Source organism: Netta rufina (genome assembly GCF_964035555.1).
Source record: "Netta rufina genome assembly, chromosome: W".
In the NCBI taxonomy this organism is placed as follows: domain Eukaryota; kingdom Metazoa; phylum Chordata; class Aves; order Anseriformes; family Anatidae; genus Netta; species Netta rufina.
This window is the reverse complement of record NC_140139.1, coordinates 1,900,036-2,021,931: the sequence shown is the minus strand read 5'-3', so window position 1 is coordinate 2,021,931 and position 121,896 is coordinate 1,900,036. Positions and strand designations below refer to the sequence as shown.

General features: G+C 47.9%; 6 protein-coding genes across 8 annotated transcripts in view; 4 read left to right on the top strand and 2 right to left on the bottom strand.

Moving 5' to 3' along the window:
• Positions 1-839: 839 nt before the first annotated feature.
• MYO5B (myosin VB) lies at positions 840-69,595 on the bottom strand (the record flags this gene model as incomplete). The annotated part of the gene is made up of 40 exons (XM_084304521.1): positions 840-992; positions 1,379-1,459; positions 2,090-2,264; positions 2,739-3,024; positions 3,836-3,986; positions 5,843-5,932; positions 6,140-6,291; positions 6,718-6,861; positions 7,602-7,695; positions 8,168-8,366; positions 9,501-9,578; positions 13,698-13,795; positions 14,350-14,589; positions 17,282-17,344; positions 18,582-18,719; positions 19,063-19,182; positions 19,972-20,120; positions 21,061-21,145; positions 23,709-23,948; positions 26,012-26,251; positions 27,296-27,452; positions 29,233-29,444; positions 30,317-30,428; positions 35,761-35,847; positions 38,591-38,688; positions 38,959-39,108; positions 40,244-40,327; positions 41,531-41,653; positions 45,927-46,067; positions 47,511-47,592; positions 49,419-49,684; positions 50,938-51,047; positions 51,479-51,586; positions 52,812-52,893; positions 53,471-53,614; positions 54,079-54,235; positions 56,804-56,948; positions 58,439-58,610; positions 61,221-61,331; positions 69,569-69,595. The coding sequence occupies 40 exons, from the start codon at positions 69,593-69,595 to the stop codon at positions 840-842; spliced, it is 5,544 nt and encodes a 1,847-aa protein (XP_084160647.1).
• A 2,037-nt stretch (positions 69,596-71,632) lies between these two features.
• CFAP53 (cilia and flagella associated protein 53) lies at positions 71,633-79,938 on the bottom strand (the record flags this gene model as incomplete). Its single annotated transcript, XM_084304484.1, has 8 exons — positions 71,633-72,038; positions 73,230-73,332; positions 73,511-73,727; positions 74,613-74,831; positions 76,291-76,594; positions 78,410-78,583; positions 79,133-79,362; positions 79,870-79,938. The coding sequence occupies 8 exons, from the start codon at positions 79,936-79,938 to the stop codon at positions 71,792-71,794; spliced, it is 1,563 nt and encodes a 520-aa protein (XP_084160610.1). The 3' UTR covers positions 71,633-71,791.
• A 4,634-nt stretch (positions 79,939-84,572) lies between these two features.
• Positions 84,573-89,496, top strand: LOC311220803 (tetraspanin-36-like). The gene is made up of 7 exons (XM_084304402.1): positions 84,573-84,695; positions 87,126-87,317; positions 87,530-87,604; positions 87,799-87,894; positions 88,046-88,198; positions 88,321-88,404; positions 89,389-89,496. The coding sequence occupies exons 1-7, from the start codon at positions 84,636-84,638 to the stop codon at positions 89,473-89,475; spliced, it is 747 nt and encodes a 248-aa protein (XP_084160528.1). The 5' UTR covers positions 84,573-84,635; the 3' UTR covers positions 89,476-89,496.
• A 2,501-nt stretch (positions 89,497-91,997) lies between these two features.
• On the top strand, positions 91,998-97,531 carry SKA1 (spindle and kinetochore associated complex subunit 1; the record flags this gene model as incomplete). The annotated part of the gene is made up of 6 exons (XM_084304542.1): positions 91,998-92,085; positions 92,712-92,836; positions 93,902-93,993; positions 94,693-94,830; positions 96,426-96,595; positions 97,383-97,531. The coding sequence occupies 6 exons, from the start codon at positions 91,998-92,000 to the stop codon at positions 97,529-97,531; spliced, it is 762 nt and encodes a 253-aa protein (XP_084160668.1).
• A 10,398-nt stretch (positions 97,532-107,929) lies between these two features.
• On the top strand, positions 107,930-111,349 carry MAPK4 (mitogen-activated protein kinase 4; the record flags this gene model as incomplete). Of its 2 annotated transcripts, none has more annotated exons than XM_084304411.1 (5): positions 107,930-108,475; positions 109,167-109,311; positions 109,603-109,764; positions 110,268-110,469; positions 110,671-111,349. In XM_084304411.1, 5 exons carry the CDS (start codon positions 107,930-107,932, stop codon positions 111,347-111,349), a joined length of 1,734 nt encoding a protein of 577 aa, XP_084160537.1. The 2 variants fall into 2 exon arrangements, with proteins under 2 accessions (XP_084160537.1, XP_084160536.1); XM_084304410.1 differs by having other exon boundaries at positions 109,167-109,315; positions 109,580-109,764.
• A 3,691-nt stretch (positions 111,350-115,040) lies between these two features.
• Positions 115,041-121,896, top strand: part of LOC311220816 (NAD-dependent malic enzyme, mitochondrial-like) — a 13,465-nt gene continuing 6,609 nt past the window's right edge. For both annotated transcript variants that reach the window (XR_014619268.1, XM_084304430.1), the window contains exons 1-3: positions 115,041-115,194; positions 117,837-117,961; positions 121,760-121,893. Coding sequence is in view for 1 of the 2 variants with exons in the window: in XM_084304430.1 (XP_084160556.1) it covers positions 117,854-117,961; positions 121,760-121,893 (242 nt within the window). In the remaining variant the exon portion in view is untranslated. The remainder of the gene's footprint in view (positions 115,195-117,836; positions 117,962-121,759; positions 121,894-121,896) is intronic.

The window sequence follows — 121,896 nt, the reverse complement described above, 5'->3', positions numbered from 1 at the left end:
GTTTACAATTATATATATTTTTTTACATTTTACTCTTTTTTGTGTGTGTTAAAACATTGCTTGAATCACACAGAATTTTTCCATTGACTGCTATGGCTAGGACTAATCCACTGAACATGATTTTAGGACCTATTTATCAAACTGGGCTGCGTCGGCATGTCTTATCTGTGCAAAAGATGCCAAACTGCCCATTTATTTCATTCCTCTGAAGCAGGTAAGTCAGAGATGCACAATACGGAGTTCAAATAACACAATTTCTCAATCTTTGTGACAAATCACACAGCAGTGGAAACACGTGCGACCTCAGCCTGCGTCACAGGTACGTATTTGCACCTTCTGAAATCACGTTTGCCACACAGCTCCAAGCAAGAAGAGACAGAATTGCGTCTCTCCGTTATTAGCACATCCACCCCAGCTAGTTATTAGGCAAACCACGCGTCCTTGAAGGCAGCCTAAGTGTCTCAGATTTAGTTTTTCACTGTCATTCCTTCACAGACACCTATGAAGAGCAAAATACCTTGTCTCCCCCTCACCGTTCTCTTTCTCAGGGGCTTTTGGAGGTTGTTACGGGCTTCGAACTATGCCAACATAAAATCGAGCAGTAAAAAATAAATCTACATTTCAAGTATCCTCATTCCGAGCTGTAAATTACCCAAGAAATCATACAGATCGGTCTCTTTTTTTTTTTACTGTACACTTTAGCATCCGTTTATTACTCTCTTGGCTCTTCCATAAACCTGTTTGGTCCATATTTAAAGAGCTCCTCGCGTTTCTCCTGCGATTTTTCCTTCTTTGCTGGAGGCCTCTGGGTACGAGCGAAGGCTTTAGGTAGGCTTTCTTCAGACTTTGTTGAGAAACTCCAAGTTGAGAGAAGCCGGAATATGAATGGTGTCCATCGTTATGGAGGAAGGGTTGAAGGGGAACGAAACGGGGAACATGTGCTTGAAGTCGAGCAGCAGCTGCGGGGGGTCGTTTCGCTCTTGCAAATGTGTCTAGGAGGGGGAAGAAGAAAACAGACGTTTAAAACCTTTAAAATTATAAATAAATTCATTAATTCTAATTTTCTAATTAATTCTAATCGCACTGGCACCTTGCTCTGCCAGTAAAACTTCTCGTGGGCCCGTGCTGTTTGCTACCACGCGTCCCAGCGTGCCCCAAAATTGCCTGAGCTGGGAATTTCGCTGCTTATCTTGGTCTTCAGCCCTTCGTGATTAACAGCCCGGATGACCCTGAAGCTGGGCGTTGCAAGTGAGCAACGCGGCACTAAGTTCAGGACAACATTCAGCGGGCAGAGCTGTTACAAAACACCCCAGTTATTCCTAACGACACGTATATGAAATCATTCTCGTCTCCTCCATTTCATAGCCTTCTGCTTTACCTGAATGTCTCGTATGAAAGCTACCGTCACCCGTTCTTCAAACTCATTCACAGGAGTGTAGAGATTCAGGATCTTCACAATCTGTCGGAAACAAAATATTATTACAGGCAATGGTAAGAAGCCGAAATTTTCCACCACTACCATTTTGTCCGGGTATGGCCGGAGCAAACCTCCCGTGACCTCACTGAGAAGCAGAATTGGGAGAAGTCTGCCCAGAAGTGATGAAATACGGTACCCAAATTTGTATGGAGGAGGAAAAATGGTTTTCTCTGCACATTTTCTCTTACAGCATGCCTGTTTGCCTAGGAGGCAGCACAAGTATCATCGTGGTGGCTTGGTAAACAGATGCTTACAATATATTCAGCATGCAGCTTATCTCCACTTGCCAAAAAAACAGAGGGTTAAGGCAGTATTTACTTCACACTGAGAGTCAGCAGAGCTTTTTTGCTGACTGATCTCCAGGTGTTTTTCCCCTACATCCCCAAGCTGCTGGATTATCCCTGTGGTTTCTGCAGCAGATCACTGGCCTCGCCCTGGTTACACCAAACTCTACAAGGCACAAAATGCCCAGCAAGGCGCTCAGAGGTTGCCTCGCAGCATTCCCACACCGAGGGCTCCGTCCTGCTCGCAGGCAGGGTACAAGGAGCAAACTGGAGGCTGGTTTGTTCGGATTTGCATCTTCCCTGATCCCTGCACCCTCTTGTTCCCCACCTGCTGCGTCGTGAGCGCTGTGCACAGGGAGCAGATGGCCTCGGCGTCCTCCGCCGTTTTCTTTTTCAGTTGCAGGAGCTGGGCAGCCTGAATCAAGGGCTCCAGGGTCTGGAGGGCTCCGCTCTGCTGCAGGTTCTTGCCACGCAGCCACTCCTCCAGCTGGCTGATGTTAAACCTGGGGGAACGCAACAAAGAGAAGAATCGAGCTGAGGGATGAGACGTAGCATCTCAGAAATCACTCACGAGGCTTAAGGGTATCTTGCAGTGTTGGCATATCGGGGTTTTGGATGCATGTTTGCGATTCACATGGCATAAAACAACCAGAGCAAAGCTCAATATCTGTCTGCACCCACTCTCGGGCTGAAAGGCAGCACGCCAAGAATCCCCTGCGGGGTGGGGAAAGGCTGGCGAAGGGAAGGTTTAAATCATTTACAGCGAGGAGGAAGCTTTATTACAGTGAGAAGATTTACGCTAATAAATATTGATGAGCTGTTCCTGGCAGGTTTGCAGGGGTCAGCTTTTAGCTACTCCTGCTTATTCCTTGCACTTCGGCCAACTCCAGAAGCCCCCTGCTGAATGCGAAGTTTCTCCCTTTACCAAATCAAAGAAAAAATTAACAAAATATTCTCGAGCAGAGCCCTCGGCCCACCTTAGCTGCATGCCCGTGCTCCAGGAGCAGACGTCCTTCCGCAGGAGGAGGTTGTTCAAGGCAACGGCGTTGATCATGTAGAAGAGCTGCTTGAAGACCTGCTGGATGATCTCGGGGTCCAGGCCCTGCTCACACACGGTGGTGTGGAAGGTGTTGAGCTGGCGAACGATCGCCTCTAAGCTGTAGGAGTTGTCGCCGTCTTCCATGCTGGACGAGCGGTTGCGGTAGCCCATCGGTTTCACGCCCGAAAGCCCTTGGATGCTCTCATATTCCAGCACCCCAGACACTGAAAAAGGGGGGAAAAAAAACAGCAGAGATGAGCATTTAATCATAATTTAATCATAATTCAGACCTAGAGGTCTGAAAGGAGAACAGATCCACGTACTGCTAGCCTGGCTAGCTGATACGCGAACACGACAACTTTCTGCAAGGAGCAGGGAATATGCAGATGTTGGAGGGCAAAGAGAAAGAGCCCCAGCTATAGAGGGGTCCAGCCTGTGAGCTCGAGGAAAATACCAGCAGCTGTGAGCTGGAAAGCGCTGAGAACAGCCCCCGCCACGAGCTCAGCGAGGAGGAGGCCAGATTTAGCTGAGGAGATGACTCTTCTCATACTGATTCGCCCTTGCAAAGCAAACCAGATGTTCTTTATCCTCTTCTTTCATTTGTTTTCCTCTCTGCTTTTAAGTATTTCCACCCACAAAAAGCTCAGCCACAAACCTGCAGGGGAAGACCATTCGTAGAGAACCACCAGCGCTACCTCCCCTCTGTCCCTGCCTCCCGAACGGAAAGAAAGGAGCAATTTTCCATCACTGGGGGATAAAAATAACTCCTCCCTAGTACATATTCTTATTTTCAGGTCTGCTTCTTCCACTCCAGGTCGCTGCAAACACGAGGACCTGCTCCAAACCAAGGCTTTTTTTCTTTTCCCCTTCCCTACCATAGGCCTCTGTTGCCTGCTGCAGGCTTTTCCTTTGGGGAGAAGTCTTGTTAGCACCACACAAAGGTCTGCAAAACACTCGTGGGGTATTTAACTGAAGCAAAACCACCAAACAAACAGAAAAAAACGCTCCTAAAAGCTAACGTTTTGGGGAACTTACCGATCATGGGTTGCAGGATGCCCTCCGCCACCTTGATGAGCTGCTGGTAGATCTGGGTGGAGAGGTGGCTCAGCACCTGGCGGTACTCGGTCAGGTCGAAGTTTTTGAGGCAGTGCTCATTCTGCTTCGGCGTGTTCTGCATCATAAAACCCTGAGAAGATGACGAAAACAGCCGGTTTTGTTATTCCAGCCCTCTGCAGTCCAATAAAATAACCGTAAATATTAAAAATTAATGAATACAAAACACCTCAGAGCATAACACGTCCAGATATGTTACCAGAGGGCATTTCTAAACTCAATTATAGAAAAAAAATCGAGAGTCATAAGTCACGTATGATTATCTCAGTCATAAATTACAACTAGGAGGGCCAAAAAAGCATCGTTAAATGGTACTTTTTCATTTTACCGTTAGCAAGGAAAACCACGTCTGGATTAATTTCAATACAGAAATGAAATTAAAAGCGGCTCTGCAGTCCCCTGAGAAACATTTTTTCTAATCCATTTGCTTCCTGGGAGTCGCAATTATTTGCGAGAGACTGATTATTTTGAGACTAAAATTTTAGAAAATAGTTAAAGAAAAAGACAACCAGGTGCTGTTGTTTTTTTTGACAGCATTTTCAACTGTTTTGAAGCTCCGAAATCTCCCTCGTAGCTGATTTTTTCCCTGCCTTTTGCCGAAAACACGGCAGATTTCTGATGCCACAAATGGAAGCCGTAGCCTTGAGTTCTGGGCTTCCACGTTAATGCCAACTCAGCTGGCAGAGGCACATGTGACACAGTTATGCAATTAACACAGCCACTGTAATTGCCTGTTTATGTGCTCTTATCAATTTTGGGGTCAAAGCAAGAGGTATGCAACCGCTTTGTTGCTTGCTGACTGGCAAAATGCAGAAATACAATATGCAAATGCTAAAATCAACTCAAAACACATCAGTTTTCTTCACTAATAAGAGTGCTTTTTTAAAAAAAATCAGGTGGATTTCAAACTCAGAGTTATACTAAAAGGATTTGTAAATAGCTGCTTCAGCTGACCCAGCAAATCATGGCAAAAATGTGAAATTTAAAGTGTTTTTTTTTTTCCCTGCTGCTTTCTGGAACAGGATTTTGTTTAAATGTCATGTTGTTATCTAGGCAGAAGAGGGCAAACTAGAGCATAAATTGAGTATTAACTAACGAATTTCACTCTCATTTAAACCTCAGAGGCCCGGAGGACTCAGAGGTCATCATCATGTGAATGATCTGACTTTTTCATTTGGTTGCATGACAACTTTGCTTTAAATTCTCAATTTATCTTTATTCTTAAAGCTTGACTGCTCAATGCATCATCTAGCACAAGTCACGACTGAATGACAAACTACAGCACTGGGGGATGCTACAAATTTTAACACCAACAGCGCACGGCTATAAGGATGGCGGCGTGTAACGTACCACGAGGCCTATGATGATCTGATTTTGTCAGAAGGGATCAGGTATGGCTATAAATAAAGGAAAGAACTGAAACGTGAAACACGGCGGTGGCAAGAAATGAGAGGATTTCCTTCTGAAACCTTACGGTGTGATTAAGTGTTGTTATTTTGAACCAGCTGAACAGGAAAAAAAATGGCAACATCCACAAAAATATTGCAAGATCTGGGACGTTTTTCCTCGTCTGAAAGTCTTGGCTAAAGAAAAGCTGTGGGGCCGACCAACCTGAGGGAAACAGCCTTCAGGAGCAGCCTACCAGAAGGAAATCCCCTGTTCTGACAGATCAAATAGCACAACTGGCTTTGAAATTCAAAGTTTTTTGGGTATCGTTCTGGAAATGCAGGTTACGAGGTTGCTGGTTTCTTCTTCGAAACATCTTGTCCATGAATTTCTGTTAGGAGCAGCCTCGCATCATATCCAAGTAGAAGAAAGGATGGGATGACCCCAAATCGTTGCCAGAGCAAAGCCACAAGACCCAGGGGACCCGAACGCCACCCCTGGCAGGAATGCCAAAACATTTCAGAGCAGCTACGAGCTCCTTACCGCATCGCCGCTGTACTGCTTCAAACAGTGCAGGAGGCGACACGTGTTCGCCAACCAAAAGGACGTCATCTCGAAGTCATCGTTGTGTTTCTGGGGGAGCAAAACGAAAAACATGTCAGAGCCTTCTTCAACGGGGGCAGCTGGCACGGCAAGTCAAAACGGCTTGGGGTCTCCCCACCTAGATCTTGAAACTATCGTTTCAAGCGTGACTGGGTCTCAAAACCACAACGAGAGCTGAATATCTGACATTTTGACGTGGTTTATAACCATTTTAAGACAGAGGAAGCCAAAGCCTACCTTCAGCACCTTCTTGATGCCATTGATGGTGGAGGTGAGCAAGGAGTGCACTTTCTGGTCGTCGTTGATGTAATCCGCGTGCCTGATGCACATGTAGAGGATGTAGGCAGGAAGGCAGGGAACGGTAGCAGACACTGCTTGGGGCTTGAGATCTAGAAAGTTTGATAGTTATTTTTAAACCCTCTTAAAATTCGCTGATGCCAGGTGAAGCAGAAACACCTGAGCAGATGATCCCAGTCAAACTCTTCTTCCCCTGCCCCGAGGAGGCTAAGATTTTGGCTCTGCAACTTGCATCCCTCTCTGCTGCTCTCTCAAGCCCACCAGTTGCTGCCCGCTCTGAGATCTACAGCCTCCTTTTTTTTCATTTTCCATTTTTTCTACCCCTTAGGATCGTATCCATGCCGGTGGATCTGCTTGGTAAAGCAACACACAGCTTTGCCTGTCAAAACTGTCATCACCATAAACACGCAGCCCTGGGAAAGATTAACTGGGGAAAAAACGTGCCAGTTTTGAGATGTCAAATTTACAAATTCTCCCTGGTGAGAGCAGGAGGAGCCAGACAAGAGCAAACTCCTCACCTGTGATGAGGTTTCGGATGAGGAGGGGCTCATCTTCCTTGTAATATTCCAGCATCCCCTGAAAATTTTTCTCCTTCCTCTGGACAGCAACCTGCCTGTTACGCTCGTGTTGTCTCCTCTCCTCCGGGACCATGGCTTGGGACGCTGCAAGGAGAAAGGAGGGTGAAAGGAGGGTGAAATGAGGGTGAAACATAGCATCTGGTGACCGAGGACTAGTTGTAAAGCATCTTGGCCCAAGTCTCCAAAATTCGTTGGCCTTAGAGCAGGCACCAGCGTGTTTTATAGAAAGCTTCCAATAAAACCTTTAACTCAGACCTATAAAAATTTAGAGAAGCGGGTCCTGACTTACAAAATCTTGAGTTACCAGTCTACTGAGCGAAAGAAAGAGCCCAGAAGTCAGACCTAAAGAGTAAAAGATGAAGTCAGTTGCTATTTTCCAAGGCTGCAGTTAGAAGGTGGTAAGCGGTAACCCCACGGGAAACTTTTTGATGCATCATTTTCATGGAGGGGGAGGAAAAAAAAGGGCAGGCAATGAAAAATACCTAAGCATCTCAGCTTCAGGCTGGCTGTAAAGCCAAACTAAGTGCCACAAAGGCACAATATTAAGCTCTGTGCACCCATAAAATGTTAATAAAATGGAAGAGACCAGCATGCATGTATATGAGGAAACATCAGCCGGCTGCATGCAAAGCACACTGACAAAGAGCAGCTGTGCCAGCCGTGGAAATTGGCCAGTTTTTCAGCTTAATTTCCCTTAATGCCTCGTTTTCAGAGATTAGGGGTTCTGTGATTTATCACAGCATCAACAGAGAACGGGGAGAAGGAAAGGGAACCTGCAGCCTCCAAGGAGCCAAAGCAGAGTGCTGTTCCCCCACCCAGTTCACCTTCAAAATCTTGGACCTTCTTCATGTAAATCTTCAGCTGCTTCTTCAGCTTCTTTTCATTCTTTTCCAGCTTCTCCAGCAGCTCTTTAAGATCCTGGAAAATGGAAGACACAGTGGGTTTAAAGATAAAAAGAAAAAGAACAAGCACAAGTCATCTGAGGTGAGTTTGAGGCTGGAGTCACTAGCAGCCAGGAGCTCACAGGCTGCTCTGTGTATCAGTAACACACGATACGAGTGTTTTGACAGAGGAAAATTGTGTTGCTAGAAGCAAAAAGAAAGGCTGACGTTGCCTTAGTGCCTAATTACAGAGCGGAGGGGCCACCAGCAACTTCAGTGGTGTCTTTTGGTAGGCAGTGCCACACGTAGGCAGGCTCAGAAAAAAGAATAAAGGACACAGGAGTAACAAAAGCCTTGGCCACCAAACAGCTCAAGGGTATGGATGCTCCAAAGAGCACCAACAGCACCAGGGGGAGATGCTGAAGGAGCCTGCAGAGGGTTTAGGAGGGTTGGAAGACCCCCAGGTGCCTCCCCTTCGTGTTTCATGTCTCTTTTCAGCAGTCTCTTACCAGATTTTCGTTGGTGAGCCGTGTGATTTCCTGCTGGAGTCCAAACTCCACCTGAGCCTCTGGAGAGAGCTGCAGGGTCTGCAGGAAAGCCTGCTGCTGTTTCTCCAGCTCTTCTTTCATCGCCTCCACCTGGTTTTGCAGAGCTTCCACCTCCTCCTCGTGCTCTCTTCTCTGGTCCTGGAGCTGTGCTTCCAGCAACCTGAGAAAAGGACCAAAGCCAACAGGGATTTATTTTGGTATCGTGGCAGTAAACACCGTTTGAGTTAAGATCCTTCAAAATCAGCCAAGATGGGAGATGTTTCCAGTCAACCTCCCTATAAAAATGACACAAAAGGGGGCGGTATGGCTATAACTCACAGGAATCTGTCATTTACTCGACGGGAGATTAAACAGTTTTGAAAGAAGATGGGAAAGGGGGAAAAAAAATCCCCGAACTTCCTTATTAAGCGTGTTTCTTTGTAGGGTTTTATTACAGTTGTTGTTTTTTTAAAGCCAGTTGCAACCCCCATTTTCCAGCCAGAGATACAAAAGGATCTTTTCCAACTGTGAAAACAGAGACAATAACGCACCCAGCCTTGCAATCATGTTGTCAGGATTTATGTCCTTAATAGGCTCGGAAAATACAGGCCCGCTATGGAATAAGTATCAAGCATCTAATTTTCATTTTATTTCTTCGTGCGCATTCGGATTAACCATGAGCTACCCTCGTGAACGTGTTCCTTCTATGAACTCGGGCTCCTCCTTTGAAAAGTAAAAAAATCATCGCTTATTTGTCCCGTTATTGCCTGCTTTTACCCCCATCTCTCTAGATGGGACTGCTTTAGATGATATACAAAAGATTATTACGATTTTTCCTCTAAACAGTGTTTTCAATCAGCTCGTTTAATGTTTTTTATGAAAATCATGGATATGGAGCCCCCTAACTGCCCTAGAGACTGATTAACAGCTAATTATTAGCTCTTCGGAGCACCGTATCGAACCAGAAGAAGACCCCATGAGTCCTCCTGCCTTGCTTTCATTTCCATCTGTGTTCCCAAATATCCACCAGCTTGGGTATAAGAGATCCTTCGAGAAGCACCAGCATCCCCAGGAAATGTGGAGGCTTCAAATCATGCCCCAGTGAGTCCAACCGAGAGCTCAGCCACCACCAGGAGCTGTGCCCAGCCACAATCTCCTCTTAAAAATTAGAAGAGGGCCTCAGATCCTCCCCCTTTTCATATATTCCCCCTCTAGCTGCTCCCACAGAAGGCAACAGGCAGAGGAAAAGAAAGAAATGAAACGGAAAGTGAGAGGGGGAGAGGAAGAAGAGGGGAAAAAAAAGAAAGCGGTTGACCTGGCAACTTGCTTTAAACCTTGATAAGCCAAGCCGAGCTCTCCATCTTCATTGAGATAACCCCAGTCCTCAGTCTTGCTAGAAATAAAGGACAGAAAAAAAGGGAACAAGAGGACAGAGAGAGACAAAAGGTCAATTGAAATAGAAGGGGAAGAAGAGCAGAACCCTTGTTTTTTTTATTATTTTTTAAGGACACAATTTTTTAAGGAGCCAGGTTCAAAATCACCCCCAAATAATGCCGGCTGGTACTTCTACACCACCTCAACTCTTGCAGACCTCTCCACGGGTCTGGCAAAGCCAAACCGAGGACTAAAGGGACGGGTTATTTGCTCATGTACCTCCTAACATATTTTGTTTTTTTATCATTCAGCCCGACTCAAAACATCTCACTCATAAGTGGGTACTTCACCTCTTTTCTCTTCCAGACCTTCTGTACCCTAAAATAAATTCTATTCCAGTCAAGGGTTTTCTCAGTCATCAAGCCAAACACATCAGCCTTTCTTCAGGGCAGCCTTGGATCCCAACCTCCTTTGGATATTTGTTTCCCCAGCTTCTCTTACATCCATATGAGATCCAATTTCCCTACATATCTAGGCAGAAAGGCAGGGAACTCGTTTCTCTTTTTTTACGAGGCGTTGAACGCATTTCAAGTAAGTGTTGTTGGGTGAACCTGTCCAGGTGCACTTCCTACACCGAGATTTTGCTCGGTTTCAACTCCAGTTTGACAATATCTTCTCTTTTGGGAAATAATAATAATAAAAAATTGCTTAACATATCACTGAGATTTCAGAGAAAAAGGGAATGGAGCCAATACACATCTCCTGTTTTGCGAAGAGCTGTGGTAGGTGCCATTCCCTGGTGAGGAAAACTCTGCCTTTAAATCCACACTCGCTGATACAAACCTCAATAATGGACATTAATCAGCCCCGTATGGGGAATTAGAAAGGTTTTGGGGTGTTGTGGCACTACCACAGAAGGATTTGGGAGGTGTCTCGCTGCTGCTGTCCTGGAGTGGCAATTCAACACCAGCCAACTCTTCTGGCCAATCCAGCTGGTGAAGCCATATGTATGAATTTTGATTAAAACCCCATTTTTCCCCATACATCGCAGGTTTCCGAAAGGATCTGTGGTCTGACAGATACGGGGGGAAGTTTTATTGGTCTGGTTTGCATTAATCTATTAGCCAGGTCTTTGGTTGTCTAGATGACCCTAACAGAACATGGATTTAGACACGGAAAACAAGCAAAAACCCAGGAAAAGTCCTCAGATTGCGTTACAAGTCAGCAGCCTGGGAATTCAAGGGAGTGCAATTATGCTAAGATAAAGCTGCCCTGCGAAATAAGCTTTGGTTTGTATTCATCAACGTGGCACTGACTTTGAAATCCTTGAGATTCCCTTCTCCCAGATGTTCGTATCGACCGAGGCATTAAAAGTCATTAGGGGTCCTTCCTTGCTAACTAGATTAATTAGTGCACGTGCCGTAATTATTTCCTAAAATGCTAAATGCTTCGCTCAGACAAGCCTGAACTGAGTTGAAAGGATGCAATTCACAAAGCCTCGTTTCTCCAAAAATTTCACAAAGCCTCTGTGTGGCCTGATGCAAGTAGCTTGAAGGAGATGCGAGTGTACCAAACCCCAGAGATGTTCATTTTTATCCTCTTCAGATCATTGTCACCTTAAGAGGAAGGGGCATTTCACTAGAAAATGCAAATTTGTTTTGGATTGAACAGAAAAATAGTGCACGCTGCGGTTATCTCTAACATCATCGCCTGGCCTTTCGGAGGCTCCCTGTTTCCAGCGAGATCAAACAGCCTTGAAAGAAAGATCCCAAGAACTAAAATGGGGGAACAAAGGGACTACGGAGGTTTAAATTCTGTCATTAAAGCAGAAAATTAGCTGGAAGCTCACTTGGTGCTTTGTTCTTTAGCTGCTGAAAGTCAAAAAAAAAAAAAAAAAAAAAGAGGAAAAAAAAAGCTGAGTTCACTGAATTTACAAAGGGGCTGCTTTTAATTCAAGGTTCCCCTTGACCTGGCATCAAAGGGTTTCCCTCGAGAGCAGCAGGGAGAAACAGAACCGCTCCACGGGCTGGGTTAGCAGCACCTGGCAGCTCTTCCCGTTTTCCTCCTGCTGCATTTAAATTCCCAGATTAATCAGGCATTCAGTGAATTCAGTGAAATTTGGCATGCTCCCCAAAATAAAGTGTTTTTCCCAGCCTAAACAGCTGAGATATGATGACTCCAAGCTAGGAGTGACCCACAGGTTTGCCCCAGTGGTGAGTGCATCCCCTTTGGTTAGGGGTGAGAGCAAGAGGTTAAAAAAAAAAAAAAAAAAGGAAATACTCACTGAAAAAGTGGCTCTTGCTCATCAGTCCTCCTTCAGAATTGCAATCCCACTTCAGAATTGCAATCCCACCAGAAAAGCTTCTCCTCAAAATATTTATTTATTGATAAAGATTAAAGAGAAAGCAGTTGTGTGGGTTTTTTTTCTTCCAGATTGGTGCTGGGGGGAGGGAATGTTAATTTATATCCCCCCAAAACAACAGTCCGTGCTCCCTGAGCATTTGTTTTCGTCTCTTTTATTGCCATCAGCTCCAGCCTACAGCTTATAAACCTACCCAATATCCAAACAAATGCACAGGGAACCGTACCACGGGGAAGCTGGTGATGATTTACAAGCCGCTGGATAAATCACCACCGAAAACCTCGCTGATTATACCTCGAGCTACTGCTACCATGTTACAGGAGCTGTTTCTCCAGCCCAGCTTCACATTAAAGGCAAACGAGGGTAATAGGAAACTGAGCCTGGAGACTGCAGATTTCCCCTCTGAAACCTCAAGAGATGAAAAATTGCCGAGGTCATCGCATGAATTTTTAAATTGCAGCTCACTCGTGCACTTGCAAGGAAAAGAGATTCTTAGTATCGTGGGAAATCAGATGGTTTGAGCATTTCGGGTGATTTCTGAGCTTGATTCCATCCTCACTGCAGCAGTCAGGTCTGCAAACTAAATCAATCTCACCATCCCGACTCCGCAGGAGGGCTAAAAGATTGCTCAGCCAGTTCACTTTAGGGAAGCAAATATTCAGTAGCAACAAAGTGGGGGGGAAAAAAAAGACACAAACGATTCCCCGTCACGCTTTTGTGTCCACCAAGTTCCAAAACCATTACGCAGCTCTTCATAATTGTTCATGTCACGTTCATAGATGGCGCGTCTCGGCTCATATTCATACAGGCATGAATACAATCCTAATTAAGTCACGGCCTTTCCCAGCCTGGTGTGCTAACGACCTACTGCAGCCAGTTTGCAAAGTGGCAAAGCATCCTGCGTTTGTTAAAAGCCATTCATCCACAACGGTTATGTCCCCCAAATACCTTGTTGAATGCAAATTGGGTAGGAAATATCTGCATTTGTCAAAGAAAAGGAGATAAAGATTCAATTCCCATGCAGTAAAATAAACATTTACTTTACGTATGACCTCGCAGTTTAATCTAAGTAATTTGGCTTTCTTGCAGGACGTTATCTTTTTACTTTATATCCTCCTGGATGGTGGCAGGGATTGATTTAATGCCTCGAAGTATAAACCCTCTGTTACCATACAGACAGATGGTGACAAATTCCTTCCCAGCACAGCATGAGGAATTGCTTGAAATGAGTAAATCAAATTTTCCAAATCCTCCTTCTTGCTACTAATTATGCAGTGGAAGAGGAGTTTTGGTTTTTACCTGTTGCTTCCTTGACTTTTTCAGCCACAGAAGCAGAAGAGTGGGAAAGCTCAGCTCTCCCCAAATCAGGGCTGAGCCACAGGGATAGGAAAGAGGCTCAGAGACAGGGAAATTTTCCCTTAAAACACCCACTCAGGAGCTCTTCAAACAGATTCCTAACCTGGCAGCACAATCCCTGCCTTTGTTCTCCCCCTGTACAAGCCCAAATCCAGTTTTGCTCACTTCTACGTTGGCTTTTCCACCCGTCCCACACCTGCCTTCCCCTGGGGAGGCACTGGCCCAAAGACAAGGGCACCTCACCCATGAGGAGACCGGCATCTTCAGTCCCATCTTTACGGCCTGTCCTCGTCCCCATCCCCAGAACAGAACCCAGAAGCTGCTAACTCTCCAAAATATTTTGGTAATTTAGGACCAGATCCCATCTCTCACGCTTTCCTCAGTCCTCCAAACTGCTGGAAGGGTTTGGGCCGCGCTTACCGGTTCGTCTCGCATATCCCCTGGTAGGCCTCGATCACGTCCTCCTGGTCGATGTGCTTGTCACTGTTGGGCCAGCTGGCAGGGCTGGTGATGGTCTCCTAAATTCAACACGAAAAACAGAGCAGCGTGACCTCCTGAACATCCCTCAAGGTCCCCAAAACTGAACAAGTCCCACGAGTAACGGAGCTCCCTCAGGGCATCCCTCGGACTAGAGGGTTCCTACAAATTCGTACATGCAAGCGGACAACAGCAAGGATCAGAAGATGGAAGGAGAATGAAGAGAACCCAGAAGGGAGATAAGGAGTGCCCGTGTGTGGCCCGAAACACAAAAACACACTAAAACCTCAAGGGAGGATAAAGTGGTGAATTAAAAAACCCAAGTGAGAGTTTCAGAAAATGCACCCTTCGGTCAGAGCAGGCTCTAAACAAAAAAGCCTTCGTGAGAAAGGGTCAAACTCTTCCCTTGCCTACGTGCCAGTAGAGACACCACGACTGCACCAGCATCACACGAGCAGAATCTGGTCCAGAAACCATTTTCCACCATCCCGTTTCCTTGCGGAATAGGTTGGTTGTCACAAAACATCACCGGGATCACCTCAATGTTTCCCGGAATGGGAAAAGGCAAGAGAAATCCCATTATCCTCTCCTTTACCATATTTTTGCCCGGCTCTGTCTGCTGGGCCGCCTTCATTATCTGCGACCTCAGGATGAGCACTTCTTCCTTCCGCACTTCCAGCTCCTCGTTGGCCGACTTCAGCTGATTCAGCAGGAGATTATAACTGTCCTGAACATCGTTGGAGGAGTTGTTCTGGGTTGCTCGGTCTGCGATAGCTTTCCTCAGCTCGTTAAGTTCATTTTTCAGCTTCTTGTTCTCCGACTCCAGCTCTTGCCTCTGGAAAACACCAAACCATCACAAGATTGAGCGAAACTGCCGAGCAATGGGTTGACTGCCTCATCTGCTTCTAAGATGCCTCTCGTGCTGGTGATCCCAGCTGACCCATCAATTCCTGCCCAAATCAGCCTTCGGAAAAGATTTTTGCTGCAATCAATAGCCTGGTGCTATTTAATCTCATGTGGTGACACAGAGGAAAATTGGCATTATTCATTGGCATTATTTTTAAACACAAAATCAACCCAGTAGAGAACCCAAACATATTTTTTCCTCTCTACCCCTTTTCCTTCTTAATCAAGAAATCACCACAAAACCCCACAATGTTTAATTCATTTCTGGCTGTCCTTAGATAAGCCGCAAGGTGCGGTCTGACACGGCCCTTCCCATTGCCAACATCCCCTCGGGTTTGAATTCCCACTGCATCTTCCTCTGTCACCCAGCCCGTAATTCTCCCCATCACATTTGCAGTTAAAGGATTTTCTCTCCCTGCTATCTTGTCAGCTGCTGGCATTTGACAGACGGGGTCGACGCCGTGCAGGTTTTACACCAACTGCTCCCCCCGAATAAAGATGCGTGAGCGCTGATGTTTTGCTGAGACAACTGAAGGGCTCCTTTGCTTTTTGTGTCAGTAGAAGAGAGAGGAATAACAAATTTGGGCAGCTAGACAGCCTCTAGCTCGGTGTCTGGCGTGGATTCCCCTTCCCTAAGGACCGAGCTCTGTGGAGATTCTCCAGTGTCTACAACAGCACAACCTCTCCCCCAGGAGATTCGGGTTCCTCTCTCTCCCCTCTGCCTTCTGGCCCATCCCACAGCTTTCTTGTTAACTATGGGATATCTACCTCATTAGCAGCTTCGGCTAATGAATCTGAAAGCCACTGAGGGGGATGGGGGCGGTTTATGCAATTTATATAGCATGTAGCTCGCACAGCTGTGCAAACCTTATTTCCATAGGAAACGGGTGTTATAATTATAAATCCTTCCAGATTATAAATAGCAGCAGAGGTGTGAACAGAAGAGCTGATCTGGCATCTGGACAGCCAGCCCTCTCCTGGATGAACAAACACCATCATTAACAGAGCACATTCAGGTACTTAAAGCCATCTGTCATTTAAAAAATTGTAAGAAATGCGTTCGATCCAGCAATTCCTCCACGTCCACATCAACCACGGCTCAAGCTTTTCAGTTAAGTGTTTCTAAAAGAAGTTTGGAGAGCGTGTACACGATGGGAAATCTTCACCAAGAAGGGTTTAACTCTTGCTGGGTAGCTCAAGCATTGACTCACTTTGAACTCTTCTGGTCAGGCTCAGCCAGATGAAGGGGAAGAAGCAAGGCATTAATTGATTTTTCTACCCAAATGGTTTTTGATTTTTTTGCTGGAGAAGCCTTGCTTGCTTTTCTTGCAGGTCAGCCACACTCCTAACTCCACAGGCTGGTTGTAGGCATCTAGGAAGATGCCTAGACAGCAGCGCTAGAAAGGTGAACCTCCATAAATCTGAGGTTAGTGCTGCTGTGACAGCAATTCATTCCCTATTCTATTTCTGGTCCTCGATAGGAAAAAAAAAAAAACAACACCCTCTATAGAAGCTTATTTAATGATGAGCTTAGAAATTCAAGAGCATCCCAGCTATGTGAGGAGAGAGAAATCAAACTATGCTTTCTGCTCCTGCTAGGAACACAAAGTCAGTGCAAGGACTTCTTGGTGCTTTTGTTCCCACTCCCCCAGCCCCAGAAAATACATTTTTCACTGATCTTTTTGTTGCATGTGCATAACTCAGAGACAAACCTGCCACCAGGACCTCCCCAGGAGAATAAACAAGGAGTTTCCCATCCTCCAGCCCTACCTTACAGCTGGCTGGGCACATTTTAGGACAGCAGCAACTAAAAACTCTCTTTATCCATTACAAAGGACTCCTAATAAGGAGGAATTCACCACGTGCAGCTTTTACACACCAGCTCCTCCACGTAACAACTTTTTAAGCTGGCACAAGGGAAGAATAAATTTGATTACACATGACCCTCGAAGGAGCCGTGTATTTCAACTCATCTATAGGGAATGCAAAATCCTCTCCTTTAGGAAGATATTTCCTGCCACGATGTCATTTGAAGAAACTGCTCCTGGCTTTTCTACAGTTTCTCCTAAACCTGAATTCACCCCAAACCCCACGTGCCACTGCTGATCTGAATTTTTTTGCCAGAAAATCACCCACTTGCCAGAAATTGCCAGAAAAATCACGAGTGAGTCCAGCAGAGTCTCTCTCTTGCTGAGCACTGTACGGATTTAAAGCAAGCTCTTAGAGCTGGTTGTTCATTTTTGCCACCTTCAGCTCATTTTCCTGCAGCCACAGTGAGAACATCACGATGGAAATCCTTAAAAAACACCGTGCTGGAGATCCCTAAAGAGCTCTTGCAGTGCAACGTCAGGTTTTTCCCCTTCCAACCTTCAACTTCGTTTTGCTTTACAAGGTCAAGTCAAAGATCAGACCTAAAACCTTCACAGCCACGTTTATCCAACAGAAAGACACTTGGGCAATGATCCTAAAGCTCCTGCCATGCTTCTGCTCCAGCGGGCTGCGCAGAGGTACTAATGAAACTCAACAAAAATAGCATGTTTAGAGCCTAAAAATTGGATGGACTAAGTGCCAGATAAAGCTGCTGTTAGAGGTATGCTCTTGAGTACAAGCCCCTCGCTCACCTTCAGACTGTTGTAGGCAAAATCTTCGTGGTCCGAAGCCATTTCGGTCTTCGTCTCGATTACCTGCAGGGGTTGAAGAGAGAAATTGGTATTAAAGAGGAGCCAGAGGAGCTGATCAGGCTGAACCAGCCAGCTCAGCGACAATAATGTTATTAATTGGCGTTAGATGGAGTCCCAGCTCCACGTAGCTGGGGCTGCTTGGGGAGAAAATGGCTTAATTTCTTGTTAATATCTTGATAACTGTGGTTTATTGCAGCTTTCCCAGTTCACACATCTCCTGCAAGCTGCTAGAGAGGATCAGTGGGAATATCTGGTGAGCCAAGTGAATAATTGCCACTGAGGCTTTTGTTGAGCCTCCTATGTGTTTGTTGACAAATGCAATAGATCTCACACTGAAGATAAATAAAATAATTGCCAAACAAAGCACCAGAAGCCCTGGATGCTTCCATTACGCAACCAAGAGTGAAGGCATTTGCTTAGGGTTTCATGTAGTAGCACGTTTATTGCTTCAGGACCCTATAAGCACAGACCCAGCATGCATCATCTCCCCACACATTGCCCTATAACGAAGCTCAGAGCTCTGGTTACAGACGGCAGGGGAAAACCTACACACAAGCTGCCATCAAAAGCTCCCTCCGTGCCATAAATGAGCTCTCTGATTTTCTAGAGAGATGAATTTTCACATTTCAGTGACAAGACAGGGCCTAGTCCTGCCTCTCAGTTACCATCAAGCTGTCCCTAACAGCAATTTTATTTGTTTTAAATGGCTTCCAGGCAAACTACCCAAAATACAGAAAGAGCTTTGGTTCCATAGGGAAGAAAGAACATATCAAAGGCAGCCCCTGTCCTGCAAAACAGAGGAAAGCTGCTATCAGAGTGTATTTTTCCTATCTTGTTATTTCTGATTTATTGTACTGTTTTAGCCTGCGATGAATCCCTGCCAGATGTGGTCACAAAAGCCACAGGAACTGGGATTTGAAATGTGTTTTGGGTTTCCACCGCCTCCCGAAGAACCCTCTTGAACGTTTTCCGTTCTATCTTTAGGCTCACTTGAGATACTGTCCTAAATGTGTTAAAATAAGCATTTTGTCAGAAAAAAAAAAAAAAAAAAATCTGTTCTCCCGTCTAATTGCCATCAGCTGCCAAAAAAAAGTTCCTCTCCATTTCCTCGATGGATTTTCTGCCTTTTAATGTGACCTTGGTGCTCCTAAAGCTCAGTTCCTATATTGTGTCCTCAGGCAACCAAGGCAAGCCAGTTAGAAACCTGAAATATTCCTACCAATTCAAAGGCATCCCTTACCTGGGCTTTCTTGCTTTCTTGCTCCTTCTTCTCCAGCTGGGTTTGCAGCTTCTTCCTCTCCTGCTCGAGGTCCCTCACTCGCTTCTGTAGCTTTAGGAAGAGACTCATGTCCATGGCTGCTTTATCCGTCCCAACCTCCTGAAGAAGAAACTCTCTTTAAACAACGACTTTTAATGTCCCAGTTGACCCATTTTAATAAATTACTGATTATTGCACGTCCATTAGATAAGCTGGCTGCTTGAGGCCATGGTTAAAAAGATAAATACTTGGCTAGAAGGGGATCAAGCATTTTTAATTAGTGGGCTTTTTTTGTTTGGTTGGTTTTTAATTGAACATTTAATATTAGAGCACGGCCAATACTGCTTGCCTTGATATTATGCTTGATATTATGCTAAAGCCACGGTTTATAAGATGAAGTTGGCTTCACCAACTGCTCTCAGAGCAGCTCAGAAACACAAAAATAACAGAACAGCAGCCGTACCTCCACCTGCTGCATCACATCCTCGGTGTCTCCGATCTCAGAGGTGGAGATCGATGGATAATTAGAGTCAGACTCCAAGCTGCTCTGGTTGGATGGGTTCCTCCTGTGCCCCGGTGCTTGCTGTCAAGGAGAGACACGGATACACAACGCCTTCAGTGTTTAAGGAAGGATTCCTCACAAAGCACTGGTTCTTTGAGCAAATATTTGCGTACAGTAAGGTTACCTTCACGACAGGCTGGACTGTCTCTATTTTCTAATTTCTGGCTCCTGTGCCCTACCGTAACGCTCATATTAACACGTAGGCATACGTTAAAATAAAATATAAAGGGATCCAGAAGCTCGCTTTAAAAATCCTGCATGAATTACAGGCTGCCCATGACACCAGATGCCTGTTAAGTGAGAACATGCAAAGCTGAGCTCAAGATTATTCTGTTCACACAACCCCACAGGGCTCCCTTTACACGCTCAGCCTTCCACCTAACCCAGCAGCACTCTAACCATCAGCTCATTTTCAGCAGTTCCCCTAAAACTTTATCAAAGCAAAGCTGAATCTAAAAATGCTGCCCTTTGAAATTCTCATGCCTTGCTTTTGTTTTTTTTTTTTCAAATTCAACACCCACTTGGCACGTGAACATCACTGAAACCAAACGGAAAACAAGATGCAGGTGCCAGCTTCTGCTGTGATTCACTGGTTTCTCCAAATTGTTAACAGAAAGTGTAAAATATCAGCATCCTTTTGCAAGACACACACATGGTTTGGCTTCAGCATGAACATTTGGTCCTAGAAACCTCAAGCCCAAACCACACAACAATATCAGATCTGCCACGTGTTTTGGGGATGAGTAAGCCACGTTATCCAAGCACCAACACGATGGCCAGGACAAAAGAGAATAATTTCAGCTTCGTTACCTTTATAATGGTCATTTCATCCCTCAAGTTGTCATATCTCTGCTCCAGCCTGGAATACTCTTTTATCAGGTTCTGGTACCGAGACCTCTCCTCCTCCAGCTCTTTCTTCATCTGGATGTTTTCCTCAGCTGTGCTTCGTGCAAATTCATCTTCAAAATAAGAAACACCAACAGTGAGTCGTGCTCTTCATCTCTGAAAGGAACTTCTTGTAAACACGTGCAATAACATTGACTAATTAACAAAGCACTCTCTGCCAAGAACCTTTAAAACACATATGAGCATTTGTTAGTAGTTAAAAGCTTATCATTTAGATCCTACTCCTTGCTATTTGGAACAGCTCTGGCTCTTCTGCAAGGCTCAGGCGTGCCAGCTCCAGCTCCCACAGGCTGGCCATAAACCCACTTGCAAACAGGCTGGCACAGAACAGAAATATATTGATGTTTAAGAATTGTCTTTGATGGTAACTGCATTTAAAGACTTCTCTGCCTGCTTCTTCCCACCACCAGAATGGACATAGGAAGAAACCAACAGCAGCATCTTTTTTATTTTATCATATAATCATCAACCACTTACCATGGTAAGGCTGCAGGCTTAAGAGTGTTTTATATTCAAATTAATTTCTTTCTTTAAAAACTCCCCCTTGGAAGCAAATCTGCTCCTTTCCCCTTTTTGAGAAACCAGGCAAGTGTAAGTCCATGAAAACCAGTAAGGAGAGAGACACCAGCATCTAACAGATGGCACCGTTTTTACTGAACACATAGAAACCCAAAGCTAAATCTAAGCCAGAAGCATCAATGCTCCCTTTCCTGCTCTGCTGGGATCAAGTTGAGGTCCCTAATCGTTTTTAATGTTCGTTATCCATTTCAAAATACCCATGAAGCAGAAAGGTCAGGCTTCTCCCTGGGAGCACTTCATTTCATGCACCCGATCGAAACCCCAGGTATTGGGGATGATGAAGTTCAGCTGTGCCCACGCTTGTCAAAAAAGCACTGGAAAGCTTCAGCCAGCCACTGCTTAACTCTGAAAGGTGCCTTCCACATCCAGAGAAACACACAGAGGAACCACCAAGCCATAAACCTTTCTTCTTACCTTCTGACTGACAGAGGATTCTGCTGTTAAGCTCCTCTTTCTCCTGCTTCAGGAGGGCGTTTTCTTCTTCCAGGTCGGAGATACGCTGCGGAACAAAGCAAAAAAATCACTTTACACCCCTGCAGAAGCTCCAGCTCAACGAGGCAAGGTGTGTGCTTTGTATATCAACTATTAACACCCCCAATTGCCTAGCAAAAAGTAACGAAAACTTGAACTGAATCCTGCTAAACAGTTTGTTTGTGTGCTTCTTTTACCTTTTTTCTGCTACTTCTTTATTTAAAATGAAGGGAAACGATGCCACTTGTCACCTAACAGCAACACTGGGCTGAAGCTGACAGTCTCCTATGCTGTAATTTTGTTCGTCCTCATGAATTTTGATCCACTCACTAGTGTCATCCCGCTGCCCCTTGCTCTCTGATCCATTCATTTGCTCTGTGACTACGATTTCACGCATCTCTATGTACAGTAGGAGAGCTGGAGACTGAAAATACAACGAGAAAGTGAAGAAAAGATGTTTTAAGGTATGCAAAAATCCTGTTTTTTTAAATGGTGGGAACCGAGGCATGATTTTAATCATGATTTTTGCACCAACAACTTAACTCTATCCCCTATTCTTGTATCACTTCAAATAAATGCCCTGGCAGACATTAGATCAGCTTTGATGCCTTCAAGTTTAGAAGAATTCTTAAAAGAAATTAAAAAAAATAATGAGAGGAACCATAACACAAAGGAAAGGAAAACCTATGCTGCAATAGCACAGAGAAGAACTCGATTCATTTATCCCAGCAGGAAAAAGATAAGGGATGATGGGATTATTCTATAAGTGTTCTTTAGTAGGTGCTGATAATGAACTCTCTTACCCAGAAGACAAAGTTATGATGGTTGGAAGACAACACTGGACAAAAAATTGGACCCTTTTTACAGCTTTGCCCCAGAGCCCTGCTGCGACACCGGTGCCTTCTGCACCTCCTGCCCATCTTTCTATGAGAAACCGGTCACTGAAGGTGATCAAATTCCTGAGCAGGTTTAAAACCATCTCTCCTCCAGGGTCTGGACCTCCAGCTGTGAGATCCAGCCTCTGAGCATCACTTTTGAAACTATTCCAGCACAGGACCACAAACCTGCTCGCCCCATCTCCTGCTGCCAGCCATTTCCAGGGCACTGCTGGCACGAAATGCATTTCTTTTATCAAAGCAATAACCACAACGTTTCCCTGGCTTTTTCTCAGGTCTTCCCACTGCTAAGGAACTGAAGGAAGCAATTGGAAGCTCACGTCAAAGCTGGGAGCCTGCACTCCTCGTTAGAAATGGAAACAACCGCTGTGGTTTATAATTAAACCATTTATCAACGTGGTAAGCTACACAGTATTTACTCAGCCATAGGCACTGCTGCAAGAAGGGAAAGCTTTTGCTTTGGTTTTCTGCTTTTTGAAAGCGTTTCTTGGGTTGTTAAAACAACCTTTCTTCTGAGTGCTGGAGGGGGATTTGCAATCGAGAACAGAGAGAAGCCGGTTTTCCCCAGCGCATCGCCTTCAAAATAAAACATCCTTTCAGGCTTCTCCTGGTTTCAGCTAGGACAGAGTTAATTTTCCTCCTAGTAGCTGGTAGGGTGCTGTTTTTTGGCTTAGGATGAGAAGAGTGCTGATAACACCCCGATGTTTTAATTGTTGCAGAGCAGTGCTTACACCAAGCCAAGGACGTTTCAGCTTCTTGCTCTGCCCTGCCAGCGGGCAGGCTGGGGGTGCAGCAGGAGCTGGGAGGGGACAGACCCAGGACAGGTGACCCCAAACTGCCCAAAGGGGTATTCCATCCCATCTGGGGTCATGGAAACAATAGATAGGGGTGAGGGGTGGCTGCTCGGGGTTAGGCTGGGCATCGGTCAGCGGGTAGTGAGCGATTGCATTGTGCATCACTTGTTTGTACACATTATTAGTAGTAGTACTATTATCATCATCATTATTATTGTTATTATTATGTCTTAATAAACTGTCTTTATCTCAACCCACAGGCTTCACTTTCCCATTTCTCTCCCTCATCCCAGAGAGGGAGGGGAGAGGGTGAGCAGGCTGGGTTAAACCACAACAAGGCTCTAAAAGCCTGAGCTAACAAACTGAGCCCCGGGACACAAAGGATCCCTTTGCTTGGGGTCAGAGAGAAGAAAATCACCGAGTCCACATCCTCCAACGTGGGGGCAACGCACAAGCACACGTGCAAAAAGTGCCCTCAGACAGAGGGAGGCGATCCCTAATCCCAGATCTTTTTCCCCTACCTCAAAGCGACTCACCTTCAGGTTGTCACGAGAAAAGCATTTGTTCTGGAATTACAATTGCAGAAGGCTCATTCATTTAAATCGAGCAGTCACAATTATTTCCAGCAGGAAATTAAAGCCACACCTCAGGTGACAAGCATGGGTGTGAAGGTTTTTCAGAAAACCGGTGAAGTAATTCAGGGTAAAATGTGCATTTGGACTTTTTGCTTGAAAAAAAAAATATATATATTAAAAACTCTCCACACTGAATTCTCTTTCTCCCAGTTGAAGGATTTCTCTCCTATTTGAGGGATAGAAAATTAAGGCTCTCCCCCTTCAGATTTGCAAAGCTTTCACCTGCAAGATACCCACGTGAGATAGGACATGACTAACACACGCACCTTTCTGAGCAGGTCTTTCTCCTTCATGTAGCTGTCTTCCACCACCTTCCTCTCGCCGTGGGCTTTTTCCAGCTCCAGCCGGAGGTGCTCCATCTCCTCCCGCAGGCTGACGAGCTGGTTGCCATCGCCCTGCTGGCTCTGCTGGTACTGCTCCAGCTCCTTCTTCAGCTTCTCCACCTCAGAGGAGTGGGCAGACGTGAGGGTAGAGAGCTGCTCGTTCAGAAGTTTGTATTCCTTGTTCTGCAGCCCAAAAAAGAAGAAAGTAACACCGTAAGCAAGATCCAGCCAAAAAATATAATCAGGCTTTTAAAGTTCTCTTTTTGAAAGGTTTCAGTAGTTGTAAAGGACCGGGCTCAGGCCACTGTATGGAAGGCTCGTGCCACGTGGAGGCGAAGAAGTCAGAAGGCAAAACAGTTAAAAATTGCCCATTTGTGACTTTTTTTTCCCCTTTTCCTTCAAAAAAAAAAATAAAATAATAAAACTCAATAGACTAGAGAATTCCTGACATACATTTTTTTTTAACTGGTCAGGCCAAGGAGTAAAGCAGCAAAGACAGATCTTGAGCTACCACTTCGTCCTCTTTCAAGGTGTTCATTGGGTTCAAATAAGCAAGAACACAAACTCAAGTGCAAAAAGTACTCTGCAACAGAGCCAAAGGCCCCCATTAGTCCCAGCACAACAGAGTTTTCCAAGAACTGTGCAGCCTGGCTAAGAAAAGCAAACATGAAAGTAGAGAGTTTTATCTTCCAGGTCTACATAGGGTCTTCTCCTCATCATCCATACATGCTTCAGTCCCTGTCCCTCTCCTTAAGCAAAGGGGATTCAGCAAAAGCCCCTTGGCCCCTGGAAAACATCCCAATGTACCCCCTCTCGCTGGGATATTCTCTAGGAAAACAGATTTAATCCTTCCTCGTGTGTGCAACAGTCCCTCACATGATTTAGAAGCTGAATTAAAGAGGCCCAGTGTGTGAGCAGCAGCTGATATATGATAATAGGTTTTAATGTTTGCGAAGAAAGATCTTCTCTTCTTCAGGGACGCACTGAGCACGGCGTATCTCTATCCATGCGTGAGCTAAAGAGGCAGAAATAGAAACGTTTTCTTCCACGGCTAGTCAGATAAAGGTACAACTGCAGCTCTGCGGGTTACCTGCGATGTATTTTCTTAAAAGCTAATGGCTATTTGAAAAGGTCGTGTTTATAGATCAGCAAAGACTGAAATAGGGGAAATTCAGGGAAAATATGCTACAACAAAACTCGCTGCTGCCGGGAAACAAAATCCAGCACGCTGACGTTAAATCCTGCTGCACCACTTCTCATTAGCACCTCCAAAGCATCGCAGGGAAGCCTGTCATCCCTGAAACGAGGTTAAAATTAGCTCTCTGGACAGGCCGTCGGGAGTAATACTGAGCTTTCCTGCAGAAGTTACGCAGAAAGCATCGAAGTACCTCCTTCAAAACCGTCTGCACAGAGATTGAGGGAGATGGCGAGGAGCCCCAGCCCGTTATTTCTGCCTGCTTAAAAGCCCTCCGTGCCTTCTTCCCTTTCTGCTGCTTTCACAGTCCCCCTCAGTAAAGCCAACCTTAACCAAAGATTAAAAGGTAATTAATTCCACCTATAAATGAAGCAGAGGCATATCAACGAGATTTCTGGTCCGTAAGTGAATAGCAAACCCTCTGCCCAAGTTTTTTCCTCTTCTTAGCTACAGTTCTGCAAAGCCTAAGCAAGCAAGCAGGCATTTGAAAATTAAACCCTGCAGTTTAAATGTCAGACTACTGTGGCGCACACGCTGTGGCCAATTAATACAAGCAAGGAAAACGGCCAGAATCCCCCAAGTGGCTTGACTCTGCAGTATCCGAGCCAACGCACAGTCATTTTTCATCTTCTTCATCGCAGGACCTCAACTGTCGTACGGGGATGGGAGAGATTTAAGGCTGCAAGGAAACTGAGCGTGATGGGTGTGGGTTCCTGACACCTCCTAATTGTCCGACGCGTTTCCAAGCTGCTGGCTGGGCTTTTCGAGTGATGGTTTTCCAAGTTTCCTGATTTTATCTTCCTTCTGGGCAGCTCACACAACCATTATCGCACAACTTGTGCTCTTCAGACGCGAGGTGGAGACCCAAGATCCAAGAGGCATGCATGGTGGCACCCTACCCTTACAAATATCTGGCCAGGAGAAGGCCGCTACCACCACGTTGGCCTCCCCAGACCTTGTCACAAGACAAAATCCTTCCCAGAAATGGAAAAACGGAGAGGCACGAAGTGGAAGGAGGCCCACGCCAGCCCCAACGCGGCTCGGGACCTACCTGCTCGTCGATCTTCCTCTGAAGCTGGACCACTTTGTTCTCCATGCCAATGTTGAGCTTCTTCAGGTGCTGCGCCGAGCGGGCCTCGATCTTCAGTGCCTTCAGCTGCTGCCTGGCCTTCCTGCGCCGGTAATAACACTGCAGGACGATGGTGGCACCTCGGATCCGTCGGAAACGGGTGCGGGCCAGCCAGCCGCGGGCGTATTTCTGGAGGATGGTGGCTTTGTGCTCTGCGAGGACCTTTAAAACACAAGCAAGGAGAAATCAGGGGAGAAGGGGCACCCGCAAGGTGGCAGCGGTCCTTGTTTGGCTGCCACGCAGCACCCAGCACTTCCCAAATTCCTTCAAAAGGATTTGTCCTCCAAGTAGGAGCATCCCGGTAGGTGCTAAAGGTGGTGGCTGGAGACAGGAGCTTTTATTTTGCATTTTATTTTATACCCAGGAAGGGATACTCCAATTTCTGTGACACTGAGTCTTAGGAGCCACCCTGCTTGAACAACTCAAGACCCTCTTGGCCTTGAAACAATCATAAATAATCATAAACAAGAGGGTAAATAGGATCCTGGTGGGTGACTAGGGGACATCTGTGTAACCCCATCACCTCCAGGACCAGGCTCTCCCCTCCCGGCTCATCTTGCCTCTGATTTCAAGCATCCCCGTGACCCCCCACTCAGGCATAACAAGACTCGGTGACAATCAGCATAAAGCTGGGTCTGGAAAGTGGGCAGAGGATTTCCCAAAGCTGTTCTCAGTTTCTGTATAGAGATGGGCTGTCACCGTAACACCGGCTGTCATTAAACCTCTACTGCTGTGCTTCCAGCTCCTGGCTAAATGCAAGAAGCTAATGGAGAGAAACAATTAAAGAGGGATTTCTATCAATAAACGACTTGTCACCTTCGATGACAGACCCCACCAGTCTTCCTGTCGTACTGGAAATGGCACCTGCAGCACGGCTCCGACACAACTTCTGCTTGACAGGGAAGTTTTTGCCGAGCACGGGTTGGATCGAATGACATTTCCAGCTTTCCACAACGCCTTCTGGCATTTGTGTGACTAACTTCATTTAGCTTCTCCTCGGAGGTGCCGCTGCCAAAATCGTTTTCTGCTTTCCCTGCTTTAAATGGCAATGCCATCAACGTGTGCGCTCCAGAAACACCTGAGGCGGTCGGCTTATTAAAACATCAAAACGTCCACTGCAAATGAATCGCTGTGCAGCGCCGTGGAGGTAAATATAAAGGATTTTCCTACTCGTTTCTAACGCAAAGACGGTCTGGGGAGCCCTACCTGGCGATAAATCCTCCTGACAAACATGCCCCGAGCAAAAGCCTGGATGGTGATGGTTGCCTTGCGGACCCTCTGGAAAGCTCGGCGGATGCGCAGCATTCGGTACTGCTTCTGCAAGGTGATGGCAGCTCTTGTCCTCCTCAGGTGCTCTGCAAGCCTGCAAAGCACGGGGAAAAGGTTAGCAATCAAAAATAAACTCCCTATGTTGTCACAACGAGTATTAAACCTTATGGTGAGGAAAACCTTTTGTCCCAAAGTAGCTTGGTAGTGTTCAGGAGAGACCACCCCAGCAGTAAGGCTAAGAAAAGAGAAGCTGAGAGCATGTCTTCGTTAGGGTAATGGGAACTTGTACGCAATCAGACAACGTTCATGGCTCCTGGGTGCACCAGAACCAGAAATCACACACCTCTTTATTCCTCAACAGCATTAAAAACAAACATTTTGCAGCTTTTCCCTGAGTTTGAACTCTCTGCATGAAATACTCGAGCCGATCAATGCCCAGGTTGGCTCCGCCACTTCCAGAACTATAAAACACGCCGGGTATCTACCAGCTCCAGGAAAAGTGCAGCAAATTGATCTGACATTTAAGCTGGTGTGCACTGGTTTGGCGACATTCAAGAGCAGAACCCCAAGCAATTCATACAGAGTAAATAATGAGGGATGTGGTCAGCTCGGCGACATGCTGCTCCCCTTCTCCGACTGAATTCGTGTTCAATTTGCTGTTACACAGCTTAATAAATGCCCATAAAACCTCCGTTTAATCCGATAATTAGCTTGTTTTGCCGAATTTATGATTCATTTATTGGTCTCAGCATGAAGGATTTTATAGGCATTTGAGCCACTTTTTGTGGCTCCCCTTTTTGCCAACCTTCCTCTTACTGCTTGGGACTCAATTGCTTTAACTTCAAAGTTAAGAGCTCTTTAACCAAGAGGTCCACGAGCCTTGAGAAGCACGTGGACTTTTAGGAGCTAGAAACATCTCTGCTCAGCTCTAAATAAAGGTCACCAAACTGCCCAGCTTTGCTCATTTGAGACCTTCTCATCCCCAGATTCTCCAGTCCCTTTCACAAGCACAAATACTAGAGCAAATTTAAATGGCATCTCTGATGTTCTTCCAAAATACAGAGTGACTTATAGGAAATCTTTAAGGTCTCTTCTAACCCAACCCATTCCCTGAATCCAATCTCCCTGTTCCTATCTGAAAAGTGCTGGTCTGGATTTGGGAGAAGAGCAGTGCTTGATGCGAACAAGGGGCACGGATGCCCAGTGACCCATGTGTTGGGATGCTAAAAAAGTGCTTGATTGCCTCCTCACACCCACCCCACATTTGCTATCAGCACTACTCTCCAACACAGCATTATTTATGGAAACCCAGCACTAGGACGCCTGAAATTCCTGCACACAGAGAGTTAAACTTCCAGCTCTCTCATGCCCTACTGTAAATAGCCCCGTCGCCAGTGATTTGGAGTGATTCTTCTCATTACGAGGAATACAGTAAATCAATTCCGAGAACTCCCCTTGGGTACCAAGGAGGCACAAGCCTGGTCCCTGCAGAAGATGAGCGCATACCAATTAGCAAAGTGCTCGCTACCCAGTCCAAATGCCATTTGCCAGTGGTAGTTCCAGAAAAAAAAAATATTAGTTCTGTGAAACACTCCCACCTAAATATCTCAGAGTGCTTTAGTCATCCAATTATAACCTAGCTGCCTCCGTTATTACCCTGGCCCAGCACCCAGAAATTAAATTAATACAGTTGGAGGCTGGGAATTTTGATCACTGGCCTTTAATAAGAGCAGAAGAGGTTGAGGCCAGGAGTGTGAATTTGGCACGGCAGCTTTCACCAGAGTGGTACCTCCGCGTGCCACACGAGTGCCCAGAAATGTTTTCAAACCCCTCTTTTACCAGGGAAGGTCCCTGGAGGGCTTCCTAGGACTCACCTCCGCGCCAGGTGCCCACGTGCGTAGCGCTGGATTGCTATTGCAGCCCGCCTCAGCCTTTGGTACTTGATCCTCTGCAGCCAGCCCCGCACCGTCTTCTGAATCATGATGGTGGCAGCTCGGAACTTATCCGCTCGCAGTTTCTCCAGATATGCCACCTGGCCTGCACGGAAAAAGATCTTGGTACGTCCAAACTGGAACTTGTCTGGATCCTTTTCAAAAGCATAAAGGAAACTAAATTTAATTAAGGCAAACATGATTCTTTTTCTTCTTTTTTTTTTTTTTTTTTTTTTTTAGTCTATCTTGCTCATTAGATACAGGTTACAAAATTTGGAGTCAAATTTATCAGCTAACGTCTCTTCTCAGCTGGGTAACAAACATAATATTAGACTCCAAACGATTTCAGCTTCCAAAAAACCCACTGAGGAATGAAGCACTAGGATTCAATCTTAACTTCCATAAATTTTGAATGCGTTTATTTACACAGCAAGGCAAGTGCAGGAGACTTCAAGAAAAGGTTTATTTTACAGAAAAAATCAGGGCTTAAATCTGCAAAATTCTGCACATGCTGCAAATGACTCCGCAGCTGAGAAGCAAAACGCCTGGCGCATAAGGCGAACAACCTCTGCAGAAAGAGGAACCCAAGCGAGTAAATTCTTCAAAATCCTATGAGGAAAGCAGGGTTGAAAAATTAAAACCTGCCAAAGGTCCTACGTGCATTTTGGGCCAACAGTCTGCACGTTTGCAATTTAAAATAATACACGTGAGTCTGAGTAGTAAGGTGTTGGTGAGACGTGACGATAACTTTTTTGATTAAATATGTAAAGTGAAAAGGTTCCAATTGATAATTATTATTTTTTTCAACATATAAGTGGCTATTAGGAGTCTCCCATACATCAAGATCAAGAAGTTATTGTGTGGCGAGCCACATACAGGAGGAGAGGTTGGGGGGATGAGATTTCTGGAGATGGGCAGTGGTTCACCTACAGTCATGGCAGACTCTGGACTCCCCCAGCCCAGAAATACCAAAGCCACGAGCTTCTGTGCTGTAAAAATTGCTGCTAAAGACTCAGTCCCAGCTCACCTTAATGAGGTCTTCCAGCAGGGTCTGACAGATCTGCTTCTTGTCATTCTTTGAGAGGTCTCTCTGCTTCATTAGAACACGATACCTATTGAAAAAGTCGTGATAGGTCCACCTGAAAGCAAGAGATAGGCAGGATTAATCTGTGCGACAGGCATCGTTTCCTAAAAAATAAAGCATTTGGAGTCAGGGTTGAATCTCACACAACCCCGTGTAATTAGCAATGGAGAAAGAAAATTAATACAGTGAGTTATGGACCTCCAAATTAACACAGTGAGTTATGGACCCCTCAAACCCTGAGTTTTTAATTAAAACACTAGGTGTTTCCAGCCCTGTCAAGTACACCCATGGTTATTTCCAAAAAAAACCACGCAAATGAACGTTGAAAGGAGATGGGAGTGAACTCCAGAGATCTTGATTTATGCCCTCACTCAATGAAACCACTCGTGTGCCTGAACCTCACCCTCATGACAGCAAACAGCATCACCAAAATGAGAAGAATACACAGAAACATCTCCTCCTCAGCCCAGCAGCCCTGGCTATGCATTTATTTGGGGGTTATTCCACCTAATTCTATTTTTTTTTTGTCCACTTCACCAAAATAAAATATTCTAAGGATTGAGAAAAGGGGGGATACAACACGTATTTCAAAACACATAGCCAGTAGTTTCACATTTGTCTAGAAAATTCAGCAGGGAAGGAAAGCCAGACTGATAAAAACAATGAATTTCCTGCACGGGGACACTGCAAAAAAAAGCCATTTTCAAAGAACACGGCAACAGCAAAAAGCTAGAGTCCTTCGCATCGTACCTAAAGCACAAGGTAAGAGACTGGAGTAAGAGGGGAGTTGTGATGAGCGTCAGAAAAATTAGGATTTCCCAAGCTCAGAGTGCTCTGGGTAGCTCTGGCATAGCCAGATTTGGAGGTTTCACCCTATTCTGCACGGGCAAACCCCCAGATGAGGGCAAGTATTGGGTTTTCACTAGCCAGAGACCCGTAACCCAAACTCAGAGACCTGCAGAAATTCCTCAAAGCCAGTTCATAAATCACCGTAGAGAGGATCTGTCTTCAGAGCTGCTCACTCTCGCTTCACGTGGTGGTCAAAAGTGATTTTCCACTCCTTTCCATCTGTCACGTTGGCCCTGTAACTCACTTTTTAAGATTGCCTGGTAGCATCCTGCGGTGCCCTACCTCACCCCAGCCACACGTCCCAGAGGTTTGCTGCCACACATTGTGCCTCTGTGGTGTAAAACTGCTTCTCTCTTGCTGCAGCGAGGCTGCTCCTGCCATCCCGGCTGATTTAACAGGAGATGACAGTCCTGAGTTCCACATCATTTTAATTAGTGTCTACAGAACAGCAAGGGAAAAGCCCTTGTGCCGGGCTCAGGTGGTCCATCAGGAGCTGCACCACGGTATCTGCAGTCCCAGTTAATGAGCAGAGGAAAGCTGCAGAGGTTCACAGGCACTGTTTCGGGCTCTCCCCGCAGAAAGAAACAATGAAAGCACTTAGGTTCGATGCAACGTGGCTGGTTAAACCGTTTCTGCTTCAAAGCAGCAAAAAATCACCTTATAACTACATGCTTCAAAGAAAACGAACGTGATCCCCCAATGTTACGAGAGGTTTCTCTTGTGCAGAAGTATTGAAACTTGCTGCTTTGGGTGATGTGGACTTTCTCCATGGTCTCCTGCACGTATTTTTACACGTTGATTGTTTTTTCCCTCCTCTTTTTTAAAGGTTCACGATGAACCTCATCATACATGGTATATCTGTGATATACAACCTCATTAGGGAAAAAAAAAAAAAAAAGGAAAAAAAAAAAAAAAACACAAAGTCCTTACCAGCACAAGACAAAGATGTGCCCTGCTACCCCACAGTTTAACAGTTCAGGGAGATTATAGGAACATATCTCAGCTCAATTTATTGTCAGGTTAAATTGAAACCACCCCTTGGGTTTCCAGGATGCTGCCCCACACCTAGCACAGCCCACTGCTAGGAGCTGAACACCACTAAGGTACTAAATAAATAAAATTCCTTAAAACTATGAAGTTACAAGTGGTGAGGGTGAAGAGCTGTACCCAGGAGGAATTTTGTGCCTGCATAACCGAGAAACTGAGAGAAGGAAACACAAAGGACTGAACAGACACTACGCAAATCTTCACAAGGAGATGATCTTGAGCTAAGATTAAGCACAACCAGCCTCAAATATCAGAATTTTCCTTTGAAGTTAGCACAGTTCACTAAAGGAAGAGGCATTAAAATGAATGGAAGGACCCAGGAAAATAGCTTAAACCTGCAAAAAAAACCTCTTTGGGGGCTTCAGCAGCAAGGAGGCTGTTTGGTTTAGCCAGGAACTGGAGCCTTGGTCAACAAGCCCAGCAACGTCTTGGAATTAAACAGATGAAATAAAGCATAATGCAAGCCACAAATTAAATCCTGTATCCATTGGCTTGAAGAATGAGACTTGGAGGCTTTACAATGAATTTCAAGGGGGTGCAAAGCGAATGGGCTGTTCCTGGGAGCAGAGGGGCTGAAGGGGTCAATAGGGGAAGCAGCACAGGAGGTGGCCGATATCTCAATTTCTGTAGGAACTGAAGAGTGTTTGGGGGCACGGGGGTGGAATATTTGAGGCAAGACTGGACTCAAAATTATCTTGGAAACCGATGCAGGGACAAAATTTCTCTTGCCTTGTTTACTGCAGCGGAATAGATTTGCCTTTCAATTAGCTCTAAAGCATGCAGGCTGGCATTGCTTGAAATTATCTGGAAGGTATTCAAAGAGCAGAACGAGGAAGAAAAACACTATAGATATTACCTTTGTTGGGACTGGGGGGAGTGTGCAAACAGAACTGCTGGTGGCCAAAGTCATTTACAGGATTTGTTTCCCTGAAAAGACTGTAAAGTGGCTAAAGGCATATTGTAAAAAAAAAAAAAAAAAAATGATTTTGTGTACAAGGACGCCCGTGAAACATTCCAATTATGGCTGTTTAACGTTTGCAGAGTTTAGCAGCTGTGATTTCCTACCGAGCTCTTACAAAGACGCAGCATCTGACAGGCAGCTCCAGCGACCAAAGGAAGCGGCCAAGCGCCAGGAATCCTTGAGCAATCAAGATCCTACCTAACGAGTACGATACCGGCATCTCCAAGAGGCTGCGATGATTCAACGTTATTCAAAGCAACTCTTTTTCCTGTAGCACTGACCAGAAACCAGCAGGAAGATTGAGAGTTCTGCTAATAAGCAAGTGAAAAACACGTTTAAAGGAGTATTTTGCTCTTCATGGAGATCTGCACCAATTCATTTTCGATAGACTGATCTTTATGTAGCTAGTTTTTCTACAAAAAGAAGACAAATGGCTTATACTAGAGACATCTTCCATGCTTTGCCCCTGAAAGATGATGACAGATAGACTATCTACACATCTAAGACAGTCCATTCATCAGTGTCCTATCTCTGCATGCTAACAAATGCGTTTCTTAACTGCTGCGTACCATTTCAAGCCAAATAATACATTTGCAATTTACTTGCGATAGCTGCCGAATGCAGCGCACCGTGGAAATGAGAAAAGAAAGCCAGGCGTGCCCAAAGTGGAGAGCACGAGGCTTCGCCTCTCAGAGGAACTTTGTCACATCTCATGCGGGTCGAGGAAGGCTAAGAACTGTATTAAAATATTTTGGGGTTTGTTTTTCCTCAAAGGGACTGGGTAAAAGATGACTGAAGCCTCAAAATATTCAGCTCTTCAACCCATAAATAACGGTGATGGAGAAGTGGGAAGTAATTGCAGAAGGTGGCTTTGTCCAGAGATCTCCAACCCAAAGCCCCATCGATCTCAGAAGTCACCTGTCACTTGGATGTAAATACTCCAAGACAAAAATTTGACGTTTTATCCCATTTCTCCAATAAAACTTCTTTAAAAAAATATCTCTTGCTCTGAAAGTAAATTACAGACACTTGAGTGAAAGAAAATCTCACAACGGTTTCAAGTTTTGCAGGATTATTTTAAGGGATCTAAATTCATAGCCTTCACAGACAAACTTTTCAACATTTAAACTCCTTTTTTGGGCTTTTCGAGGCCGGAATTTGATGAGCAAGCAATTACCAGAGCCCAAAGTGAACATTTTATGTAGCGTAGAGCTGTTTCCGTGTACGATTATGTTGCGGAAACAGGGAAACAAAGAAAAATCTTTCCTTGAGACATCCCAAACACTGATCTTGAGAAGGTCACGCCAAAAAGCTGAAATAGCTATTTACACATTTTTTTTTTTTCCCCTGGAGAAAGAACAACAGCTGACAAGTTGCAGTGATGGAAGAGTTTTGTACTCGTAGTGTCCTGGGAAAAAAAAAAAGACCCCATAACCAAAATCATACAAGCGGACCCAAAAGCACACAAACAGCTCGCACTGGAGGTCCCTTTTGAATTTTCCTTCACACTGGTCAAGTATTTGTCATAAATAGACCTTGGCTGGTCTCCAGGTGCTGCCGTATTCTCCTTTCCCCCTTTCCAGTTACTAACCACACGTCGATTTTAGCGCTATAGGGTCTGAGCTACCCGGAGTTTTGTGGCAGAGATGGAGAAATGCTATCAGTCGTTGGGAAAATTAAACCTGAAGACATAAAACTGCCTTCGTGGCCTCTTCTAAAATAAGCCACAGCAGTCTTAGGGCTTTCACCGCAAGAGGACAGCCAGCCAGATTTGGCCCCACAGCTACTTTAACGAAGGACGGAATAAATAAATTAAAAAAAGAAACAGGAGCTCAGAGATGACATTATTTAGGATCATATAAATTAACAGCAACTTCCACAAACACCTGGAGGGTTTCAGGGCTCAAGAGACGATCCCCATTGCTGTGACACCGCGGGAGATGGGAGGCAATAGTCATGCTCCTTCCTAAATCTGGGGGTGGAAATTCTGGTGGCACTCACCATCACACCCAGCTCCTTGCCAGGCGTATTTATAACTCTTTTATTCCACACAAAAGGGCTGATGGCTCTGCTGACATTAACACAAAGCTGCTCGGCACTAAAGTGCTACTGATGCATTTTTAGAATTTTTCGCCCTTGCCGCTTTCAGGCATTATTTACAGTTTATGTTTTTCTGATTTATTAGGCCCTAAAAACCTCTCTCGAATTTCGCATCACAACCAGCAAGAGCCACACTTCCCGTAACCTTTCTTTTTGAAGACGCAAGGCTTTCGAGCCCAATATACTTTGGACGTGCTGTGTGAAACCCTGCAATAAGAATTGTCAACCCTTATTTTCTTTCTCTGCAAGTCTAATCAATTTTATTTTTCACTTCTTTTTTTTTGGATGAAATGACTATGGTAGCAGATATCTGAAGCCAGAGAAAAATATAAATATTCCTGCAGACGTTTTCTGCTCCCTTTCCCTGGATAAATTCGCTGAGCAAAGCACTCCAACAGCCCAGCACCACGTCGAAATCCCAGCACGGTACCTGGAGGGGAAGCCAGCGGCGCTGATGCGGATGGTCTCCAGCACGCCGCAAGCTCTCAGCTGCTGCACTGCTCTCTTTGGGTCAAACCTGCAACGATACGAAGGATGAAGATGAGCACGGTGAGAAGGTAACCCACGCCATCAATCACAAAAACGTAAATGTTGAAATACAGAAAAAATAGAGAAAATACTTTGCAATACATCAAATTTTGAGCCTGCCGTTACACGTGGTGCACGTTAGGGAATTTAGTCCTTTACAACCCATCGGTGCATTATGCTGGGAGAAAAAACTTACTATTACTTCAATCAGCTTGACACTAACTCTTTAGAGGACATGAATTAGTTTCCAATTTGTGGAAGAAAGCTCTGCTCTCGTCCTCGGTGTAGAGGCTGAAGAAAATCATGTATCTGTGGATAGCTTTTGCGATAAGGACGATGAGATATTTCCAGAAAGAAAGCCAATTCAACTCTAAAATAAATCTGATATATTAAATTCCAAATGAAAAACAAGTAGGTAACAGGTCCCATGGGTTTGGAGACCGTTAAGTTTTCTGAGAAGAGCGATCTTTATGTTCTAGACTAGGGGCTTTGGTAGGGGTCACGTGAAAATTCAAGATATTTCAGCCCTCAGAGCTGCACTGGGTTTCCAGAAGGAGGGTGAGGATCAGAAACGGGGTTGCTTCAGGATTTATCCAGGCAAGGACTGAAAACTTCGAAGGACAGAGGTTGCACAAGCAATTTTTTTTTGTCTGAACCTCCAATCTCAACCTCTTATTTCAATTTGTGGCCACTGCCTCCTGTCCTTCCACCACAAACCTGGCTGCTGTTAAATGCATTCTCTTCTCCAGGCTCAATTATCTCATTTTAGAAAAAAAAAAAAACATGTTCCCATAAGCTGAAAAATGTTGTGCTTTAGTAAGATAAGAAGGTCTCCATTTTTGCAGTGAATAATGAACATATAACATCAAGTGCTCTGCGAGCTACAAGATAGCTTCAATGCTAGCTCAGTGCAGCGACGCTGATGCTTCATTTCTCTAATTCTTCCTGGCACCGTGTATTTTTCAGCACAAGTGCCTATGAAATGCAGAATCCTTCGCAGCCATCCCAGTATTTGCCAGATTTTTCCAGGCGTGAGTTTTCCGTCTGAACAAATGGTTTTATTCCAGTCACGCGAAGGATGCAAACTCCTCAAGCTGGTGGTGGCAAGAGCAACGAAGAGTCAAGAAGCAAGAGTCAATAAAACAATCCATGATGGGTGAGGAGAAGAGCTCTGCCTTGAAGAAAAGCCCCAAGGATAAGATACCTGCACTACTGTGTTCTGGCTCGTAAATGGGGAAGGAATGACCCAGAACATCCTCCACCATTTCCAGCACATCTTGGCTTCTGCAATGACGTTGGCTGCAGACAGTCCCCTGCATGCTCCTCCTGAACTCCTGTCTGTATTTTGGCTTGCCCTTCGTTCCCAAAATCCTGAGCTTTGACAACCCTGACACACCGCTCGGATACAAACAGCATTATCCTCCCGGTGCTTGCTAACCTGAAGGTACTAGAAGCACAACTACGTTCATTCAGACAATTTATTGCACCTTGACCACCAGGAGCTTGTGCATTTACAAAGGGATACTAACGATATGATCTTGAGCATCAGGTGAAAAAAACGAATTGGGAAGTTAAAGGCAAAAAAAAATGAAGAAGGATGGGCTGAAAGTTCAGCTGAGTAAGGAAATTGAGTCTTTGAAACACCCCCTGGAAAGGTTAAGCCAGTTCTCCTTGCAGAGCCCCTATCAAGCTTGGAAAATATTTCCTTACCTCGCCTAAAGAAAGTAACTGGAGTAAAATTGGAATCCCTGACAGCTAAGGTAGTGCTCTCCAGACCTGTTAACTCATCATCTAACGAGTCTGTTAACCGCGAGCCAGTCCCTTACCATCTTCTAACCATTAATCCTGCTGCTTTTGCTGTTTGCAGGGGGAGAGGAGCCAAGCTGGGGAAGCTTCCTGGGGCCTGTCTGCACTCCAAAGTGGCTCCGTGCTCACCGGGAGCCTTCAGGCTGCATTGCATCAGCTGGAGGGAAATGCCTTCCTGGTTATGACTTAGCTATAACCCTGCTTTCTGAAATGTCAGCACCTGCAGTTTACGGCAGCGCCTTTACAAGGAGATATATGAGGTCCCCGCGTACCAACGGCCAGGCTTTGCTGCACTTACAGGGAACAAAATCGGGTACAAATCCATTATCTAAGAGGTCAAGCGGGGCTACCAGCCAGTTGCTCGCAGCATTCACGGCTTGCAATGCGCCTCTGAACTGCAGAGAAAGATCAAGAGCAGCTTTCTGCTTCAGCTATTCCCTCACCTGGAAATCTGCCTGAAGTTGATGCAAGTCATGTTTTTTACTTTGGCCACGTTTATTTTGGAAGCACCGAGACGTTTTTGCTCACTTTACAAACCAGTTTGCAAGCACACCGCTCGTCCCCGCATTTTTATTTCTTTCTCTGCTGCTTCCCGGTGTTTGCTCCTATAACTATTTAAATCAAAGCAATTTGAAGAAGAAATTGCGTCGAAGACCCTATGATTGCAAAGCGAGGATGTGCTGCAGCATACCCAGTATCTACAGAGTGTAAAAATGAATTCCTAGGATCTGTTTTAGCCTCCATTTCAGGGGCAGGAGGAACACCCAATGCTTGATGAAATCCAAGAGGAGAGATCCCAGCAAACTGCTGGGACCTTCCAGTTACGGAACCAAATTACGAAGGGCGATCTCTTTAGGAAAAGAGAGCCCAAAACACTCTCGTTGCTACATAACTGGGCACTTTTGCCCATCCGAAAGGCCACTCACTTGAACGGGAGCTTCTCGTCGTTCGGCTTGATGCAGCGCACGTAGTGCGGGGTGGTGGCGTTCAGGGTCTCCATGAGCAAGTGCAGCGAGTTGCGGAACTGAAAAACAAAACCACGCACTTTTAGGAGGGATGAAGGCACTGCAAAAGCTTTTTCTCAAAGCAGAACCTTCCTATTCTTAATTTATGAGCACTGTGATACAAGTCCAGTGCCTTTAAGCAGTGTCTCAGCTCCTTCTAGTCAAGATGTTTCAAGTCTGCTCTTCCAAGAAACTGCTAGAAAGTGTACAAAATAAGGCAGCCAAATGGATCCATCCTACAATATGGGTCACAGGAAAGTCTCCTCACTCGACCGGCCCGCTCACGTTACCTGGTGCCCCACTGTCTTCTTGTGCTCCTTATTGGCAGCTTTGATCACTGGCCTGGCCGAACGGACGTTGATTTTGGACGTCCCCTTCCCCACAGAGGTGGCGGACGCAGCATCCTTCTCGTCTTGGAACAAGTCTGCTACCATCTGGTACTGAAAGGCAAGACAAGGACTGAGCACCCGGGGCACTGCTCTTTGCTGAACGAACCCACCCGAGATGCGTTGTTCGATGGGTTTTACCCATCTTAAAGCAGAAAGGGAAGGAAAAGCAATCAAGTGAAAGCAATTCTTGTATTCCAAGATTCAAAACACCTCCTCTGTGCACAGCTGTGAGCATCATCCCTAGGGAAAAGGACATCGATCCAAAGCGAAAGGGACAGATCCTTCCTTCCCAACGGGCAGAGTCAAAAGTGCTGGTGCCTATTCGTAATTACAGAGGACTGAAATATCTCCTAACAGCACGCCCATATGCTTTCGATCAGTATTCACATCATTTTCCCTAATTCGAAGGACATCAGCTCTCAACTGCTCTGGCTGACCAGCGCCAGCGAAACCAATTAGCTGCTTTATCAAAAGTCCTTTCTGCCGTCTTGTTGACTGCGCTAATTGCGTTCCTAATTAGCGGGATGCAATTCCACCTTGGTGGGAGCTCCTCATCAGCGATGCGCTTGCTGGCAGGGAGGTGTTGAAGTCCTTGACAAGCGCAAGTGACTGCGCTCCCCCTTGCCTGCTCATCACGTTAGTGGGAATGCAAAGATAAATGCAGGGGGGGAAAAAAAAATCAGTCAAACCCCCATCAGACACCACAGCAAGCTCGGCACTGGCTAAATGATTTATCACACAGCATTAATTATTCCCGCGGGTTACCTGGAGTTTCTAGGAAGCCCTAATAACGCACAGCTTTTACCCTGGGAAAGCTGTAAGCTTCCTGAGGAAAAAAATCAAAGCTTTTGATTTGGGCATCGTTAAAGCCCAGTTTCAGCTTTAGAAGACTTGCATCTGCCCCCGTGGATGGGAAAAATGCACGTCTGGCCATCCTTGTATGAATTCATCGCTGAGACCCAGGGCAAGCCGCTGACAACTCTCAATTTCCCATTCTCATTTCCCATTTCTCTTATCCCGACGAGAACCAACTCCTGCTTGAAATGCTCCTAAAAAGCTCTTGTAGTGCAGGAGGGACAGCGAGCGTGGTCATCGATACGTGTAAAGCTGGTAATATTACTGATTGGGAAAAGCAGCAGCACCAAAAGCTTCAGCCAAGACCGCTGCCCCGACGGGCTGCACTTACCTGGCTGGCTTTCAGGATGTTGATCTGCTCCTCGTACACCGTGTCCCTGTTTTTCTCCAGAAATCCCTCACACTGGTACTCCACCTAGCACGGGACAAAGGGAAAAAAAAAAAAAAGCCCAGAGGTCGCAATCTGCCCACCCAAAACCCGACAGCGCAGCCACAGGGCACTCTGCCCACAGCCCACCTGAAAAACCCGAGGGCAGGGGAACGGACAGAACCTGAAGGTTGCTTTTTATTAAAGAAAATGGATCTGAATGACAACAAAATCCTCTGCACAAACACAGACTGCTTTAAGTCATTAAATTGCTCTGGATGCAGCTGCGCTTCCACTCAAGCCGGCGGTAGAAATGCAAGGATTATCAGTCCCTCAACAGGACGTTTCGTTTAAAAGGCTCCTTGCAAGTCAATCAATGAACCTGAAAAGATTTCCTAGCTGCGTTTCCCGTAGGTTTCTTGGTTTTCGGCTTGCAGAGGGTTGGGGGAACACAAAGAGTTTTGAGAAGGAAGAGGGAAACTTTTGTTTCCTTTTTAAAAAAAAAAACATTTTAAGTCAGCTGAAATAACTTATCACAAAGCTGACAGGCGACACCTGCAAAGAAATATTGGTTTTGAAATGTGTGTGTGCAAAATCACGTGTCTAAGGAAAGGAAAATAGGAGCCTTCATCATGAAAAGCGCCCCTCACATCCCCAGAGAAGCTCCTGCAAGGGATTGTGGCACCTGCACATCGCGTGGCTCCTCTGGCACGTCCCCAGGCTGCTCTTTCATTTCCCTTTCAGACACGGGTGTGTTTGGATAACTCCCAGCTGCCAGGATTCTTCTTTGAGTGATTTAACATGCCTGGTTTTCAATATAGCTGGAGCCCGTGGATGAGACCCTAAAGCTTCAGCCCCCGGCATTTGGAGATGCACGAGGAGCGTCTTCTCCTCCAAAGGGTGGGACCTGCCACATGGGCACCTCTTGCACTCCTCCCCACCACCTTTCCCCTCTGCTCCCAGCTCCTGCTCTTCAAAAATAACTCCCCCTGCCAATATAATTGCAGCGAAGCTGCCCTAACAGGAACTCATTTCACTGCAGCGTTGAGAAAGGGGATTTTCCTCCCCTCGAGAAAAATGCTTAGTGAGAGAGCTCAGAGGTTGAAGTCCTCCAAGCTGATCCAGATCAGCGGCGAGGTTACCAGCAACTGGGCATCCCTCTCACCAAAAAAAAAAGCATCTCGCTGCTTCTGTAATTTTCTTCTTTCCAGGCGTGCCCTTCACATCCTGCACCCCAGCACCAGCGGTTACCTTATCTGCGAAGTGCAGGACGATGAAGGAGATGTTGGACATGCGGGGCTTCTGGAAGTGCTGGCTGCCCCCGTGCCGGTCGTACAGCTTCTGCGCCCAGTTCTGGTCGGTGCCTTTGGGAACCTGAACGGGGATGGAAAAACCAAAATCTTTGACCCGAAAGCTACAGGGGGGCTTCGTCCCATCCCTCCTGCCCCCCGCATCGCTGCAAGAGCAGTATTCACATGTATTTTTAATAAAAATAAGGTCCCACCATATTACTCATGTTAGAAAAAGCTGTCAGAAGAGAAGAGTCAGGCAATGTTTAAAATTGGATAGGACAAAGCTGATAAAACACAGAACAATTGCGCAGAGTCAGGAAAAGCTCTGATCATCCATCAGATCTTTATATGGACCTTTGTAAGAAAAATGACCAAGGAAATAGGAGCGGCAAGCAAGAAGGACAACTGGAGGCAGATGATGAATATTTCCTTATGCTTCTCTGAAGCCCAAACCTGCCAGAAGGGGACCCAGGGCCAAGCTGTTCCTGCCCACTCCATCGGCGAGAAATGGGATCCCAGAACTATTTTCATACTTTCCAGTTGTAAACGTAGCCAATTGTTATGTATAGATCACATATAAATATTAAAAAGCATTTATTTATGCAGTTATGCGCGTTTTAGTGATGCAAGGTTGATGTGCATGTTTAAACTATGCAGCTATATAAATGCAGGTTTTTTATTTCTTTATCTTTAACATATTTATTTGCATTATAATTGATGCAAACACCCTCTCTGGAGTATTTATTAGGCTCTCTGGGACCGAGCCACGGGTGCAGTGCAGGGATATCGCAGCCACCTGAGCTGCCGGGCTCTGTGGAAAGCAGATTTACCTTGCTCCAGCTCTCTTCCAGGCCAGCCACTCTGCTGAGAAACCTGCTTATCTCAGAGACGAACTTCAAAAGCTTCCCTCCTGCCTCCTGGAAAGAGGGTTTCACCGCTTCCACGCCGCTCCCTGCTCACCATTGTGCAGCCTGGGTATTTTTAGCTGCCTGAGAAGCACCTGATAGGGGCCGAATCCTGGCCAGCATCACCTCCCGTCCTCATAACCATCCTCCGAGCTGCCAGGAGCTGTCGCAATCCACCTCAAACTTAGTCATTGAAGCCAGGGGCAGTGTCTAGGCTCAAGCCTGACCCCTTATTTTCAGAGGCATCCCATGGTTAAGAACCTACCCTGACCACGAGGCAGCTGAGGAGGTGTTTGGAGCTGCTTAGACTGCAGGGTGAGATTCCCACCACTACCACCTCCAGCAGGACGACCAGATAAGCACTGGAGGTCCATTAAAACAATATTTAGGTCCCACTCTTAAAACACAAATTCTTTAAATTTTTGTTTTTATCCCTTCTACATATGTTAAATCCTGGAAAGAGCCTCCCTCCGTGCTCCGGAGCCACGTGTATCTGCTCGTGGAGCAGAAATCCCCCCTGGATCAAACCGCCTGGTAGGGGAAGGCGACGTGCTGGTTTCTGATGTTCAAGAACCTAACGAGGCAAGACAAGGAAAACGCATTTGCTCAGATCCCCGAGTTCACAGCAGCGCGGAGAGACAAGCAGGGCTGATAGCTGGTCCATTAGAAGCAGCCCTCATGCTTCTAACACTCGACAGAAGGACACGGGGAAGGTTAAAGATCATCTTTTGAGCAGAATTAGAAGACGCATTTGGGACGTCAACAGCATAATGTGATGGCAACGTGCCACAAAACACAAAAAGGGAGCTACAAGGGAGTTTGAGAACACGCAGGAGCTCACGGCTTTGGTTAGACACGTCCTCCTCTAGCAGCCTCAGGGTCACACCACAGCTCAGCAGAAAAATTCATCATAAATACTGGGATGCAGACATCGGGATTGACACGTCAGCCTTCCCAACCAGCCTGCTCCTGATCAAACCCCTTTAAATGGGGTCATGCTAACAGAATTTTTATCTGTGATTTTTTTCCATTCCCATCCCAACAGGATAGATAAAAGCAAGAAAGTAGGGGGACACCTTCCAGAGAAACCTGGCTACCCACGGCAACTCCAAACAGCACTTGAATGACGCTTGGGAAGCGTGTGGAGGATGGATAGCACTCACAGCAAGGGGTTTCTTGCTTTTCTTAGCTTGAAAAGCAATAAACTTCATCCAGCTTTGATGCAGAGACCCTGCTGCATTTCTTAGAGAATTTTCTATTTCCTCCAAGGATAAGTTAAGTCTCTTGAAAATGAGTCCGGACACAGCTCCTCCTCTCCAGGGCACTGAAGTCACTCTTCACATGATCCCTCCAACCTCAAAGCCTTCAAAGCCTTCCTGGGGAGTCCGCTGTCCTCTCCAAAGTCAGCACAGCGAGGACAACCAGGCACTAAAGCTGTCCCAGATATCCAGAGCAAGTCTCCTACATGCCTTCCTAACTCAAAAAAAGCAAAACCAAGAGCTCCTAAAAGCACCAGATCCAGGCAAGTGACTCTCCAGTGCATAAAAGACTCTTTGAGGACTCCAAAGTCGCTTAACAGAGGATAAAGGGTCACAATTTCATGGAGAAATAAGGCTTCCTGGGCAGACCATGGACATAACTGCCAGGGGAGGTTTAGGTTGGATATTAGGAAGAACTTCTTTACCAAACGGGTTGTGAGGCATTGGGATGGGCTGCCCAGGGAAGTGGTGGAGGCACCAGCCCTGGAGGTCTTTAAAAGACGTTTAGATGTAGAGCTCGGTGATATGGCTTAGTGGAGGACTGGTTAGTGTTAGGTCAGAGGTTGGACTGGGTGATCTTGGAGGTCTCTTCCAACCTAGGTGATTCTGTGATAACTAGAGGTTGCACCAAATGATCTCCAGGTGCCACCTCCAACACCAATAACTCTACAACAACTTCCAACTCATAAGACCACAGAGTAGTCTAAACAAAAAAAAAAAAGTAAACACTACATATCCTAAAGCTCTTTGTTTTTACACAGCCAGAGGGTTTTATCGTTTCTTTTCATGAGATAAGTTGAGTCCCTATAACTCCAATTATGATTCGAGAGCCTTCTCTTTTCTTGCTGATTACCATTTCTATTGTTCCTGGGTCCCTTCTCCAGACGGTGACAAGTCTCTCATTACCCATCAAAGGTCTAGGACCTTCGTTAGCTGAACTTCTTCAGCACAGAGCCAGCCACCCCCTCTCTAACCTCCCATTAAAAATAAATACCCAAAAATCCATACAGCAAAGCAAGAACTCTAGCGACAAACCCTCCGCCTTTTGCGCTAATGCTTCATTATGTTACCAGGACTCCCCTCGATGCCATTTTGGTCCCGGAGTACATTTACAGGCTGCTGTACGTGCTTAACGAGGTGACTTGCAATTATCCTAATTGTAGCGCTGCCCCCGTCTCTCTGCAGGGCTGCGGCAGAAGCTGCCGGGCTCCTTCGCGACGGCACGGCGAGCCCACGGAAAGGTGAAGTGGTGCTGTGGGGGTGAAGGTTTCCATCTAGAAACCAGTGCTTTTGGTTGACAGCTTGTTGAAATTTTTATAAAGCTGGAGAAGGGTTGAGGGTTATTATAAAAGAGCCGATTAGAGGGCCCGTAATAAGTGCCTGTGACTAATTGCAGCATAACCCGGTGACAGGTAAATACCAAGATAATTGGAGTTTGATCTTGGGAGTGAGGAAGGGGGGGGGGGTGTGGATGATGTGTTTCACATGTTTTTGGTCAAAAAGGCACATGTGAAAGAAGTGATAGGCAGATTTTACAGCGAAGTTGCCCGTGTTACTGCCGTTGCATAGAAATTGCTGCAACACCACAAGCAACTTCAGAGAGCTGAAGAAGAAGCCTATGCAGCAGGACTCCTACAGGTCATCCCAGGTCCCGTTTCTCTACCCCAAAGGAGCACAGAGGACATGCATTTTCTGTCTTCTGCAAAACAGACACATCATCGCCTTCAGCAAGTCGCTGTTAAGTGGCTGATGTCCCTCAAGGACACGTGGTTAACCAAACAGAAGACCCTCCCAGGTGCACTTTGCCCATGCACCAAGGGCCACAGAAACACAAATTCCAGAGTCTGAAGTCTAAATATCATTGCCTTTACCCAAATAGCTATCACGAGAAAACTCGATTTTCCCTTGGGACAAGACAAACGTCGAGGCAAGGAGGAACTCCAGCTCCTGAACAACACTGAGGGAATAAAGAGTTGCAAGCAAGGGCTGTCCCTGGGCCAGGAGCACGAGCCCTGGCATCACACGGTGAGATCAGGCACCCAGGTTAACCAAATGGTGCTAAAGCAAAGCAAATGCCAACAGCCTACCCAAGCCACGAACGCTTGAACACGTTCACACTTTGTAAAATACCATAGGTAAAGCCCTTCTTTAATAACATCTTATAAAAATAAAGAGGATTCGTCCTCTCTACCTTGCACTCTTCATCCAGCAGGTCCAAGATCCCAAGCTTTGCCTCTATGAGGTCTATGCAGGGCTGGTTATCGTAGAAGTCGATGAGAGTCCAAGGGATTCCCTCCTTCATGTACTCCTCTTGTTCCAGCTTGAACACGTGCTGAGGTTGGCCAAACCACAGAGTTAGTGACCGTGACCCCAGCCCCTTCCCCCTTTGCCCATTTGTCCCCACCCGAGCAAAGCTTTCCTTCAGTGCTTTAACAACTCATAGAAACTAGCTTCTGGCAAGGAAAACCTAAGTATTATGCTAGGAAACCATGAGGCAGGAAGAAAAAAAGCACTTTTTTCAGTTGAAAACTACTGAAACTCTCAGTACACTCAAGTGGAAGCCGTATACTGGTATGGCATTGAAATACAAATGTTGGGCTTCTCAAAATCCCTCTCTCCTGGTGCTCCACTGATGAAACCAGTGACCTGCAGCAGATTCACAAGCCAAGGCTGAGCACTTGTGCCCTGAAGCAGAGTTTCCCAAAATGTACCCATCGTCCTAGAGGAGATATCAGCATCAGTATCTGACCAGCTCAGGAACATTTCCACTGCAGATTATTTTAAAAAAATCAAATCTTTGCCTGGTTTATACATCTCAGACCTCTGCCCAAGCAGATAATTTGTCTGTGGCTATTTCTGAGATACTCTAAGCACATTTAAAAAAAAAAAAAAAAAAAAAAATCAAACGCATTTTTTCTTCAAAGATAGCTTTTTAAAATCTCTTCAAACATATCATCTCTGAGTTTGAATTTATAAGCTTCAGAAGTGATCATTGGACATACTAAGAAAGATATGAATAGTGCAAATACAATCCCTAATTTACTTCTCATTTTTAGGAGCAGTGATCTGATGCATTAGATATCTCAAAAAATGTTCGTGTCTGTGCACATGATACAGGTCCAAAGCGCCAAACTACCCCCATAGCTGCTCAAACTTAACAAGTTTTGCCTCATAGCCTGAAAATAGCAGTAATTTTTTTTCCCTGCTTACAGCAAAAGCAGATGACGACCCATTAATGGATTCATTTTCAGTGCAGGTAGGTGCTTGTATCTAATAAAACAGAAGAATCTCAGGGGTTTTTGTGTCACAAGAAAAATGGGAAGTGTGTCCGGTCCTAGAGTCTCAGAGTTTTAGTTGCAGTGGCTTAAGAGACACTTCATGGGAAGGTTTCCACTGGAAATCCAGACTCGGCACAAGACCAAAAAAATTTAGCACCGGTGAGGACTGAAACTATGCAAAAATAAATAAATGAATAAGGGGGAAAAGCACAAACTTTCTATCTGTTCAAAAACCAGTGGAGCTCTGCAAAAGCCACTTACAAGTCTGCTACCAGTATCCATCTTATAAACCAACCAAGCACCGTTTTCGACTTGATCTGAATATTTAGTGCAATTCCTTAGCATAATCATTGCCCAGGAGATGGTATCACAGGGACCGCACGCATGCTGGCCATGAATTCTTGTCAGGCTGCAGGTAAATGCCATTAAGTGGAAGCCAGCCGTGCCTTGCTGAATTTTCTGCTAAGTTCTGTGGAAGGTTTCCAAGCCGACCTTACCGAGTTGAACTGCTGCTGGAGCTTCTCGTTGGCGTAGTTGATACAGAACTGTTCGAAGCTATTCACTTCAAAAGTTTCAAACCTGCAAAGCAATGAATAAATCAGCAGGAAGCACTGCTTCATCTAAAAATCTACTTTACTCTGCAACAGCATCATCTGTGTGACAGGGAAGGCCGGTTAGCCACCCGTCTCTTCACGTCGCTCTCATCCCAGATCTACATTTTAGTCCTCGTTCCCCAAAATATCGCCACAACTCAAGGGATTCAAGAGGTTTAAGGGTGTATCAGATATCTGGTACAACCGTAGCCTCTTGCCCATCGGGCAGTAGCGCTGAAGGAGGTAAGAAATCTAACAGAATCTCTTGGGAAAAATAATATTAAATATCAAGTCCAAATATATTTCCTGCAAAAGCGACAGAGTGGCTGCTATTTTAAGGGAGCCAACACATTATTTTCCGTGTAATTCAATGGAGCACAGGAAATATTAAATTCATAATTATAGCCTCAGCGTTGCAGCCCTGGTAGCACAAACACTGGATACGTGTGAGCAAAAGACCCCTCGAAGGCAGAACTGGAGCTTCCAGCTCCAGCTCCAACACGTTCTTCACAGGGCAGCTTGGGGGAGCTGGGCTTGCTCTGATAAAAGGGCATTTTTCAGCTACCACGGGGAATTATGTTATTTCTAAGGCGCAGTGGGGAGGAGAGAGAGGGGAGGTCTTTGAAAAATGCCTGTAAGGATTAACCTAAGGGAAAAAGTGGCAAAGCTCTCCGTGCTAAATGAATAAGCTGCTGCAGTGATTAATGTGCTGCGAAGTAATTGCTCAGGTAATAGGTGCTGTAAGAGCCAGAAAAAAAGAAGTCTTAAAAGCACTGAATTAAGCCCTTTTTTCCCTCAAAAAATAAATGGTGGCTAGTACTTTCCAGGGCCAAGACCTGCTATCCCCACGAAGCAATTATCAAACAGTCATTGCCAGGTGTAACATCCATAAAATGCATCAGCCCTTGGAGAATTGAAGTGCAAAAAAAGGGAGAAAGGAGCAGGGTTGGTTTTTTTTTCAAGGACCTTTTTTTTTTTTTTTTTTTTTTTTTTTTTTTTTTTTTTTTTTTTTTTTTTAAGGTTGAACTCCCCATCCCAAAAGCCAGCAACTGTAGAAATCCTACGTGGTATTTCATGCAGAGGAATTCCAGTAACTCAACTGGTATTGCAGCCACAGAAGCTTTCTGTAGGTGGCCCAGAACCCCTTGGGCAGGATTTCGTTGGGAATTTCAGGTTTACCTGGGTCTGACAGACTGTACGAGGAGTCTGCAATTAGGTGATGTGGGGTTGAGAAAGCACGGCAACGGGTCAGGGAGCAGTTCCTGGAGTGGCTACAGCTTGTCCATCCCACCCCACCTCCAAAATAGGGGTAACCAAGCATCTTGGTATATTAAGGGACCACAGTGGGTCACTACTGCCCCACTGCTCCCTTTTCATTGCTCCCCAAAGGGACAGAAAGGGGACAAGGTTGAAGAGGGAATAAACCCAGGAGGCCTCTTTCCTTGTGCACCCCACAATTGGAAAGTCCCCGTCTCCCCACAGCGACCCCAGCACAGGAGCCTGTCTGTCCCCACATCTTCACCTTCAGCCCAGCTCTTCTTTAGGCTTGAACATCATTGAATGGTGCAGGAGAGAAATCCTGAAAGCCAGTGCTGAAGGAGGTCTGAACACCCACTTTTGGGGTCAGGGTTGCACAATCTAAAGCAGAAACAGGTGAAACTGCCAACTGCACTTCACGACTGTGCTTTTTTCCACCCCTTTCTATTATTCTTATCCCCTCCTGCAAGCCAAGGTCGAGGATGCTCTGCCAGAAGGGTGAAATATATCAAAGAGTGCTCGTTTTGGGGCCTCGGAAGCGGAAAGCAGGCCTACCCGTAGATGTCGAGCACGCCAATGAAGGAGTGCTGCTTGACGGTGGTGTGCAGGGCCTTGTTGATGTGCTGCACGATCCAGCCGAAGAGCTGGGCGTAGATGTGCTTGGCCAGGGCGTTCCTGGCGTTGACCACCTGCTGCACGGACATGCTCTTCACGTAGGTCTCGGCCGTGGTGACCAGCTTGCGGTGGCAAAGCCAGTGCTGCATCTGGCCCTGCTCCACGCCCAGCAAGCCGCAGAAGTGGTTCAAGTGCTCGTCTTCGCTCTGCGGGCAAGCAGAAGGCAAGAGGAGTGGGGGCTGACTCTTCCAACCCAAGATTTGGAGAGGAGAGGCCACCCTCTGCCCACCGTACCACCCACACGCGCCTCCCAACCCGAAAACCATCCTTCAGCAAGCCCCCTGATAGGCCTTAGGCACGCAATACCTCTTACAGACTAACTCAATTTTTGAATAACAAACCTGCAAAATTGGCATTACCAGAAGGCACCGTTTTACATGATCAATGAAATGAAAAGCAAACAATTTTCTCCAGTGCATTCTATTTTTTTCCCCCCAATAAAGCATGGCGGTGGGGAGGCTTTATTATGCTAAGGCGGCACTTTTGGACAAGGAGAAATCAATTTCCCTCTAACTCGGTGTAATAATATCTATCAAAAGAAAAGCAATTATTTCCCGTTAGATACTTGTTTGTACGGAAGGGTTTGAGAATGGGGAGCAAAATGCATTTTAAAATACCTCTGGGGTGGTTTTTTGCTGCAATACATTTTGGACCCCGGATTCCAAGTCATAACAGCGTTCATTTAATACCACACAGTTCCATCTGAAGGCAATTAAACACCATGAACTCCATTACACAACTCAACCTCGTTGGAGCAGGCCAGTTTTACATATCCATACGACTAAATACCAGGCAAATTACCCCCAGCATCCCGCTAATTGCACGCCGCATTATCTCAAGGGTAACGCTAAAACGTGTGCAGAGCCCATTTAAATACTTTAATTAGGAACAAACGACCCAGTCTGGGATGCAATGATAATTGATAGGACAGTGCTCTCCGTATCATCTCTTTATTTATTTATTTTTAACCCTGAGCCAACACACAGAAAGGGAAAAATCCCTGCTAAGGCATCTTTAAACTTATTTATTCTTGCTAATTAACTGAAATACTTGGCAGCTTGTGCCACCCTCCCTTGAGTCCTGGATCCTGGTGGCTTTGCCAGTAGCAACGTGGTTGTAGGAAATTGATTTTTCCTTCCCATTACGGCATGCACCAAGACTTTTAAGAAAGCCAAAAAGCTGATTTGGGACATACCAAGGCAAAAAAACCTTTGTATTGCTTATGGGATGGCTAAAGAGGAGAAATGAGGCACCATTTCCCAAGAAAAAATGGATCAGACAGGAAATAATGCCAGGAGGAAAAGGACTAGAGACAAAAGGGCACTGCTCAAAGCACAGCACACCCGGCACGGGCTGATGGACGAGCACACAAAGCTCCCCACTCCCACTGGTGACCTACCGACATGCTACAGGCCTCGCCGTCCCGCTCCGACTCAATTTCCAAATTTCCTAGGTGCAGGATGGCAGCGATTATCCTAAAAATGGCCATCTGGTGAGACTCCTTCACTCCTAGGGGAGCAATCGACAACTGGTTTTCACGACAAAACGACACGAACTGCAATTTTCCGTTCATTTTGAAGCCCTCGTGGTGCTTTATTTCCTGCCTGGGCTACTGATTTTGTGTCCCAACAAACTCATCCTCACCTCATGGCTCCAAAACAACAGCTCAGATGCCAGAGGAGCCCCTCGCGTGCTGTTATTTCTTTACAGAAACGGTTGTATCAAAGCATTTTGGCCACTGTTGTGAACGTGCACAAAGCCAAAGATGCTGCTTGGCGTTAATTAACTGGAGGTGAGCCAGGCTGGGGCAGAGACAAGCCCCCAAATCTGACATTTTGGCAACACCTTCAGGAGTAGATCAAAAGAAAGATGGAGGAGATGGATTTTTTTCAGGCAAAATACTGAGACTGCTGCTGGGAAGCCTCCAAGCAGCCCCTTACCGAGCAGGGTGAAGGCGTGCCTGGTTTTCTCCAAGTCATCAGCATCGTCCACGCCGTCGATAGATGTGCTGCCTCCCTGAGAAGTGTAGAAAAAGTCTTCAGCACAGGCTAAAAGAGAAGAAATGAAAAAGCCTCAGCGAGCAGCACTCGCCCACCGCAGCTGCCTTGCCTCATCCCCAGCCTGCTGGATCAAAGCTTTCATCTGACTTAGGAGCTGCCTACCTTTATCTCCTACTTTTGATATATTTTTTAAATAGTTTTAAATATTTTTACCTACTCGTGACAGCTTCAAGCATTTTAGCACCTTCTCAGCATAATGCCTCGGACACAGGGGGCAAAGGGCATGGAGAGACGCCAGCAGAGTCAGCATCCGTGACCCCATCCAAGCATCCGTGCCCTACGAAGTTATTTCAGGGCAATATCAGGCTTGGAAAGGGCGCTGTGATGCACGCCAGCTCCCACATGCTAAGTCACATATTTACTTGCCAACTTAAAATTCAACTCTTTGGCACATCTCGTGCATCGCCCTACCTGAAGAACCAGCTTACTGGATCGCTTTGCTGGGCTCAGGTAAATTTAGAGACTCTTTTTCCAGCATTTTGCAGTATAAACCAGGGAAACAGCAGTTCTTTGTGTGTGTGAGACTCCGAGGAGAAGCAAAAGCTCCTGCTTTTGATATGGGAAAGCAAACATCCTGCTCCGTTTAGTAAAAAGGGGAGAAAACACCAAAGACAGAGCTTGATGTTTTTGCAGAGAATCATTTCTTTTTTTTGCGTTTTAAGCAAATGCAGAAGCAGCGTGGAAGAGCACAGCTGGAAACTACACACACCGACATCATCAAATTTTGAGTAGAAATGATGCTAAAAGGCTTCTCCTCCAGACAAGTGCCCCGTGGGACAGCAGCCCCGTGCCCACCGCCTCCTGCGGTGCCAGCTGTTGCCATTTCTCCTTCTCCCTTGAGAGCTGAGGTTGAGAGCTGCACAGCAGCATCAAGACCCCCTGGGCGATGCAGCAGGGAGCTCTCCTTTTTTTACAAAGCCACGTTGAAAAAGACTCAGATTTCCACTGGCAGCTTGTGCTTGTGAAATCACAGTGGGGAAACGGGACAAAAACAAAGAAAAAAAGGCACAACAACTCGGGATGCGTCCTGGGTTAACCATTGACAGCGGATCTGGGAGGTTAACAGACTCAAAGGACAAAAGTGCTCCTGCCAAGAAGCCGGCCAGATCAAGCCACGCTCAGGTTTCGTTTAAAACACAGATCTTTACAAATTTCTAACCCCGTCGTGCTTTCCTGTCACGCTGGGACTGCACGGGGAGGTGGAAATACTCACTGAGTCCAAGGTCTTTGAACTCTGGGAGACTCGCCGAGGCACAAAGCTGATAGAAGATGTGGTAGTTGCGCTCGTCCTCCGCCTGTGGGGGGCAAACAATGAGTTAATGGGGGGAGAAGAGGTTGCAGCATTTTTTTCCCAACCTTCAGGATGAAGGAGTGGGGCATTCTCCGCTGACTGACACGTTTATGAGCATTATATGCGATATCTGCCTGCAGTAATGCAAAGCTGGGAGGGATGTCTTGCATTAATCCCACCTAACGAATCCATAGAGCGGCCTCTGGGAAGGTGTGGAGATGAAAGATTGGAGGAAAAGAGAAAGAAAAAAAAAGAGCAGACTGGCTTCTAGGATTGCTTGCGCTGACAAATGGGGCTATCAGTACAACCGTGGAGCTCAAATAACTTCTGCATTTCAAAGAAGGAATGCCATGAAATACTGATTGTATGAAATACTGATCATTTCAGGAAAAATTAAACCCAAAAAAAAAAAAAAAAAAAAAAGTCTTGGGACATTTTGCCGATATCTCACAGTTGAATTTAGACTCCAAAACCGACACGCAATCAAATGTTCCCTCAGCAAGGTGACTTGTTTAACGCAAAGAGAAGACCCAGACTATTGAATTCCCTGAGCACAGCCCCCAAAAGAAAGGTCTCCTCACCTGGAACACGACTCTGGATTTTTCCAACAGGTACGTCCTCATGTTGGCACCGATGATGTGGTATCTTTTATCGAAGCCGATCTGAATGTACTTCCCAAAGCGACTGCTGTTGTCGTTCCTCGTTGTTTTTGCATTCCCAATTGCCTGCGTGACACGAAATTAAACGTTAAATTTGCAATCAGCTTTGCATAAATAGTCACGGGAGGATTTGAGGAAATCCCTCTCCCAGCAGCAGAAGGAAGAGCACTGGGAGCTGATGAAGGAGTGGTGTGGCTTAGGGGAAGACCTCGCTTGCTGTACAAATGCTCATTTTTGTCACTGTGTGTTTTAATTCTACAAAAATCCTGGCAAAACCACGTTTTCAGTGATTCCACCACCAACATCCAAAGAGCCATAGCGCTCCTATTTTGCCTTACAGGACACCCACTCCCTCCTTCACCACCAGCTTTATCCAGGCCCTCTGGAGTGGCTCTGCAGCCACAGGCTGGGCTCCTCCCCAGCAAAACCCAGTGGCCACGGCCTCTCTGCACAGTTCTTGACATTTTAGAGACATCAGGAGAGAAACGGGGATCACTACAAGCAGCACAGAGGGAAATTTCAGCTTTTACCTCCATAATCGGGCTCGACGCGAGGACTTTGGCTTCGATGTTGGTCTCGCTGGCAGAGCCACCGACGGTCGCGAAGAAGCGCATGGCATATTTGGCAGAGACCGTCTTTCCAGCACCCGACTCCCCGCTCACGATGATGGACTGGTTCTTCTCGTCCCTGTGGCAGCAGAGAAGAAAAACTTTCGTAAATCAATCTGTCCTCGTGTTGATAAAACATTCACATCACGCCATCAGCCTCTGTCTTCACGTGCCTCCGCCTCCCTTGCCTTGAAAATTGTGATGCCTCTCAGCTAAAGCGTAAAAGACACCCTAAACATCTCCAGAACATCACCAAGTGTTCACAGAGACACCAGGAGATGAAACCCTGAACCCTAAAATTAGGAAATAGCTGAAGTCATTTGATCCCCTGTGCAATTAAATAAACAGGGAAGTCTGGACTCTTCCAGTGCTGGACTTCTTGCCTAGAAGTCACTTGGTAATTATTGCTTCTTACCCTTCTCTGACATCTCAGCAGGACTGCCCAAGTTCGCACATTTCGGGGAACTTGGCCCCAGGCTTTTTCCTTTAAGCCAGAAGATGAAAACCACACCAGGCAGGGAGTCTCTTCACTTGAATGAAGCCAATAAAGCTCAAAAGAGCAGAATTATGCATTATTTAGCATCCAATCAGCACTGCCACCAGGTAACATTTCGTACCCCGGGCTTTTTTTTAATCTAGGATTCATAATTAAGGCCTTTTGTTACCAATTTTGACATTTTTCCATGCCTTTTCAGATACAAGAGCGTGACTGGTTGGAGGAGGCCAAGATCAGTTCCACCTGGGGAGCTCGTTCAGCGGTGTGGCTCCTTCCTCCCTCTGGCTTGTCTCACTCAAAACACCACAATTCCCCAAAAGACACCAAACCCAGTGATAAAACCCATAGCCAGGACGTTGTACAAGGGTTTGAGCCCCAGGACAGTGATGCTTTCTACCACCAGCAGTTCTCGACTGGTGAGAAGAGATGGAGGATATCTTGGTGCACGTGGATGCAACCAAGAGCCTTTGGAAATATTTTGGAAGTATTCTCCAGACCTAAGTCATATAGGAACTCTTCCATTCTTGTCTTCATTGTTTTCTCTTTCGAAAGCCATCGCTAGAGCTTTAAGCCAACTGCTGAACAACTTCATCTCAATCTCAGCAGTGAGAGCAAAGCCACTCACACTAAAAACCTTAAAGAGGGAAAAAAAAAAAAAAAGAATATCTGAAGCAAACGAGGGCAGAGCCAGACCCCAGGAGCAATTATCAGGGTCAATCCCTGCCCGACACTAATTCTCCGCGTCGCGGCGTGAGTCAATGACTCGCCGCATCTCTGCCGGAGAAGTGATGTTTAACCTCCTTCTTCCTGGATGCTCCAAGGATTAGTGGCCATAAAGCAAGGGGAAGATTAAAAACGTTTTAAGTACGCTGTTCAAATTGAGCCTGACCATAACAAGAACACCCTTAAAGCCCCGAAGTGGGGACTGAAAGCACGTGTCAGTGTTAAATTGCATGGATAGCAGTATATAAAAATGTAAGGATTTCGTACAATTGCATTGCACTTCCCCAAATGATGATAACAGCAAGGAAATAAACTGAGATTGCCAACCCTGCCTTCAAACAAAAGGACAGAAGTTGCCCATTTTTAAGATAAACAGCGCCCAAAGACCCTATGCATTCACCTAGGTCTTTTTTTGTGCAGTATCTTCAATAAATAGCATGGGTTACCTCCACAATTTTTTATTTTTTTTTTATGTTTTGGGGGGTAGATAACCCTTTTATACAGTGCTTTTTGCAGATGGGGGAGGAAAAAGAATTTCCTCCATCGACAACCCACACCCACAAAGGATCTGAAATCCCTCGTGGCTCGTTTCAGCACCTTCTCCCCAGGCAGCTGGAAATGCAGCAAGGAAAATCCTGCTTGCTCCAGCTTGCTGCGTAGAAATTTTCTGCAAAACGCTGACCTATCTCCACTCTGTCCATGAATTCCTGGGGGCGCACAAGGAAGATGACCTTCTCCTGGGATTTATGCTTTGCAAGAGGTTTTGGGGTGAAGAACGCGGCTCTTCTTCGTCCTCAACGAACAAGGTCGGCGGTTCCTCAGTGTGCAGTCTCGAGTGAGTTGCCAAAAACTCACCTTTTATCAGCTACCTGATACCCAGATGCTCTTTTTTGAGTTGGGATTGTGACGGGCAGATCCCTCCTTCAGTCCCTGGGAAGCTTTTTCTGCAAATCCTGTGGTCCTACACCACTCCTGTGCTTGTGGGATAACTCTCCCAAAGCCTCACCCCCTCCTCCCCATTCCACCTCTAACCCCAAGCAGCAGACATCCCCCTTGGTGGACATCGTGTAATCACGTGAAAATTAAGAAAACCCAAAGAAGTGATGGTTTCACACCAATTTAACACGCTCAGAGGCCTCAGTCCTGCCCAGGCACTCATAGTCCCACCATGCTCATGTGCATCCCAGCTGCCTAAAGCAGATCACGGCTTATCTGATAAGAGCAAAATCCCACATCTGTCCTCAGCAACACGATAAATACGGAAATAAAGCAAAACACTGCATCCATCTGGGGAAGGCGCTGCTTTTGCGGACCCGTAAATATCTCCAGGTACCCACCAGAGGTGCCTCCTAAGTCAAAACCGTGCATTTGCCACGTTTAATTCCCTATTTTTGATCCGACTGTGGGATCTGACTGAGCAGCCCTCACCTGGCCATCTGCTTATAGGCTTCCTCTGCCACCGCGAAGATGTGGGGATCCATGTCCCCCATGTTCTGGCCGCTGTAGGCGTAGATGACATCTTGTTCGTAGATCGGCAGCTGCTCGTAGGGATTGATGGCCACGAGGACAATGCCTTCGAAGAGATAAATACACAGATAGGTTACAAAGCAAGCCCGGAGTTAATGCTTCAGGCTTTACAGGGCTTGCCTTAGTTGTTTCAATTGATTTTTTTTTTTTTTTTTTTTAAATACGATGCTTGGGGAAAAGAAATGAGAAAGGAATGGGAAAGACTCCTAGTTCTTATCTCGGCATCTCCATCAAAGTGCTGTGCTTTGATAGCAAGGGAATAAGCTGCAGGATAGCTACAGAGGAGGCACATGAAACTGGTGAGAAAAATGAACAGAAAATAGAAAATGAATAGAAAATAATCTCCATCGTGCAAAGGCGGACTTTCCCCTGGCTTAACGTCTTTTCAAGGGCAGTGCTCTACAGAAACGTGCCAAGCATTTCCTCAACAACCCTACAATGCACCACCTCATGACAGCTGTACATGCCCTGCCACGCAAACTGATTCTTGGGGAATCACGAAAAAGATTCTTGGGGAATCTTTAATCTGCAGCACTGTGAGCAAAATGATCTCAAGTGCCAGCAAAAGGGTTCAATATTCAATATTCTCCTGCTTAACTGCAGAAAACTGGCTGAGTCAGCTTTTTTTTTTCCTAATTTTATTTTTATTATAAGGGTTGCAAGCTGTTGCTATCCATCCACAGGTAACTGCTGCCTCGAATGATTTTGGCTGGCCTCTCTCCCCAGGGATGACAAAGCCAAGTTTGCAGCTGGCCTCCTCGTGCTCTGAATTTTAGAGTCTGATGACCCCAAAAATCATCAAGAAAAGGTGTGTCTTGCAGTCTTTTCCACCCACACGCTGCTAACCTCTGCCATCAACACTCATTTTCTTTGGAGATCACAAATGCTGGATGGAAAGGTCTCCAGAAAGGAGCTTCTCTTGCAGAAAAAAAAATAATGCTCAGCAACGCCGCTAACCGAACATCATTATTGTCTGCTCTTCCGTAACGTAATTACAGAATTACGTTCTGTAATTCTTCTCATGACTGGATAAATTGTGCAATTTTCTGGGACACCAAATCCCATAGATCTGGTCCCCGTTATAAACCCGTTACAGCAGGAAACTCTCTTTTGGGAGGAAAACACGCCATGGACATGGAGTTGGATGACATCTTCCTGGCATATTGCTGTTCTCCTGTGGTTTGCTAGGTCCTACTTTTTCTCCACAGACCTCTAATTTGGCCTCAAAGTCATCTGATAAGGCTTTTCCACCAAGAGTTGTGTACTATGTCCCCTGTCCCCAGATACGTATAACCCAAAACTTGATGGCCACACGCGTGCTTCCCACCCACCACAAACTCACAGTCCTGGACCTTACTCATGGCACAGCCTCTTGCTCATGGTGTTAAGAGGTTTCTGAGTAGTTGTGCTCTAACTTGCTGCTTTCCAGGAGATAAACACATGGTCTGGACACTTGGACGTCCTCAAACATCAATTTTCAGAGAGCAGCCTTCTTTAGCCTACAAGACCTGGACACGGCCCCACCACGATACTCACCACAGTACGTGTAGATGTGGTTGGACTCGAGGAACCTGACTTTGAGGTTGTGGAGGACTGCAGGCTCGTGCAGGTAGCTGAGGGCCGTCAGGTCATTCTCTCCCACCAGGATATCGGGGTTGCGGAGGAAAGGCAGCTCATTGCCTTGGAGGTCAATGGGGTACTCGTAGAGCTGAAGAGACAAACACGAGGGACGTGAGAACACAAAAACCAACAGCTCCTTTAATATCTTATAATTTATCCAAGGATAACTCCAGCTTGAGAAAATGCAATGCCTGTACCTTCTACTTTAACTGTAATTAAAGACTTTCGATGTTAAATGCTTACAGGGACCTGGATGATCCAGAAAAGAAACCCCTTTGCTAAAGAGCTTGGAGATGGCCATGGCCAACAGATGGTCTTAGGGGACAGGGATGGTCCAGAAACTCCAACCCAAGCACACCTGGGTTGTTTTCAGGCCAGGCTTGGGGCAAAAAGCCTTTGGCCAGTAACAGGAACCATAAAGAAAACCCCAGCTGATCCAAGCGTCTTCATGCTCTTTGAAGGACAGCCTCATTTCAGAGTAAACCACATTCTTCCCAGCAGCATGATTTCTCACCTCATCTTTAATTCAGGCTACGTTAATACTCAAATCCTTGCACCCCTTCAGGCGGAGAAGGACAGGGAGAAGCAGAGTCCCTGCTGCTTCAATTTCTGCAGAGCCGGGTGATAACGTTGAAGCATACAGCTGCCCATATGCCAAGTGCTCCTGGCCCAGCCCCAAACGAGCAGCAGAGCCACCAACTAAAGAAAAAAGTGTATTTTTTTTTTCTCCCTTTGCAGTGGAGTAAATAAATCAGTGTCTCAGGAAGGGGTCCCAACGCTCAGCTCCCAGCCAAAGGGAGAAATCCAGTTTGCAAGCAGAAGGAAACCACCACTGGATCGCTGCCTATGTCAACTGCACAAGGATCACCCCACATGCACAAGGACAGGCTCACACGACATGTTTGAAGATCTCAGGCTGGTTTTGTACTCTAATCCCACGCAGCCGAGGCCGATTTTCAAGAGTTTGCACTCAGCCTCCCATCTTAATGGCAAGCACACCAGGGATCCCCTGTGATATTTAAAACTGAGCTGGTCGTTGGGAAGGAGCACGCTGTATGCAGCCAGCAGCCACAAAACGCGTGAAAATTCACTTAAAATGCAAGGACAAAAGGGAAGCATTAACCCGTTGGGTAATGCACAGTGGCTGTCAGGAATAAAAGGCTTGCTTTCAACAGCTTTGACTCCCCTGAAGTTATTTATACTCTGATTTTTTCCTTTTATCTGATGCACACCTGCACGGTTCCCCTTCGGTGATGCTCTTCAGCCCAACTCGATGTGGATCCAGGCAGGGCTTTGTGGGGAAAAGCATTAAGAAGGTGTTGCAGGAATTATTAAAGGAAATAGCTCCTGTATCCCTTCGCGTCTTGTTTGAAACAGATGTGATCCAACCAAAAAAAAAAAAACTGCTCTGACTCAAGGTACAACAGAACGAGTGACAGGTACAAGGTTTAAAACAAAAAGCTACGTGTTACAGTCGAAAACCACAAAATAACTTGGAGGGAAGACTTCAATTTAATAATCTAAACTCAACTTCAGCTCTAAAAGAGATAAAGGGGACAGGAGGCTGAACTGGCACGTGCGGATGCTGGGCTTTGACGTGCTTTTTGGTTGCAGACAACCCACCGACGTGCCTCCTGCTGGAAAGAGAAAATGGGGAGGACAACGAGCACGGCAGGGACTGACCCCAACAGAGCCAAAGCACGCCAGGCACGCATTTCACCACAAATCCCTTCCTTTTCAAGCCCAGCGCGCTGACGTCCTGCAACTGGCCCGCGTTTGCTGCTCTGAAAGCAAAATTGTTTTGAAGAGCAGCCTAATCAAGTGTGCCTCATTCCTGCTCTCCGTCTTCCCATTAAGTCAGAAAGAAAAAGTATTCCCCGTGTGGAAACGGGCGGCTGGCACGGGACGTGAGTTGCTCACCATCCTCGGGGCATTTCCGAACTGGAGAAAGCGACCTCTCTCTTAAAATGTTTTAGCTACAGAGCAGGTCATCTGTTATATGATAAAGGAAACCCTGCTTGCTCAGTGAGGAAAGCTGGTTTAGGTGAGGTTCTTCACGAAAATACTCATTTTTCTTCATCCAGGTGGGATGCACCTCGTGGCAGGTGCATGGCACGGCTGCTCCCTTCCCAAAAAACACCCAAATCCCCCTGGTGAACTCCACGTGCAGCCCCTATAATTATAGGATGTCCCAGCCCACGAGCTCTGGGAGGTGGACAGACAGCAACCACTCTGCCCCAGCCTCTGTCCTGCTTATTTATTTATTTTTAACACGTAAAGAATAAATATAGCCCCCCAAAAAAGTATTCTTTTAAATGTAGGATCATGTCCTATTTGATTTTCCATCAGTAGCCAGTCTCAAGGAGGTGCCACCAGCCTCGCTCCTTCCAATTTGCTCAGCAGCAAAACCCCAGAGCCTGATATTCCTAACAACATCTCTGCTGCTACATAAAAATAAAATTGCTCTGCTATCACAGCTTTGCCAGAGGCTGAAAGGAGTTGAGGGGGGTCAAAGGCTTTTCTCGCAGCCTCCTCTAACACAAGCAGGGGAGAGCTTCAAGAGCTGAGGCAGCGAGAAGCATATAAAATGTTTTCTGAAAAATGTGAGATGGCTCAGGCTTTTTTTTTTTTTTTTCCCCCCACCCATTAATTTGAGAGTTTCAATTACCGAAGAGAATAACAACGTTCAAAAGCTTACAGTTTCATCTTCAAGCTTCAGCTGGAGGCTTTTATCTCCCTCTTTGTAATCCTTGATAATTTCAGCCGATTTCCAAACTTCGTCGGGGTCAGGAATCCAAACCCTGGTGTACTGCAGAGGGGGAGAAAGAAAGAAAAGCTCAAAGACGGGGAAAAAAATAATAATAAAAGCTCAAAACATCAAGAAATTAAGTCAGAAATAAATTAATTCCCCACGGACACAATCCACCACTCATTGTAAAGTCAGAGCTGCTAAAACATTGTGTCAGCCTGAAAATAAAAGTCCTAATTTGAGCTTTGGGGGTAAATTATAAGCCAGCAATCTGATTTCCAAGCAGATTTTCAATCAGGTCTCTCCCGGACAAGGTATACAACTGGCTTGCTACCAACAAAGCAGGGTACGAACTCAAGGTAAGCAGGGAATTTAATTTCCAAGCCCCTTTGAGAAGCTTTTTATGAAACGCTGCAATTCCAACTTCAATAAATACTCTGCCCTGGCAGCCTAAAAGTTCCCCCCTGTGCCAAAGAAATAACCAGTGGGGGGCCGAGACCTCAAATATTTGCTCAAAACACAAGAGTTTGGGGCAAATCCAGGCGATGCCGACAGCGTTGCAAAACAGAGGGGTTTGGTCCTTGTCTTAAAAGGTTAAATAATATGTAAATATAGCAAATACCCCCGGGTGGTATGGCCAGGAGCCCTGTTTTTCACCTTGCTAGGGAGAAGGGAGCAGGACAAGCCGGGCACAGCCTTTCCTCGTGCCCTGCTCCTCGCCCCAGTTTCCCCGGGCTGATCTCTCCTCCCGGCGCCTCGGAGATCAAAGGCGTTCCAGAAATGCCCGAAATAGTCGGGGATCAGGACGTACCCGCCTCGAGGCAGCCACAAAATCAAAAGCTTTGTGGGTTTCGTGTCCCTTTGTCCGCCCGGATGGCAAAACTACGGAATGTCAATAATAAAAGTGCTTTTCCTCGTGCGTACGCACGGCCAAGGGATCGCGCAGAGGGGAAGGCGTCTTCGCAAGCTCGTTCCCAAGCTGGGAAACCCCAAAGCCTTTCCACCCTAAATGAATAGCTGCTGGGGAGAAGAGGCTGTTATGACCGGAGCTGAAAGCATTTCCTCAAGCATCCATAATGCTGTGCAAAAAAGGGAGCACTTTTTTTTTTGTGCATGTGCATTTGCAGCATCCTCCCCTCCGTCCTTTTTCCATCCCTGACCTCCATCCTTTCCCAGCACCGATACATCCCGAGCACGTTGAACCTCCCACAATCACCAGCTCCTCACAGTTTTCCCCAAAACCTCTTTTCCAAGCCAGCCCTGGACAGGACGAGGAGCTCTTGGGGAAGATGGATGAGCTCAAAGCCACCGGGTGACCAAAACCGAGCCCCGAGGGGAGTCCCCATCTGGGACGCAGAGCCTCTACTTCTACAACCTCACCTCTGGCACAAGTGTCCCACCCTTGGGGACACTTTTCCAATGTGGTTTTTGTGTTATTTGTGCTCGGCTTGGTGGCTGGCTCCAAATCCTGGCTCAAAACCCAAGGGGGAAAATCAACATTTGCACCCAACCCAACCACAACTGGAACAACCCAACGCTCTCGGAGCCTTTCGCGCTATTCCACCCAGACGAAGCAGAGGTTTTGGTGAATAAACTCAATCCCTGCCTCATGATTTGATTTGGATTTCAGCAGGAGGCCGATTAGGAGCAGCATTACACGGGAAGGGACGGGATTTGTTCGGCTGCTGGGCGCTAACGCAGCCTCCCGGGCAGCTAGAAAGGCTCACACACAAACGTTGGCCAACGACAAGGTGGGCACCAGGACAAATATCTGGGTGTTTTGCTTCAAAAATGAAAGCATGCTTCTATTTTTCCCCTCTCTGCAGTGGGCTTCGTGCCAGTCTCATTACACGTGGCTGGAAGAAATAGGACGGTCCAGTATTTCCGAACGGTCTCGAAGAAGACACACCAAAAGAAAATCTGTTTGGAGACCTGTGGATCGCTGCCTTTTAATTATTACGCTCACTTCCAACAGTGGCAGCCTCTCAGAAGGAGATTTTCACCCTTGGGGGTGGTTTCTGCCCCACGGGGCCAGCTGAGATCAGGGCCACCCCCTGCTTGTGTCACCCCAAGGGACTGCGGTGTCCCCAAGCTGGCCAGAGGACACCCGCCTGTAGGAGGGGACCCTTGGGATCCCCACTTCTTGCTCACCATAAAACCCCAAAAGGCAGAAAGGAGAGGTCGTGCAAATCACTGCATCCTTCTCAAAGCACTCAGCTTCCCAAAGCCTCACGGAGCCTCACTTTTGCACGTGCTTAGCCCAAAGGAGGTTTGAAAAGGAAACGAATTGATTTCATTTCTTCAGCCCTGTCTAAACGGAGCTGGAAAGGCTCAGGGGCCACCCCGGAGGCTTTTTCGTTGCTAAACAACTGGTGGGAAACGCATCGATCGCTGAGGAGTCGAGCAAGAGGCGTTTTGGTAGCGATAATTAAAGAATTCCAGCAGTAAGGTAGAAGGAGAAATCGTATTAAAGCTATTTTTTTTTTTTCACTTAAATTCGCCCAAGGTGCCTCCAAGAGCTCTCCCTTGAAGCGTTGGCCCTCCATCAGCGCGCTTTCGTCCACCAGCCCACCTTTCTCATCCTCCCCACCATGGCAAGAGCCCTGCCATGGGCTGGGAGCTTTCAGAAAGGTATTTCTGGGTGTTTTCTCGGGACGAGGCACTCGTTTGCCCTGCCCCAAGCCTCTCGTGTGGATCTGCAGAGACTTGTCCGCCTCATACCCGGTTTTCTTGCTAAACGACTGCTCGTAGGGCACCCACCAGCACCTTCGTGTCCGGCGGGAGGATGGAGAAAAAGCCAGCAGCAGGACGCACGAACCAACAGATAAATACCCCAAAAAAAACATGGGATGTGAGAGAAATTCGGGGCAGCCCTTCTGCAGAAATTCAGAGAAAAGCCCGCCACGTATTCATACGCTTCATTTATATATAAAATATATGTGATAGAAGGCTGATAGAAAGAATATAAGGCTAATATAAAGTATAAAATAACCTCAAACCAATGACTAAATAATTATAATAGCCGCTGAGATTCAGTTTTGATGAATAATGCACACCCTGGCCTCTTTTCCTCACGGGATATTGAGACAGGCAGAGCCCAGGGGCTCTCCAAATTTAAGCCCGTGCCCAGCCTTTTCGCCTCCATCACACATTTCGGCTGCCAAAAGACATTTCGGCTGCCGTCCCGGGGAGAATCCCCAAGGGACGGCCTTGCACAAGGGCTCTTTTTCTCCGGGAAGCAGCTCAACCTGATCCCTGGCCCCTTCAACTTGTTCTCAGAGGATGAAGCCAGGTCCTGCTAAAACAACCCGGGGAAAGCGCTGCTCTGCTTGGTAAAGCTGCTCGAAGCTTTTAACCCGGCTGTCGAAAGAACGGGGTTTGGGAAACCCGTCCTCCAGCTGGAAAAGGGCCAGCACAATTAAGAGGAGGAAATCCTAATTCCTCCCCAGCGAAACGTTTCGCCCTCCCCCGTCGCGTGGCACAAGCTCCGCGGTCTGAAAAAAAAAAAAAACGTTTCTCCAAAAGTGGGTCACGTCTCCCGGCATTACTGAACCTTCCCAAATTTCCCCCGCTTAGTCCAAGGCAATATCCTCGCTGACATCTGAGTGATTGAGGCGGCGTGTAATGCCATTTTTCCCCTGAATGAGCCACATCAAAGAGGTTTCTCAGGCGAGAGATGGCAGGCTGGATAAAAGAGTTGCCAAGCGGATTGCCCCCAAAATATTACCGGAGAACACGAAATGGTTTTATTATTATATTATTATTTTTTTTTAATTGTTTTCGTTCCTTTAGAAACGTTCAGACTTGATTCTGGGAATGCGTAACGATGAGAAACCTCCTCCAGAGGCCGAAACCTCACCAAGTTATGAATGGAAAGATTCAATAGTCAAATCCACGCTCGCCCACCGAAGTCTCGGAGATTTTCTCGCTTTCCTCCACCAGCTACGACATCCAGTCATCCCCTAGCACAGGGACAGCAAAAAATGGGTCACCCTGGCCATTATTTAAAGCCCGAGCGAGCGATTAGATGAGAGCTGGGCAAAGTTTAGCCAACAGCAGCCGGGCTTGCCTTCTGCTCATTCACTCCACGTGACCCCAAACTTTGCACCGGGCTGCGAGCACTTTTTTTTTCCAATTAAAAAATAAAAATACCACCGTGAGAGCGCGGAGAGCCTGGAAAATCAAACGGGTTTCCCCTGAGCAAAGGGATCCTTTAGGGTCCACAAAGCCACTCGCCTCCATCCAGCATCGCGGGACCGTGCCCCTAAAACCTCCGAGCACAGCGGGGCTGGAGGGTGGCTGCTGTTGAGCTCTGGAAAGCACCAGAGCTTTAATTTCACATGAAACACGTCGATATTTGGATTTACATGCTTAAAACACCCTGTTTTTTTTTTTATTATTCATTTCCTTTTTAAAAAGAAAGTGGGGTAGGGGGAACATAAGGGCTCGTCTCGCCACTGTGCAGGGAGGAACCAGTTGTCACCCCACCTGGGATGGGTCCAAATGACAAGAGGCGTAAAAAGGAAAAGGAAAAAGAAACCGAGCACATTTCAACCCTGGTATTTCAGCCTTCCTATCCCTCTGGCCAAGGTGTTTATAACGCCAAGGGCCATAAAAACCCTGCAGGAGAGCTCTCGGTGGGTACCGCTCCTCCGCCCCGCTCCCTGCCCCAAAACCAGCGCAGCGCCCGCCTTAGCAGAGCTCGGATTTTAATTAAGAAGCAGAAACCCACCAGGGAGGCACTCGGCTTAATTAGACTGAATTAGATTGAAAGTCACCGCTCCTATCAGCTCGGTATCTCCGCATCCCCTCGCTGCCTTGCGGTACCTTCCGCTCGCCGGGGACGTCAACTGCAAAATTCAGCACGTGGGCAAACCCCTTCCCACATCCAAACCCCATCTCCAGGTTAAACAGCAAAGAAAAGGCAAAGCAGCCTCACCTCGTGTCTGCTTGTATGCTCTAAGTGCCACCCCACACCTTTTTTTATTCATTTTCCACGTTTTTTTGACACCGATTTGCTCAGAAGCACGTCGGCTCTCCGGCTCCCTGCTCCCTGGGACAAAAAGGCAGCTAAAGGTTTGCCTCGGCCCCAAGAAACCATCCTCGTGGGGTTTCTGCACCGAGCTGGACGTCCCCAGTGCTGCCCTTGGCCATTCGGAAGAGGGACTCTAAAACATATCCGAGGGTCTTCGGGTTTGAAGAGGCGCAACCCGTTAGGGCGCATTCCTGGGATGCAACATGTCATTCGGAGCAGCAAGGGCTGTGATTCAGCCACCAGACAAGCCTTTAAACGCGTTTAACACATCCCAGGAGCACGTCACGCCTCCGGAAGGGTATGGAGGGGCAGGGCGAGGACACAGGTTCGCCTGGGTGCCCATCCCCAAGAAGACAAAGCCGGGCAACCCCAAGCGAGAAGCCTCGTCCTTGGCCAAGAGCAGAGATCTCCGCTGCCTGCCAGGGCTCCGAATTTTGCTGCAGTCCTTTTCCTGATCCCAGCCGTGCTGTTTGCAGAAGAGGTCGAAGAGCAGAGGGTAACCCCACGCTATCGGCCGTTTATTGCGCCTCGGAGGGTGCAAAGTCCACCCCCGAGCTGAAGCCGGGCTCTTTTAGGGCCGTGCTTCCAACAACCACCCCAAGGCCAAGCCCGGCTCTCTGCTCCTTTCTCTACAACCTCATCCACGGGGTAATTCAAAGGAGTTTCGATGTGCGGTGACCATGAGCCCCACGCCGCAAATCCGAGCGTCTCTGGAGGCGAAGCTCGCGGAGGGAGGGACTCTTCCCCTCTTATCCCATTACGGGACAACGCCGGCATCTGCCCGGGCTTAGAGGGATTGAGCTGCCTTGGCTGCGTTTTAGCAGCATCAGCAAGAGGCCAAGAGGAAGCCGGGGCCGCGCTGGGAGCGCGCGAGCAGCCCCAGCACGGTGCCGGCGCTCGGTCCCGCAAAGCTCCAGCCCTTCTCCACCTGGGACACGTTTTATTCTGTTTCTTATTTCGTTATTTTTATACAAAAGGGAGCCCTCCGTGGCTCCACGCCTCCTCTACTCGCTTCCCTCTTCCGCTAGGACCCAGCGGCACCGAATTCCTGTGGGGCACAGGAATAGGAGCAAGCAAAACCCACCCGGGCTCTCCCCCCAAAACTATTTACCAACGCGGAGCCCCACGTGCTTGAAGCTTGATGCACACCGGCTGCTTGGGAGCCACTCACCTGCTCCTAATTAGGCACAGCTGCTAATTATCTCCTTATTAAACGCCAGGCCTGCCTTCTGAAGGGTCACGGGATGCAAAAAGGGCCTTCCCCAGGAGTTCACAGCTGCCGATGTTTCCAGGGCAGGTTCCTCTCCTGCCTGCTAAGCTCCTCGGGGTAATATGTTTATCAGCGTGGCTTAACGAGCACTAAATGAGCGCTACTCATCCCAGAAGGGCCCAGGAGACCTCCTGCGAGCTTCACGTGGAAGCTGAAGGTCTCTGAGAGGTCTCAGCCGAAGCTGCGCCCCGAACCACGCACGGCTCCAACCTGCCCCGCTGGTGGGCAAGCGGCACGGCCAAACCCTGCCCCAAAACCTCCCCTTGATGCCCTGGATCAGCCCCGAAGCTCATCAGGAATCTCGTTATGATTAAAAATAAATTGAAAACGGAGCACAAGGGTGGTTACCGAATCCCCATAACATCCCAGGTGCCTCGCAGGACAGCCATGGGATCACCCACAGGCACCTCGCACCCTTTTAACACACAAACAGGAACACAAACCTAATTGAGTTAGAGTAAAAATGCACAACCCGGGCTAATTAATCTAATGATCAAGTTCATAATCAGCTAACCCAAGCATTACAACCTGCCCACAGATAGGGACAGAGCAGCGCTCGCGGCGAGCCTCCTCCCCGGGGCCACGGAGAGGCATCTGATCCCATCTCCATTTGGGATCCCCCCGGAGATTTCTCCGTGGAAAACCCAAAATTTTGGTTCAGGAGGGCTCCCGAAAAGGGAGTAAATCGGTCAGCTGAATCCACCGGGGATTTTCACGTTCACAAGGGGTTCAAAGGACGAGCTGCCAAACTCACCATTCATCCCACAGCCGTGCCGCGTGGGCAGCCCCGAAAAGAAACCCGAAAATAAGCGGTGCCCGACCCCAAATTACATAAGGGCTGCCTGAGCTGGGTGCAGGAGCAGGAACCCGCAGCGAAGTTGGAGCTGGGAGACCGAAAACCGCTCCTTGAAAGGGCTGCTGCCAGCCCAGCAGCGTCCCCCCATCCACCCTGACCGCGCTCTGGGGAAGAAAACCCTTAAAAATCCTCCTTAAAACCCTAAAATCCTCGTTATTACAGCAGGCGATGCCGGCATCTATCAGTCTGCAAGCACAAAAAGATTTCACAGCCAAGAACTTTTCTCACTGAGCCTCTGCCTCGCACGTCCCCACGGCAGTAGGGGACCCCACAAGGTACCAGGCGTCACCCCAAACCCTTTGCAGGTCGAAGGGTCAATCCCAAGGGCACTTTTTTCCCCCTTTTTCTTCCTTTTTTCTTTTTTTTTTTTCCCCCTGCACCTCACCTCCACCCTGGCATGCAAATGCCATTTGCTTATCCGGAGCGGTGACCGATCTGCTGGGAGCGAGCCGCGAGGGGAGAAATGGAAAAAAAAAGAGAAAAAGAGAAGAAAAAAAGAGCAGAAAAGACCCCAAAAATTCAAGTGCCACCTCTCCTAGCCCTAAAAGCAGCCCCCGGGCTGGGTGGCAGCCTCCCGTGGGGCACAAATCTGGGCTCCTCTCTCGCCCATCGGCCATGTTCCCCTCCCTGCTTGCCAGGAGGAAGCGGCTCGGCCTCGCCCGCTGCTGAAAAAAAAAAAAAAAAAAAGAGGAAAAAAAGCGAAAAAAAAGGCAAAAAGGAAGCATTTGGGATTTGTTGGGAGTTGCCAAAACCAGAGGGAAATCCACCGAGGAAGCCGGGAGCGCTCCGCTGCCGGGAGGTTTCCTCCTTCCCTCTCCCCAAGCCCCGTGTTTCAGGCAAGGAGGGGAAGAATTCCCCTAAAAAAAAGTTCCCGGACGGGAAGAGGAGAGGCTCGGAGCCGCACCTTTCGAGCCCCTTTTGGGATCGACGGGGCCAAAATCGCCTTTTTTGCCCCCAAAAACCCCGGCGAGCCCCGCGGGGAGCCGCGCGTCGGGGCGCGGGTGCGGCGCAAGGGGAGGGATGGAGAGGGATAAAGGGGGGGGGTCTATGGGGCAGGCAAGTTGCTGCCCCCTTTTCCCCAGAGCGAAACGACCCCAAAAGCCACCGATCTTCCCCCAAAAAAGCCCTCGGCTCACCTTGGTGTAGAGCTGAGCTGCGGACATGGCCGGGCACGGGCAGCGCTAGGCGCGGGGCATGGGGCCGGCAGCTCGCGGGGGCTTTTTAGGGTTTTGGGGGGGGTATGGGGTGGGCTGCCGGCCCTATAGGGCGACAGGGCGACAGAGCGACCTTTACACCCGCAGCCGGAGAGGGAGGAGGAGGAGGAGGAGGAAGAGGAGGAGGAGGAGGAGGCAGCACCGCCTCCGCCGCGCCCCGCTCAGGTAAAAGGCTCGGCTGCTCCGCAGGACTTCCTGGGTGCCGGCTCCTCGCCCCAGTCCATATTATGGGATGCCACCTTGGTTTTCCACACTTTTTCACTTTTATTTTTTCTTTGTCGCAGCCGTTTTTATCATTTTCACCGTTTTTAGTATCATTTTCACCGTTTTTATTATCGTTATCAGCGTTTTCATCATCAGCATCCCCCTTTTAGCATCACCGCCCTTTAATTATCACCCCCCCCCTTTTATCTCCGGCCCCCTTTTATCTCCGTCGCCCCTTTATTTCCACCCCCCTTTAACGATCACCCCCTCCCTTTTACCGTTTTCAAGCTTTTTCCCCCCAGCCTCTCCCTCCTCCTGCCGGAGGTTATCCCCTCGGGAGACAGAAACCCCTAATACTGAAGGGGAAGCGACCCTAAAACCTCTCCGGTTCACATCAAAGGTGTGAAAATGAGCCAGATTCCCTCTTTTCCCCCCCAAAACAGAGCCAGCAGCTTCCTGGGAAGCACACAGGAGACGCGTGCCCTCCCCGGGGTGGCACGGAGCAGCTCGTCCTCGCTCACCCCATAACCAGAATCCGTTTATTTGCCATTATTAGGGGGCATTAAAGGAAGAGCTGGGGGTGAAGACGCAAAATTTCCAGTTAATATCGCTCCCCTGGGTTTTAGGGAGGTGTAGGAAGGCTTTGGGGATGAATTTCTGCCTACAGCCACCTGAAAAATACGAGTCCTAATTCAGATCCCCCCTTTGAAACCCCGGGCAGCCCGGGAAAAGTAAAGGAAGCAAGACAAAAATTCCTTTTTTTTTCATCTCATCGCCTCCATAGCGAACGTAAACGCGTACAACCCCTTCCCACAGGCACCTTATGGGGTATTTGGCCCCAAAACTTCACAGCAGGAGAAGTTTTTTGTTTTTTTTTTTTTTTCCAAACACGGGGCAGTGAAGTAAATAAAATCTACATGGCTTATGCGGGGCCGTAGCAGTCAAGGAAATTAATCTCTTAATCATCCTGCCAATTTGAGCTAGCGGTGAGAGCAGAGACCTGTGGCTGCCCGGGCTCTCTGGATTGATGAAACTACCTCAGCAGGGATTCCTGAGCTCTAATCCCAGCTATTTTTCAGCTCCTCCACTCATATCCCCACAAAACAAGCAGCCAAGTGTGCTGGTATTCACCAACAGGCAGCTAAAGCCTGAAAACAGAAGGTGAGGAGGAAGAAAAAGGTGGAAGAAACGTTTAAAAAAACACAATCTGGCCATTAATTAACTACTTTTAAGGCTGTTTTGCCTTAAAAGATGACAGAACGTGGGACCGAGCACCTGTATGTTCAGACTGGGGCACCGGAGGCGATCCAAAACGGTCCAAAGAGGCAGAGTTGCCACCAAAAGGATAAATAATCACCTTTCTTTTTTTTCAAGAAAAGGATTTCCTCGGATCTGCACAATGATATCTGCCCAAAAAGAGGTTTCACAGACCAGTTTTGGGACTCTGATATTCCACAAGTCATCCAACAGCTCTGAGAATACGCACAAGGCAGTATTAACCCTCTGCTGCCTAGCCAAAATAAAATAGCTCCCTAGATTTAACAAGGAAAAGGAGGATAAAACGCCGAGCACCTTTTGTCTCGACACAAAAAAAAAAGGTTTTGCCAATATTTGCAGCTCGAAAGGTGTTTTAATAAAAGTTTGCTGAACGTCCTCTACAATTTTTTATTTTTTTTTTTTAATTTTAAATAACACCTGCATATCCTTCACGTCATCATCATCATTACACCGCAGAGAACATGAAATATTTTTGTATTAAAACGTCACACGCTTTGATTTTTATTTTTTTTTTAGAAAAAAGCACAGTGGGAAAAAAAAATTTAAAAATATATTTCTTGTATTTGCCAGTGAAATATTCTGAGTGTCACAGCGGAGAAGGGTCAAACCCAAATCAGTTACAAACACGCCTAGAAAAGGTTTTTAAAGGCAATCTAGAGTGAGTTAAAATGTCATAGTTAAGTGATCTTGGGAGGTAGACGTGAGTTTTCTTCTCAAAGGGTGAATTTTTGCCAGTTTCTCGTAAGGCCTTGACAGAGCATCCTGGATCCTTTCTTGGTAAGCTCGCTCTTCTGCTAGGCCCAGCTCGTATTCTTGCTTCTTCTCTTCTTCCTCAGCATCACGGGCCCGTTGCTGATGGGCAATCTGAGCCCTGAGCTGCTCTTGGTATTCTTTTGCTTCCTTCAGTTTCCTGGAAACGACAGGTAAAAAGCTTATTTATGAAGTGTTGGGTTAAAAAAAAAAAAGAAAAAAAAACATTTTTTTTTAATGTGTTATCATTCAACCTCGGACCAAAGGAAGGTTCAAAACTCGTCTTAGGAGTTGAGGGTTCACTTGTGCGACTACAAGCAAACTACTCGTTGTTCAGAGCACAAATTCTGTTGTATTTTACAGAGCAGACCGCAAAATTCGTGCTTAATGAGAAATAAAAGAGCAAGAAGCACCCCTTGCCATCAGCACGCCTTCTCCGCCCCTCGCAGTGGCAGAAAGGGGAGCAAATGCGTCAGGTTTCAGTCCTCCCCGGGCTCTGGCTCACTGCTGAAGCAGCCTCACGCCCAGTTTCCACTCCCTCGTGGCGGAGATAACAACGGGTTTCTGCCAACAGGCGAGGCAGGGCCCAGGCTCGTTGTGCTAACGCCGTGGGAAATGGCTGGCAGAAGAAATCAGGCTTCCACTCTACCTCGGGATTCACACGTTGCTTCCACCACCCTCTGGAGCAGTGGAACAGATTCCAAGGGAAGCCCGGGATGTTTCCTGGCAGAGGGTGAGGTATCTGCCACATCCAGGAGATGTGTTTTCAAGAAATTTATCAGTTGAGGCAAGAGGTATTGGCTCTGGAAGGAGTTTACCCGGTCACGTCCCGTAAACGGGTGTGGAGAAAGGGCAGAAGTACAAAAAGGGAAACGGGAACGGGAGAAATAAAGCCCTCGGTGCTGGGTTTTGCACGACACCCAGAGGAACGTTGCGGCTACTGCGAAATGAAAACGTTCTCACCCCGAGGAACTGCAAGGGAAGGGGAAACCCACGCAGCTGGGCGATGGGGTCTGGGGGTTTTTTTGGTGTTTTGCTGCCTGACGCCGCGATTGTTGAAGGGAGGCGTGTGGGTGAGGTTTGGCAATAAGCTGAGGAGGGTGAGCAACCACCTAACCTTTCATTAAGCCTCCCCTCCTCGCGTCTCAGCGGCTCCGAACGCGAGGGGATGCGTTTGATAAACAGAAAAAGGCAGTCGGGAACCGATAGGGGGAAAAAAAGGGAAAGGAAAAAAAAAAAAACCCTCCCCAGCGTTCCTACAAAGCTAATTACGAACGAGAATCCTCCACCCCACACACTTCAAAAAGGTTGATCCGCAATGCACCGAGCCAACGGGCAGAAGGAAAAATACCTGGCGTGTTTTTCTTCCTCTACGCGTTTGAGTTCTGCCACGGCCTCTGCTAGTAACTTCTTCTCCTGAGCGAGCTCTTCCTGCTCCTTCGCGTTTCTCTGCACTGTAAAAAACAAAAACAAAAACAAAAACACAAAAAGACTTTGAGAAGATAAAAGTCTAAAAAGTCTCAGCCTAAACAGCAAGCCTGAGCTTTGTCCTTTCCGAAGAGGCACCCAAAAATATGGGAAGCTTCACATTCATGCAGTAAGTTTGGTGCACAAGCAGCTGTTATCACTTACTCTTCTCCTCAATCTGGAGCTGCCTCGTATCCAGGACGTTTCTCAGGAGCTGCTCTCTAGCCTCCTTTTCCAACCGCGTTTGCTCAGCCTTCTTGGCCCAAACCTTCGCCCTCTCTTCCTCGAGGAGCTTGTCCACTTCTTTTTCTCGCTCTTTTTCCTCCTCCAGCTGCTGAGCCAGGTGCGCCCGGTAAGCCTGTTGCTCCTTGAACAGCTCTTGCTGCAAGCACACACACACATTTGCAGATCTGAGTTCAAGAATTTAATGATACACTTCAAAAAAGTGAAGAGAAGCGGTGGTTTGTGGCCCGTGTGGGAAGCAGGAGCCTCGAGCTGCGTTCCAAGCCCAGAAGAGCTGTGCAGAAATGCGTTTTCTGATCACAGAAAAAGTTTATAAAACATCCCTAACCCACGTGAGCTTCCAAATACCTCGTGCAGAGTAAGGAACGCAGCTCCCTGCTCGGTCTTAGTTACTCTGAAATCATTTTTCACCTCCAAGTTGGGCAATCTACTTGTTCTAAGTGCAAAAAGTGAGACACGTCCATGGTTTCGTAGCCTCCCCGAGATATTCCATGGGAAATTCTGCACTTATATATCCAGCTAATAATAAAACATCTACAACTGTTTCTTGGCAGTCTAATAAACCAGAACGTGGCAAATATTTACTTTCCTCTGCAATCACAAATATTTAATAAATCAGGTCCGGGAGACAAACAAACAAAATCTTCCCTAATCTCCCTTACATCCATGCAGCGTAAGGACTAAAAACCTCACATGGTTTATGCAGAAGGAAATCAGCGTGGAGGGGCAGGAAGCCAGGATTTGCTATAAACCCCCAATTTTTCATCAAGCCTGGTAGCTTTGCTGCTTGCAAGACGGGATTTAAAGTCCTTGCTGTGATTTTAAGAGATAATGGGGTTTTTTAGGAAAGCAGAGTGCTGGCAGGAAGAGAGGCAACAGGTTATGTGACAAAAGAATCGACTTGATCACAGAAAAGGTCTCGTGTCTGATCTCTTTTACACTGTGCGGCTCCACAAAGAGCAACAAAATTAGTCCAGGTGAGGTTTTGTCCCAAAAGTTCACAATTCAAACCTGTAGCCCTTACTTTCCTCCTGGTTTTCTCCTCGGGGTCTTCCTCAGGTTTCCAAGGCGATTTTTCTAAGGTTTTCATCTCGAGGGCAAGCTCGCCTTCTTTTTCTTCATTAAGCTGCTTCCTCCTGTCCTCTGCTGCGCCGAGCAACATCTCCCTGCATTCCTTCTGCTTCTGTAACTTCTCCATTTGAAGTTTCTCATTTTCAAGTTTCAGCAGCTGCTGCTGTTCTTCCTACAAAAGGGAAAAATAGCCAGCTTCAAACAAAGTGACTACTAGGATGAGTTTATTTGGAACACCAAAGAGCAAAGATAAATATTAAAAAACATTTATTTCTAAGAAAAAATAATTTTAGAGAGTGTCGTCCATTAAAGTTGTTAAAACACGAATGTTTTACCATGTTGCTCCTTAAAAATTCAGGATTTTCTCTTTAATTATCACAGGAATGCCTGACATCCACACTCCAAATACTTCAGGCAGGCAGACAGACATCTCTTCGGAGAAATCTGTATCCCCGCAGCACGTTTCATCTACATCCAACTCTTTAAACACAGCCACAACCTCTACCCAGTAACAGAACCGCGTGTTCCTCCCATTTCTGGATGTTATCTGCTCAAAGCACATTTCTGTTGGGCATAAAGTGAGTAATTGCTTCTTTTTATTATGATGTAATTAAATAACGGGCAGCTGTTGAATTTTCCTGGCCTCAAATCATTCCACTATATACAGGAAAGAACAGAAAAACGGGCAATAAAGCTCAGTTCTTAAGAAAGAACCAATGAAAAAATAAAAACACAGACTTGAGATCAAACTTGTGTATGTGTATTCAAGATTATTCAGCTAAAAAAGTCCCAAAACAGCATCAATAAAGTAACTTAATCATGAATACTCATGAATTATGCTAAGTTTACAAGCATAAACTGTGCTCGAACAAGCTGTTAACAGCACATGCCCATCATTAACTTAGCTACAGGTGTCCGAAACAAGGCCTCAGCTTTCTCCGAGGTATACGCTGCTTTTTCTTAATCTCTTTTTAAATATTATGGCTCCTTCAAAGCGTAAATAAATCTCCTAAAACGCATCAGAAAAAGGCTTTTTGTTTCTTCCAGAAATTAAACCACTTCACCAGAAACTTCTGTTCTTGATGGAGCTCAAGACAGCTGTCTTCAGGGGAAGCTACGGAGTCTACTATTCTAATTTCTTTTTCTATTTCTGTTTCTTCTATTTTTTTCTCTCAAAAGGCCAGTTAAGTAGAAGTGGTTTTAGTTTCGGAGGATCTGGAAGTTCCTTAGAAGTCGTTACAAGAAAAGAATTTTTTTCTGCATCATTTTAAACGAGTGAAACATTGCAATCGAGCTTGGAATAAGAACTTTGATGTTTTACAACCAGGATTTTCAGAGCTTCCGATTCCTTCCTGTCATTATTTTTTAAAAAAGCAGTGGGATATTTATCTTTCGGTGCCCTGCGTGACCAGTCAATTGCTACGCGTCGATAGCTGCAAAATGAAGATGAATTTTGAAATAAATCACGAAGTCAACGCCAAATGCTGCTCCGCCGAAGTCGGCTCAGCTACACTGCAAGCTCCCCCTGCAGGGGGGAAAGGGATTTTCAAAGAGTACTGAAAAGGGATTTTCAAAGAGTACTGAAAAGGGATTTTCAAAGAGTACTGAATTGAGGATGATCTGGAAATTACCAGCAATCGAGCCTCTTCTTCCTTCAGCCGCTTCTCCTCCTCTTTCTGAGCGCTGAGCACCGCTACCTGGGCGCCGAGGACGTCCAGGATTTCCCGCTTCTGTTTGGATAATTTCTGCATATCCACCGCCTCTCGCCTTTCCTTAGCCAACCTGTCCTCCTTCCAAAGCTCTGCGAACATCTCCTCCTCCTCCTGCTGCTGTTTTTTCAGTTCCTCCTTCAGAGTCAGCTGGGCCAGCCGCTCCGTGCACAATTCCCTCTGATGCTGCTTCATCCGCTGCGCGCGGAGCTCATCGCATCGTTCTCTGGAGCCAGAGCATGAATTATGTGGGGTTTTTATATGAATATGCATATTTTTAACGTATAAAACACACTTGTTCAAACATTTAGGTTGCTCTTCATTCAAATAAAGACCTAGACTAGTTTATTCGTCGCTGGAAAGCTCAGTCCCAACCTGAAAACTATTTAAGAGCAGAAATTTAGGTTCCACTGTTGAAGAAGAACCACTAGAATTGCATTAAATCGGAAGTTTTGAGGGATATTTCGTAGAAGCTGCAAGAAAAGAAACGACCAAACTAAATTCAACATGAACAACCATTTTTAAAAATGTGGTTTTAAACCCATTTTGCGTTATTAACGTGTTTTTAAACCCCTTTAATGTGTTTTTCAAACCGTTTTCAAACCAGGACACATTTTTAACCCTGGGATCCTTCTTCCGACTCCCAGGTAATCGTTACTGGTGATTACGGACTACAGGACTAATTGGTATTCATGAAAAATGTTTTTCAACTGTTCTGAGGAAAAACATTGCCATAATTAAGATTGGAAATGCACCGCTAGAAAGAACTGTGTCACCTGAACGCAGCGGGTTCAGAGTTCTCTCAGCAGCGAAAGAATAAAGAATGACTTCTTCTTTTTCACCTTTCTAAACTCATCTGAATTTAATTGAATTCTCGGAGAAGAGGAGAAGTTCAATCAAAGCTTGGCACGGGTCGAATTTTTACTACGAAATCCCTCTGGAATTGCTCGATTTCATCAAAAGGAATTCCTTTCGAGCGGCTTTGAGAGCGAGGTTTAAACATCTGCTCTCCCAGATGGCTGCTTTGCTTCCTCACTTTGCTACCTTAAGCTTCTTAACGCCCCAATCGTGCCCGCCTGGAGCCGCTTCCCAAAGACAAGCTGCGTTTATTCCCCACCCCTCCCAGTTATTTATTCATTTTATGGCTGTTGTATTCAGTCGCTGCGATAACAACGTCCTCTGTGTGAATGCTTCTGATGTAACCACAAAAAAAAAGGAGGTGCTGGAGGTTTTATGCCAGTTTTAAGATGTTGCAGGTTGGTTTTTGTTAAAGACACCAATGTGGGGCAGAGAAAAGCCCGCTCAAGCCCACGATGAAACGCTCCACCCCTTCCCACAAGGTTCAATGTTCAGTTTTGCACAGGAAAAGGGCAGGCTGGCATCAGGTTCCCTATTTATCTGGCACCTAAGAACGCCAGCAACAAGTGGCGCCACAAATAGAGCAGATTTCGGTCACAGCTGGCACACAAAGCCCCAATTTTTAGGGGAAAAAAAAAAAAAAAAAAAAAAGCAGGTGCTGCAGATTTCCCTACCACCGTGGGAGACTCGGAAGCGACGTTTCAAATGATTCCGCTTCCATTAACGCGATTTTCATCCCTCAGCCGAGCAGATCTCCAAGAACTGAACGAGTCAGACGGGATGCCAAGGCCTCGGGACCCGAGGAGCACCCGCAAATCTCAACGACTTCAAAGGTCGTTGCCAAACTTGGCATCCAGGAGGACTGGGCAGGGAATTTCAGGTTGCACTACAGCTTTATTCTGGAAAAGCGGGCAATAAATAAAGCCAGCAGCCTTGGGCAACCCTAACTTCCCAAGGGCTTGCCATATATGAGCTTAAGAAGCAGGATTTATGCCAAATAAATCTTCCAGGAACTCTTTTCATACCACTGAGCTAAAACCCTACCCAAGAACTACAAAAACATCCAATTTGGCAGGGGATTCTCACACAGGACAAGGATTTCTGTGCTTTCTGTCACCTTCTTGTTAAATCGCCTTTTAGGATTTCCTTCCCCCAACTCTGTTTGATGTTGTTCTGGACCCACCTGAATTGCTGCTCCCGTTTTTCAGCCACCAGCTGCTGCCTCTCCTTCTCCCTCTCCTCCCTCAATAATTTCGCTCGCTCCCTCATTTTCGCTTGCCTCTCCAGCAGGGTTTCTTCAAACGCCTCCATCTCAGCAAAATATTTATTTTCCTCGGCCTCCAGAAGCTCGCGAAGCCTGAAGGGAAGAAAACACTCGAATAAAAACCAGAATAATTTATCCGTTGAGTGATTAAGTAAGGAACCGCGCTCTTCCCCTCGCATTTACGCCGCCCTTACGCGAGGATGGCCCCACACAGCACCAGGCTGCCCCGAAATTTCGTGCCTGGAGCTCACCAAAGCCCGGCAGGGGACGCAGTGCTGAGCAGCCCGCGCTAGGTGGCCCCGCTGAGCAGGGCCAGAAGATCCCAGCGGCTTCCTCGCAGCTCACAGCCGCTTGCTGTCAAAAGAATAACGGAGAAAACTTCTTTCCGAAGCCCGGCACAGCGCAGTGCTGTCGTGGTTTCGGTTTTTAGGGTTTTGTTGTTGTGAGCTGTACTGGTAACAAGAGCCCAAAAGCTCCTCTTCGTTTTATGTTGCTTAATAACACAGACCATGCCGTAACACCTGGGGTAACATCTAAAATCAAGCCCTACTGAGTGTTTTTCCCCCCATAATCACCCCTCGAAGCACAGAGTTAAGTGGAAAACTGCAGGGCGGACACGGATTTGGGCTCATTCCTTGCTACCTCTCTCTTCTGTCATCAATCCCTGCCTGACACTCCTGCATCGCCGCCTCGACCTTTCTCTGCACGGCTCTGTGCAGCCATTTCTGCTCGTTGCGCTGCTGCCACTCGTGGACGCTGCGGCAGCGGTTGTAGAGCTTGAGGAGAGCGGCGTATTCCAGGAGCTCCTCTTCTCTGTCTCTGCGGGCCAAGACAAAACTGTCATTTCTTCGCTCTTTAGGAGGCCTGGCTCTCTGTAACAGAAAGAATGGCAGCGATGAAATTACAACTTTTTATTTTTTTTAATTGAATTGGGGATCGAGTACATAAGGGTGTCCTTCTTGTAGCGAGGGGCCCAAAACCGAACACAGTACTCGAGGTTGGCCTCACCAGAGACGAGTACAGGGGGACGATCACCTCCCTAGCCCTGCTGGCCACACTGCTTCTGATACAAGCCAGGATGCCGTTGGCCTTCTTGGCCACCTGAGCACACTGCTGCCTCATATCCAGCCAAAAAACAGCACAAGAGCGTCACGAAAGGCCTCGAGGAGCTCCAAGCCGCCCGTTTACCCACCTCACAGCTTAAACCTCAACCTGTCCACCTCAGCTGTCACCCCCTGACGGCCTTACGCCCCTCCGACCTGGCCACACGCCCTCAGCCCAGGCTCGCACCCGCCTCCTGCTGGCCCCACGGCCAACCCCAACACCAAGAGGCACCCATTTGGAGCCTCCAAGCCCTGTGGCGGCTCCCGGCCGCTCACCAGCGCCACAGAGTGCGGGCAGGGCCCCAGCACCTCCCGCCGCCACCCCGCGCCCCTCCGCGCCGTCATGGCCGCCGCCGCCTCTCCCGTTGCTATGGTGAAGCGGAAGTGACGTCACGACGCAAGGGACGCTCAGAGCGGGCGGGAACCCGAGCGGGGGCTGCGCATGCGCACTGCGCCCGCGCCTCCCTGAGGGGGCACAAAATGGCGGCCGGGGGTGGGGGTGTCGTCATGTCGCGATGTCGCGATGTCGCCTGTCGCCACAACGCGTTGCGAATTGGGGCTGCTCGGCGAGAATGCGGCTCCTGAGAGGGGGTGGGGGTGGTGCGCGGCTCTCGGCAGCGCCTCAGGAGCTGCGGTCGCTTCAGGGTCGTTGCCCGCAGTGAGCTCGCCTGGAGGCCCCGGGACAGGGCTGCTGCCAAGAGCTTAAAGTGCTTTTTCTTTTTCTTTTCTTTAGGGGTTTTTACCTCAGGGAAAAAAATAATATTTACGTGCTGAGAGGGCTAAATCTCTTGGTACGCTGTAGTTTTGAGTAATATTTGTGGGAAAAGTAAGTAGAAAATGCCTTAGTCAGCACTTAACACCAAAAAAAAATCAGTTTTATGTATAATACAGTAGAGAAATGTGCAGCATTTCACCTCTTTAAAATTTTAAATAAACAATGGAGCTGCGGAGCTTCTAATCCCGCTATTAATTCTTTCTTTAAGTCCCTTTGCCACCTGTAAAAAATGTATTCCTAATTTTAGCGTTAAGGCATGGGTAGTTGGTGATTTTATTCTTATTTTACGTTAACATTTGATGAGAAATCAGATTGTTTTTAGCTCCCATGCCAAAGGGGGCCCTGGTCAGTGCATTCTGCAGGACTTCCCCAGGGTGGGGACATACATAGGATATATATAGCATATATTGTCTTTTATTTGTTGGCTTGGATCCCTGAGGGAGTGTTGTAACTGCCTGCTCATGGGTTGTGTAAACAGTTTGGGGGCTTTTTTCTGTTCCAGCAGGAGCCACCCCCTTTTGTAATCTGACTGGCACTGTCAGAACGCCTTTATGGGGTCAGGGCAGTCACTTTAATGGGTTAGTCCTAACGAAACGGTAAAAATCCCTTATAACTACACAAGCCCTGAAGCAAAAGGGGATGTTGTGGGGACTTGCTGGGTGGCCAAGTTCCCATTGGGCAGAAATTACGCCCAAAAATGTTACAAATCCTGTGAAGAGTAGATCTCAGGAGACGTTCTGGTCCTAAAACCTGCCAGTTTTTAATCCAGACCCCACAGCACAGCACCAACTCTTGTCAAAGGCACTGAAGAGGAATCCTCCTTGCTGAAACACCTCTCGCTGAGAACTTTATAAGAAAATAAAAACATTTTACGCTCGGCGAGGGGCGGGTAGGGCAGCACCACGTGGCAGTTACTCGGCAAACGGGATTCTGGTTTTAACCGGCGCCTTTTTGTGCCAGGAGGGAAAACCCAGGTGAAGCCCACAGTTCCTCCCCGGTTCTGAATTTCTGAATTCCCCTGGGTTTTCCTCGCTGATCACACTCCAGACCATCTCCAGTTCCTCCGGTCCCGCTTCCTTTTAATCCCTCCTGCCGGAGCTTCCAGGCAATCTTCAAAATCCGTGCTCAAAAAAATCCTAACTCCTTTTTTATTATTTTTTTTAAGGTCCAGCAGGTTCCTTTATTAATCTCCCGGAGGGATTTGCTGATCGCTCCCATCCACATGATCGTGTGAGTCAGGGCCAGAAGACACAACCACGCCGAGCACGAGCAGCAGAGATCACAACTTTTACTAGCACGTGTTTCAGGAGCAAGTTTAAAATCAAACCTTTTTTTAGTCCCAAACTACCAAAATGTCAAGTTTTGCTGCTAAGAATTCCTGCAGCCCACGAGTTCTGCAGATGTTCAATCATGCAGCTGTAATTAGTGTCAGTTCTCATAATTATTCAGGGATATCTTTACTAAAACGCTTGTTTCTTTCCCAGATCTGCCTCCCCTTGGAATCGCACAGGACCTAGGAGAGGTCTAGGACAATTTCCCTAGTGTAAAAAGGAGAAACTGTCATTTTTTATTGTTGAAAAAATACTGTTTTTTTTTTAAAAAAAACTACTGGGACATGATTTGAGCCTTTAACCCAGCTGAAATATTTAAATAATATTTAAATAATATAAATAATAAAGAGGAACCGAAACTAAATTTGAGTTTTGAGGCTTTTTGCTAATTCACCGATCATCCAAAGGTTCCTTCCCTGTAGCTAACAAGCTCTCTCCTCCGCATTTTCCTCCTCGATGCTTTTTACGTGAAGGTTTTCCAGAGATTGAGCTGTTTTAGTGGATTTGAGAGAGAAGATCACACGCTTCTTTTGCATCACCCTCACATGCCAAGCGCAGGAAACTGCCCCCAGCCGCCCCCGTTGTGACAGGCAGTGTGACTTTTGCACCATCGGTCACCAAAATGTCACTTGTAATCCGGCGGCTGGCACGAGGAGAAACGCTGAGGAAAGATTAGATCAAAGTGGAGCAGGGGGAAAGGGCAGGTTCCACGGAGATGGGTTAAGGTGGTGATGGTCCTGTGAAGTTTGATGGGCTTTGTGCTGGAAGATTGAAAAAGTTGTTTGCAGGGGTGGCAGGGCTGTTTGGTGAGGGGTTTGGGGAGATTGGAGTGAAAAGGGGCGGATATAGGATCAAGGAGAGGTGAGGAGAAAAAATAAAAAGAATAAAATAAAAAAAAAAAAAAGCAAAGAAAAGGAAAGGAGCAGAGAAGAGGGGAAAAGAGAAGAGAAAAAGAGAAAAACGGGAAAAGAGAAGAGAAGAGAAAAGAAAAAAAAAGAGAAAAGGTGAGGAGAAAAAGAATAAAAGAATTAAAAAAAAGGCAAAGTAAAGGAAAGGAAAAGAGAAAATAAAAGAGAAAGAAGAAAAGAACAGAAAAGAGAAAAAGAGAAAAGAAACGGGAAGAGAAGAAAAGAAAAGAGAAAAGAAAAGAGAGGAAAGGAAAGGAAAGGGAAAAGAAACAAAAAAAAAGGAAAGGAAAAAGAATAAGAAAAGAAAGGAAAGGGAAAAGAAAAAAGAATAGGAAAGGAAATGAAAGGATAAAGGGTAAGGGCTTGGAAATTGCAACTCAATTTCCTTCAGCTCCTGAAAAACAACATCAAAGAGGCCATGGAGTAGGTAATGAGAAAATCATTTGTAAGCAACTAGAAGGAAATAGGGAGAGGAGTACCAGGCAGCGTAGATTTGTCAAGGACAAACGGTTTTACTCTCATCTCATTTCCTTCTGCGATGGGTAACAGGCCCTGGGGGGAAAGAAGCAATAAAAATCAGCTGATAAAGCTTTTAACATGGTCTCGTGTGACAGTCTTGGATGTTTGCTGGGCCACGAGGCCAGCTGCAGGTGCCTGTGGCAGGGAGCTTCATCCCCTGCTTCATCCCTGGCCCCTGGGGCTGTCACCTGGGCTTTTTTTTAAATCCTGGGATTTTTTTAAATCCAACATTTAAAAGTAATCTGGTGATTTTAGGACTGATCTGGTGGAGAATGGTCCAGAACCTGTCTGAGGTGGTTACCCGAGAAGTTATCCTTGTATCCAAATTACTTTCCAGCCCACCTTTAATACAAAATTGATTTTAATAACATTTTGCTCCAAAACAAACAGCATACGTGCCGTAACATTTTGATTAGCACTATTTAATTTCTCGTTGTTAAATATCTTTAGATCTTTTAGTTTTATTTTTTAATAAAATAGAAGACAACAAGCAACCAAAAAGGACACTATGTAGATATTAAACAAAGTTTTGGACTGGCTGGCTGGTGAGGTTGTTTCTTTGGTCGTTTTTTTATTCCTCTACACTTCACTTCAAGTGCATTTTGCCCTTTTCCCTTCAAAATTTGCCCTTTTGTTCTAATTTGAAATATTTTCCCCGGATTAGCGGTCATTACCACAGATCGTTAACAAGCTGAAAGTTTTCCAGGCCGTTTCTTGTCTTTATTAAGACCTCATCTGGCCACACTGCAAGGACGAGAGACAGATGATTTTGTAGTTTGTTTTTGAGGAAGAAAAAATCCATATTTACAGACTTTGTTAATACTTACTGCTCTAATCGAAATCATAATGTGGCAGCGATGGGTACGGTCACCCGTGGGGTCTGTCAGTGCAGCCGTGGGTCCTTCTGCCAATGTTTTATCTGGGATAGACTTCTGGGCTAAGAGCAGACTGCCTATGATTCCTGCTCGAGCACCAGTCTAGAAAAAAAAAAACCTACAAAACCGATATTCCCTAAAGGAAAGTGGTTAATGACTATTTTGCCAAGGAGTTTGCTACCACCGTGTGCTGCAGCCAAGCACTGGGTCATCTTCAGGCTGCCACACGTCCTCTGTACAAAACAAACGCCTGCCTCGCCATCCTACACTTTAAAACTTTTTAAACACTTTAAACTTTTCTTTTTAATACCGTGACGCGGGGAAGACGGAAAAAGGAAACTTTTCTGCCCTCTGCAGCCACCACACTCGAAACCTCAGCCCTCTGCAGCCGCCCAACTCGAAGCCCGACCCCGTCTGGCCGCCCAGCCTGGCCTTCTAGACACTCTACTATCTCTCCAAAGCCACACCGTGGCTGTCCCCAAACTTTTTGGGGTGTGGGACCGAGGGAAAAGCCCAGCCCCGGGTCCACCCCATCCGTCCCCTCAGGGCCGGGCTCCGCCGCCTCAGCGCAGCCAGGGCGGGCTCAGAGCCTCGGTGCCGCCCCGCTCTCAGAGGCTCCCGGCCGGTCGTGGCCATGGACTGCGGCGTGATCACCTCCAAAACCGTCTTGCTGTTGCTCAGCCTCGCCTTTTGGGTGAGCAGGGGGGCGGCGGGAGGGCTGCGACCCCAAATTTTTAGGGGCGAACCGGGTTTGGGGCGGCGAGCCGGGACCGGAGCCCTCAGCGCCTCACGCCTGGCGGCCGCTTAGCTGCGCGGAAGGGGGGGGGGGGGGGGGGAGTTTGTTTTTAAGTTTATGAGGGAAAAAAAGCGCTGTCGGAGCCTGTGTTTTCTTCAGTGGTCTTAATCGCACGTTATTTTGTGGAAAAAAGCAGGTTTTAAGTTAATTTAGTGACTGCAGACCGTTTGTGGGGGATCATCCGAGGGCTGCTGCCAAGTAGTGTGCTGAGGAGGGCTTTCTTTCAGGGAGCAAAATGCCTTAAACTGGGATTATTATAGAAAATTGCAGCTGGGAACCTGGTTATAGTCACCTTTTCCAGTCACATCCTATAGGACAGCCTCACCAACCCACAGGGGGACGTGATCCCTGGCCCCATAGGTTTTGAGACACATAAGGTGCCTGCAAAACCCTGTTACCAGCCAGGGGGTTTCAGGCTGGGACAGCGAGGAAGAATGACAGAGAAGAACAAGAAATGCCATAAAGAGAAGAACAAGAAGTCCCGCAAAGAGAGACGAAAGGGTAAAAATAAAAAAAAGGAAATGGAAACATTGAGTTAAACCCCTGAGTCTTCACGGGGTGTTGTGTCCCGGGTTGTAAAGACCTCCCACTGCCGTGCTGAGCCGTGTTGATTGTCGTGCTCTCACAGGGCTTGTTCATCGTGTGGTGGTTTTCTGAAATACCCGCAGAGAAACCCGGGGACGCCTCGCCGTGTGCATGTGGAAATTCCCCCGGCTTCAGCTCGTGTGGCTCACGTACACCCCGGCTTTGCATCACTGCTGGGACTCGGGGTTTTCTCGTCAAACAACAGCCTTTTGTCCGTCTAGAAGTGTCTCTCTGCCTTCCCTTCCACCCTCGGGGAGCTCTTTGCCCACGATTGAAGCCATTAGGTCATTTGGCTCCGCACACCGTCCGTAATTACTCCCCTGCCTCTGAATTTGAGGTGATCCTTGCCAGCCCTTTGTTTGTTTTCCTAGGAAGAGCAATGCGGCCCCAAAAGCCTACAGCATTTATGCACTGGAGCACCCATTAACACGGGGTAATTACATTCCTGCCAGCAGAACCTGGAATTCAGGTTTTGAAGAGGGTGGGGAAGAAGGAGGAACCGACTTGGGTGCCCTTTCCGATCGTCTTTTTCTTTATAACACCTGGGTTTCTACCAGCACGGAGGCTGCGGATCCTTAGCAAAACACAAGATCTGCTCCGACGCTCCCCGAGGCTGCCACGGATCCTCGCGGGTTCTGGAGCAGCTCTGAAATGCAGCCAGGTCTCAGCCAGGCGACGGCTCCGTGCCTGTGATTTCGGCATTAAAACTGCGTTTTGGGACAGATGAGCGGGGTCTGCCCTGTTACAAGACGTTTTCCCAGTGCTTTGGGATTAGCCGGGCTGCCTCAATTCTTTGCCACTCGGTTCGCAGCTTGGCAAGTGAAAGCAGCAGGAGCCAGGAGCGGAGCGGCGAGGAAACAGGGCGGTCCTGCAGGCAAATATTGAACTAGAGGGTGTTCTGGAGCGAAATCCGGAGAAAACAGCCTCGGCAGCGGCTGCTGAGCCATCCGTGCACCTCCAGCTGCCTTGAAACGAGGGGAGAAACAACCCAAATCCCGGGATTTTCCTTTCCCAGGGATAAAAACATCCTCCGGGCGTGCCATGATTCTGATTAGCAGCACGCAGTGGCGGGCTTTTATGACCTCGTGCAGCTCCAGCCTGTTCCGTGGGGACCGGGAGCGCTCGTTGCCCGCGTGGCCGCTTGGTGGGCACGCTGGCAGGGCCGCCGGCCATCCCAGGAGGCGCCCAATCCCTCGAGCGTGGCAGTAATCAGGAAAATGAGTACTGTAAGTGTGAAAACGCAGGGAAAGAGTCTGCGCGAGGTGGGTTGAGGTTGCCGAGCCGAAGGATGCTCGGAGGAGCCTCTAAAAACACCCGCGAAACTCCCAACCTCGGTTCCTAAAGCCTGGATGATGCCCTGGCTTTGTCTCGGTGTGGGGTGTGGGCGAGCCTGAGCTTCCTTTAAGACCGGTTTTTACCCCAAATCTTTTAGTTTTACCTCGTTTCGCTGCCTGGCTGCGTTTCATCTCCGACCAGAAGGTTTTCCTCCAGGAAAACCTTGAGGAAAAAAGCCTCGCTGAGCCTTTTGGTGCTTCGGCTGCAGCTAAAAGCCTCAAACGAACCGAAACAACCCCGTGGTGATAAATTCTCCCTCCTTTGGGTTAAAATTTTGATGTGTAGCAAGTCTCTGATGCACACACACATTTTTTTCTGGATCTGCACGTCGCCGTCGTTAACTTCGGAAGCCGAAAACTCGCTAAATCAATTAAATCCCAGCTGCTAATTTCTCGCGTTGCCTTTCAGGCGGCGGCAGCTGGCCTCAGCTATGTCGGGGGCTACGTGATGAACACCTACAGGAGCTACGACAACTTCCTGCAGGACAAGTACGCGCTGCTGCCCGCCGTCATCATCCTCTGCGTGGCGGCCGTGATGTTCATCATCGGGCTGCTCGGCTGCTGCGCCACCTTCCGGGAATCTCGGGTTGGCCTGGGGCTGGTGAGTGCGGGGCCAGAAAAAAAAAAAAAAAAAGCCAGAAAAAAAAAAAAAAAAAAAGAGAAAGGTTCAAAAACAGCCTGCCGAAACCCCACGCGATGATCTGGGGGTCCTAGAACTCTTCTCACGAGTCATAAAGCAACGTGGTGCGAGTGTGCAAAGGAATTCAGGTGCTGTGGACCTCCTCCTTATCCCAGCCTCTCTTTTAATTCCAGTTCTTGGCCATTATCCTCATTATCTTCATCGCAGAGGTTTCCGCTTTCGTCCTGGCGTTTGTTTACAGGGAGAAGGTAAGCAAAGAATTGGCATCTCAGTGCTAACATAAAGCTAAAAGCCAGACCTCGTGTTGTTACAGCACTCCAGTATATCCATTTTTCTCACTTTTTTTTCATTTTTTGTCCTTTTTTTCTGACTTTGAGGGATACAGATCCAAGTTCTCACCTTAAATCTGTCTTTTTTTTTTTTTTTTCCCCTTTCTAAACAGGTGAAAAGTGACGTTCAAGGCACGATGCGCACAGTCTTCGAGAAGTACGACGGGAGAAACTCAGAGTCTGCTGTGATGGATTACGTGCAAGAAAACGTAAGAAAGCCTTTAAAGCCTCCTGAGGGCTGCTTAGGAAAGAATAATTTGAGGAATTGGGGCTGGGGAAGAGGAATTCATCAGATCAGATCTTCAAGCATTTGATCAAAGGGGTGTGATCGCAGCCTGTTGCCTGTCTTGTCTTTGGCAGCTTCACTGCTGTGGGGTGAAGAACTACAGCGACTGGACGGCCACGCAGTGGTTTAATTCCACCGGGAACAACAGCGTCCCCCTGAGCTGCTGCAAGCAAAATCTGAAGAACTGCACGGGGAGCCTGGATCAGCCGCAGGAACTCAACACGCAGGTGAGGATAAAGGGCCTAGCTGCTCATTTCCACGTCCCGCTGGCACCCAGGTTATCCTGCCTTTAAAACCCCGTCCAGCTGAATTGTCTTTGATTTGTTTTCGGTTTTCTCTTCCACGCCAGGGCTGTTTAGGGGAGCTGGAGGCCGGGCTGCAGAGTGTCATCAGCTACGCTATGCTTGTAATCCTGGGCTTTGCCATTGTGAAGGTAAAGGTTTCCATCTCTTTCCCCGTGGAAAATAATAATTTCCTCTTTGATCTCAGAGCTTTTTTTTCCACAGTGTCCCACTAGCCTAAAATAAGCCCAGTTTTGTGTTCCTCGCTGGTTTTCTGCCAACTCTTCTGCATTTCATTTGCATGACAAAAAGGGGAGAGATCCGAAAACTAGTTTGAAACAGCAAGAAAATTAATAATCCGTCTTGGTCCTGTAGTAGCAAGTACAAAAAGCTAGGAGTGCTAAAAGGCCTAGATCTAGAATTTGTTCGAATTTATTATGAAAAAACAACTTTTCTGTATTTAACTGGGATTTTTAAACCCCTCACTGAAGTTTGTTTTAGGTACAAGTCAACGAATAGTCCTGTGCTAGGAGACCTGGCGTCAAAATGGGCTAGGAACATGACAAGGAATGAAACCAGCCAGGCTATTTATGGAATAACAACACTGAATTAAATGAAACGTGAAAGCAAATCATGTAGGGGATGAAAACTGGATTTGAAAAGCACTGATGTAAAACTTACAACATCCTTAAATTGCTCAGGGAGGAATCTTCCATCATTTCCCTTCCCTCAATGAAGTGCTCAGTTGTGCACTGTGTTACAGGTCCCATTTTAATTTATCTAGGATGAATCTTTTATTTCCTTATTTTATATGCTTAAAAAATGTACAGAACTTCTAAGTCCGGAAAAATCTGGGGTTTTCACTGAATTTTTTCCTGGATTAACATAACTAAGAATTAATGTGGATGTATAAATTAATGGGAAAAAAAAAAGTTGAACTGAAGCTAGTATTGAAAAGTGATAGGCAAAAATAAAAAAATAAAATATTTTCCATAGATTTATTTTCATTTTTTTTAATATTTTTTAATATGAACAGAATGTCCTTGCTATGATGAAAAATTAACATAAATGTTGGATGCGAAAAGTGAAATAAAATGCAGCAAAACTCAATTTCTTGTGTTTCTCCTCTTTTTCAGTTCTTTGGCATGCTGAGCGTCTGCGTGCTTACTTGCAAGCGAGAAGACAGCGGATACCAGCCTCTTTACTCGGGGGTGTTCGCTTAATAAAATGCAAAGATCCCTCTTCTTTTGCTTCCTGATGATACAATAGCTTTGTAAAGATGAACGCTAAAGGACGATTTCTTGACCTTGTCAAATGTTTGACTTTATTTACATGAAACGGAAGGAACGTTTTGTACTGATTGGGAAAAGTTTCTTGGGGGTGATGTGAAATGGCAATTCCGATTTTCGTTACCCTACGGTAACTTAACCCTGGTCGTACGTACCACAGCTTTCTGTAAGGTTCTTGTGGATTTTGGGTTAGGTAGCACCAGATGGCGTAAGGGGCTCCAGAAAGAAGCCTACTTCTGCAGTTCTTTCCCTCAAAACAAGCAGCAGAAATGTTATTTTTAATCACTAAACTGACTGAAACTGCAGGAGTGGATTCAGTTGTCTGCAAAAACACCAGATCGTTCCCCTGATGTGCTTAAGAGACAGCGGGATGCAAGGTTCAAATATTCTTCATAAGCATGGGGAGATGGAATGTGTTTTCTCCGTATCTGATGGTGGTTCAATTTTTTCTCCTTGTCGTGGTCATATGTTGAAATTCAGTTTACTGCAGGGGTTTTTAGAGTGAGACAAACCCTGTGAAGTCTGGAACAGAAATCTGAGTTGTCTGGTGAAGCAGCTAGCAAATGTGAACACCACCAGGCCAGGAGGTGATGCGTGTTTGGGACATGTCTTCTTTTGATTCATTTTGTCTTTTTGTTTTTAATTTGACAATAAAAATAGTTTATGAAGCAGGGCTTTTTTTTTTTTTTCTTTTTTCTCTACCCAAAGACAGACCATGTGTCTGCGAGAGTGATGCAGATGAATGCAGGAGTTGGAGGAAACGTTGGATCAGCGTGGTTATGCAGAAAGGATGACTGGAAGGGCTAGTGCAGAGTTCGCTGTGTGACTGAACACATCTGGCTGCTTTTCACAGCTAAAAATATTAATATAAAACTTTCTTGTACCCTGTTAGTTCGCCAAGCAATGTTGTTAACCTGTTGTTTGTTGTTTGAAACTGATTTCTTTCTTTGAAGGTCTGGTGAATGTGGTCCTGTCTTGGATTGCACCACTTCTTTACAAATGGCCCTTCTTTAACACGTCTGTGTGCTAATCCACGTCTCGGTGCTTTAGGGTTTTTAGAGCTGTGATACAGGGAGGGAGAAAACTGAGCTATTCTTGGGTAGGGAATTGTGGAAAAGGAACAGCGTATTTGGATATTTGCTCTTTGGAGAGATGAGCAGTCTATTCGGAGCAGCAAACCTTTATATCTGTAGCTATTAAAAAAAAAATAAAGCAGTTTGGGGTAAGTGTAAGCTGTTTATTTATCTTTTTTTTTTTTTTTTTCTGAAAGAAATTGATGTGTAGGAGAAACCAATAGAAGAATGTATATGTTGAAGGTGATTTAATTAATATGAGGGCTTTGTCTTCTGTTTAATGCCAAAAATAAATCAAATTTCTTTAAGTAATTAAATAGTGCTGGGTTTTTATTTATTTATGTATTTATTTGGTGGAATCCCAGTTGTTGGACGTGGCATACACGACATAACCACAGCAGCTTGGCAGGAGAAGCAGCGTGCCCTCGCTGTGGGGTTATAGCCCACCCTGGAGCAAGGCAGAGGGCACCAGAAACATCCAGTTCTCCCTGGCACTTGGAGCTTTCACCTCCAGCTTCCCGGTCTGAGAAACAAACAGCAAACAGAGGCAAACCCTGAATAATTTGGGCCAAACCCCAAGGGAGGGTGGAAGCGCCGTGAGGGAAGGCTGGCTCTGAGGTGAGGCACAGAGCGGGGCTGTGTCACCAAGTGAGGCGGTTGGGCTGAAATCATGCAAAAAAAAGTAGTAAGCAGGCAGTGAGCAGACGGGTATATCCTAAAGGGTAACAGCTTTAAGCTAAAAAAGGGCGGATTTAGGTATTAGGAAGAAATCCTGCACTCTGAGGGCAGTGAGGCACCAGGACAGGTTGCCTGGAGAAGCTGTAGCTGCCCCATCCTGTGAGGAGAACCTGACCTGTGGAAAGGCTTTAGGGCTAGGTGAGCTTTAAGATCCCTTCCACCACACCCCCTTCTGTGCTTATGAACGCTTTATTTGTCCCAATTTATCCAATTTCTATTATTTAACTTAAATTTTCCCTGGTGGCAACGGGGCTGGGGGGGCGTTACAAAATGGCGGCCGCGCATGCGCCGTGGGCGGGCGCGGCGGGTTTGAACGGGGCTGAGGGGAGGCGGCTCCATCCCTTGTTGTGCTGTGTAAGTAACTCAGTTTCCTGAGGAATCGCTGCACTAATATTGCTCTGTATTTGTTTTTAAAATTCAGGAGATCGCCTTGTTTAGTGACAGTTACTTCGTGCTGCCTGCCGCGTTCTCCATTTGGTGGAAAAAAGAGCGGTTGCTGCACTTACTGCCTTGTTTAAGTTCCCTTTGCTTCTCTGACAGTTTATTATCCTTCTCAAAATGCTGCTTGTGCACTTAGAGTTTACTTAAAGTCTTTCTTTTCAATGCTTTTTGTCTTTTTTCCCCTCAGTGCGACAGCAGAGGACTATGGCTTCTTCGGATCTGGAAGACTTGTGCTTTCACATCAACATGAAGATTTCAACTATTAAAAAGACTCTGCAATTAAGGAGCATCGGTAAAAGAAATTAAGGCTGAGTTTTGTCTTGGTTTGGGCTCATACCTCCTTGCAGAAAATCAGTGAGCTGGGGGTCAAGCAGGCTAGAGGATGCTCCTCTGAGATACTTGTAGGCTGGTGGTTAATACCCCATATATCTGTACACCTGGTGGGAAAAGGAGAAAAAATACCTTGTTAAGTTAGGCCTAATTACAAAATAAGTGAAGCCTAATTACAAAAATGTGCAAAGGAATAGCTGGAGGTGAATACCAGTGTCTTCTCCAAGTGTTACAGGAATGCATCTCTGTGGTGTAAACTTGCTGTGGCTAATAAGCTTATTTAATCTGCCATGGTGGAGCTGATATAAATGTTTTAGGCTCATTTTTTATCCGTTCTTAAACACAGATGTTACAAAGAATTGTAGAAATGGCATTTAGAGGGGTCATCTGGGCTAGCTTTGTGTTTGAAGAGCAGAGGGAGATCGTGAAGGGGATAATGTTGCTGCTTCTCTTGGGAGGAGATGCTGGCTGGGGAGCGTAGAGTAAGGAGAAAATCACTGTGCAGAGAGGAGGGAAATTGAATTTTGTTTTTGTGTCATAGATGTTTTGTTTTTCTGGAGTAACGTTCTCACATTCTCTCTTTGACAGGTCAAGAGCCATCCTTCAAGTCTATGCTCTGCAAAATAGGACAAGAGATGGTTCTCTTGCATGATCTCCTGAATAAAATGGAAATAGAAGTTCAACAGCAAGAAAAACTGAAGAATTTGCTCAAAGTAATCATTTTTCTGTTTGTAAAATACTGAAAGTTTCAGAGGAATCCTTGTGCTTAGTTGTTACTCTCGAGATCCTCAGTGATATTTTTAGATGCAAGAGGCTACTTCAAAATGAAAGGGCAACAATCAAATACTTTTAAAAACTTGTGAAGCAATGCAAAGTGTTGGCTGCTGTTCTTGAAACTCTTCCCTGTCTCCGGTTGGGGTTGAGTGGAGGTTAATGCCTTGTTGAGGGTGTTGCAAAGGGAGTAAGTAGTTATTTCTGTTCCTTATTGCTAATTCAGAAGGCTTGAGAGAATCAAAAAATGGCTTCTCAACAGGCCGTTGCTTTTTCTTCTTGATCAAAAATCTTTTTCCTAGATGAGAATGGGATTCTATCCGCAATACTCCTGCAGAACCTGTTGATATCGACATAGCTGGTGTTAGAGGATTAAAGGCAAAAAGAAATTTTAGTTTTCCATCAAATTTACAAGTAAAAATCTTTTATAAAACAAGCAGATTTGGTTTATCAAGGCACAGAAGATTAAAAATGCTGTTTTTCAAGCTTTATACGTAGCAAGCATGCCTTTATCAGAATAGATTTTGCGGTGTAAGGAATAGTTTTATTTTTACATCCATGCAATAGATACACAAATGAATTAATTAGAATATATTTATCCGTTTTAGTGTGCGTTTTCAGTGTCTTCATTTGTTGTAGGTCTTTTTTGAAAGTATTTGAGGAATGTAGATGAGTTTCCTGTCGTATCTCTTCCTCTAGTCACCACCACCTTTCCCCTACCCAAACCTGCCATGGTACATTGTGAAATACTTCCTGCCCGCTCAAATTTCTCTGACACTTTGAGGGCAAGGGCAGGGAGATTCGTGTTTTCTCTCTCTTAGCTTTGTTTTTCCTGAGCTTTACTTGCTGCTCTTGGAAAACGAGGCGGTAAAGATATAAAACAACGGGAAGAGCCCAAAAAACACCTCTTAAGATTTCCTTTAACATCGTCCTCATAGTGAGCTAATTTTAATTGCACGACATTATTGAAATTTCAGATTTCTGATGGTTTCCACCGTTAATTTCAGGAGCTGCAGAAGTCTGCTGAGAGAGATCAAAGCGAAGCCCAGCACCTCCGCGAAAACATTCCCCTCCACCTGCCTAAACCGACTCGGAGCTGGTACGTGGTGTGTGAGCGTGGAGATGTTGCATCCTACAGCTCCCATCCTTTCCCCAGGAGCTAATCCTGAACTTTTAGGACCCTGAGGTTCTTACGTATTGATTTTGGAGTTTGCTCCTGATTTTTATTTTATTTTTTTCCCATTATTGGAAACAATAATGGAAAAAAAATGGGAACAACACAGAGCAGAGCTTCTGTTGTCACAATTTCGTGTACCAGACGTTTCGGGAGTCCAGCAGGTGGCACTCACCATCCTTAACACTGCAGAGCTGTCCCGAGTTTCCTTGCTCCAAAAGATTAATGGATGAGTCAGGCTTCCCAAGGCTTGAACTCGTCTCGAAGTGCTTTAAAGCTGCCCGTTAGGCTGGAGCTCCGCGCTCTGCTTCATCCCATACGAATCAAGGCCTCCTGTTCTGCGAAACGGAACGGGACGTTGACTTTTTAACTGCTTTGGGCTGCTTCCAATTCACCTGCTGGCGGCGAAACGAGGGGCCCTAATGAAGTCAGCTGAAGCGCGCCGTTTGAAAAGGGAGCGTGTGCTGTAGTTATTTCTTTTTCCTCTAGGAGAGATCGCGATTTGTATTCACCCGGCCTCTCGGATGGCTCAGGACTCAGGGCTGTGAATAAACAGAAAACGTACTGGTGTTCCCCTTACTACTTAGCTGCTATTTATGTGCTTGATATTAATTAATTTTCCAGTATCGCTGGGCCGGCTGCGAAAAGCGAGGACCAAACGAAAGCTGCAGAACCTGAACATGCAAAAAAACCTGCCAAGGAGCCAAGATTTATTAAAGAAGCATCCTTAATAACCACGGAAGAGTTTGAAAGCGTTCCCGCGTGAGTAAACACCTTTTTTTCTTCCTCCCTCGCACGTCGATTTGGCCAGAAGACAGAGGTTTTGGGGAAAACGAGCTCTTGCAACTGACAGATGTGTTGAAATTTTAAACGTTCCGGTGTGAAGCATCGTAGCGATAGCTCCAGACGTGATTTTATGCCGTACGGCTACACAAAAAAAGCAAAAACGATGAAAAGGGCAGTTTTTAGTTGACCTTGACAATGGGTTTGTGAAAATATTGATTTATTTTTTTTCGATTTCTCGGTCTGTTTCGAGAGGGGTGAAGAAATTCAGCTTTCGGTGGGTTTACTCATTGGGTACTTCTGATGGAATTTAGGAAGGACAGAGCTGGACCGTGACAATTTTTGGCCTTCATCAAGGGCCAAAGAGAAGCAGGCGCAGCCAAATGTTGCTTTAACCCCCAGTAAAAGCCGTTATCTTCCCTGATAAACTCCTGAAGTGCTTCATTATCCTTAAAAGCAGAAGCTTTGCAGCGCTGCTCGCGCGGTCTTCGGCGGCTTCGTGGCTTTTTTGAGCTCTGCAGCAGGTATTTAACAAAGGCACGTGCTGTGTTCAGGCTCACGCATGAAGGATCTTGGATCAAACAGAACAGTCTCGCACGGTGGGAAGCCTGCAAATTATTTTAGCCTTCAAATCCCTTCTTTTTTTTTTGTTCTTTCTCCAAATTCTCACCGCCGAAGGTTTTTTTAGCACGTGTGCTTTCATTATAATTCCCAGACAGTAACTTAGGGGAATATTTCTTTTAGCCTGAACGTTTTTTTTAGGGAGCTGGCCGTTAGGAGCTCCATCTCTTTTTTTTTCCAGCTCTATTTTTGTGGCAGACCGCTGTTAGGCTGCTCTTTTGAAGAACGCAGCCCTCTGCTTTGGGTTTTGTACCTACGGATTCAAGGCAGAAACAGGTTTAAGGAAATAAATCGTGCCTTTCTGCTGCTGCTTCAGGGTGAGCTGAGGTTTGCTGGCTTTTTTAGGGTATTTTATTGATTGTGGGAGCATAGGAACTCGACTATAGGTGTTTTAGACTTAATAACTTGGTCTTCACAGCCTACAAATTCTCTTGGGACTTCATAAAAAGGCTGAGGGGTGCATAAAAAGCAAGAAATAGCAATTAAATGTCTATAGGCCGAGTGATTCTGAGGTAGTAGGCTCTGTTACACCACCTGTGACCACATTTCAGAGGCAGTAGGGCTGCTTTTGCTCAAGAAGACTCAAGAAAGTGAAGTGTTTTTACCCAAATCGTTGCATCTCCAACTTTTTGGATTAACCAAAAGATCTCCCGAAAGTTTAGGGCCAGGATATTTTTTTTTTTTTTTTTAATTTCTTGATTTGGCTTTCTAATGTTCTTTCTTTCTGCTTCAAGATCTGTTATGGCTTTTTTTTTTTTTTCCTGCAGCGTTATTAAGCGCTCTAACGAACCGCCAGGTTTACTCATTAACACGGGGCGGCAGAAACTGCCTCGAACTAGGAGCAGCACGTTCAGTTTAGGCTGAATAAAGAGGAAAAAGAAGCGCAGAACTTCAAGTTTTTGACTCTCTGGCTGCTGACTTTGATTGATTTATTTATTTTTTTTTAATTGCAGGTACATGAAAGGCCGCTTGACCTACGATCAAATCAACGCCGTCGTTCAAGATCTCAACAAGGCCGTGGTGGGCAAGTACAAGATCCTGCACCAGCCTCTGAAATCCATGAACGCCTCGGTCAGGAATCTCTACCACCGATTCCTGGGAGAGGAAACGAAGGACACGAAAGGTAAATCTGCTCTGATTCATTCTCAAAACAGGAAAAAAAAGAACGAAACCAGAACAAAACCCAACAGCTGCGGGCTTAGCAGGGTTTTCCCTTCACCCCCAGCACCTGGTGAGAGTCGAAATCAGATTTGGCCCCTTTAAAATCCCTACGGAGGCTCCTGCCGAGCTGAAATTTAGCAAAAAGAGGAAAAATTGAGCAAGCTGAAATTTAGCAAATCGCTCACGTTGAGGTGGCTTTGTGGAAGAGACAGGGCTGTCTGAAAATCTTAAGAAGCCTTCTCGTCTGCGAAGCACAGATGAGCAAAAACGCCCTGAGATGTCTTTGTCGCTCAGCTTACGGGCGAGCTTCCCCAAACGCACGTGGCGCAGCAAATCTCTCATCTTAGAAATCTCCTTTTTTTGACGTTCCTTTCCTCTGGAGAGCAACTCCACGCTGTCTGCCTCTCGATTCCTGCCCCGGGCAGAAGGCAAGAACGTTCTCCCTTTTAAATATTCTTGGGTTGGGTGGGTTTTTGTGCAGCCCAGCTCTGCTCCGGTCTAACGGCGGCTCATTTTAGCCTGGAAATCCTCGCTTCATCTTCAAATAAGATGAAGGTTGCTGCCCTGAATCCTGGCCCAAAAAAAGGGAGAAATTGCATGCAGACTTTTTGTTTCATAATATCACACTTCCAACGTTAGGAGCAACACGTTATTTCCCCCTTCCTGCTTTTCTGGGCCTTGCTTTCCTCGGAATCGGTCTGCTCCTGGTTTCAGGTGGCTTTTTTTTTTTTTTTTTGCTGTTTTTCCAGGCGAGTTTTTTGTCGTGGAGGCCGACATCAAGGAGTTCACCCAGCTGAAAGTGGACAAGCGCTTCCACGGGATCCTCAACATCCTGCGCCACTGCCAGCGGGTCAGAGAAGTCCGCGGTGCGCGCCTCGTCCGCTACGTCATCTGCTGAGGGAGCTTCCTGGATTCTGCTCACCCGAAAGACGTGGAGGGCAGAGAGACGAAGAGATTTTGTGTGTGGGCACTCCTCTGAAGCTCTCATTTTCGAAAACGCAATAATTCAGGACCAAAAAGTGTTTTCCAAGCATCTCCTCCACGTTCAGAGCAGCGATATCAAAGGGCCTTGAAGCGTTTTGAGTTTTATTTCCGGAAACCTGGGAGGCGCTGATGTCTCTTGGTACCTTACAACCACAAAGCAGCTGAAATTGGCACACCTGTAGTCGTAGGAAGCTGTAATCACCTTTTTAAGGTTAAATTCTCTGCCTGTTCACCTTCCTTTCGTGTTTACGAGGTGGAGACCGGAGTTACTACTCCGTAGAAACCCAAAAGAAGCACTGGGTTCTTTTTAATGCCTCAAACCAATTCCCAGATTTCCTTTCCTTAATCTTTTTTTTTAATTCCTATCCTAACTGTGCGTTTTGGAGTTCGAACAGGAAGATCTGAGGTGATTTAAACGTTTCCAGACCGATGCTCGGGTAGTTCTGCTGCCCATATGGTTTTCATACTTCATCACACAGCCAGATTTTCTTTTTTTTGCTCAGACCAACACGCTAAAGGGCAGAACAGGAATCATTTTTTTTCCCTTTCGTAGTGAAAACGTTGAATTACATTTAAAAATACTGGCCAAACTCCACATTTTTAGAGTTTTTCGAAAGGTTGTGATTAATTTCAACTCTGTGAGTGATGGAAATTGCTTCGATAAGAAAACTTTTAGTCTTTTTTTCCTTCCCTGAGCCTCTATCTGCTGTTATCCCAGCAACTATTTGAAAATCCTTCTGGTTTTACCCTGTCAGCTGACAATTTAATGAGCAAATGATACTGAACTCAGAACCTGGTCAATAAAGAGATCCTGGCGAGTACCAAATCACCTTTTCTGGTGTCTTTTGCTCTGGGATGTCGTGCTCCGAGCTGCTGTCTCTGTGTAGTGTCCGATTTTATTTCATCTTCGGCATAGGAAGATGTACAAAATAAGAATTTCTCTAATTTCTGTAACTTTTCTCTTAATTTACAGCACGTCGATTTAGTTTCCTGGGTGATTTATATTGGGATTATACGGCTTTAACTTAAAAAATGTGGGGAAGAAGTAAAAAAAAGAGCCTGCGTTGCCCCAGGTGCTCACCACGCTCCCGTCTCCTTCCTTGAGCGCCACGCTGGTGTTTCCAAACTGTTTTTCAGACGGCGTTCAGCTCTGAGTCACCTCAAAACCCGGCTCTCCAGCTCCTGCCGCCGTGCTCTCGCTTCTTTTTCTTTGGCTGGAGTTTCCCTTCTCTCCCAGCAGCGCACAATTGGCAATGGTGTTGCGCAGCGCGACGCGTTACTAATACTCCCCCAGAATTTAGCGATCTCGCAGCTTTCCAGTGCGGGCTTGTCCTCCTCCTCCAAACATCAGCTTCTGTTTTTTTTTTCCTCTTTCTGATGCTTCATCTCCTGCAAACGAGGAAATTAAAGCCGAAGCACCGCGCTTTTAATTAATTTTTAATAGGTGAGAAAGGGATCGTACGTTCTTCTCGCAGCCTTCAGTGAGAGGAAGGGCTTGGAGAGAGCAGTTTTAGCTCAGAAAGCAAAGCAAAAAGGTCTCACGGGCGCACACGCCTTCCTCTAGTGATTCTCTGAAGTGTTTTTTGCAGCTTTAAGGGGATGCTGATAGTGCCAGGATGCTACTTGGCTCCGGCTGCTTGGTTCAGTGCTGCTGGGATGCGGATGTCCCCTGGATTGTGATTATTTCCCGACACCCAAATATCCACACCACAAAATAAAACCGATATAGGCACCCCCTGAGAACAATTGGTGGAGTTGTGAGCCCTGAAAAAAGGGGAAAAAAAGCTTATTTTAATCATTAAAATGAAAACCTTCTCATCTAGGCCCCTCCTACCTCGTATGATGGTGGTGGGAGCTCAGCGCCGGGGTTTTATTTTGCTCCCTGCCGTATTTAAGCAATTATTCGTCATCACGTTTTGCTTTTATAAGAGTTTTCCTTGAGCATTTTGGTTCTTATCGTAGCAAACCCCTTAAGGTGTGTTACCTGAAACCAAAAGCAGGAGCTGTGCTAAATTTGGGGCTCGTGTGTGACCACCAGGAGAAGATACCAGCAGCTACAGAGCTTAATAATTAGGCTCACGGTTTTCCACAGCGAAGCACGAAGCCTAAACGGGGCTTTCTTACGAAACAGCTGATTTTTTTAATAAAAAAAGCAGCCTTTAAATTGTCGTACGGCCTTTTCCTGGGAATTGGGATGCCAATTAAAACGGAGAACGGCTTTTAAAAATAGAGCTGAGGAGGGTGATTCATTTCGCTCGCCCGGCCGCGCTTCTTTCGAGGCGGTTTGTTTGGGGGAAAACAGCCGCGAGCAAGGGTGGCAACGATTCAAGTGCGTTTCTGTTAAATAGTCTCTATTTTCCTGGTTGATTTAAGTCCTCTTTTTCTTTTCGTTGGGGGCTGTAAGGAGGAGAAATCGGAGGCAGACAGAGGCTGAGCTGGCCTGCAGGGGTGTGGTGGAGGAGACCTGGCCAAAATGAAGAGAAACCAGAAGGGCAGGGCCAGCCAGTAAGGTTTGTAGGGGCAAAAAGAAAGGAATTGGGGTTACTTAATGTAAAAAATGAGGATTTAAGGATCGACAGCGCTGCTGGAATCATCTTTTCAGCCCTGTAGCTTCAAAATCTGCCCCTCAGCCCTTCCACCCAGAGCTCTGGGCATCCCCTCCTGCAGCGAGAGTTTGGGGATAGCCCCAGAGGCAGAAGCAGCCCCCGTGAACCTTTCCCGTCTGTCTCATTCCTGCGCGATCCAGTTGGTGTTTGCCTTGCCGGCGATAATGACTCCGAAGTATGTAATTGCTAGACAAATGTTTAACGAAGAGCGCTTTTATCGCCCGTCTGCTTCCATCTGGAAGCGGCGTGGTCGCGGCTGCAGGCTTGGCAGCCTCCGGGGAGGCTCCGGTGGCCTCATCCTGCAACCATCTCCCATTTCCAGCTTCTAACAGGATTTTTTTTCCCCCTTTTCCCTTCGGGTTAACCTTAAAACGGAGGCAGCATCCCTCTGCACCACCAGCGCCCCAAACCTCCCCCGCTTCCAGGCACTGAGGGGTCTTCCTCGCCTGCTTTGGCCACCAAATTCTCCACGTTTTGACCCAAAAAACACATCCTGGGCTTTCCAGCCTGCGGCCCCTCTTTTTTTCTGGCTCTGTATGGCTGCACCCAGAAATCTGCTTTGTATTTTCTTCTTTCTCCTCAATGATTTCGCCCGGGCTGCTCTCGCTGTGCTTAATATCGCCCCAACAGCTCGCTTCTGTCAATTAGCTTGATTAATGACAGCCCAAATACAAAGCTCCTGGCCTATCCAAGCCTTTTTATTAATTATTTTTTATCTCGTTCCCATTAGAACAACACACTTTTTTATTTTCTCTTACCACGGCCAAGCTTTTGTCTCGGATATTATGCAGGAGCCGCTGCTTTTCCAGGATGTGCACCCTCCAAAAATGCACACGGAGGGCTCGTGCCGATGAAATAAAGAAAATTTTTGCCAAAAACATCAAAATATGGATTAATTGGTTGCCTGTCCTATAGGACCCTCCTGAAATCTGCAGCGGGAGAAGAGTGGGAAGAGAGAGAGAGAGGAGAACGATTTCATCTAGTTTTGTTGGTGTTTTTTTTTCCTTTGCTTTGGCAGTTTTAGGTCAAATTAATGAAGCAGAGGGAAAACAAAACCAAAAATAAAGAAACCTTAAAGGAAATTAATGACAAACTGGTGGCAGTTTGGGATCTCGGAAGCTTTGCTCTCGAACGTTTTTGCTCCTGGGTCGATGGATGGAGCAGGGATGTGATGTCCTCCGCCGCGTTACCCAGCCCTGGGCTCAGTTCCCTTGGGGCCGTTTTGGGGTGAGGAGAGCTCGCGGGCACTCCCAGCAGACCGGGGTTTGTTTGCTCTTGGCCGATTTGCTCTATTTTTAGTCAAAAATGTGAGAAGTATGTGGGTGATGACAAACATAATTTGCAGCTTAATTAATGATGCAGCTGACAGAACGAAATTGGGCGGCGAGCTGGAAGTGCTGAGGGCAGCTCAAATTTGGTGAGCAGCGGGAACGTGTGGGATACGAGAGGCGAGAACCCCCCTTTGCTTTCTCCTTGCTGTAAATGCTGTGATTAGACAGTAAAAATGCCCCGCCTGGAAAAAAGGACGCCTCCGCCATCATTGTGAGGAGGACACCTCCGTCATCATGAAGAAGACGCCTCTATTATCATGAGGGAGACGCCTCCGTCACCGTGAGGAGGATGCCTCCGTCATCGTGAAGAAGACACCATCATCATGAGGAGGATGCCTCCGTCATCATCGTGAGGAGGACGCCGCTGTCATCGTGAAGGAGACACCTCCGCCATCGTGAGGAGGATGCCTCCGTCATCACAAGGAGGACACCTCCTTCATCATGAGGGAGACACTTCCATCATCATGAGGAGGACACTTCTATCATGAGGACGCCTCCGTTGTCATGAGGGGGACGCCTCCGTCATCATGAAGGAGACACCTCCACCATCGTGAGGGAGACACCTCCATCATCATGAGGAGGACACCTTCATCGTCATGAGGAAGACACCTCCATTGTCATGAAGAAGACATCTCCATCAACGTGAGGAGGACACCTCTGTCATCGTGAAGAAGACACCATCACCGTGAGGAGGACGTCTCCATCGTCATCTTGAGGAGGACGTCTCCGTCATCATCGTGAGGAGGACGCCTCCGTCATCGTGAGGGGGACGCCTCTATTATCATGAGGGAGACACCTCCATCATCATGGAGGACACCTCCTTCATCGTGAGGGAGACTCCTCCTTCATCGTGAGGAGGACACCTCCGCCATCGTGAGGGGGATGCCTCCATTGAGGGAAGGCCTCATAAACGTGTATAAATCTCTGAGGTGAGGGTGTGGGGAAGATGGAGGCGGGCTCTTCTCAGTCACACGCCATGACAGGACAGGAGGGGCACAAACTGAAGGCCGAGAGGTCCCAGTGGGATATGAGGGGGCTTTTCTGTGAGGTGACAGAGCCTTGGGACAGGCTGCCCGGGGAGGTTGTGGGGTCTCCTTCTCTGGAGACACTCAAAATCAGTGGCGGCCATCCCGTACCTCATGGGAGGAAGGTTTGAGGGGGACATTTTGTCACGGGGGGGCAGCGACAGGACAAGGACTTCAAACTGGGAGGGGGAAATGGAGGCACTGGGAGCGAATGCTGAGGGTGGCTGCCCCGAGGAGCTGTGGGGGCCTCGTCCCTGGCAGCGCCTCTGTGGCGGGAGGTGGCACTGGGGTGGCACTGGGGGGGTGTCGCTGTGTGGTGGCACTGACGGGTGGCACTGGGGGTATTACTGGGGGTGTATCACTACGGGGGTGTCACTGGGAGTATCACGGGATGTCACTTGTGTGGTGACACTGATGGGTGTCACTGTGGGGGTGTCACTTGTGTAGTGGCACTGGGGGTGACACCAGGGGATATCACAGGGGGTGTCACTGTGGGGATGTTGCTGTGTGGTAACACTGATGGGTGTCACTGTGGGGGTGTCACTTTGGGGGTGTCACTGTGTGGTGGCACTGACAGGTGGCACTGGGGGTGGCACTGGGGATGTAACAGGGGTGTTGCTGGGGGGTGTTGCTGTGTGATGACACTGACGGGTGTCACCGGGGGTGTCACTGGAGGTGTCACTGGGGGTGTCACTGGGAGTATCACAGGGGTGTCACTGTGTGGTGGCACCAGGGGGTGGCACTGGGGGTGGCACTGTGGGGATGTCGCTGTGTGGTGACACTGACGGGGTGGCACTGGGGGGTATCACTATGGGGGTGTCACTGGGAGTATCACAGGGGTGGCACTGTGGGGGTGGCACTGTGTGGTGGCACTTGGGGTGGCACCAGGGAGTATCACACGGGGTGTCACTGTGGGGATGTCGCTGTGTGGTGACACTGCCGGGTGTCACTTTGGGGGTGTCACTGTGTGGTGGCACTGGGGATGTCACGGGGGTGTTGCTGGGGGGTGTTGCTGTGTGGTGACACCGACGGGGTGTCACTGGGGGTGCCGCTGTGTGGTGGCACTGATGGGTGGCGCTGGGGGTGTCACAGGGGATATCACTGGGGGGGGTGTCGCTGCGTGGTGCCACTGCCGGGTGCCACTGGGGGTGTCGCTGGGGGAGTGTCGCTGCGTGGTGACACTGATGGGTGGCACTGGGGGTGTCGCTTGGGGGTGTGTCGCTGCGTGGTGACACTGCCGGGTGTCACCGGGGGGGCTACCACCGGGGCTACCACAGGGGGTGCCGCCACAGCGGCTGCCTCAGGGCTTGCGTGTGTGGAGCGGGGAAGGGGGGGGGGGCGGCCCCGGCTGCCCGTGAGGCCCCTCCCCGGCAGGTGGCTCCCGCGCGGCGGCTGAGGCCGGGGCTGACGTCAGCGGCGGGGGCGGGCGGCGGGTGCCGGTGCCGAGCGAGCCCGGCTTCATCCTCCTCCTCATCCTCCTCCTCCTCCGTCTTCACCCTCCTCATCCTCCTCCTTCATCTTCGTCCTCCTCATCCTTCATCCTCCTCAGCCCCGCGGCCGCAGCCGCCTCCCGCCGCCCCTCAGGGGGCTGCCGCCTCACGGCGAGGCCCCCCCCCCCCCCCCCCCTCCACACACACACACACACCCAGGCGAGGAGGTCGGGGGCGCCTCAGGTCTCAGCCTTTGGGGACAGCCCTGGGGACAGCCGGGTGCCACCAAGCCCCTCGGAGGACATCGCGGGAGACGGGGACGGGGTCGCCACCTGCCTCGTCGGCAGCGTGTCCGCCGTGGGGAAGATGTGAGGGCGAAGGGAGAAGCCCCTCAGCGTCCCCTCACCTCAGCATCACCTCAGCGTCCCCTCAGCGTCCCCTCAGCGTCACCTCAGCGTCACCGACAGCCTCCCAGGTAGGTGGCTGGAAGGGCTCAGCCCTCAAGAGAGGAAAAATCCCAACCAGGTGACCCTTGCTTAGGAAGGAGGACGCCAAACCAGCATCCCACAGCGTCTCCAGGTTGCAGGTTGGCTGCTTGACGCAGGTACTCCCTCCTTCAGCTCCCCTCCGAACCTAAAACCTAGCAAGGAAGAGCTGCGCCCAGGCACCGGTGGCAGGAGCGATCGTTTGTATTCCTCCCGGGCCAAAATGTGGCGTTTTGATCCCAAATTACGGCGAGATTTTTTCCAGGCAGTCCAAGGGGCGTTGGTGGACGTGATTCATTGCCCCGTGGTCAAGCGCCCGAACGCGTCTGGGCTGAGCTGTTCGCCCTGTGGAAGGCCCGGACGGGATTCATTTCGCCCCCGTCACGGGGCAGGAGGGTGCCGCTCAGGTTCAGCCCCCGATATTTGTGTTTCAGAGGTCTGAATTTAAGGGGGGTGAAGCGTCTCTGCCACCGTGGTGGAAGAAAATCGCCCACTACATCTAGAGAGGGAAGGAGCAGGAGGCTCGAGGAAAAAGGAAAGGTGAGGAAAAAGCTGGAGAGCAGAGCCCAGGTGCTGTTTGGGGGGCGCTTCCAGGGATATTTGGGCATCTTTCGGGGCACGCAGCCGCTCTGGAGCACAAAACTTCTGCTGGGATGGGTAGGAGGACGGCCCTACTCTTCTACCAAGGGTCGGGAGCCTTTCCAAATCCCCCAAAATCCTCGTGAAGTGGGCTCAGCTTCGTGTCAGGTCCACTCAGGAGTCAGCCGAGAGCAACCAGCCCCCGCCTTAATAACCACCAGGGTCCATCTGTCCCTCTCCGGTTTGCGCAAACACGTTCTGGGTGGCACCTGATTTTTACAGCCGCGTTAATTACCTGGTAACTGATAGGCCCGGAGCAATTAGCTGGGTAAAGCAAGGGGAAAAAGCCCGATCACAGCTCGTGATTCAGAGCTCTGGCTCCCGAAAACCCCCCCCCCTCCGCACCTGGGCGTCCCCAACCCTGAGCGCCATTTGCCGGGCAGGGTGGTTATGGGGGAAAAAAGGGGAAAAATGAGGCTTTTACCTGCCGAGGGGCTCCTGCTCTGGGAAAAAAAGAGTGAAAGAGTTTGGGCAGCGTGATTATTTTTTATTTTTGTCCCCAGCATCGCCGTGGCAGCTCCCTCCACCCAGGTTATTTGGGGGGAGAAGTCACTGGGAACGCGTTCTGTTTTCCCTCGGGCTATTTTAGGACCAGGACTTACATTTTTTTTTTTCTTACAATTCTCCGGCTCGCCAGTGTTGTTTTTTTTGACAGCGCCAGCACATTTTGGCCGCGGCCGCTTCGTTCGGTTGCTGGAACCCCACAAAATGCACAACTTTTTCCCCAAAATGATGAGAGCTGCAGGTGAGGGACCCCAAACTAATGCTGTGCGTGGATAGGAGAGGAACAAGGATCAGCGGGGTCGTTTTTGGGGCACGGTGCTCTGCCCTGTTTAATTTTACTACCCGGTGTGCGTGCTGTTTCTGCCTCCTCCTCTGGGGCAAATTCCTGCTGTGGGCTGGAACGAAAAACCTCCGGGGCTATTCCTACCTTGTTGTTTGATTTTTATTTTGACTTTTATCCCCTTTCTGCTTTTATTTATCTCGGTTTGGCCCCGCCGGCGATAACGCAGGCAAAGTCCTGACCTGTGGCAACCCGGCGAGCGAAGGGCTCGCGGACGGGGTGCGGGTGAGCGCCGTTTATTTATTTCCTCTCTCTCTTTTAGGAGCCCGCCAGTGTTTGTTCGAGGCATTAGTAGCTGCTCCCCGGCTGGAAACCGCAGGGCCCAGGGCGGTTTTGTGTGCTCGGACCCGCTGGGAAAGCTTTCCCTCCCCTCTTGTCCGTGCTCAGCCACTCGAAGCCCCGGCCACGGCTGATTTAGCAGCGCCGGGGGCAGCCCAGCGCCGTTTTGTGCCCCGTTTAAAAATCCCAACGGTTTCCATTTGCATCCTGGCAGTCAAAACATCTGAAAAAGATTATTTCTGGGGGGTAAAATAAGTGTATAGTGGACTCCTGAGGAGGTTACGTGGCTCTCGGAGACCCCAGGTAGCCGTGCTCACGAGAGCATCTTATTTTTCAGTCCCTGGTGCCGGCTCCGCTGTTGGATCTCTGCTCCCGTCACTGCCGAGATGTAAAAAGCCGCCGGATCCGGCCCCTTCCGAGCGTTTTCAAGCGAGAGATGGCTCTCAGCCTCCTTTAATTAGCACCCGTGGTGCTCCCTTAATAACAGCCGGCTCGTTACAGCACTCGAGCTTTAATGAATTCCCCCTGCTAAGGGAAGGAGGGAGGGAGGAGGTGGCAGCGCGGATGGGAACCAAGTCAGCCCTCAACCTAAATTGGGGCGTAAATAAATCAGACGCGTTCATTTTATCGTGCTTTTAGGCAGGTTTTCTCGTGCTCTGAACCCAAAATGGGGAAAAGCGGGCTTAATTTTTTTTTAGCTGGGGCTTCTCAGGCTCTGGTTTTATTTTTTGTCTCGTTTTCCGTGCCCCCGCCAAGATGTTCCCGGGACAAAAGTGCAGCTACCGTGCGCGCTTATCAGCCAGAACTTTCCTCCCTCCCGGTCTTACGCGGCGCATTTTCCCTTTTCGGCGCCTCCAGCGCTTCACTAATTATTAATAATGAAGCTGACGAAGCAAAACTGAGGGTTTCCTTCCACGCCGGGCGCAACGAACTTCCCAGGCTCGGGGTGCGGGGGCCGAGCTGGCACGCGGATCTCCCTTGTGCCGCTCCGAGCTCTTCGCTCTCCGTCGAGCTGGGGACAGCACGAGTCGCCCATCTTAATGAGGACGCTCTCCTCCCTCTCCGGGAACACGCCGTCCCATTAGCATTTTCGCAGGGGAAGCGTTTTGAGGCCCTTCGGGGCCGGGCTAGCAATCCTCCGGAGCGATTAGCCCAGCTGCACGGAAGAGGTGGCGGTGCCAAACTTCAAACCGAGCTCCGGGGCTGACATCCCAGCTGCAAAACCCTTTTTTTTTTTTTTTTTATCTCCTTCCACCAGGAGGAAAGCTTTTACGCGGGGTTTGGTGGTGGTTTTGAGTGAATTCATCTTTTTTTTTTCAATTCCAGGAGCAGGGCTGAGAGCTGCCCAGCGCCGCGGACGATTCTTGGACTTTATATCCTCGCCGGCCCTAAAGATCAAGGGAAAAGACAGGCGAGGTGCTGGAAATGCACCTGTGGAAACGTCCAGTGGGGAAAGAGTGAGGTTCGATGCACGTAGCTGGCTGGAGAAGCTCTGTGGAGACCCGTGGGCAGGAGGAAGGCTGCGGGGCAGCGGAGGGGCTATGGGGGCGTGGTGGGCTCTGCCCCGCTGTGGGGACATCGGCGCCGGCTGCTTGCCCCGGGACTGAAGCCTTGGGGACGTCGGGCAGCGCTTCGGCACGGCCCCGGAGGCTTTGGTGAAGGACGAAGAAGCCATGGCCGAGAAGTGCGACTGCATCGCCAGCGTTTACGGCTACGACCTGGGCTGCCGCTTCGTCAACTTCCGCCCTTTGGGTTTCGGGGCCAACGGTTTGGTGCTTTCGGCCCTGGACAGCAGGAGCTGCCGTAAGGTGGCGGTGAAGAAGATCGCCATCAGCGACGCGCGGAGCTTGAAGCACGCCTTCCGCGAGGTGAAGATCATCCGGCGCCTGGAGCACGACAACATCGTCAAGGTGTACGAGGTGCTGGGGCCGAAGGGGAGCAGCCTGCGGGGGGATTTCTTCAAGTTCAACGTGGTTTACATCGTCCAGGAGTACATGGAGACGGACCTGGCTCGCCTGCTGGAGCAGGGGAAGCTCGCCGAGGAGCACGCCAAGCTCTTCATGTACCAGCTCCTCCGGGGCCTCAAATACATCCACTCGGCCAACGTGCTCCACCGAGACCTCAAGCCGGCCAACATTTTTATCAGCACCGAGGACCTGGTGTTGAAGATCGGCGATTTCGGGCTGGCCAGGATCGTGGATCAGCATTACTCCCACAAGGTAGGCGCCGAGAAATCGAGAAATCACCGTGGCCTCGTCCATTGATGCCCTTCTTCTCGTATAAAACACCAGCTGCCCTTTATCCCCACAGGAAAAGCGCGTGAAAGGGTTCCTGCTTCATCAGCAGGCGTTGTTTTTTGGTTGTTTTGGGGTTTATCCTCACCTCTGCGCCCTTGCAGGGCCGGAGAGCTTGGGGTGCGGCGCAGAGCTGCAGCTCCGCCAGCAGTCAGTGGCAGAAATTGCAGCCTCGAGGGAAGAGGAACCGAGGAGCTTGTGCTGGGTGCTGCCCAGCTCCTGATTTGGGGGCGCCTGCTACTCGCCGTCGCAGCTTTTTGAGTGCAGAACGCCGGATTTTGGTGCGCTTGGATGCTCAGGAGAGGGGCTGAGGGGCTGAGCCAGCTCCTGAATCTCGGTGGTTCTCCAAACGAGGCGAGCCCTCGCTCCCTCCTGCACTCGATTTTCTTCACTTTTCACTTTCCTTCCTATAATATTTGGGAGAACTTGACGCTAATCCTACCCACAGCAGGTTTCTCCCTTTTTTTTTTTTTTTAGGTTGTTTGAGTAGTTCTTAGGAAGCCTTCGGAACAGAAGCAGCAAAACGAGGCTTGAAAATTACCCAAAAATAAATAGCACGGGGGCAAACCTTGGGCTTTTTTTGCATTCCGTCACGATTCTCTCTCTGCTCTTCCAGGGTTACCTTTCGGAAGGCTTGGTCACCAAGTGGTACCGCTCGCCTCGCCTCCTCCTCTCGCCCAACGACTACACCAAAGCCATCGACATGTGGGCGGCCGGCTGCATCCTGGCGGAGATGCTGACGGGGAGGATGCTCTTTGCAGGTGGGTCCCCATCCGTTTATTTCATTTTTTTCCTCTTTTTTTTTTTCCTCCTTCCTCGTGTGTTTGGAGCCACGGAAAGCTCTGATTTGGGGAGATCTGGATGCGTTGTTCCTCTTCTATGGGAGCTTAGGAATAGGCGGGGAAATAAAAGGATTGAGACCCCAAATGTTCCTAAATCTGCCAAAAAAACGCGTGGAGGTGCAGGCATCGCAGCCCAAAAATCCTCCGCCTCTTTCCCTCCTGGATTTTGGGCGCCTCGGCTCCCCAGCTTTCTCTCTCTGCCCCGTTCAGGGGGACACGAGCTGGAGCAGATGCAGCTGATTTTGGAAACGATCCCGGTCGTCCACGAGGAGGACAAAGAGGAGCTGCTCAAGGTGATGCCCAGCTTCATCAGCAGCACCTGGGAAGTGAGGAAGCCGCTGCGCCAGCTGCTCCCCGAGGTGGACAGCCAAGGTAAAAACCCAATTCTCGTTACCTTAACGGGGCTTGAAGGGACTCTGCCACGCATGAGACTTAAATAAATAAGAAATACATCTTTAATGGCAGGATTTCATCTTTTTTCTGTAGCCTGCATAAAAGGAATCAGCAAAAAAAATCCCTATAAATCCCGTGTTTAGGTTTAATTCTAGTCGCTTTCGTTGCACTGAATTTCTGCTTTCGTCATCGCTCTCCGTGGTCTTTCAGAATTAATTTTAGACGCCCAAACTTCCTGAAATTTTAACTGATTTAACTAATTTTTTAAATAATTTCATAGCGTTTGTCGTGCCGAGGACTTAGCCACGTCACCCCGAGGCAGGCAGGACGAACGTGGCCGCCTTAGACCGCCGACAGGACTTGCCCTTTAATTCCTTCCTTCCTTCCTTCGAGGGGGTTTGGGGTTCCCGGAGCTGTTTGTGGAACGAAAGCGAGCGGTGCTTCTGAGGATTTGAGGGTGTTTGCTTCTGTGTGATCCACAGCTCTTGATTTCCTGGAGAAAATCCTGACCTTCAACCCCATGGATCGCTTAACGGCCGAGATGGGGCTGCAGCACCCTTACATGAGCCCCTATTCCTGCCCCGAGGACGAGCCGGTGTCGCAGCAGCCGTTCCGGATCGAGGATGAGATCGATGACATTTTACTGATGGAAGCCAACCAGAGCCAGATGGCGAACTGGGACAGGTACAGTGCCTGGGGGCACTAGAGGGGTGCGTTAAAACATATCTGAGTTGGGTTTTAAATGGGTTGAAACCTCTACGTGGAGGGTTAGAGCAGGTTTTCCCTGTCCTAGACGAACACCCCGGTTAAAAAAGTCCTTCCCGGGACTGGTGCAGCTGGGACAAACCCAGTAGCCACGACTTACCCACCTCGTGTCTTTCCCAGGTACCACGTCAGCCTCTCGTCTGATTTGGACTGGCGGCACGATAAATATCAGGAGATGGACGAGGTTCAGCGGGACCCGCGGGCAGGGTCGGGATCCATCGCCGAGGAGGCGCAAGTGGATCCCCGGAAATATTCGCAGAGCAGCTCGGAGAGGTTCCTGGAGCTCTCTCACTCCTCCCTGGACCGCGTCTTCGACGCCGAGTGCGGCAAATCCTGCGATTACAAAGTGGGGTCGCCCTCTTACCTGGACAAATTGCTGTGGAGAGACAACAAGCCCCACCACTACTCGGAACCCAAGCTGATTTTGGATTTATCCCACTGGAAACGAGCGGCCATCGTGCCCGAAAGCGAGCTGGCCCTGGAGGAGGAACCCTCCAACCTCTTCCTGGAGATCGCCCAGTGGGTGAAGAGCACCCAAGCGGGGCTCGAGTGTCCCGCGACTCTCCCGGAGCTTCGGGAGCCGTCTCCTCCTCCCCACCTCCGCCAGGAATCCGAAGAGGTGAGCGCCCAAACGGACCCCGAGTTTAATTTGGACGTCTTCATCTCCAGGGCGCTGAAACTTTGCACGAAACCCGAGGAGCTGCCGGACAACAAGCTCAGCGACATCAACGGGGCCTGCATCTCCGAGCACCCCAGCGAGATGGTGCAAAGCCAGGTGTACCAGAAGGAGCGCTGGTGAGGAACCCCGGCTCCTGCCCCTCCTCGAGCCCTTTTTTACGCTGCTCCGAATGCCTTTTTTTTTTTTTTCCAACCAGGTTTTTCCGACCCCTTTCGATGCCGAAGAAGCGCATCGAAGGGGATCACCAGGCGTGAACGGAGTCTTGAGTTTCCTCCACTGCCTTAACAAGCTTGCCTTGCAATCTCTGCGACCTGTTTGCAGCTTCGACGTACAGCCGAGAGGCGCTGGTCCACGCTAAGTTTGCAAACAGAGGTCGAATCGACTTCTTCTCCTTCCTTTTTCCATAGCATCTGAAAACGACGAGGGCAAAAATCAGCTTTTTATTCTGGTCAGGTCCTCTCCCGGGGCGACGGCTTCCAAACTTGGAGCTCGCGTGAGGCAGAAAATAACCCCTCAAGAACGTCGCCGGTGAAAGAATTTGACCACTCGGGGTTTTATTTTTCTTTTCCCGACGGGAAGATAATTTTATTATTTAATTTTATTATTATTTTTTTTTCTCCTCGTTGGGTTTCTCCTTCCCGTTGGAGCCGGGTGCTTCTGAACTCTTTCGGAGACACCACCTGGTGCGGGGTTCCCGTGGCGTCGCTTTCCTAACCGGATGAGTTTATGTATAAAAAAAAAAATGAACTCACATTTCTCCAAGGCACTTTGCTCTCAGCTTCTCTGGATCACGCCGGCGGGCCAACAAGCGTGGTTTGTAAATAGACGCGGACACGAATGAATCCACTCGAACTTCTCTTTTGGTTCACACTTAACGAGCACCTTACTAATGAATCAGCCAACGAGGGGTTTGTATAGGGAGGAGTTGTTCTGTACTTCTTTTTGACCAAACTCGGCCGTTTTTTAAAGCAAAAACCTGTAAAGAGCGTAGAAAACAGCCTCCATTCGTGCTGCTGTTGGGGCGCTGTGCCTCCCCGGCACGGTGGCTCGACTTTCGTTTGTAAAAGAGAAACCCCTGTATTTAAACCTCCAAGGTCTGTATTTAACTATCGCTCCCCTACGAATTATTTCTCCCCTTTTAACTCCTAAATGCTCTGAGCTGTGAAGAAAACGCGTGCGAGACTCGGGGGAAGGACTAACAGCAGCGCTTGCTGCGTTAACCCTGCTTTCTGTTCCTCGGGGGGAGGATTTAGGGACAGGTTTAGGTGTAGGAGAGCTTTTTCTAGCGTTTGACAAGCCAGCAAGCTGCTGCTTCTCGTGAAACCCTCACCTTACGCTGCCTGGATCCGCTGCTGCTCCAGCGAAACGGGTGAGACGGGCGGGAGGCAAAGCGGCCTCCGCTCTTCGGAGGTCCCCGGAGGATGTTCAGGCTGCTGCCCTGCAAAAAAAAAAAGAAAAAAAAGAAAAAGAAGAAAGGAGGGAGAGGCAGAGGGCTGGGTTTGCAGGGCGTGCGGCGATTTATATACCTCAACTAAAGCTCAGCACTTTTCAGCTCCGGGGTGAAGGGATCCGACCGCCTCGGTGTTTCGTCCCCGTGGGAGATCAGAAGCCTCCTGAGCACAAACCCCGGCGCCGGGGAGCGAATTTCAACAAATACGGTGATTTCTGCAAAAAAAAAAAAAAAAAAATTAATAAATAAATTATTCCATTGTCTCTCGGCTTGCAGCAGAATAGGTGGAACAAAAGGGTCTTGAAAGGGTTGCTCGGATTAATCGTAGAGGGCAAACAAGCAGGCGCTTTAGGAAGTTTGTGTGAATTTTTGCTAGGGTTCGGAGAGAATACACCCAATTACAGCTTGGACAGGACAGACTATCCCTAAAAACTATTTTCCCCCCCCTTTTATTTTTTTTTTTTAATTAAAAAACGTGTCGCAAGGCCTACGGTGTTCGATTTTTTCTCCCCCTGCCGTTTCTCCTCCGCTGTAGGCTGAGGTTTCACTGCAAAAAAAATGCAGTTCGTGTTTGGTGCTTTTTTTTTCCCATTTTAGATCAGCTGAAGGAGCAATCCCAACTGGTAGCGAGCGGTCAGGAGAGGGCAGTGCTTCCCCTCTGTGTTTTTCTGGCTTTGTGCTCGACTCCGCACAGCCTCAAATCCGTAAGTGGACGCTGCAGAGCTCCCGTTACGCCGGCCAAGATGTCAATCTGTCGCCCACAGATGCAAATTTCCAGGTTAATATTAACAATTAGTAGCATCTAATCATTAACAGATTATTCATGAGGTGCCTGTTTGAATGGCAAGCCTGAATTTTAGGGCTGTGGGGCTCGGCTGACCCCAAAAGTATGGCACATCTGTGAGGTTGTGTGGGTCCTCAGCCTGCAAAGAGATATTTTTACGCGAAGGAAAAGCTCGCAAAAAAGCATCAGTTGCGAATTTGAGCCTAACCTGAGCCCTCAGCCTAAAAACCCGCCTGTTATTTTTTTTTTTTTTAATTTTAATTCCCATTAAGAATGGGTGATATAAAAAGCCAAGAACATCGAGTCCAGCTCTGGTGCTTGCGCTTTAAATAGGCTGAAAAAATGGAGCTGTTACAGAGAGGGCCGCCAAAACGATCTCCTGGATGGGGAAAAAAAAAATAAAAAATCTTCCATTTAATTTATCGGGGGGATTTGGGAAGGGGCAGTAAGGGAGATTACGGGGCAAATAAAAGAGGAAGAGTCAAATTTAGCAAAGAAAAACGTGCTGCTGGCCACCACGGAGGCGTGAAGCATGGTCCAGACCTTCTTCGGGCTATTCTTAGCCAGGCACAAAGCCATGACCTTGCATGGTATTTTAGCAATCTTCTTTGTTTATAGGCACAGCATCGCGTTATGGGGAAACGTTTCAAAGCCAGCACAACCGTGCTGACAGGGAGCAGGGGGATATATAGGATATATAATTCGCGACAAGCCTCAAAATTGTGATTAGGAGGCGAGGTTTTGATTAAGCGAGTGTCTTCTCTGGAGATATGCGGTGATTCTGCCAAACCTTCTGTTTTAATGAAATGTGCGTGCGTTTTAACTGGTCCTGGGGTTGGTTGGGTTGGGGGAAACCTTATTGAGACCTCATTGATCTCTGCAGCTGCCTGAAGGGAAGGTTTGGGGAGCTGGGGTCGGCCTCTTCTCACAGGTAACTGGCAATAGGACCAGAGGGAATGGCCTCAAGTTGTGCCAGGGCAGGTTTAAGTTGAAAATGAGGAGATTTTCTGTCAGAAAGCGTGGATAGGTACAGGGACGGGTTGCCCAGGGGAGTGGTGGCGTCCCTGCTGGAAGCACCTCGCCTCAAGTAACAACCCCGGGGGCCATCTTGCGCCCCAAAAACCCCCTTTTTGGTGGCTTTGGCTGTGCCTTTCCTGCCTCCCCTTCCTTCCTGGCCTGCCACCCCTCAGAGCTGGGCTCCCCTTATGGCTGCCACAGCCATTTGGGGTCCCCTCCATGACCGCGTCCCCTCCCTCACGGGCTCCCCTCACGGGCTCCCCTCACAGCTCCCGGCCCCTTCCCGCCCTTTTCCCTCCGCGCCCCCTCCCCTCGCCGCCCCCCTCCCCTCACGCAAGCCCCGCCCCCTTTCTGGCGCCTCGCCTCAGCGCCGCGCTCCCATTCGCTGCCGGCCCCGGCTCATTTGCATATTACCGGCCGCGCCCGGCCCGCCCTCCCTCAGCTCAGCGCGAGGAACAGCGGAGCAGCGAGCTCATTGGTGGAGCGCCGCCGCCCGCTCGAGGTTTCTCCCTTCTTATTGGCTGCGCGCGCTGTCAGTCACGGGCACGCCCCGCCCCCCGGAGTGTCCCTCCCTGGCGCAGCCCCGCCGGCAGCATTCAGTGGCGGGTTCCGAGGCGGGCGGAGCTCCGGCGGATGGCAGCTGCTGTCGCACAATAGACAGGTCCTCGGCCGGCATCGCTCGGAGGGCAGCAGGAGGAGGCGGACGGCGCTCCGGTAACGATTCTCCAATTGCTAGGAAGGCCTCCGGCCCTTTCCCAGCCCGTCCTTCGGGGGCCTTTTCTGCGGGGAGGCGGCGGGGCGGGCATCGCCTCAGCCGCGGGGGTAACGCGGGCAGGGGGCGGCCCCGAGGCCGCGTCCGCCCCCCGGGCACCTTCCCCCGGTTCCCCCGGGTCCATCCTGAGGTGAGGAGCGGCCGCTGCTTCCCGGCCCCAGCCGGGCAGCGCCGCGGCTCCTCAGGAGGAAGCCGCCTGGCCTGCCCGGAGCCCTCTTCTCCCATCCTTTGGGGTTATTTTTTTCACTTTCCGGCTTTTCGGGGATGAAGAAGCGGCGGGGCGAAGCCTCACGGGTCCTGCCAGGCGCTCACCACCGAGCGCTGTGAGGTGAAGGCTCCTCAGAGCCCCTCGGTCGTGGTGGCGGAGATGTCCAGCTGCTTAAATCCCCCTAAAACACCCACGGTGGCCACGAAAGGCCCATAAAGAAGCCAGCCCAGCAGCCTTTTGTGGTATCTTCACCTTCTTCCTTCCAAAAAGTTAGTGGCAAGCAGGATACATCCGCCGGAGCGATGCAAAGAGAGCCCCGCAAGCAACTCGTGGGTGGGCAGCCAGGAGCATCTCCCGCGCTGCTCTCCTGAGGTAAAAAGAGCAAAAACACGGTCCCGGCGTCTAATTTAAGGCAAAAAACACGCCTCAGCCCGAGGACAAAGCCTCTGCTAACCCCCAGCAGCGGCGTTATGAGTCAGCAGCGGCAGTGCAGGCGACACTTGAAGGTTTTTTGTTTTTGTTTTTGTTTTTTTTTTTCTCCTGCAAGCTGAGGAAGTGTTAAAACGCGCGGTAGGTGCTGGCCCTGGGTGCCTGCTACTCACGCTTTCATCCTTGCTGTAATCCTTTTCTGCAGCTTTTTTTTTGCCACAGAAGGAACGCCTCAGCGTTGCCGGGGCTGCCAGCTCGTCGTCCGTGTGCGTATTTCCAGAATCCTTTTAGGATTTGTGGATTGATAATTATGATTTGTCAGTCCAAATGTAGTGCACGCCGAGGTTTGTAAGAGGTGGGCGAGTTTATGTGAGATAAAACATCCACTAAAGGTGTTTTATTTAATAGCCAGCAGCCCTATCTGCTCCCTGAGTTACTTTCCCAGGAGGAATTCCCTTGTGGAAGCAGCAGGTGGTGAGGATATCCTTGTTCCTCCCTCAAATTATATAAAATAATCCATATGTTTGGAAAAGAGAAAGCAGACGTCGTATATCCGCGTCCCTCTTCTCCGGAATAATGCTCCAGGAGCCTTCCCAGCAAGGCAAACGAAATAAAATCCAGGAAAAAACCAAATCTTTGTGGAGGATTAAGCCGAAAGTACCGCTCCTGCGGTTCCCACGGCTACAAGAGCGAGGATTTTGTGATGCTGAAGGCAAATCCATCCCCCGAAACATCCAGAAAGCAGCTCTGTGATTCGTGCGGAGGGTTTTTACGAGGCAAGACTCCGGCGCTGAACGTTTCAGCCCCGTTTTCTGTTTGTTCTGCGGGCGGCCTGCCAGCGGCGCGGGCTCGAGTCGTTCAGATAACGCCGCGCTTTCTGCAAACAAGCCCCGAAGCCGGGTGCTGGATTTCTCTCCCTGCTTTTGTTTGCCGAGAGAGGGAATTCACCCTGGAAAGAAGAGGAGAAAAGGCTTGAGGGTGGCAAAGGACGCCTGCGGAGCGGGCAGCTGGCCGCTGGGCGTGGTATCGGGGCCGCCTCCCAGTTCATCTGCAGCTCTCCAGGTGCCTGAGGAATGCCATTCGCTCGGCACCTTGCTGGAGACAACCACACCAGGCGTCCTGCTCGTTTTCCCCGCCAGCCTCAGGTCAGTTTAGGGAGCCGCCAGCCTCATTCCTTGCTCCTTCCTCTTTTTTGGGGCTCTCCTCATCCTCATCCCCCACAAAACCCTTTCTGCGCTGCCGGAGAATGGGAAACTTCCTTTTTTTTGAAGCAAAACCCTCGCCGGGAGGCGCGTTGGGAGCTGGAATTTGCCTGATGGAATCCTTTTCGACTGCTTGAGCGTTCCCGGAGTGATGAAGGGCGGCTGGAGGGTGCCTGGTTTGTGTCACGCCGGGCTAGGCGAGGCCTCGGTTAACAGAAGAAAAATCAAGCCCAGCTCGGCCTGATTAGAGACTTAATTGATGAAGTTAAGGAGGAATCCGGGCCACGAGCTTGTTTGCTCATTAGGTGCAAGGACGGGATTTCAATTTAATTAGAGGACGATAAGGTGCGGTGTTTGTCCTGCATTTTACTTCCTCGTTTAGGGTATTTATTAGGGACAAATGAAGAATTCAGTTGAAGGGGGGGGCACAGCAGGTCCATATTTGCTCACAGCAGCTCTCCCGTGGCTTTATGGTGCAGCTAAAAGACGATAAGAAAGTTATTTTGTTCCCCTGGGCTGTTCTCGCCTCTCATCGTGCGCTTTCTGCGTTGGGAACCCTTCCCTTTTCTCCTCCCTGCCTGCCGCGAGGCAATTTGGGGTTATCACTGGGGTAAATCCAGTGAAAGGCCTCGCTAAACACACACCTACTTCCCTTCCAACAGCCGGCGTGGGAACAGGAGCATCGATTCAGCTCTTTTCACTATCTCAACTTCTTTTTTTTTTAATATTTTTTCCTCCTTTCCAGGTGCAGCACCCCCAGCCATGCTCTCCCGGATCAGGGCGGCCGCCGCTCCCTGCTCGCTGGCGCGGCGCGGGGCTCACACGAAAGAAAAAGGCAAACCCTTGATGTTAAACCCCCGGACAAACAAGGTCGGTGGCACCCCTGGCAGCAAATTTCTTATCTTCCAGCTCCTACCAGCTCGGCGGACCTTGTCCCGGGGTGAAACCACCCCCGGGGAGTTGGGTTTCGGACTTGGCAGGAGGGAATTTAAATTCCTGCCTCTGTAAAAAGCGCCAGCTCCTGCGTCCTGCTCCTGCCTTTTGCCGGGAGTTGGGCCGGAGCCATATCAACGCGAAACATCCCTGGGCAGGGGCACGCGGAGCATCTAAAAATAAGCTTTGAATGGAGCTAGCGGAGAGGGAGAGAGGCATTATGAAAATTCCCTGCGTTGGGAGGAACTCCTAACACCGTCCTTTTGTTGTTTGGTTGCTTTTCTCTACCAATTTCTCCCTCCCCATCCCCAGTTTCTTTATTTTTGCTGCCCCGAGGCAGAAATAATCCGAAAATATCGAACCAACTTGTAAACTAAAACCACTTCACCCCCCGTTTTTAATACCCGTCGTTTCTCTTCTTCCCTATCCTCTGATTTTAGTATTTTTTCCCCCCCGTGATGCTTTTTTATTCCCAATTCACCCTAAACGCTCTCCCTGCCTGCTGCAGAGGTCGGAGGCCGGCTGAATGAAAGCGTGTCGGGGGTGGAGGGAAGAACAGAGGGGCGTGTTTCGTCCCCGATCAGATTAGCTCAAGAGTTTTCTGAGCTATAAACACTTCGCCGTGCCAGTGGAAATAATTTCGAGCCCCGTAAGCTTTTCCCAGCGCTGATTACGCAACGGCGTCGGGAGGCAAAAACAATAGGGCCGTTCTTATTGTTCCCCTGGTGTTAAATGTGGGGTTTTTTACTCTTTTTTTTTTTAAAGACTGGAGCTCTCTGAGCACAGCATGGTGTTTTTTCTCGAGGGGGAAGGAAGAACGGAGAGCTGCATGTTCCCAGCAGGTGATTTTTTAATTTTTAAGTGTCCCCGAGAAGCGATACTGAAGAAGGGGACATGAAAAACTTCCCGATTTGAAGCGTTTCTTGTCGGGGCAGCTCGGCAAAGGTCGCGAGCTATATCCGTAATGCCCTTGCTGCTGCAGCCAAACAATTGCAGGAGGCTCTGGAACTGCCCCGCTGCCATCCGTGGCTGTTTGAAATGTGCCACGATGTTTGGTGGCCGGCGCCAGGGATTCAGATGACACCTCATTGGCTTCGGGGCCTTTTAATTCCGCTGTTGAAGCAGCGGTTTTAAACCTGTTGGGCGCTTGAAACACCCCCAGGTTCGGTGTTTTCAACGAAATCAAGTAATAAAGCTGGCTGGACGAAAATAAACCGACTAATAAAAAATAAAAACCGGGTGTTTGCTGCTTCTGCAGCTTTTATCAGCTTCCCGGAGGCGTGCGTGCTTTAAAAAGGGGTTGAGCTGTGGCAGGAGATGGAGCTCTTTAATATATAACTCGTTTTTTTTTTTTTATTATTATCATCTCCTGGTCGCAGAGGAGGTGTAAGTACCAAAGGTGCGCCCCCGTTTAACTGCCGTCAGCTCTTCTGCTCCCCAGGCACGGCGGCTGGGGGAGGGAAGGAAGGGAACCGCCTGGTTTCGGAGGTTTTAGGGCCCTAAAGGGGCTGCCCGATGGGTTTAGCAGCCCTCTTCTCGTAGCTTCAGCGTGGATTTCAAGGCGTAGCGATGGGAGAAGTGAGCAAAGCTTTTCCATGATAGCAAAATACCTTTTTTTTTTTTTTTTTTTTTTTTTTTTGCCGGATTTTAGCACGCGTGCAGCCTGGCTTCCTCCGTCGCATCCCGCTGTTTCTGGAGAAAAACAAACAAACAAACAAACACAAAGATACGAAATGAGGTTGAAAAAGAGGAAAGAAATCCAAGGAGAATGCCCTATGCTGCCCATAAACACAAACTTTGAAATCGTGGCTGAGATAGCGAATACACCTTTGATTCGTACGAGCGATGAACTGCGTTAATTTGCTCCAAGGGATCCCTTGTGCAAGAGTGGACTTTGGGATCGAGCCAAAAGAAGCAGTTCAGGAAATGGGAAGTCCAGAAAGCGCTATAAAACGCTTTTTCTTTTGAAAACGCTTACGATTTCAAGGTTTATGACCCAGAGGTGAATGGTCTCCCGTGCACCTTTGTGCCTAGTGGGCAACAGGAATTCCTCTGGGCTGGTATTTATAGCGCCGCTTGCTCTTTGTAGCAGGAGTCAGCGATCCTAAAAAGCTGTCGGCGCTTCGTTGCCTTCCCTTTTTCCTCTCCCCCGTGGCAGTTCGTTGGTTTTGTTGCGACAAAATCGACCCTACGTATGAATTGTTTCGTCGGGGGTCTTCGAGGCGTGCTGTTTCTTTCCCCTAGATGCGCCCGCTGCGTCGTCTGGGCCAGCTTAAAAGGGCCGCCTGCTTTTCCTGAGCTGCTGAGAGGATTGTGGACGTTAATCGGAGTGAAAGTCAGCGCTGAATAGGCAGAGAAAGGACACCTCGCACCTGGGGGTGCTGCTTTTTCTTTTTTTTTTCTTTTTTTTCTTTTTTCTTTTTTGTGCAGGGAGCGAGCTGCAACCCCAAACACAAAACACCCGGGTTTTTGCGTGCTCTGAAAAGAATTCAAACCTATTTTTTCTTTTCTCCTTCGTGTCCTGATCCTTTCGGCATCGTTTTTTTATGTTCCCGGAGCCTGAAGGGATGGGAGAAATGCCGCAGCTGTTTACCAGCTGTCCTTAGCTCAACGTCCTAAATTCTTTTTCCCTCCAATTTTGTGTTCCGCAGAGAAGTGGTTGTTTTAGAGAAGAAATAAACTGCTGATGGCGATGAACTCGGAGGCAGCGGAGGGAAAGGGGAAGAAAGTTGGGTTGCCCGTGGTTTCGTGCAGCTTAACGTTCCCAGGGAGTCCTTTCGCATCTCACGCGAGGGATGTGGAAGTGAAACCGAAACAGATTTAGGAAAAAAAAGAATAAAATGGTTCACAAATCATCTGCAGATAATAGAAAAAAAAGGAGGAATTGAGTTCAATATCATCAAAACTACTCCACAGAAGGTTGTCAAAAATAAAATATCGTATAAATAATAATAAATAAGGTATTTTAGGGTCAAACGCTTTGCAAATCCAAGTATTTGCGAGTATTTTTTGCAAAATAGCTGATGGTTTTTGTTCTTTTTTTCCTGGCAGAAATGGGATTTTTTATTTTTTTTTCCTCAATTTAGCTCTTCTGAAACGGAATTTGTGACAAAATGAGGCTTTTTGGTCGCCGAGTGTTACAGTCCCAAGGGATCAGGCACTGCCTGGAGCAAAAAATGAAGGATTTGGGTTGAAGTGTGATCTGAGCGGAATTATTAGGGTGATTCGGTCACTTTTTGGGGTCTGGAGCAGTGCAAATAAGTGGGAAAATGCAGATTCTTTGTGGCTGTGAGCGTAAGGAGCAGACTGGGTGACCTCCCAATGCTCTGGTCAACCCTTTCTTTCTGGGAAATGTTTCAAGAGCCAGCTGTTGTTCGAGTCCTAAACATCTGCGGTGGAATCTCGTCGCTCTTCTCCCGTTTCACAGAGGGAAACGACATCTGGGAGAGGGCACCCGAGGACTCAGCGCAGCGGAAAAGCCGTGCTCAGGAGGGAAACCCACGCAGGAGAGCCCAAAATGCCCAAATCTGTGCCCTGGGGCAGCTGCTGCAGGGCACCCACCCCAAAATATCTCTCCGGAGCCACCCTGGTGTGGTAACATTTGGGATATTCCAGCCACGAACGTCCCGGGAGTGGATAATGGCAAAAAAAAAAATCCAGGAGAAATGGAAATGCTGGAGAAAAAAAAAATAACAGACAAGTTATTTCTGCCCTTTCTCTCTTTTTGTTTTTCAGGGGATGGCCTTTACGTTGCACGAACGGCAGATGCTCGGCTTGCAAGGGCTTCTTCCTCCCAAAATAGAGACCCAAGACATTCAAGCCTTACGCTTCCACAAGAATTTGGCCAAAATGACGGACCCCTTGGAGAAGTA

What these genes read in the sequence shown, in the direction of transcription:
- LOC311220803 (XM_084304402.1), top strand. Translation starts at nt 84,636, where the DNA reads ATGGACTGCGGCGTGATCACCTCCAAAACCGTCTTGCTGTTGCTCAGC. An exon ending in CGTTTGTTTACAGGGAGAAG is followed by an intron (nt 87,605 to 87,798) that starts GTAAGCAAAGAA and finishes CTTTCTAAACAG; the next exon opens with GTGAAAAGTGACGTTCAAGG. An exon ending in TGGGCTTTGCCATTGTGAAG is followed by an intron (nt 88,405 to 89,388) that starts GTAAAGGTTTCC and finishes CCTCTTTTTCAG; the next exon opens with TTCTTTGGCATGCTGAGCGT.